Source organism: Mauremys mutica, chromosome 15, assembly GCF_020497125.1.
Source record: "Mauremys mutica isolate MM-2020 ecotype Southern chromosome 15, ASM2049712v1, whole genome shotgun sequence".
Classification (NCBI taxonomy): Eukaryota; Metazoa; Chordata; order Testudines; family Geoemydidae; genus Mauremys; species Mauremys mutica.
Window position 1 is genome coordinate 32,927,777 of NC_059086.1, and position 126,279 is coordinate 33,054,055.

Genomic DNA, 126,279 nt, shown 5'->3' on the forward strand with positions numbered 1-126,279 from the left:
TCTGTCCCTGCCCCATACCTATGGGAAGACACTGGGCGTCCCCAGGTCTTAACAGGCAAACAAAAGGTTAACAGCACTGGACTGTTCCTACCTTATCCACGGGACCGGTTCCCCACCGTCGCCCACAGCTGCTTCTCCACTATTTGAGCGCGTTGCACCGTAGTGCCCTCCGGGGTCGACCACACTGCGTCTTCGCCGAGGCCCCCGATGAAGTCACCGGTGCGCGCTGAGCATCGGTCGTCGCCGCAATCCGTCGACCTCCAGGAGGGGTCCGGGCAAGGCTAGATTTTAGCCTCGAGCCCACCCAGGGACGCCAAGACTGTTGCCGACCTAAAAGGCCTGAGGCAGCAAACAGTGGTTCGTTGCTCGGTGTATCTCACTCCAATAGACACACCAAGGTGGAGAAGCAGTTAAATGTTTATTTGAGTTCTCAAATAACAGGATGCTCGGAGACACACACACATCTCAAATCGAGCACACCAGACATAAGCTGTGTGTCTCTTCTTATACAAAAGTTCAGCTAGGTATCCCTATTACCCCCCCCATTATCCACTCCCCCCCTTCTATCCTATAAGTCCCCTCCCATATAATAGGCACATTGTATAGCTGGCAATTACATCAAACAGGTTAAATCATTCTTGACAACAAGCAATTCATTTTCTTAGTAACTTTTCAGGGCTGTTAAGTTGGTTTACTTCTAGATTTATTACTTTGCCTCCCCCCCCCCGCCCCCTCCCCTTAAACCAGAGACGAGTGGCCTCTTTTTACTATCTCCTGGTGCCAGTTGCACTGATAAGAAGCTTTTACACATTCCATTCTCACTTCTAACCTAGGAGTTCAACTAAAGTTTAATATGGAAGCACTTTGGACAAGCATAGAATAACTTTGGCTCATTCAGGCCTAGTACAAATGCCTGATGCCACCAACAGTCCTGTGTCTTTACCAGGCGTCCGTTGTTATACAGAGCAAACCTCATGCCTGGCTGCTCCCCCGCACATCGGAAGGTGACATTTTCCCCTGGTTCAGTCACCCCCCGTGGGCTCACGGACAGGGAGGGTTTGGGAAACTTTCTCTCGGGATTAAAAAGGAACCAGGAGTTCAGTGGGGCAGGCGCCAGCCCTGCCCTGTTGGTGTCTGTCTGTCTGTCCAATCCTCACCCAACCCCTGTGTGTCCAGAGACCACCCCGTCCTCACAGCCCCTGGGAAATACACAGCAGGGTGAGCAGGGCATGTCAGATCCACCTGTCAGGCTCTGGTCTCAGCCCCCTCGGGGTTGATCCGGAGTCACACCAGATTGCACTGGGGGCAGGGCCGGGTTCTGCTCTTAGCCCCCAGAGTCAATCTGGAGTCAGCCCCCCCCTCCCAGTAATTTCAGGGGGATTGATTTGAGTTTTAGGCAGGGAGGTTCAGGGTTCAGCTCCTCTTTTCCCCTCCCCCGATCCATAACATACATGTTCCCCAGAACCCCAATGCCCCACGGATACTCACGTCCCAACAGCCCACTCTGCCCGGCCAGCCAGCAGCCTGGGGAAGAGACAGCTCATTAAGGACTAAAACCCAGAGCAACTGGATCCTACACCCTGGTGTCAGATCCCCCCGTGGACACAAACCCTGGTATCAGATCCCCACATGGGCCCATGCCCTGGCTGTCTCCGATACTCACCGAGGAGGAGGACGGTGAGAACAGATGCCATGCTCTACCCATCCAGATGCCCGAGTGGGAGCAGAATGAGGCACTGAGCCTGGGGCTGCAGCCGCGGGAAGCCAGCGATGGCTCGTCTCTTCCTGTGTCCCTCACACCTTTGCTCTGTCATTTGCCAGCAACACCTACATCCTCGATCAAAATAGCCCCAGCAAACCACGTCCTCTTGTGTCACAGCCCACGGCCTCTGTGCTGGGCAGGGGGCACCCCGGGGATATGGGGTCACTGTCACCACCCCGCACATCGGGGCAAAGTGATGGGCCCCCTAGCCTGTGTCTCCCTCCCTGCTTGCTGGGGGTCTCAGTGCTGAGAGTGGGGGTGGGGTCTGGAAGCTAGGACTCCTGGGTTCCACTTCAGGGTCTGGGAGGGGAGTGATGACTCTACTAGTCCCAGGGCAGAGACTGGCTGCCTCAGTGGGGCCGGGAATGGGACCTCTTCCCTCTCGGGTGCACTGGCTCCCATCCTGCCCCAAGACAGGGTCACAAGATGACTCAAGTATCCTTTCTCCAGTGGCTGGGGGTCACATATCCCTTTGACCCCCGCAGCCCATGTCCCCTCCTGACCCCCAATCCCATCCCCATTCTGCCCCCCATGTCCCCTCTGCCCATTGACCCATATCCCCTCACACCCCTGTCCCCTCCCGTTCTTCCCCCCAGCCCATGTCCCCTCATGTCCCCAGTCCCTGTTCTGCCCCCTAGCCTGTCCCCTCTCACACCATCCGATCCTCCCTTCATCCCCGTCCCATATCCCTTCATGCCCCCATCCGCTCCCCCACTCTGCCCCCTGACCCATGTCCCCTCACACACTCTGTTCTGTCCCCCACACACTCCCACTAGCCATGGCCACCATCTCCCACTGCTCCCCGAGGGAAGGAAGCCCCCAGCTGCCCTCAGCTAACATGGGGCCACCCCCTCACCCCCTGCAGCCCTGGCAGGGCAGCCATGCTGCCCCCTGGCTAAAATGGCCGACGCCTCAGCCTGGGGGTGGGCCCGGTGGGGGACAAGCCTGCCCCACCCAGACTGTCAGGGTGAGGCGATGGCTGCCTGGGTACGAGCCCCCCAGCTTCTCTGACCCTAGACTAACCCCCAGCTTGTGCCCCCCCAACTCCCATCTCTTGATCCCACCCCGTGGCCTTCACCACCACCCCTCCCCAGGCTGGTCCTGCCCCATCTCAAGTGGGGGTTAGTGTGAAAACAATCCTGCCCCTTACACTGAACAGGGTGAAACCCAGGCCGGGGGCGGGGTCCAGAGCCTGCAGCCTGCTCAGCCCCACGGCAAACCCCCCATTGACCCGAGACCGGCTGTTACAGACCCAGCAGAGCAGGAACCAGGGGAGCCGTGGCAGGCGCCGTGTGAAACGAGGGGTTTGTTCCAGCCCCGGCCCTGTTCGCTGGAGCGAGTCTCTAGCTGGAAAATCCCCCGGGTTTGGGCGTCTCCCCACTGGCCCCAGAGACGCTAGTGACTGTCCGGGGGGGGAGGGGGCAGAGGAGCCGGCAGAGCTGGGCTGGAGCCGGCGTCACCACGGATGCTGTTAAAGTCCGACCCCGTTTCCTCCCGGGTTGGGGGTTCAGCCAGGGGAGGGGCGATGGTGTCAGGGTCCCTCTCTCCGGCCGCTCTGCTCAGGACCTCTCTGTGGAGCAGGGTCCGGGCGGCCCAGGAGAGGGGGGGTGGCAGCCACGAGGGTGAAGCGAGTCTCTTTCTTTAAGACCCCAAAGGGTGGTGGGCAGCACAGCCCATCCCTGCAATATTTTAATCCACCAATGAGGCCTCATTTCCAACACCCCAATTTTGAGTCACAGATTTCTGCTCCCCCATTTCTCCCGTGTCCCAGGCAGGCCCCAGTCCAGCCCTTGGGTTCTGTCCTGCAGCCGCTCGGGTTGGACTAATCCCGTCTTTCTGTCTCGCCAACTTTCCCCCCCAACGTTCCTTCGTCCAGGTTCTCGTGATGCTGCCTGAACTTCCTCCCGCCCACACTCACAGTTTCCCTTCGCTCTGGGGGTATTTGCGAGGCATCTGGGCCTGAAGGCTCGGTGGGACCCCGGGGTGCTAAGCCGCAGTCGGCTGGTGCTCCTGGAGCATTTGGCCTTTACATGCCCCAGCTCGTTACATTTGAAGCATCGCCCAGCTCAGTGTGGGCTGGGGCGAGGTGGGTGGTTGGAGAGTGGGGTGGTGGGACGAGAGGGCGTCTGGGGTCTCCCTGGCGGTGTGGGGGGCTCCTCCTTGCAAGGCGGGGCCTGGGGCTGACCCCAATGGTGGGGTGTCATCTTGGGTTGTGCCTTCTGATATCTGCACCAACTGCTACTGGCTTTCTTCTCCGCCACCTCCACCCACTTGGCTCTGATCTCCCCCAGCTCGGTTACAGTTTTGGGTTCCCATCGAGCATGTACCTTTCTATTTCCTCAGGAACCCCCTCCAAGAACTGCTCCATTTGCATTAGGACAGACAGATCTTCCGGAGCCGTAATATTTGCTCCTGATATCCTGGCATCCCAAATTTTTACAGTGTGGTGAGCGTGTCGGGAAAATGCCACATCTGGTTTCCAGTGTAGGGCTCTGAACCGCCGAAGGGCATGCTCGGGTGTTAGCCCCCTCCTAATTCTGGCCTTTTGTTTTAAAAAGTTCGTACTCATTCATGTGTTCTTTAGGCATTTCAGCTGCCACCTCTGCTAAGGGTCCACAGAGCTGCGGCCTCAGCTCCACCATGTACTGGTCTGGAGGGATGCTGCACCAAGGCAGGCCCTTGCGAAATTTTCTAAGAAGGCCCCTGTATCATCGCCTGCCTTGTAGGTGGGGAATTTCTTGGAATGAGGAGCGGTACCTGGAGAAGGACTGTTAGGGCGACCCAGCTTAGCCCGTTCCAGCTCTAAGCACTTCAGCTCCATTTCTCCCCCAAGCACTTCGCCTCTCTTCTCTCCTCCGCTTCCAACTCCAAGCGCATCACCTGTAGGATGAAATTCCTGTCTTCTGCAGTCAGAACTCGGCCTGGGTTAAGGGCATTCCTCCATCTTGGCACTTGGATCTCGGGTGGGGGAGGGCTGACCCTTCCCTCCTGGGTAGTTCCCAGTCCCTCATCCCCTCCCTGCATTTCCATCATGGAGCGGGATGTCTGGGCTTGATCTGGGGCTGTCTTCTCCCTGGCGTGCTGCTTTGGGAAGACTGTTTTTTTCTAAGGTTTCAGTTCCCAACCTCATGCACAGGCTGCCCTACTCTAGCCAGCTATTTCATTGCCAGGAAGCTAGAAAAAAAAATAAACTGCTTGTTGGATGCCCTGGCTTGGCAGGCTGAACCCTTTGAGTGCCTGTTCTCAAGGACGGAGGGAGGGAGGGAGTGAGGGAGGGAGAGAAAGGAAGAAAGAAACTAACTCACTCACTCCCTGGCTTTCCAGGCTGCCAAAAGGAAAAATGGGTCCTTTTAAAATCCTGAGGTCTGTGCTTCTGATTCAAAATGATCCCGCCGCTCTGCCACCATGTCAAGGCCGATTCCCCACACTGGCACTTCGAGTGCAGAAGGTGGGGGCCCGCAAGGACTCTAAAACTTAACACTGGCCACTCCAAGCTGGTATTAAACTCCCAAGGTTACAGCTTCTCTCTGACCTTGGCTGGGTAGATGCTGCCACCACCCAAATGCAAAACCCCTTGGAACCCAGAGAGGCGCACTTGGGAATTCCTCCCCGTGGGGCACCCTCAAGCCCTTTCACCTCCCCTCCAGGGAAGAGCTGAGAAAGAAAACAAAGGAAATCAGCTGTTGCCACCAGCTAACTAAAAAACCATGTGCACGAACCTCTTAAGACACAAAAATCCAAACCCTGTTCTTAAAACAGGTAAAGTTTATTAAGAACAAAAAAGAAAGAAAATACATCTGAAAACTCAGGCTACTACTAGATTTTTAAAAGAACAATTCCAAACATTAAGCACCCAAAATAGCTTTCTTGGGGGTTCAGCGTAAAGGTTGCAAGCAAACAAAAGCATCTGGGGTTAGCCCAGAGGAGTCCACTAGCCATCAGAAATAAACCTGATCGCGTCTTTCTAAACATTCCTGGTCTACTCACATAGCTGGGCTGTTAAATAAGTAGCTCTAGATTTGAGCTGATGATTTTCACCCTCTGGCCTTCAGCTTCTCACAGCATAACTGCTGCCCTGTTCCCTCCCCCTGGAGAACAACAACAGCACACAGAGGGAAAACTCCCTCCCCCCATTTTAAAAAATTCTTGCCTTCCCATTGGCTCTTTTGGTCAGGTGCCCACCCCCTTTCTTTTACCTGGGGGACTTTTTTAACCCTTTACAGATAAAGCAAGCAGAGAACAGCCCCCAAAAGGGGTTTTACAGCTAACTGGCTGGGTGTCCATAAAAGGGACCTCCCCCTGCTTCATTTATCACAACACTCTACAGCAAAATCTTATTAATTAAACTAACATTTATTACAAAACAAAAGAGAGTCTGGTTAAAAGATGAATATACACACAGACATGAGTGCAATCCACTGAGGTGCAGATTCACTGCAGAGATGGTGCTTTCTGGAGTTCCTATAGAATTCACTTCATAGGTCATAGTCCGATGTCCAAATCTCATATTCAGGGCGGACCAGCATAACTGGGACCTCAGTCTTGCAACTCAAACTTCCCCTGATGAAGCTTAAGCAGATCTGAGATGACAGAATCAGGACCCAAGGGTCTTTTATACAGGATTTTAGCATCCACTTGACCCCACAGTCCTGGTTAAACAATAGGCTTTTGATGTAACCTTTTGCTTTCTAAACACCACCAGTAATTACACAAATTAATACAGGGCAATGTATCCATTAGGCAGTCCATGACAAACTTCAAAGAGACATATAGACAGTGACATTATTTTACCCAAGATTCATCCAAATGTTAATATTCCCCTTTGATCTCTGAATCAATAGTTATAGTGACAGACAGGAACTATCTGTTTACGGGTAGCATCTAAGAGGCACACACAATTACTTCTAACAATATAGGTTTGCATTTCCAAGTTCTAGCCTATTTAGCATGAATGGCCCTAATTATCATTTGCAAACCTGTCTAACGTGACTTTAAAGTTTGGCTTTGGGTGATTCAGCTGCAGGCGGTTTAACCCTTTCCAGCCATGCATCACAGAAGGATATAGGGAAACTGAGGCACGCTGAGCCTTCATAATCATATTACAGGGTATTGTCCCTTGTTCACACATGGGGAGATATCCCTGTCCTGCTGTATGAGGCAGCCCGGCTGTGTTTAGAATTAGAGCAGTGCCAGTTTAAACAGGAGGTGAGCCCTCAATGGGCACTCACCCGGTTCTGGGTTCTATAAAGGGCCACAAAGCAGACGGAGCAGCTGGGCGCGTGAAGCCAGGCCAGGCCTGTGGGGCTGTAGCTGGTGAACGGGGGTAGGTGGCGCCTGTCTCAGGTTGGGCTGTGAAAGGGGCAGAAGAAGGGAGCAACCAGAGTGGCCCAAAGGGAGGGGCAGCTGACGAGTTTCGGGGCAAGTGGGGCATTTCCCTTGGCCCCCAGCAGTGTCCACAGCTCCCTCCATGCTGCCCCACGGCCCCGCAGCCCCTGTCCAGTTCTGGCACCAGCCGGCTGAAAGGACCCTTGGGAAGGAAAAGGGACACCTGGTCCGGGACTGGCTGCCCCCCATGGGCCTATTGCCGGGGGGCTTCCCCTGGCCAGTCCCAGGTTTGCCATGCACTGGGCTCTTGGCCCAAAGGCTGGGGGGAGGTGGGATGGGGGCCCCTTTGACTGCAGTGGGGTCAGGGCTAGATTCTGGTCCCAGCTTCCCAGAAGGCAATCTGGAGTCACCCGCTTCCCTACCAGAGCCAGGCATAGAACCCAGGAATCTTGGCTCCCAGTCCCTGGCTCTAACCACTAGACACCACTCCCCTCCTGGAGCCAGAGAAAGAACCGAGAGTCCTGACCCCCCAGCCCAGTGCTCTATACCCTAATCCCACTTTGTGGCACATGGCCCGGCTGCTATGGAAATACTCTTCGGGGGGAGGGGTGCTGGCTGTAGGGTGGGGGGGATCCCCACTTCCCCAGTCCCAACTCTCCCAGCAGGGGGTGCCCCTGCCACACAGAATCACTGTCCCACCCAGTGTCTCTGCTTTGCAGGGGTCGTCAGTGACTGGAAGAACCATTTCACCATGGTGCAGAGCAAGCGCTTTGCCCAGGTTTACCGAGAGCGGCTGCAGGAGCTGGCCGGGACCGTCCCCTGGGACAAGGAGTGACACCCCCACCAGCTCAGGCAGGGTGCACGGGGCTGTACATAGCCCAGGGACACCATGGCTGCTGGATGCCCCTCCACGGAGCCAGGGCTCCCCCTAGTGGTGTCCCACGGTAGCTTCCCCCTCCAGAGCAGCTGCTGCTACTGCCAGGGGGCGGCCTCGCCTGACGTCCTGTGCCCCGCGTTCACCCCTCATCCACCCGTCCACTCTTTCCTGCCCGCTTTCCCTTCTCCCCAAATAAAAGCTGCCTGCATCTAGGGGTCGGTTTATACCCCAAGCTGCTCCAGAACCCCCTAGTCCGGATGGCAGGACACACTGTCAGCGCTGCCTCGTCTATTGCATCCACCTGCGAGCCAGGACTCCTGGTTTCTCTCCCTGGCTCTGGAACAGGAGTGTGGTCTAGTGGTTAGAACAGAGGGGGGGTGGGGCTGGGAACCTGGGTTCTTTCCCTGGCTCTGGGAGGGGAGTGGAGTCTAGTGAGACTGGTCTGGCTGGGCCAGTGAGTGGAACCTCGGCCCCCTCCAGGGGCTGCTCCTCCAGCTGGCTCCACAGGGGCTGCTGTTTGTGAGGCCGGGGGCCATGGGTCCGACCCTGGGGGGCAGTTATTGGGTCACAGGCTGTTTGGGGGGTCAGGTTCTCTGAGGCAGGGAGGTTTGGGGAGCAGGAGTTTTTGTGCCAGCATCTCAGCCTCCCAAGGGCAGCAGCTCGTCCCCCAGGGAGATTTTATTGTCCGCAGGACCAGATCCAGGCTCCTGGGGGTGCAGACAGACATCATTAGAGGAGCCCGTGTCACCCTGGGCCCAGCCCTTGAGGGGAGTAACAGGCACAGAGGGGCGGGGGGTCACCTCACCTAGGGCACCCCCCTCGGGTGGCTGTTATAGGCCTCAGTCAGGATCAGTCCCAGGACGAGCAGGACCACGGCGCTCAGCCCCAGGCGGGCGATGTTGGCATGGGTGAAATCCGGGCATCCTGGGGGGGCTGCTGTGGGGGGAAGGGGAGAGTCACTCAGCAGCTCGGACGGGGAGATCAGCAGCTGGTGCTGCTCCGGGAACGAAGCCCCCACCCTCCCTGTCTGACAGGTCTGGCCCAGCCCCCCGTCTGGGGATCTCCCAGGGGCCACGGCTCTGGGGCCTCAGCTCCCCAAACAAAGCGGTTGCCCAAGTGGATGAACTGCCCCTGCCCCGAGGCCCCCCCCCCACTCACTCCATTCCCCCCCCTCCGTCGCTCGCTCTCCCCCACCCTCACTCACTCGCTCATTTTCACCGGGCTGCGGCAGGAGGCTGGGATGCGGGAGGGGGTGAAGGCTCCGGCTGGGGTGCGGGCTCTGAGGTGGAGCCAGGGATGAGGGATGAGGGATTTGGGATGCAGGAGGCGGCTCAGGGCTGGGGCAGGGGGTGGGGCACAGAAGGGGGTGCAGGCCTCAGGCGGTGCTTATCTCAAGCGGCTCCCAGGAAGTGGCCGGCATGTCCCTCCAGCTCCTAGGCGGAGGGGTGGCCAAGGGACTCTGCATGCTGCCCCTGCCTGCAGGTGCCGTCCCTGCAGCTCCCATTAGCCGTGGTTCCTGACCAATGCCCCTCCGCCTAGGACAACGGTTCCCAAATTTTAATAACCTGTGAACCCCTTTCACCAAAATGTCAAGTCTCGCGAACCCCCTCCTAAAAATGGATATTTCCAGGGATTTTCTCTTTTACCTGAGTATAAATTATAAAAGCAGCGATCTGGGAAATATAAAATGTGTTTATATGACATGCATATTACACGCTATTATGAATTATTATTGATCATCACACCATTTTTATTACATTATGAAAACGGCAACACTCTTCCAAGCTCTCACTTTCGTAGCTTGTATCACGTTGAATAAGCCTGTTAGAAGACAAGGCTCCTATGTTTCATCGAGAAGTATCAGATGTGAAACAGCAGGAAGGGATTTAAGAAGCCAACTCAGAGTTCCTCCTACACAAGCATTCAGGTCTTGAGCAGTGCAGGCAAACAATGCACGTTACAACAAACCTTAAACTTGTTCTTCATAATAATTTTAAAAACAATCCTAGCTGCCTATTTAATTTTAAAAACAGCAACAAATAGCCACCTCCCTTTCCATTTCTTACAAGGAGTCTTGAAGTTTAAATCTCCTCGGTGTGACAGAGATGCTTGCTTTGATCTGCTTAGTTCTTGGAAGTCCAGGGGCTCCGACCCCACGCTGCCCGGGGTCCCTAGGGACAGCTCTGTCCACCATTAGGGAATTTTTCCCCGAGAACCCCCCTGTAACATTTTGTGAGCCCCCGGGGGTTCACGAACCCCAGTTTGGGAACCACTGGCCTAGGAGCTGGAGGGACATGCCGGCCGCTTCCCAGGAGCCATGCAAGGAAGCTGCCAGCCCTGCTGCGCCACCTGGTGTCTGGGCTCATGCACCAGGAGTCACTGCCCCCATCCCGCCCAACCAGCCCCAACCCCCGGGGGCGGCTCCTTGGGCAGCATGAGCCTTCCAGGGCTGGTTCGATGGTGATTCCCGCTGGCCCCAGTACCTGGTCCCGCGCTGCCCAGGCGGGTGGGAGCCGGCGCCGCTCCAGGCTGGGTCGGGTCAGTTCCCCCTGCGGGAATAGAACCAGCGTCTGCCAGGGGCAGGGGGAGAGGCTGAAACAGCGACTCAGCAAGTGCCCCCCACCTCCCAACTCAGCATCGATCATCATTGTTATTCGGGGGGCTGAGGCCAGTGTCGGCTCAGCGGCCCCTGGGCCCTGACTCCTCTGTGCGTCCCCTCTCAGGATCCCCCCTCAGCCCCAAATCTCCACCCCTAGTGACTCCATCCCTGCTCCCCTCTGCTGGATTCCAGGACTTGCAGAGACCCCCCCGGGGATCTAGCTGGGTGTGGGGCTGGGAGCCGAGGTGCCGGGCTGGGCCCCTCACCTGCTACAATGATCTGCACAGGGTCACTGGGCTCTGAGTAGGCAACTTCTCCTGTTCTGTTGCTATAACGACAGGTGTAGCTGCCCCCGTGTTCCCGTCTGGCGCTGGTGATGGGAAATTCAGCCTCAGAGCCGGCAGGGTCTGTGTAATTCAGATAGTTCCCAGCTCCAGCCTTGTAGAGGAGGAACCTCATGTCCAGGAGCTGATGCCAACACCGGATGGTGACGTTTCCCCCCCAGGGGATCACTCCACCGGGGCTGACGGAGATGGAGGGTTTGGGGTAGGACCCCTCTGGAGTCACAAACAAACAGGCAGTAAGTGGGAGTGACACAAACCGCGTCCGTCTGACTCAATCCTCTGCCCATCTGCCGCTCCAGCGTTTCACCCCCCGCCCAGCCCTGGGGTGCAGCCCGGCCCCGCAGCTCACAGCCGGGGTGAGACACAGCAGGGGGGAAGGAGATTTCCAGTCTCAGATTCCCTCAGTTCTGCAGGATCAATTCAGCCCTGCTCCCGCTGCAGTCAGGGGAGACTCCAGATTGACCCTGGGGGGCTGAGATCAGAAGCCAGCCCTGCCCCCACTGAACTCAGAGGGTGAATTGGGATCTACCCCGAGGGGGGGGGTTTCCTGGTCCAAATTCAGGTCCTTTGAGCAAGTGGCTCCCAGGAGAGGCCCCTGAAAAAAACACGTTTGCAAAATCCCCTGGTTGTTCTAACATTTTCCCGCCCACCCCTGGGGCTCAATCTCTGGCTCTGCTCCGCCCCAAACCGCTCTCAGCCGCTGGGGATTTAGCTCCGCTCTGCACGGTGCCGGCGGCCCCTTTGGGGACGGGATATTCCCAAAGCTGTTCAGGGGACGTTCCGAACGCCGGGCCGGGCTGAGCCTGACCCACGAGCAAAGCAGTGACGCGCGTGTGCAGCAAGCCGAGGGGGAGACACAACGGGGCCTTGCTCCAGTCCCGCTGCGTGTCCACGTCTTACAGCCCTGCTCTGCCTGAGCCGCTCCCCGGGCTCCTGCCAGCTCCCCGGGCGCAGTGCGGGGGCGCTGCGGGGTGGCTGGTGCCTTCACTCTGTATTTCCTGCTTTGAGTGCAGGTGAATTCACCCTGTGTGGTGCCCATCCCTGTAATGAGTGGGGCGAGGTCTCAGTCCCCACCTCTGGGTGTGAGAGGGAGCAGAGGTCTGACAGGATCATCCCTTTGCGGGATTTGTACCGCACACCCTCCACCCACATCCCTCATCCTTAATGCGGAAATTTCCCCAGCTGCCCCATTCCCCACAGATACTCACCTCCCAACACCCCGCTCTGCCCGGCCAGCCAGCAGCCTGGAAAGGAGACCAGCCGTTAGGGACCAAATCCCAGAGCAACTGGATCCTACACTCTGGTCTCAGATTCCCCCCTGCCCCATCCCATGGACACATGCCCTGGTCTCAGATCCGCCCCCACAATGGTCACAAGCCGTGGCCTCAGAACCCCCCCTCCTTTAGACACACGCTCTGGTCTCAGATCCCCCACATGGGAACACGCTCTGGTTGTCTCTGATACTCACCGAGGAGGAGGACGGTGAGAGCAGATGCCATGAGGGGCGATGTGGGGGGCCCCTCAGCGCTGCCACCAACGCCCTGTTTCCCAGCTGCACCAAGCTCCAGGAAGTCTGAGGCCCGAGTGGGAGTGGAATGAGGAACTGCGCCAGGTGCTGCAGCCCCAGGAAGCCCGTGGTGCACTCGGCCCCTTTCGTCCCATCAGATGGTTTCTCTGCAACCTCCAGCCCAAATCTACCACGGGCAGAGCAAAGTCAGATCCCTGCAACGCCCAGCAAACCACATCCCCCCTTGAAGGTGGTTGGACTCCCTGCCCCCATCACCTCCCAGCCCCACATGGGAGCTGCCCAGTCCAGGAACCAGCTGGGAATGGGGCAATCTCAGGAGGCAACAAGAGGCGCCCAGACTGTCCTGACCTTTTCAGTGGGCCTGTCTAACCTCCCTGGAGCAGCAGCTCCGAGCAGAAGAGGGCTTCCCCCCACCCCCCGCACACACACATATTGCTGCCCATGGAGCTTGAGAGAGATTCCTTCCTGACCCGCCTGGGCCCAGCATCCACTCTGGTGCATGAGGGTGGAGGGGTCTGGCCAACCTCCTTCTTAGGTACCATCACTGCAGATGCTGTTCTTAGGCCAGTGGCATGGAAAAGCGATGGGATGGGGGGAGGGAGGGAGGTTGAAGGGGTCGTGGTTTCCGGCCCCTGCAGTGGGAGGGATACATTAAATCCTGAGTTGTTAAACAGCCGATAAAGCCGCGAAAGGGGAAGTCTGCCCACAGCCGGCACTTGCTTGCTGTCTCTGCTACTCCCAGTGAAACTCTGCGTGAACCAGATGCCCTGGCACCAGGGCCGGATTTAGGGGCAGGCGACCGCCTGGGGTGCCGGGCTTGGAGGGTGCCAGGCTCGGGTGCTGGTTTTGCTGTTAGCAACAAAAGGGAAAATCGAAAGTTTGAAGTGAAATGTTTCAGAAGAAAAATTCCAGAGGGAGGTTTTTTTATAGCTCATTGTCCCTGCTGAAGCATCTGTTGAAGAAAGGTTCGGACCAATGAAGCACCATGAAAAGACCTGGGGGGGTTCGTACAACTTTAGTAATCGGCCAGCGGACAGGAAAACACATTGTATGGACCTTCACCGGGCACTGACACATGGGGACTGTTTGGACATCAATGACAAAGACCTCTCTGTCGAATCGGACGACATCCGTCACGTTTTGCCACACGGGACGCGCTCCCCACTCCAAGTTCTCCACCACACGCGTGAGGCAAAGCTGCAGGACACTTCTCCTAATGTGTGAGCAGCTCTGAGGATTCTGCTGACGCTGCTGGTCACAGTCATGTGCGGTGAGTGGAGCTTTTCGAAGCTCAGGCTCATTAAAACGTATCTGCGATCGCCGATGGCCAATGGGAGACGGACGTCACTGGCTATTTTATCGCTTGAAAATGCCAATGGCCGGTCTTTGGCTCCCTCTCAGGTACTGCACTTCAGTTTGTGCGGGTTTGACAAAGTGGGAATTTTTCTTGTTTTTTCTGTGTTTTCCAATGGTTTGCATGCAGACGGGGGTGAGACTCAGTTTCTCTGAGTGTTACTGGTTTAACGAGGTGAGGGGAGAGGGAGCTTGTGGTTACAGAGGACCGGCAAGGGAACTCGGGACCCTGGACAATGGCCTGGAGGATGGAGACCCCAGCGACTGGCGACTCGGTGACCCGGAGACTCGGCTCAGGAGTCACAGCCGGTTCTGGCCAGTGGGAGGACAATGGGCTGCGAAGAGAGGATCCCAGTGACCTGACCAGCCAGTTCCAGGCAGAGGGGCCAGAAGGGGGCTGAGAGGAGAGGAGGCCCAGGTGACCCGGTTTATGACCCTGTTTCCCTGGAGAGAAGACAATGGACCGGGGGGGGCTTGGGGCTGGTGATCTCAGATGCCCAGCTGGGATGCAAGGGGGTTCGGGGCTGGAGAGGGGGAGCAGGCAGAGCCCACCTGGATGCAGGGGAGACTGAGATGTGCTGTGCTGAGGGAGGCCAGGCCTGAGGCCCTGAGAGTTTCCTGTGCTGGGTTCAGACGCTCAATGAACCCTCTTGTGTTACGCTGGCTGAGAGTCGCTCCGGGCTAGAGACCAGGGGGCCCCAACCCCTTCGGGGGGTGGAGACCCCGGGGGTCCGGAGCGAGGGGACTCCCCGAGGGGGCCCAAGGCAGAGACAGACGTGCTAAGGCTCAGAGAGGTGCCGCTCCAGGAGGTGGGGGGCCTGACCCGAGAGGGAGTGGACCCCCGAGAAGGGCTGTCGCACTGAAAGGGGCACCCCCCACGGACCGCACGGGGCCACGAGTGGGCACAATCTGTGAGTCCGTGACAACTGCATACGTATTTATGACACGAGTCTCTTTCTTTAAGGCCCCCAAAGGGCGGTGGGTGGCACAGCCCGTCCCTGCAATATTTTATCCACCAATTTTGGGTCATGGATTTCTGCTCCCCCCCTTCCTCCCGTGTCCCAGGCGGGCCCCAGCCTGGCCCGTGGGGTCTGTCCGGCGGCCGCTCGGGTTGGACTAATCCCGTCTTTCTGTCTCCCCAACTTTCCCCCCAACGTTTGTTCGTCCAGGTTCTCGCGACGCTGCCTGAACTTCTCACTCACCTTCGTCGGCTGAACCCCCCACGAGGGGACATTTGGAGGCTCCGGTATCACAGCCGCCCCCTGGGGTGGGGAGATTTGGGGGTCAGGAGAGCAGGAAAATCTAGGGGGTTGTACAATAGAAATACAGGGCGGGGCAGGTCTAGGGAGAAAGGGGGGAGAGAAAAAGGGGCGGGGGCACCCCGCTGCAGAGAGAGGAGGGGGACAGACACCGGGGGGGCTGTAAGTGCCGTTATTCCAGCACCCGGGCCAGACGCAGCGCCCCACACAGGGGGCCAGGGGCTCAGTCTCTGGGCACTGGGGGCGCTGGGATTCTGCGGGATGGGAGGGGCCCAGGTCAGTTCTGGGGGATGAACCCTGGTGGTCCTGGGGGATTTAACTACCCAGCCACCGGCTGGAAAAGCGCTAGGGCCAAACGCACCCTGCCCAGGACGCCGTGATAGGGCAGCGGGGAGGGGGGGCCAGCGCTGCCACCAACGCCCTGGTGCCCAGCTCCACCCAGCCCGGAATGAGGCACTGAGCCAGGGGTTGCAGCTACAGGAAGCCAGCGATGGCTCATCTCTTCCTGTGTCGCTAACACATTGTCTCTAATCCGCTGGCCAAATCTACCTCGACCAAAGCAAGCAGCAGTCCCTGCAACACCCAGGAAACCTTGGGACTATCAGCCTGACCAGGCATCATGCCACTTGCAGCTTGTCTGTGTATCTGTGGGGAGGAGAGGACAGCTCACCCACAATGTACCTGCAGCCTTGGGGACGGTGCAGTGGGCTGGGAGCCAGGAGACCACAGGGTCTGGTCTTCAATCTTTGACTGACCACTATTTCCATTCAGATTCCCTCCCCCTTCTTATATTCTGGGTTCAAACCCAGCTGGGTGACCCATCTAGGTAAAATTAGTACATGATCATGCAATTAAAGGATGTGTGGCACATGGCCAAGTGGGCAGAGTTAAGATAGTTCAGGAAACCTTAACTGTGGCAATTGCTGATTCTGGAAGATTTGATGTTGCACCTTTCTCTCTCAGCCTGCCAACCTGCCCACGTGCGACACGAGCCGTGGCACCGTGTGAGGAGCGGGCGCAATGGGGGATGCCTGGGTTTGCAGCCCCTTGTGCCATAGCTGAGTTTTCTTAGCATGTGAATTAAATAAACCAGGTTCAAAAGAAAAAAATCGGAGAAAGAGAAATTCCATCCTGCGCCCCCAATGAATCACCAGCCAAGAGAGACCATTGATATTAGCCATCAAAACGACAGAAAAAAACCCACTGATTTCCGCCCCGCCGGTGCGCACTGAATGTCGCGGAACTGCTCCGGCATCCCCTGCTGGCCACTCGCTCTGGATCCCGCAGTATTTTAAGATACGACAGTAGTTTAAACTGCCCCTTTGCCGGTATCTCACCGAAGGCGGCCGTCTGGGAGACAGCTTAGCGCTCTCTGGAGGTAGGGGTATGACGCACACAGAGACTTCGCCCAGTGCCGGGGCTCTACATGGAATCACGCGACAAATGCACTGGTCCGTACAGAGCCAAGAAACCCTGCCTGCATTTCCCCGCTCCGGCGCACCGTCCTTGAGGGACCATCTGCGCCCAGGGGGTAGACAGCTCGGGCCCCTCCACCACTGGTTTATCTCAGTGTCCGGGGTGATTCCATTGCAATGGCTGGACACTTTAGGTCAACTACCCTTTTGTTAGCCCTTTGACTCCCGCCTCGGGCATTAAAGCCCAGCCTGGATGCCTGGTGTGATGGGGGGGTCTGTGCAGCACCTGGCATGATGGGGTCCCCGATCTCAGTCATGGGTGGGGGTCTGAGCAGCACCCTGAGCAACCGGACCCTGAGCTTGGTCATGGGGGTCTGTGCAGCGCCCAGCGTGATGGGGACACTCACATTGTCCCTGTGGTGGCCCTTGCACTAACACTGGGAGTGTGGTAACAACAGGGTGTGAGGGAGGAAGAGCCCAGGGAGACACAAGCTGCCAATCACCAGACACACACACCCCGGGGGGTATCACACTTTCTTTATTGAGGCCCAGTCCCTGGTCCATATAACCAGGGCAGCGCTGTATAAATACAGGAGGTGCCGGGCAGTGGTGAAGCCCAGAGCTCGCGGCTCCAGATGGGGGGCGACATGAGGTACCATCCCTCAGCCCTCTCCCGCCAGCGGATCCTCTGCCCACCTGGGGGGCGGGGCTTGACCAACCACCCCCGGGACCGGGTGGGCTCCCCCAGGGCTCCCCCGCTCCGACTCGTCTGCTCTCCCTTTGCCAGGGCGATGAGGGACCCACCCTGGAATCCGGGGCGGCCACAGGCCGGGATGGGGGCAGAGCGGGGAGCTGGTGGGAGGGGCTGAGGGTGGAGAGGATGTTGGGGGCCAAGAACACAGTATGTGGGGGGGCTAATGGGGGAGGGGGAACAGAGAGGACTGGGTTGGACAGGACGGAGGGGTGGTTGGTAGGCTGGGGCTGAGGGGCTGGAAGGGAGGGGGTGGGATAGACCAGGCGGGGGGTGGAGTGGGGGGTGAATCCCAGCAGAGGGGGCTCCATGGAGTGTGTCGGGGGCTATTCCTTCCCTTAGTCGCCTGCGGGCCCGTGACGGCCTGTGAGAGGAGAGAGAACCCCGTTAGCCGCACTCCTGAGACCCCCCCCTTCCTGGACAGAGGGGCCTCCCAGCCCCCCCCCCAGGACAGATGGGGTCTCAGCCCCACTCCTCCCGCCCTGGAGCCCACCCAAACCCCAGCCCTCCCCCTGAGCCTGGGGAGATGCAGGAGAGCGCTGAGCATCAAACAGACTGGGGGGGCAACTTCACCCCAAATACCCCCTGGGAGCTGGGCTGTAGCCAGAAATCGAGGTGGTAGTGCTGGGGAGGGGGCACAGGCACCTGTCAGGACTCCAGGGTTCTCTCGGCAGCTCTGGGAGGGGAGTGGAGTCCAGTGGTTAGAGCAGGGGGGCTGGGAGCCAGGACTCCTGGGTTCTCTCCCCAGCTCTGGGTGGGAAGTGGAGTCCAGTGGTTAGAGCAGGGGGGCTGGGAGCCAGGACTCCTGGGTTCTCTCCCCAGCTCTGGGAGGGGAGTGGGGTCTAGTGGTTAGAGCAGGGGGGGCTGGGGGCCAGGACTCCTGGGTTCTCTCCCCAGCTCTGGGAGGGGACTGGGGTCTAGTGGTTAGAGTAGGAGGAGGGAGCTGGGATTCAGGGGTCTCCAGCATGGCCTCATCCCCACCTCCCACCAACTCACCGGCCTCAGCCTGGCAGGTGTCTCTCCTCCCAGCAGGCCTGGGCTACAAAGAGCAGCGCCAGCAGCAGAACGGCGGCCCCCAGGCCCAGCCGCAGCGCATTGGTCTGGCTGTAATCGGTTGCCCCTAGAACGCGAGCCTGGGGGGCGGGAGGGAGACAATGGAAAAAACACAGGATTAGAGATCGGCCCTCGCAGCTAACGGCCGAGGGGGAGGAGGGGGAGAAAACCCACCCACACTGCTCCCACCCCCGCCAAGAGGGCAGAGAACCCAAGAGTCCTGATCCCCACCCCGGGCTCTAACCACTAGACCCCACCCTCCTCCCAGAGCTCAGAACACTCACCTCTCCGCCCCCCTAATCCTCCCTCCATCCATCCCTCTGCGTACACACCCCTCCGTCCATCCCACCCAGTCCATCCATCCCTCCCTCCGCGTACTCACCCCTCCACCATACCGCCCTGTCCATCCATCCATCCATCCCTGCGCGCACACCCCTCCGTCCATCCCGCCTTGTCCATCCATCCCTCCCTTCACGTACACACCCCTCCGTCCATCCATCCCCCGCCCCATTCCTCCATCCATCCATCCCTCCGCATACACACCCCTCCACCATACCGCCCTGTCCATCCATCCATCCCTCCGCGTACACACCCCTCCGTCCATCCATCCCCCACCCCATTCATCCATCCATCCATCCCTCCGCGTACACACCCCTCCGTCCATCCCCTGCCCTGTCCATCCATCCATCCCTCCGCGTACACACCCCTCCGTCCATCCCCTGCCCTGTCCATCCATCCCTCCCTCCGCGTACACACCCCTCCGTCCATCCCCTGCCCTGTCCATCCACCCTTCCGCCTATACACCCCTCCGTCCTTCCCCCCATACTCAACCCTCCATCCATCCTCTGCCCCATCTCTCCATCTCGCTGCACACACATCCTTCCATCCATCCGCCCCCAACCCTCCGTCCATCCCTCTGCGTACATACCCCTCCATCCATCCTCCCCAACTCTCCCTCAACCCATCCCTCTGCGTACACACCCCTCCATCCCCATACACACCCTCCGTCCATCCCCCACATCCCCTCCGTCCATTCATCCCTCCATGCATACACCCCTCCGTCCATCCATCCCCCATCCATCCATCCCTCCGTGTACACACACCCCTCCTTCCCAATAACACCCCTCCGTCCATCCCCACATCCCCTCGTCCATTCATCCCTCCACACACACACCCCTCCGTCCATCCCTCCCTCCGTGTACACACCACTTCATCCTTCCACCACCCCCTACCCTCCATCCACCCTTCCCCGTAAACACCCCTCCATCAATTCTTCCCCCACCCCTCCCCATCCATCCCTCCCCGTACACACCCCTCCATCTACCCCCCCTACAAACCCTCCATCTATTCATCCCCATACACATCCCCAATCCCTCCATCCTCCCACACCCCTCCATCCATCCACCCATCCCCACACACCTTGTCCATCTGTGCCCAACCCCATGGTCCCTGGCCAGTTCCCAGGCAGGTCTGTAGCCAGTCCATACCCAGCACCCGCTTCCCCCCCAGCTTAGCCCAGTGCACACATGGCCAGACTGATTAACCCTTGAACTGCTGGATGCCCCTGGCCGCTCACTCACCTTGGGTCCGCACCTCCGTGTCATTGAGAGCCAGGTCGAAACGGGTGCCCGGTTCCTCCAGCCCATAGCGGCAGCTGAAGACCCCGCCAGGGCCCAGGGCCTGCTCCTCTGGGAGATCGAAGCCGGCCAGCCCGTTGTCCTCATCGGCTGCGATCCAGGCCAGGGGCTCGGGATCCCCATCTCGGTACAGGAAGAACCAGCCGCCCGGGGCGTCGGGGATGGAGCAATTCACCCGGAGCTTCCCACCCACGTCCACGAACCGCTCCTGGGCGCTGGGAACATCTGGGAGAGCCAAGAGCCCCCATGAGACGCTGCTCCGGCCCCGCATGGCCCCAGCTGTACCTGTGCCAGGGCAGGGTCATCGGCCTGCAGGGGGCGCTTCCACCCACGGACCCCATGGCACCACCCCACAATGCACTAGGGTGCATTACCCACCAGCCCTCGCTCCTGGGCCCCCTGCAGGGCTCCCATAATGCACCGGGGGTGCATTACCCACCAGCCCTCGCTCCTGGGCACCCTGCAGAGCTCCCACAATGCACTGGGGTGCATTACCCACCAGCCCTTGCTCCTGGGCCCCCTGCAGAGCTCCCATAATGCACCGGGGGTGCATTACCCACCAGCCCTCGCTCCTGGGCCCCCTGCAGAGCTCCCATAATGCACTGGGGGTACATTACCCACCAGCCCTCGCTCCTGGGCACCTGCAGAGCTCCCATAATGCACTGGGGGTACATTACCCACCAGCCCTCGCTCCTGGGCCCCCTGCAGAGCTCCCATAATGCACTGGGAGCGCATCACCCACCAGCCCTTGCTCCTGGGCCCCCTGCAGAGCTCCCACAATGCACTGGGGGTGCATTACCCACCGGCCCTCGCTCCTGGGCACCCTGCAGAGCTCCCATAATGCACTGGGGGTGCATCACCCACCGGCCCTCGCTCCTGGGCCCCCACAGAGCTCCCATAATGCACTGGGGGTGCATTACCCACCGGCCCTACACACATCTCTATCCATCCCTCCCCTATCCCTCCCTCCCTCCTCCATTCCTCCATCCCTCCCTCCCTCAATCCTCCCATCCCTCCCTTACACACCCCTCCATCCGTATAGACAACCAGCCACCTCTCCATCCCTCCATGAACCCTCCAGCCAGCCAGCCCTCTACCCTTCCATCCCCGCACACGGCTGTCCATCCGTCCTGCCGCCCCCATACACCGCCAGCCAGCCGCTGCCACAGACATCCAGCCACCCCCATACCCCCCTGTGACACGGAGCCAGAAAGGGCTAAGCACCTAGCAGGCTACGTGACCCAAACTGAGCCTTGAGGGACATATTAGAGCGTATGTCAATGGGGATTGGGGCCATTCCAGGTCAGACACACTAGAGCTCCGAATCGTGGACTCGGCAGAGCACTAGAAGACAGCGAGTGTATTTGTCTATGTTTTCCCGGAGCAGCAGCGGTTCTCAGCCTGCTGCCCGTGGGCCCGCTCGCAGCCCAGTCAGCACACAGCGGCGGCCCATGTGACGTCCTCAGGGCCATACAGGTAGGACTGGATGCGGCCCACATCACCATAGGCGCCGACTCCGTGGGTGCTCCGGGGCTGGAACCCACCAGCCACCCCCCTATCTGCTCCCCACCACCAGCACCCCAGTGCCTCCAGCCTGCCGGCGGGCCCCACAGATCAGCGCCTCCCCCTCCCACTCCATGCCTCCCGCGATCAGCTGTTTCACCGCGTGCCGGAGACTCTGGGGGGGAGGAGCGAGGACGCAGCGCGCTCGGGGGAAGGGGTAGAACTGGGCGGGAAGAGGTGGGGTGGAGGTGGAGATGGGGCAGGACGAGGCAGGGGTGGGGCCTTGCGGGAAGGGGTGGAGTGGGGGCGGGGCCTGTGGCAGAGCTGGGGGTCGACGACCCCTCGGCACTTTGGAAAGTCGGTGCCTGTGCACGTAACACATTGCAGGCCACTGTGATCAATAGTTCGAGAACCATGGACCTATGTCTTGTCCGGGGTTAACCGTGTAACCGGACGATTCCTGCTGATTCAAAGAGCAAACGGGAATATTAACATTTAGATGGAATTTGGGTGTAACAATGTCCTTGTCTAGATTCCTCTTCCAAAGTTGTGGTAGACGGTCTAGGAACTGCTTCAGGGATAATGACCTTATACTGCTGAATGCACCTAGTGACCCGTGTCTACACAGAAAACAGGTGATTCTCCTTCAGTGCTTCACCAAGGACTGCAGGCTGCTAAGAGGCTGCCAGAGAGCTAGGGAGGGACTCGTGGGCCCTGATCCTGTCGTCTCAGATCTGCTTGACCTTCACCGGGGGAAGTTTGAGGTCTCCAGCTCCAGTCTGGGGCACCCAGGCCTTGGACTGAACCAACAGACTGATTCTGAAAGAACGTTTTACGACTCTAAAACTCCCCGTCTCTGCTGTGAAACTGACCTACAAACTGTATTCGTGTCTGTGGGTAACGATCTTTTAACCTGTCTCTGTCTCTCTCTTTTCTTTTTTAATCGGTTGGAGTTTAGTCAATAGGAATTGGCTGTGAGCGTGTATCTGGGTAAGATCTGAGATATGCAGGGACCCGGGGCTGATGTGTCCGATCCTTGGGGATCAGTAGAACTTTTTATATGAGGAACAAGGTTTTCAGTCATCCTCATCATACGTGAGCGGGAGCCCAGGGCTGGGTGGCTTTAAGGGAGCTGTGTTTTTGGCATCTGGGTAACCAGGAGGGTGTTGGAGAAGCTCTGGGTGTCTCAAAGTATTTGAATAGCCACCAGCTTCGGGGGATTGTCTTCCGCATTCTTTGCAGGTTGCCTTGATTGAGCAATCTCAGTGTGGCCCCCCCAGGAACCCGGTCACAACCCCTCCATCCATCCCCCACATCCTCCCTCTATCCCCCCACGCCCTCCCTGTCCCTCCATCCCCCATCTATCCATCCCCCCACACTCTCCCTCTCCCTCCATCCCCCATCTATTCATCCCCCCTCCTCCTCCCTCTATTCCCCCCCACACCCTCCCTCTCCCTCCATCCCCCATCTATGCATCCCCCCACATCCTCCCTCAATTCCCCCCACACCCTTCCTCTCCCTCCATCCCCCATCTATCCATCCCCCCTCCTCATCCCTCTATCCCCCCACACCCTCCGTCTCCCTCCATCCCCCATCTATCCATCCCCCCCTCATCCTCCCTCTATCCCCCCACACCCTCCGTCTCCCTCCATCCCCCATCTATCCATCCTCCCTCATCCTCCCTCTATTCCCCTATTCCCCATCCATCCCCCAATCCCCACCACCACCACCAGCACCCCAGCGCCTCCAGCCTGCCAGTGGGCCCCACGGGCCTCTCCTTCTATCCCCCATCCCCGCATCCATCCATCTCCCCACACCCTCCCTCTATCCCCCATCTCCGCATCTCCCCATCCATCCATCCACCCATCCCGCCACACCCTCCTTCTGTTTCCCCATCCATCCTATAGACACTCACATCTATACAAAATGAGCTAAGAAAATGGTACCCTGGAGGGGAACGGCCCCGTGCCCCATTCCCCATCCCCCTGAGCCAGACAGTCCCTATCCTGGGGCCAGATGGGAGCTGGCGCCCCCTAGAGGGGACAGGCCCCACACCCCATTCCTGGCCCCCCTGAGCCAGCCAGTCCCTGCCCTGGGGCCGGATGGGAGCCGGCGCCCCCTAGAGGGGAGAGGCTCCATTCCCCACACCTGTGACCCTGAGCTCCAGGGGGTTGCTGGCGTTGGACCAGATGAAGGGCTCGTTGATGGTGTGATAGTAGCAGGTGTATCTCCCCACGCTGGCGGCGCTGGCGTTGCCCAGGTGGAACTCAGCCGTGGGGGGGTCTCCGCGAGGCGCCCGCTCAGTCCAGAACTCCCGCGCCCGGTACAGCACAAAGCTCATCCCCGCATACGGAGCCCAGCACCGGATCGTCCAGGTCTGGCCGGCCAAGACCTCCGGGCCAGGGCTGACGGCGATGGACGGCTTGGGGTAGCGATCTGGGCCTGGCACAGGGGAAGCAGAGTGTTGGGGTGGGCTATTGGGTACCCCGAGCTTGGGTGGGGGCTGTGGGGGGCAATGGTGAGAGCCCGGTATCCTGCCACCTGACTTGGACCCACGGGCCCATCTACCCCGATATCCCGTCTGCTCCCTTCCTCCCAGGACCAGAGCCATGGGCCCATCTACCCCGGTATCCTGTCTCCTCCCTTCCCCCCAAATCAGAGTGATAGGTCCATCTACCTCAGTATCCCATCTCCTCCCCCCCAAATCAGAGTGACAGGCCCATCTACCCCAGTATCCCGTCTCCTCCCTTCCCCCCAAATCAGAGTGATGGGCCCATCTACCCTGGTATCCTGGCTCCACCCTTCCACCCAGATCAGACCCTTGAGCCCATGTACCCCAGCATCCCATGCCCTCCTGCTCCCTGGATCCAATCCCCAGGCCCATCTTCCCTGGTATCCCGCCCCCTCCCTGCCCCTGGGACCAGCCCCTCAGGACTCACCACTGGTGATGTTAGCAGGGTCGCTGAGCGGGGACTCCACCCGCCCCCCAGCCACGTCCCGGTTCCAGTAGCCGCAGCGGTACCACTCGCCAGGGCCGATGCTGGGCAGCAGGAATGTCACCTCCAAGCCCCGCGCCGGGGCCTGCTTCTCAGCCACGGGGCCCGGTGTGCCGTCCCGGTGCAGGGTGAACCAGCCTCCCCCAAGCGGCCCTGGGGCGGAGCAGCACAGCCGGATCCCCCCCTCAGCACCTGCGGCCCGGTCCCAGACGAGGGACGGCTTCGGCAGGGCTGGAGACACGGGGGGGGGAGTGAGGCCTCTGGGTGACCCCCAAACAACGCCCCTTCCCCACCTGAGCCCCCCATACACACAGCCCCTCTTCTGGCCCTGCCCCTCACAGCCCGTGCCTTACCCTGCCCTCTCCCCTGGAGCCCCCTCCCCTGCATTCCCCCACCCCACCGAGGGGTCTCCGTGGGCCCCGGGGTGACCCCCTTCTTGCAGGCCTGTACAGTCCTCATCTCCTCTGACAGAAATAGAACCCAGGAGTCCTGGCTCCCAGCCCCCAACCACTAGACTTCACTCCCCTCCTACAGCGGGGAGAGAACCCAGGAGTCCTGGCTCCCAGCGCCCCTGCTCTAGCCCCCTTCCCAGCTGTGGGGCAGGCAGCGGCACTCACCGACGGTCAGGAGCAGGACCGGCAGAGTCATGGCCATGGTGGGCAGCCGCGCGGCCAGCGATGGGGAAGTGGCAGAGCCGGGACGGAGGCACCAGGATTAACCCAGCTCTAGGAAATGAGCCACCGGCCACAATGGAAAAACCTCCACTTCCGATTCTGATGGGGGCCCAAACGCTGTGGGGGGAGGGGGGGGCTGCACCTCTACTACATGTATTACAGTAGCACCAACCAACCTCGGGGGCTCTGTCGCTGCACAGACCCCACACCTACCCACCCACCCACATGGAGCTCAGGGCCCCGTCGCGCCAGGTGCTGCACAGATTGCCCCCCCTGGACAGAGATGGGGGGTCCCATGGCACTGGGTGCCACACAGACCCCGCGTCCCAACTGAGATCAGGCTCTGTCATGCTGGGCGCTGCAGGTGAATAGACAAAGAAACGACTGTTCTCCCCATTTCACAGAGGGGGAAACTGAGGCACAGAGCGATTCAGTGTTTTCCCCAGGACCACATGGGAGGGGGGGAGGGGGAGGAGGGTAGAGCCAGGAATTTGACCCAGGTGTCCTGAGCCACAGCGCTGTGGCTTACCAAGACCAGCCTTAGGCTACCTTGCACTAGCCCTGTCACCCAGCCAGCTCTGGGAGGGGACTGTGGTCTAGTGGTTAGAGCGGGGGGGCTGGGAGCAGGACTCCTCTGGTCTCTCCTCGGCTCTGGGAGGGGAGTGGAGTCCAGTGGTTAGAGCAGGGGGGCTGGGAGCCAGGACTCCTGGGTTCTCTCCCCGGCTCTGGGAGGGGAGTGGGGTCTAGTGGTTAGAACGGGGGGGCTGGGAGCCAGGACTCCTGGGTTCTCTCCCCGGCTCTGGGAGCGGAGTGGGGTATAGTGGTTAGAACGGGGGGGCTGGGAGCCAGGACTCCTGGGTTCTCTCCCCGGCTCTGGGAGGGGAGTGGGGTCTAGTGGTTAGAGCGGGGGGGCTGGGAGCCAGGACTCCTGGGTTCTCTCCCCAGCTCTGGGAGGGGAGTGGGGTCTAGTGGTTAGGGTGGTAGCGGGACCATCTCCACCCCGGAGCCAGGAAGGGAACCCAGGAGTCCTGTGCCCACTTCCGAAGTGCTGGGGACTGAGGCCGCTGGGCAGGGAAAGGGAGCCTGGCCACCCCAGCACGGTTCAGCACATCCAGTCGGGGCCGTGTGCTGGGTGCTCCCCCTCCCCCCACCCCCGACTGGCTCTGAAAGTCCCTGGTGACTCAGCGGAAGCAGCTGGGTGATGCGGAGGGGGATTGCCCCGGGGGTCCCTCTGGGGAGGGGGCAATGGGGCCCCTGGCAGGGGCACTCAGCAGCCTCTGCTGGGGCCTGGGCGTCTCCGGGACCCTCTCGCCCCCCCCCCAGTGGGAATGGGGGGCAGAAGTGCGGGGGGGGTCAGGACTGCCTCAGCGTCTCCCCCCGCCCCTCAAATCCGAGTCTGGAGAGCAGATGCCCCCAGGAGCTGTTATTAGGGTTCAGGTTTCGGGGGGGGGGAAAGAACCCAGGAGTCCGGGCTCCCGTCCCAGGGCCGGGCTAGTGGTTACGGGCGGGGCTGGGAGCCAGGACTCCTGGGTTCTCTGCCGGAGGCGGGCGGGGCCAGCGGTCCCGCACTACAAGTCCCAGGCTGCCCGGCCTGGGGTTTCCTTCCTGTGCGGCGGGAGGGAAGATGGCGGCGCTGAGCAGTGAGTGTCTCCTTCAGGGGGGCAGGGACCCCGGCCTGCGCTGGGGGGGATCTGCGCTGGGAGGGGGGCTGCCCCACGGGGGGGGGGCTGCCCCACAGGGGGGGAGAAGGGGTGGATCTGCGCTGGGGGGGAGCTGCCCCAGCTGGGGGGGATCTGCGCTGGGAGGGGGCTGCCCCAGCTGGGGGGGAGAAGGGGTGGATCTGCGCTGGGGGGGGAGCTGCCCCAGCTGGGGGGGATCTGCGCTGGGAGGGGGCTGCCCCAGCTGGGGTGCGGGGGGAAAGGAGGGCTCTGTGCTGGGAGGGGGCTGCCCCACAGGGGAGGGAAGGGGTGGATCTGCGCTGGGGGACACATTAACCCTTCATGCTCCGTTGTCCCCGCACCCCCCAGAGATCGGCGCCTTCCTGAAGTACGCCTGGGCCAAGGAGCCCGTCATCACCGTGTCCGTAGCCATCAGCATCCTGGGTGAGTTGTGATGCCAGCCCCCCCCCCCATGGCACAGCCCCCGCTCCCCCGTGCTGCAAGGGGGCTGGCACAGACTGCCAGGGGAGAGTGCCCCCTGCTGAGCCCCCCATGTCCGCAGGGCTGCGCTGATGCGGTGTCTCTCCCTGCAGCCGTGGTCGCGCCGCTGCTCAGCCCCTACACGAAGTACTCCAGCATGATCAACCAAGCGACGCCCTACGTGTACCCAGGTGAGGGCTCCCGGTCACGCCGCCCCCCACCTCGCTATCCGGGGGAGGTGCCAGGTGCTGCACTGGGGCATTGGCCCCACCCTGGGCCAGGGGAGAGCACCCCCTGCTGCTGTGCTGGGGCAATGGTGCTAGTACTGATGGGGTGGGGGGGATATGCACCCTGCTGAGCCCCTGCCCTTCAGCGCCCTCTAGCGCTGCCCTGGGGCTAGCACAGACTGCTGGGGGAAAGTGACCCACCCCATTCCCTGCAGCACAGCAGCCCCTAGCTGGGGGCCCCTCTTCCCCATACCAGGGCTGTCAGATCAAGTCTCAGCTGGCTGGTTCCCCAGCGGATCCTCATGGCCACAAGGGGGCACTGCAGCTTCGGGGTGCACCTTAGGCAGCGGGTAGCACCTGGGCTGATAGCAGTAGGGCTCTGACCGCTGAGGGAAGGGGTGAGCCCCACTGACTCAGTGCAGGGGTGGCTTTAACCCCTTCACCTCTGCACTGTCCCCTGGGGGAGCCCCCTAACCCAGCCCCGGAGGGATCCCTCCCCCTAAGCCACCTCCCCCTCTCTCTAGTGCCTGTGCGAGATGATGGCAACATGCCCGACATCCCTTCCCACCCCTGCGACAAGGAGGGGCCCAACCTGGACTGGCTGAAGAATCTGTGACAGGGCCGGGGCTCTGGGGAGGAGGTCGCTGGGACACACTGGCTGCAGAGGGAGCCTTCCCCCAGGCTGGGTCAGGGCGCTCCCCCCTGCTGGCTACAGGGGGTTGGTTCTCTCTGCCTCCCTCCTCCATGGATGTAATAAAGGTTTTGACTTCAGGGGGGGTGTGTGTGTGTGTGTGTCACTCCCTGCTGGCTCTGTCAGTGTCACTGGTGCCCCCTGGTGGCTGTTACTGTGTTGCTGGCAGTGCCTGCTGGAGGGACAGGCAGGGTCAACTCGAGCTGTTTTGCCGCACAAGTGGCAAAGGGGGGGGGGGGGGGGAAGAGAGAGAAAGGAAAAAACCCCTTGAGCAGCCCCCGAAGACAAAGCACTGCAGGACCTGCCGCAGCCCTGGCTGTGCCACCCCTTTCTATTGGGCACCCCAGGCACCAGCTTCCTTTGCTGGTGGCTGGAGCAGGCCCTGGGGACAGGACCGGGCTGCCTCTGTGTTAATCACTGGTGCCCCCTGCTGGCTCTGTTTGTCCCTGTCCCTGCTGGAGGGAGAGCTGGAGGCAGGGCTGCGGGGGGGGGGGCGGCGGGGGGGGGGGGGAGGGGGAGACGACGACAAGTGGGGCAATTTGCCCCAAGCCCTGCAGGGGCCCCCATGAGAGTTTTTTGGGGCCCCTGGAGCAGGGTTCCTTCACTCGCTCCAGGGGTCCCCAGAGCTTCTTCTGCTCAGGGTCTTTGGCAGTAATTTGCCGGTGGGGGTCCCCGCCACAGGTCTTCAGGGCACTTTGGCGGCGGGTCCCGAAGCAGAAGGGCCCCCCGCTGCTGAATTACCACCAAAGCAGAGCCCCCCCTCGCCAAAGACCCCAGGCCCCCTGAATCCTGTGGGCAGCCCTGCCTGGGGGTTGCATAGCTGCTACCCTCTACAGGAGGCCATGGGAATTGCATGCACAGTTTAATTACACTGAGGAGCAGGACAGTCTATACCTGGGGGGGGGGAGAGGCAGGGCCCTGGCCCAGTGCTGGCTCGCTCCACATACCCACAGATCATGCAGTGTTTATTAAAGCTCTACGGGGGCTTGCAGCGGGGCCCGGACCCAGTAGAGAATCAGGGACTAGAACACAGGTGTCCTGACTCCATTTATTATTAAGGGGGTAGCAATGCAGGGGCCATGGGGCTGTGCAAACAAAAAGACTAGACACCACTCCCCCTCCAGAGCCAGGGAGAGAACCCAGCTGTCCTATAGCCCAGCACATCCTCCCCCCAACCACGAGACCCCACTACCCTCCCAGGGCCAGAACCCAGCATCCCCACCCCCTCCTCCAGCTCGGCACAGCAGAGTTCACGCTGGTTGTGCGCTGTGGCCCAGGCCAGCATCTCTTTATTTCCCTGTCATGCGAGCTGCCCTGCTCCACGGGGCTTTTAAGCCTGAAAGATTCCGGCAGGAGTTTTACCCACCCTGGGAAACCACCTCCTCCCAGCCAGCTGGGGGCTCCCCACCCTGTCCCTGCTTAGGGACTGGTATACAGGGGATTAACTCTTCAGTCCACAGGGAAGGGCTGCACCCCTCCTGGTTTAACCCCTCGAGGGCCGGAGCGAGGGGCCTGGTCAGTTTCAGGAGGGTTCAGTCGAAATCAGCGCAGGCCCCGGGGCTGGAGAACTTGGGGTAATGGAGGAGCTTGTCCCGGGGCCGGGGCAGGGGCCAGCTGGAGCTCAGTACGGCATCCTGGTCACAGGGGAACTCATCCTCTTCTTTGAGCTGGGGGGAAGAAAGGGGTCAGACCCACAGGCCAATCCAGCCCAGCACCTGCCATGGGCCCATCTAGCCTGGTACTCTGCCCCTCACCCACATCAGCCCCATCTAGCTACCCCCCAGGAGCAAGGGGAGTGGCCAGTACCTGTGCAGGGAAGTCATCCATGGGGAGGAGGGCAGGGGCCAGCCGCCTGCCCCTCTGCTCCTTGTCCTCACGCCCGTGCCGGCGACGCTTCTTCCCAGTGGGGGTTTCCGCCTGGGATGGGCTCTTTGGCTCTGGACCGGCCGGTGGGAGACCAGGGAAGCGTCGGGGGGTCTCCTTCTCTGGAGGTTCATTCTCAGTATTGCCTGGGGTGGGGGCTTCTGGACTGGGGCTGCCTTCGTCCTGGGGAGGGGGGACAGAGCCATTCAGCGGGCTCCCACCCAGGGCTCTCCGGAGCCAAGCAGGGCCACAGTAAAGGGCCTGCTTCTCTTGACAGCTCCAAAACAGAATGTGCCCCGCTCCAGGGAGGGACCCCCTAGTGGGGACAGGGGCTCCTACCTCTAGGACAATGGTGAGCTGGCTCTGTCTGTAGTCATCCCCGTAGGAATCCAGGACCCTCATAAGGAATCTGTTGGGGGGACAAAGAGCGAGACATGCTGACATCAGGGCCCCAGTACGCCAGGCGCTGCCCAGACACAGAGTCGCCGAGATCGGGGCCCGGTCGGGCCAGGCGCTGCCCAGACCCAGAGTCGCCGAGATCGGGGCCCCGTCGGGCCGGGCGCTGCCCAGACACAATGTCAGTGATATCCGGGCCCCATCGGGCTGGGTTCTCCCTGGACACAGAGTTGCTGAGGTTGTCCCCGTCCCTGAGCTCTCACCTCCTCTCCTGCTTGAGCCGCCGCGTGATCTTCTGCACGTGGTGGAGTCGGTTCAACACCCTCTCGTTGACCTGGAGCCGGGGACGCAAACATATCAGGCCGGTAACTCACCCAGGCCGGAGCCTTCTCCCCCAGCACTCCCCACCTCTGCCCAAGCCCCCTCGTCCGAGGGGTCACCCCCTGTGTAAGATGCGTCTTGGGGGGGAGGGGGGTTCCAGAGGCTGAGCATTCCACAATGCGCCTGTGTTCACACCCCACGCCCGACTCAGACCAAGTCTCGCGAGCTGCTTTAATGTGTCTCCTTTGCAGCAGGAGATGAAAACACGGCTCTAATGAATGGTTAAGAACAGAGTCTGGTTAACCAGGCGGCTTTCGCTGTGTTATTAACTAGTGATCAACCTGCCCTGTTATTAACTTCTTTGCTGTGAGAATTATCTATAAAACACATTGTCGGACAGTCAGTGGAACAAGGAATTCACACGAGTGTGGCTCTGGGGATCACTAATTAGGCTCCTGAACCCCTGGGGTCAGCGTATCAGTGCCCTCCCGTGACGGAGCGGGGCGGGCTGACCTCGGCTAGTTTTACTGGGACTGTCTGCATGGGGGATGGGAGAGCAGGGGGTGACTTTACTTGAGGAACGATACCTGCGCCTGTAACCCAAGGCGGGACGGGGGTTGGGCCAGGTGACACCTTTGCCTGGGAAACTGGACAAAGGCTGGAGGAGGAGCCGGGGGGGGCGGGGTTTCCTGTCTTGGGAATCAGAGGGAACCCCAAGGTTGGGGTCTAAGCTCCCTACCCCCCAGAAGGACCTGACTAAGGGGTCCTGTTTATGCCTACAAGCTCTGGTTTAGACTGTGTTCCTGTCATCTAATAAACCTTCTGTTTACTGTCTGGCTGAGAGTCACGGTGAATCGCAGGAAGCCAGGGCCTGGTCTCTCCCAAACTCCGTGACACCTCCACACTAGTGCAATAAGCTTTGCACAAGGCATGCCTGGGGAGGGACCAGCTGAAGCCTGTCCGCTTGCGGAGCAGCGATATCATGGCAAAATTCACCTAGCAGCATCACGTGTAACGAGCTGAGATCCCGACTTTCCCAGCTAAGTCTGGGGAGCGGCTAGGCCGGTTTCTCAAAGACAAGGGAGGCCCCAGCCCGGTGGCAATGAAGCCGATGGGCCAGCGCCGAGCAAGCGGCCAGTCTTGGGCACGGAAGGGGAGCAGGGACAAAGGCCGGGTCTACACTACAGACCTATATCGACCGGCACGCTGGGGGTGGGCTGAGAGCCGGCCAGGCCTGGCTACAGCAGCAGGGCATTGCAAGAGCACCTCAGGTTACAGGGAAACGGGCGACAATAGCTCCCTGGTCTGGACTGTACCCACTATGCCACCGGGGGGCCAGGGGTGCTGGGCCCATAGAGGGCAGGCCCAAGATCTCTGGGAGATGTAATGAATGAGGCCAGGGCCCACAGTGGGAATGGGGCCCAATGCCCACTGAAGGGGCGGGGCCTGTGAGGGGGCAGGGCCTAAGGCCCACTGAAGGGGGACAGTGGGTACCCTGGATTGGTGGAGCAGGGGCTGGTGGTTATGAAGGAAGTAGGATGGGGCTGGGCACATGTGGGGTGATGATTTAGGGATTAGGGCTGGGCCATCTCTTAAGGCGCTATGGGTCATGGGGGCTGGTGGTTTCGGGGGCAGGGCCAGGCCGTGGCCAATGGAGGGAGTGACTTGGGGGCATAGCCAGGCTGTGGCCGGGGGGGAGTGGCTCAGGGGGCGGCGCCAGGCTGTGGTCAGTGTGGGGAGTGGCTCAGGGGGCGGCGCCAGGCTGTGGTCAGTGGGGGGAGCGGCTCAGGGGGCGGCGCCAGGCTGTGGTCAGTGGGGGGCGTGACTTGGGGGCATAGCCAGGCTGTGGCCGGGGGGGAGTGGCTCCGGGGGCGGCGCCAGGCTGTGGTCAGTGGGGGGAGCGGCTCAGGGGGCGGCGCCAGGCTGTGGTCAGTGGGGGGAGCGGCTCAGGGGGCGGCGCCAGGCTGTGGTCAGTGGGGGGAGCGGCTCAGGGGGCGGCGCCAGGCTGTGGTCAGTGGGGGGAGCGGCTCAGGGGGCGGCGCCAGGCTGTGGTCAGTGGGGGGAGCGGCTCGGCAGCGGGGCGGCGCCAGGCTGTGGTCAGTGGGGGGAGCGGCTCCGCGGGCGGCGCCAGGCTGTGGTCAGTGGGGGGAGCGGCTCAGCGGGCGGCGCCAGGCTGTGGTCAGTGGGGGGAGCGGCTCAGCGGGCGGCGCCAGGCAGTGGTCAGTGGGGGGAGTGGCTCAGCGGGCGGCGCCAGGCCATGACCAGTGGGGGGGCGGTTCAGGGGGCGGCGCCAGGCTGTGGTCAGTGGGAGGAGCGGCTCAGGGGGCGGCGCCAGGCTGTGGTCAGTGGGGGGAGTGGCTCAGGGGGCGGCGCCAGGCCATGACCAGTGGGGGGAGCGGTTCAGGGGGCGGCGCCAGGCTCTGGTCAGTGGGAGGAGCGGCTCAGGGGGCGGCGCCAGGCTGTGGTCAGTGGGGGGAGTGGCTCAGGGGGCGGCGCCAGGCTGTGGTCAGTGGGGGGAGCGGTTCAGGGGGCGGCGCCAGGCTGTGGTCAGTGGGGGGAGTGGCTCAGGTGGCAGAGCCAGGCCATGACCAGTGGGGGGAGCGGCTCAGCGGGCGGCGCCAGGTTCGGTCCCCAGCTCTGGGTCGGGTTCCAGCCCCCGTGGTGCCCCCTCCCTACCTGCTCGATCTCCTTGCAGCGCCGGCCCAGCGCCTGAATCTTCCGGCGGCCCAGCTCCCGCTGCCGCTGCTGGCTCTCCTCCTCCTCCTCGTCCTGCAGGTTGTCCCCGCTCAGCCCCCCGTCCACGAACTCCACCTCCGTCTCCAGCTCGCTCTCCAGGATGTTCCCCCCGAAGAGCGGGGGCAGCGCCAGCTCCGAGCCCGGGGGCACCGAGAACTCCTCGAAGCCCACCCCGGCCATGGTGCTGGGGCGGGGGGGGGAGAGGGGGGCGATGAGATGGGGGAGGGAAATGGGGAAAACGGGGCCTCCCCAACCAAGCACTGAGCGGCGACAACCCCCCCCCCCGACTCCTCTGCTGTTAACACTCCCCACTAGGGACCCACCTTCCCCTCCTGCTAATACCCCCCACCAGGGCCCCGACCTCTCCTCCCCCCCGCTGCTAACCCCCCCCCACGCCAGGATCCCCACCCCCCGCACTCACCTTCCCCCCCGGGCCCCGCTCCCCGACTCCTGCCTGCGGCCGACCTCCCCTCCCGCTGCGGGGCGAAACCGGACGCGCGGTGATGACGCCACGGACCGGGAGGGCGGAGCTAGCGCGAGGCGCGCCCGTTAAAGGGACCGGGGGCGGGAGGGAGGGGGAGCAGCGCGGGGTGACGCCATCGGCGCGGGCCGGAAGCGGGGACGTGACGCACCGAGAGCGGAGACCGGGGAGTGGGAGGGGCGCGAGCTGGTAACGGGCGGCGCGCGGGGGCAGGTGGGGGCCGTGGGGAGGCTGAGGGGGCGGGGGACACAGCTATGGGGCAGGAGAGGGGGGGTGGGCAGGGGTGGCGCAGGCTGGGGGGAGGTGGGGCCCATGGGGTGGCTAAGGGGGTTGCAGGCGGGGAGGAGGGGTTGGGGGCAGGGGGCACAGATATGGGGCAGGAGAGGTGGGGCAGGCAGGGGACCCATGGGGAGGCTGATGGGGGGTACAGGAGGAGTTGGGGGGCGGGGGACACAGCTATGGGGCAGGAGAGGTGGGGCGGGCAGTGGGTGGCACAGGCTTGAGGTGGGGCCCATGGGGTGGCTAAGGGGGTTGCAGGCAGGGAGGAGCGGTTGGGGGCAGGGGGAGAGGTGGGCTCACAAAAGGAGGCCTGACTCCAGCCCTGCCAGGGCCCTGGCTGGGCTCAATAGGTGGCTAGCGGGGTGGGATCATCCCTAGGGCAGAGGGTGTCTGGGTGGGGTGTGCAGAGAAGCCGCCCCCCCACTCCAGGCTCTGCTCACCTCCGCTCCCTGCTCTCGCTGTCCCAGACCTGAAGGATGTCTCTGGCGGACGAGCTGCTGGCCGACCTGGAGGAGGCGGCGGAGGAGGAGGACAACTTTGTGGATGAGGAAGATGAGCCGGCCATCGAGGATGTGCAGGAGGAGATGCAGCTGGACCTCAGTGTTGACTCGGTCAAGAGCATTGCCAAGCTCTGGGACAGCAAGATGGTGAGAGATGGGGCCTTTCCCCTTTAGGGGGCATTGGTTCCCATCCAGCCCCAGGGCAGGGACTGGCTGGCTCAGGGGGGCGGGGAATGGGGCCTCTCCCTTCTAAGGGGTGCTGGCTCCAATCTGGCCCCAGGCGGGGGACTGGCTTGGGGGCAGGGGGCAGTGAATGAGACATGGGGCCTCTTTTCTCTACTGCCATGCTGGGGCATTGAGGTCAGCCCTGACTCAGAGGGAAGAGCATCCCCTGCTGCCCCCTTTTCCCCCACTTGCTTCGTCTTTTCCAAGTACAGCAGAGCCTGCTGTGTTTTCTCTTGGCAGTTTGCGGAGATCATGGTGAAGATCGAGGAGTATATCAGCAAACAGTCGAAAGCCACCGAAGGTACTGGATCGGAGAGGGGGGGTGCGGGAGCGAAGCTAACCTCTCTGCTCTCACTGCGAAGCTGGTACCACCAGTATCGCAGCACCTCCTAGCATTGGGGTCAGCACTGTCTGGGGAGAGCGCCCCCCACTAAGCCCCTGCCTTGCTCCCTGCAGCACAGTGCCCCCTTACGCCGCACGGGGCATTGGGACCTTCCCTGACTCCTGGGGGAGAGCGCCCCCTACTGAACCTGCTCCGTGTAGCGCACAGCCCCAGTGAGATCCTTATGTGCGTTCTCTCCGCAGTGATGGGGCCGGTGGAGGCGGCTCCGGAGTACCGAGTAATCGTCGATGCCAACAACCTGACGGTGGAGATCGAAAATGAACTGAGTGAGTGGCTCCCTCGTGGTGGGCGTTGCTAAAAAGAATCGGGGTGGGGGGGAGGGCGCAGTGTGTGTTTGGGGGGTACAGAAAGTGCAGTGCGAGAGAGGGGCTCCATCTCCTTTGGTTCATGCTCTCCGTGGCGAAGTCAGGGACGTTCTCTGGCCTGCCTTGTGCAGGAGGTCACATCCGATGCCCTTCTGTGAGCCTAGAGTGCCTGCCCCAGCAAGGATGCACTCCTGGCGTACGCAGCTCTGCTCTCCGCTGTGTCCGTGACTGGAGGAGTTTCCCATCGCACGGCCAGCTGTTGCGGGGGGGCAGGGGCTGCGCGTGTAGTGGAGCTGGCTGGCAGACAGCCTCTCCTTGCTCTGAGTCGGACTGAGAAACCAAAACTTCTGATTTGGGACCTTCCGCTTGCGAGAGCAGAGAACAGGAAGCAGAAGGGTTAATTCTGAAGGAAACGGGGACTGTGCAGCCTTGTGGTTAGAGCGCTTGGGAGTTGGGTTTATTCCCAGCTGTGTTGCTGGGGGACTGTCCCTCACTCTGTGCCTCAGTTTCCCCATCAGTGAAATAAAGAAGGGCAGCGCAGTTAGGACTAAGCCATGAGACTGAGTTGGTAAAATGGCCAGGTGGGGTAATCCCCAGCTCTTGTCTATGGGCAGCCGTACAGGGCCTGGCTGGGAACATGCAGCTGCCCTGCTAGGGTCCGGGGGCTTCTGTGACAGAAGACAGAGGCCCCCAGATTTCTGGGGCTGCTCCCCAGTAACTAACAGAGTGGGGTCTCGACCCTTCCCCTCCCCCTTTCTGTCCCATCAGACATCATCCACAAATTCATCCGGGATAAATACTCCAAGCGATTCCCCGAGCTGGAGTCCCTGGTTCCCAATGCCCTGGATTACATCCGCACGGTCAAGGTGTGTGGTGCCGCTGCTGCTAGCGGTGGGCTAGGAGGGACGAGGGACGGGCGGTGCTGGGTGGAGGGGAGGGCAGATGGGTGTTAGGAGGAGGAGGTGCTGGGGCTGGGCACAGGGTGGTGGGCGAAGGGCCATGTTGGGGGAGTGCAGGAACTGAAGGGGGGGTGGGGGAGGGAGGTGAGCAAACACTGAATATCCAGGGGCTTGGGGTGACCCAGACCTCCGAGTCGCTGGGGTTGGGTGGCGACAGGACTGAGGGTCTGGCTGCCAGGGGTTGGGCACTGAAGGCCCAGATGGTGGGGGGTGGGAAAGCCAGGTGGGGTGGGCATTGAGGATCTGGGTGATGGGGGGGGGGTGGCACTGAGGGTCTGGTTGAGGGGGGTTGGGCACTGAAAAGCCAGACCCAGGGGTGGGGGGTTAGCTGGGTAAGGTGGGGGTGGGCACTAGGGGTCTGGGGGATTGGGGAGGGCGGGAATAGCCAGGGTTGGGCTCTGGCTGGGCACCTGCTGTCCTCTGTCTTCCCCCTGCCTTGCGGTGCCCTTGGTGCTGGGGCCGGGCGGAGCAGTACCAGGGCTGTGTCCGTGTGTCTGTCCCAGCCCTGCTGACTGACTGACCCCCTGCGTTTATCTGTGTCGTCCCCACGCAGGAGCTGGGCAACAGCCTGGACAAATGCAAGAACAACGAGAACGTGCAGCAGATCCTGACTAACGCCACCATCATGGTGGTGAGCGTCACGGCCTCCACCACGCAAGGGTACGCTGGGCCGTGCCCCCCCCCCCCTTCCTAGATCCCTGCCCTGCTGTGGGGGCCCAATCTCCAGTTCCCCCACCTGCCACTGTAGTGGGGACACTGGCCACAGGCCTCCCCTATGCTGACCCTGGGTGGTGGAGCACTGGGCCCCTCCTTCTTTCCTATCTTCTGTCCCCGGCTGCCCCCAGTGCTCCATTTCCCATGCACAGGGACCTGACCCCTGAGCTGGAGGGTGGGGAGAGCCAGGAGGCAGGACTCCTGGGTTCTATCCCTGGCTCTAGTCTCCAGAAGCTGCTGCATCTCAGTGGGAGGCACATGGGGGGGGGGGGGGATGTGAGCGAGGGGATTGGGCTGGGCCCAGATGGGACAAGGAATCGCCTGCCCTGCGTCTGGGGGCCCCTGTCAGAGCCTAGGTGCCAGGGGGCTTCAGCCCCCCAGGAGGCCAGGGGCATGGGGGTCACCCGTCGTCCTCCCCCCGCAGGCAGCAGCTGACGGAGGAGGAGCTGGAACGCATCGAGGAAGCCTGCGACATGGCCCTGGAGCTCAACCAGTCAAAGCACCGCATCTACGAGTACGTGGAGTCCCGCATGTCCTTCATCGCCCCCAACCTGTCCATCATCGTCGGCGCCTCCACTGCTGCCAAGATCATGGGTGAGGGCTGCGGGGTGGGGCGGGAGGGGGCACGGGGCCTCTACCGAGCGCCGGCTCCCATCCAGCCCAGGCAGACGGCGGGGTCCCCCCCCGCCGCTCTCAGGCCGAGCAGGTCTAACGCTGCCCATCCACCCCGCAGGCATCGCTGGCGGCCTCACCAACCTCTCCAAGATGCCGGCCTGTAACATCATGCTCCTGGGAGCCCAGCGCAAGACCCTGTCCGGCTTCTCCAGCACCTCGGTGCTGCCCCACACGGGGTACATCTACCACAGCGACATCGTGCAGTCGCTGCCCCCGGTACGACCCCTCTGCTCGCGTCAGGTCCCAGCGCCCCAACACCCATCCGTTCTGTTCCCCCATCACCGCCCGGCTCCCCCCTGTCGCCCCTCCACTCTATCCCCCGGGATCCCACACCCCAACGTTTCTCACTGTCCCTGAGCTCTTCCTGCCCCCCGACGCCCTTCTGCTCTATTTCCCCCACCACCACCCGGCTCCCCTCCCAGTGCCTCGACACCTGGCCACTCCATCCCCCGGATCCTGCACCCTGACATTTCTCAGTGCCTCTGAGCTCTTCTCCCCCCCCCCCCGCCCTGACACCTGCCTCCCCATCTGTCGTCCCCTTCCCCTTGGATCTCAGCACCCTGATGCTCATCTGCATCTCCCCACTCTGTTCCCCGATATCCCAGCCCCTGACACCTGGCTCCCCATCTGGTCCCCTTCTCCCCCCGGATCCCAGGGCCCTGACGCTCGTCTGCATCTCCCCGCTCTGTCCCCCCGATGCCCCTGTGCTTCCTCGCTCAGGCTCGGTCTCCCAGCACCTTGACACCTCTCTCTCCCCCAGGACCTGCGGAGGAAGGCGGCTCGTCTTGTTGCTGCAAAGTGCACGCTGGCGGCTCGGGTTGACAGCTTCCATGAGAGCCCAGAGGGGAAGGTGGGTCTCAAATAGGAGTGGGGTTTAGGGGTTAGAGCGGGGGGGCTGGGAGGAGGATGGGGTCTAGGGGTAAGAACGCCCCCCCCCCTTCGTGTGTGACCTGACCCCCTAGCGGTGCCCTCCCTGTGTGCAGGGGAGAGTGGTGAATGCCCGGCTAGTTCTCCTTGTCTCCTCTCCGCTTCCCTGGCAGGTGGGCTACGACCTCAAGGAGGAAATTGAACGAAAGTTTGACAAATGGCAGGAGCCTCCCCCCGTGAAGCAGGTGAAGCCCCTGCCGGCCCCCCTGGATGGCCAGAGAAAGAAACGAGGAGGCCGCAGGTGAGAGGGGATTGAGTGGGGGCCTCCAGGGGGCACTGGCTCCCATCCGGCACCAGGGCAGGCACTGGCTGGCTCAGGGGGGCAGGGAATGGGACCTCTGCCCTCGAGAGGGTGCCCCACTCCCTCCCCAGAGCTGGGGGTAGAACCCAGGTGTCCCAGTCCCAGAATTCAACCACCCGAGCACCAGTCCACCTGCTGTTCCCTCCCAGGTACCGGAAGATGAAGGAACGACTGGGGCTCACGGAGATCCGGAAACAGGCCAACAGGATGAGCTTTGGGGAGGTGAGCAGCCTCCGACCTTCGTCCCCTTCCCCACAGAGATTCTCTCCCTGGCTCTGGGGGCTAGTGGTTGGAGCACAGGGGCTGGGAGCGAGGAGTCCTGGGTTCTATCCCCAACTGGCCTGGGCGTTACGGTTGGGGGTGAGCTGGCAGCTCATAGCTGCCCTGGTGAATTCCTCGTGGATGCTTATGGTGGAGTTAATCCAGAGCCGCCCTCTGAGGACCAACACTTGCTGGAGACGTGCAAGGTGTTCCCTACCCCCACCCCCAAAATGGAACTTGTCCCCCCCTGGGGGGACTCGGTGCTAGTCAGGGCCAGTCTCTAGGGTGCTTTGAGCTCTCACCCCTTGATCGTCATCCTTCCCTCTGTGACTCTGGAAACTGCCCCCCCCCCCCGGCAGATCGAGGAAGACGCCTACCAAGAGGACTTGGGCTTCAGCCTGGGCCACCTGGGCAAGTCGGGCAGCGGCCGGGTGCGGCAGACGCAGGTCAACGAGGCCACCAAAGCCAGGATCTCCAAGACCTTGCAGGTAGCGAGGGGGACGGGGATGGAGTCATGCGGGCCGGGTCCCCTCTCACGCCCTGGCGTCCCATAGTGCCATGACACTGGAGCTGATCCCGCCGCCCCACCCCAGAGGTGGCTGCTCTCTGCGCCAAGCAAGCATGGTGGAGCAGAGCCCTCCCTCCCATCAGGGACCAGTAGAGACCCCCTCCTCTCAGGAGCAATGGGGTTCCCTCTGCCCACCACACAGGCAGCTGGGCTCCCCCCAGTACTTGCCCACTGAGAGCTCCCCACTCTGAGCGATGGGCTCAGGCTCCCTGCAGACTCAGGCTGCGTCTTGAAACAAAGCCGCGATTCCGATCCCATCCCCTGAGCCTCTAGGCAGCCCCGCTCCCTGCGGGTGTTCCCCTTCCCAGTCTATATCATCGTCCCCTCCCCGCGCGCCATCCATGTGCTAAGTCGGCGTCCCTCCGTCCCCGCGCAGCGCACACTCCAGAAGCAGAGCATGGTGTACGGCGGGAAGTCGACAATCCGGGACCGCTCCTCAGGCACGGCCTCCAGCGTGGCCTTCACTCCGCTCCAGGTAAGCCCCACGGCTGCCATAGATCTGGGCTCATGAAGGACGCAGCACCTCCAAGAGCAGTTGCGGGAGGCGATATTGACGTGGCCTTTGACCTACTCCCCCATATCTCTTGCCCCGAATATCCCTGCATGAATGAGGGGTAGGAAATAAATTTCCCGCAAGTGGGTGGGGGACGTTTCTGGACCCTTCCTCAGAGATGTGGGTATTGGCAGCTGTCAGACAAGGGATCTTGCAGCTCTCATCCTATCTGGAGAATTCTTTACTGATGTCTCCCATAAGGAGCACTTCCTGTCCTAAACTGACCTGCAGTGCAGCTGTTAAAAGCCTCCTGCCCCAGCACTGAGCAAAGGGTCTCTGTATAAACACCCCCCCGGCCCTCACCCCACAGGGGCCACCTCTCGGCATCAGGCGCACATGGCAAATGTCTCTCTCTGTCTCAGGGGCTGGAGATCGTTAACCCACAAGCGGCAGAGAAGAAGGTGGCGGAGGCCAACCAGAAATACTTCTCCAGCATGGCGGAGTTCTTAAAGGTGAAGAGCGAGAAAAGCGGCATCATGTCCAGCACATGAGCCTCTTCCCCACAGACTCACCCCTGCCCCCTCGCCCAGAGCCCGGCCGCGCTGGGAAGCAGCAGGGAAATTCGGGGGCTTTTGTTCTAGCTCCCTCGCTCAGCGGGACCTGACCCTTCCACCTCCCAGCTGCAGAGAAGCTGGGCCGAGCCAACCTGCTGTCTCCTGAGCATCTTTCTGTTCCCAGGGGGACCCACGCCTGAGCTCCACACAGGCTTGGGAGCTGTGTGTGTCCGGGGAGGGGAGTGAATTGTGTGGGAACCCCTAGCTCTGTTCACTGTATAAGGGGTGTGAGAGAGAGGGACCCCTGTTACCTGTATAAATGAGTGGGTGTGTGCATGAGATGAATGCAGAATGGCTGGTACAGCGATTTCTCAGTGCTCATGTTGAAATCTCCCTTGGCTTGTGCCCGAGGGCAGAGGCGGGGAATGGGCTGATGAAAGGGGGGGGGGGTGGAGGGACGTTTATTGGGAGCAAACGTGGGCTGAATCTGTCTTTTTAATTTTGTTTTTGGAAGAAATATAACACTCACTCCCAGCCTCTCTCTGGTTCTTGGCGGGGGCGCGTCTCTCAAAGGGAGGGGTAGGGAATGGGTTACAAGGGAATTAGCACAATCGTGGCGAGGTGTTGTCCAGCTGCAGAGTGGCAGCGGCTGGGGCCCCCGATGGCATATGTGGCCCTGTGTGCTAGGAGCTGTACGTGTTCATGATATGAGTGACCCTGTAGCCCCTCCTAGAGCAGCTGGAAGTCCACTACACGTGATGCTGCCCAACAGTCACCAAGATCAAGGGGCCCCTTCCATGGGGTGCTTAAATGCAGTGACTGAAATTGGGGGGGCCCCAGTGTGGCAGGAAGAGTGGGTCTGCCAGGGGGCTGGCTGCCTGACCTAAAGGGTTTAGTCTAAATAGCTTCAGAATAGGAGAAACTGAGGCCAGGGCTGTGATGCCATTTGCCCAAGATCACCCAGGAGGGTGGTGGCAGAGCTGGGCCTACCCGGTCTCAGGAGTCCCGGGCCAGAACCCTAGCCCACAGGCACGGAAGGGGAAGTAAGGGGGGTGACCCACCCTGTGCCTGCTCTTCTCCCTTCTCATGCTGTTTTCTGGGCCCCTCTGATTTCCTCTCCTCCATGCTGCCAGGACCTGAGTGTAGGAACAGGTGTTCAGTTGGCTGGAGTTGGCTCCCCCCTAGTTCCAGGAGATGAATGGGGGCTACTGGGGAGTAGGGGGGGTGGGAGTCAGGTTCGGGGCCTCTTTGGGTAAGGGAAGGGGCATCTAGCCTTGACATTAGCCCCTCCACTACAGTCAGTCACCTGTGGCCTAGGCCCTCCTGGGGGTAGGTGCAGTGGCCCCCTCTTGCCTCTGGACCAGGCTGGGGCTCTCCTAGCCTAAGCACCCTCATCCAGTCCTCCGGGAGGTGGGGGTCCCTACACTGCAGTCCAGGGCCTTTGCCCTCCTGGGGTACCGGGTCTGTCTCCAGTGTGGGGAAACTCCGCTACCCCCATGTCCACACAGGCTGCTGCCCTAACCCACCTCCTATGGGCTGGCCCCCCAAACCCCACTCTGCTGCCCCCGTGCTGGGGGGTTCTCCTGGCCGTGGCTAGGCCAGGCTCCCCCACCCTTGTTGGTTGGATTCCCCCCCACCCACTCCTTCTGCACCCCTCCCCCCCAACTGCCTGCATGGGGTCACTTTGCACCCTGGCCGTGCTGGGCCCTAACTGCCCTTTAAGGCCTGGTGCATATAACTCAATATTGCCCATAGTACCTAGGGGGCGGGCCCTTTCCGTGGTCTCCAATCCTATTGGTCCCTAAGGGTTTGAGTGAGAACCTCAGTGGACAATAGCTTTTTAACAGTGTGTTTAAGTCCGCCTCCTTGTTGCACCCTATTACTATTGGTTCGTCGTCCATCCTCTCAGCCAATCAATCTCTTGCGAATCCATCAGCCCGCCTCCCCCGCGTCAGGTAATCGTTGCGATTGAGCGGTCTACTGTCTGCGGCTGGAAGCCAATCAGCTGCGAGAGTGGCTTCATGGGCAGCCCCTGCGACCAATGGCGAAGACCGCGCTGTGACGGGTTGCGCCCTGTGCTTCCTTTACCCATGTGGGCGAGCCTCCTTTATGCCCCTCCCTTCTCGGCCAATAAACGCTGAGGAGAACTGACGGATGTGTGCTGAGGCCAATAAGAAGGAAGTTTAGTGTTGATTGACATATACTGGGTAGGCGGGTCTCCTGAGTTGCCCCGCCCCACCTGATGTAGCCAATAGGAGAACAAAGTTATTTAACAGGCGTGCGGCAAACCCAATGGGGGGCGGCCGGGGGGCGGGGCCCTGCCCCGGGGCGGAGAGGCGGACGGAGGCAGCTGGCCGCCATCTTGGATGCCGCGGAGCCCGAGAGACGGCGGCGAGTGGGGGGAGGGGGTGGCGACCGGACTGATCGGCGGCAGCATCGCGACAGTCGGCCCGCGATCGGGGGGAGGGGACCGATCCCCGGGGCCCGACCGGCCCGCAGGAGCCTCCGGTGAGGGGGGGCCCCCAGGGGGGAGGGGCTGGGGGGCCCGGAGGGACCCCCTATGGGGAGGGGTCTATATGGGGGAGGGGCATGTAGGGGGTGCGGGGAATCGATAGGGGGAGGGGGCTATGGGGGTCCATGGGGACCCTGTGGAGAGGGGGGTCTGTAGGGTCCCTAGCAGGAGGGCAGCGTGCTGGGTGCTGTAGGGGGCCTATAGGGATCCATAGGGGAGGAGGGGCTATAGTGGGCCAGGGGGCTGTGGGGCCCATAGGGCCCATAGGGGTCTGTCGGGCGGGGGTAATCGGGTGTAAAGGAGGGGAGGAGCCGTTACTCCAACAGCGCTGTAAGGGTCGGGGTGGCAGGAGGGCTCCACGGGCCGGGAGCATCCCGAGAGGTTGCGGGGGGTGAGTGTTGCGGGTATAGGGTACATAGGGGCAGGGGGGATGTGGGATCTGTAGGGGAAGCAGAGATGGATGCAGTGGTTGTGCATGTGCGGAGGGGAAAGGCCCCCTGTCCCCTTCTCCCATTATTAAGTTGTATAGGACTTCAGCTCAGGCGAGGAGCCTAGTGGCTGGAGCAAGGGAGTTAGGATACCTAGGTCCCCGCTCCCCCTCCCCCAGGGGCAGGTAGCCTAGTGGCTAGAGCAGTAGATCAGCCAGCAGGACACCTGGGTTCTGTTCCCACCACTTCACAAAAGGGCTTGTTACTGGATCCCCTTTGGGGGCAGAGCCCCAGCCCTGGCCATGGATGGGATTGTGTGGGGCAGCAGGACTCTAACCATGAGGCCTGGTGGATGTGCAGCCCATGGGCTTTCTCCCTAAACCCCTCCATTGTCCCTCTCTGCCAGCAGCTCTGCCTCCACCCGCTCAGCCCTGGTGCCAGCTTGTACCAAGACAGCCAGGCCACGGGTGTGTGTGTGTGGGGGGGGGGGGGGGGGGGGGGGGGGCTGGGTTGGAAAACAGATGACTGCTCATAGCTGCTATTAGCCAGGTAAAGAATTTATTTGCCTTAGGTGAAGCCTCATATCCCATTCCACCCCTCAGAGCTGGCCGACCCCTGCCCTGCGGCCGGATCAGAGCTGCTGCCCCCTAGAAGGGTAAGGCCTCATGTCCCATTCTCTACCCCCTAGCCTACCATTCCCCCTGCTCTGGGGCCAGATCAGAGCCCATGCCCCCTGGGGGCGGGGGGGAAGAAGTGTCCAGTTCCCCAACCTCCTTTACGGCCGAAATTTACAAGGCCAAATCAGACTCTTGCTAGCCTTATCTTCCCATCCATGCCTCTGTCAGGGGATTTGATTTTGAGCTCCCCTGCTCCTCAGCCCTCTCAGGGGAGGTAGCCGGCAGAAGCGGTAGCATCCCCAGGCCTTTGCATCCCTGCTGATCCATAGGAGACAGGACCCCAGCTCAAAACCAACAGCTAAATCCATTGCAGTTTGTGGACAGTCTGCAATTTTTGGCTTTCAGACACTACTAGGCAACAGCCGCTGCTAAAAGCTGGATGCTTCCCTTTGGGGGAAGCTTGTCTGTTGATCTTCCAGTGCATTCAAACAAATTGTTGATTTCCAGGATGTTTAGATCTAAATTTAAAGGGGCAGTCTCACTCTGATCAATTTCAGGGCTGGCCTGGCCAGGAGGAAATTGACCAGGTCCCTCCCCAGATGCTCTGTAGCTCAGTTGTATTGGAATTGCTCTGCTGGTCAGTTTCACCCTGGCATAGCCAGGTCTCAGAAGCAGCCATGTCATTTCCAGGTGCACCGCTTACTCCCATTCCCCCTCGGTTGTGGCTGTGCAGTTATAGGATTAATTACGGGTTTTCCTCATGCCGGTCACAGAGCAGGGCCCTGCCGTGCCAGGCGCTGTACAGACACCAGACAGCCCCTGCCTCACAGAGCAGGCAGTTTTACAAGCCGATTGTGGAGGCGCTTGTGGGCAAGGTAGGGGATTGGGATGCCAGAGAGCCCCATTCTGCCACAGACTCCCTTTGCCCCTTTGCTCTCTCTGATTGTTTCAGGGGCGCCAAAGTCTTCAGTGGGATAGGGGGGGCTTGGGCTCTCCCTAGATCATTGGGTTTATGGCCAGTCTCATGAGAAAAGCAGTGACAGCTGCCCATCTGACAGGAGAAAGGCAAGCAGGTGCCATGCTGTGCTGTTCAGACAGCTCCCCGTGCCCCAGAGCCAGCCCCCTTCCAGCACAGTCCACAAGCCCAGTTCACAGTCTTAAGAAACTGGTGGCAGGTTAGAATCTAAAGGGATCAAATCAGTTCTCTCCACTTGGTGTGTAAAGGCCAAGGGGTATTTTAACTGGAGAAAATGTAGGCTAGTGGTTAGAGCAGGAGGGGCTGGGAGCCAGAACGCTTGGGTTCTGTCCCCAGCTCTGGGAGGAGATGGTGTCAGGGGGGCAGCTGGGAGCCAGGACTTCTGGGTTCTCTCCCCAGCTCTGGGAGGGGAATGGGGTCTAGAGCAGGAGGAAATTGGCCTGAACTCACAGATTCTACTCCAGCCTGTTGCATGACCCAAGGTACAGCTCAGCCCCATTTTGTGCCTCAGTTTCCCAATCTGCAAAGCAGGCCTAACAGCACTCACCTCTCTCCGTAAGCCCTGTACAAAGGGGGCCACTGCTGTGCTGTGGTTCTCCTCCCCCAGGAGGGCGCTCAGGCTGACAGCCCAGAGCCCACTCTTAGACCACTAAATCTTTATAGCCCCACTCCTTTCCCAGCATCCTATGCTGCAGCACAGGCTGTGGTTGGGGGGAGGGGCTCTCAACCTTCCTCCCAGTCATGTGCCTCTTTCACCTGTGTAGGAGCCTCCCACTTGCAGGCCCTAGACAGCCAGGCCACCTCTAGGTAAGCCCAGAGCCCTTTGGCCTCTTGCAAAGCACTTGGGGGGCACAGCAGCTATTCAGTAGACGCTGGGGCCATGGGGGCTAATGGGATCCCAGGGGGCACACGCAGGGGCCGTGGGGGGAGACTGCTGGGATCCTGGGGGCAGCTTGGGGTCCCCCATCCCAGCCAGGGGCTGATCAGTCACAAAGGGTCAGGAGAGCCCCGCCAGCTCCCTCTGTGTGGCTGAACAAAGAGAAGGTTCAGGGGGAGCAAACAGCTGCCCGGGGGCTCCTCGGGCTGGTAGGCACCGGTCTTACCAGGGCTGCTGGCTGGGAGGGAAAGCTCGGCCAGTTCAGAGTGGAACTGAGGGGCAGGTTTTTAATGGGGGGGGGGGTAATTAACATCTGGAAGGGTTGGGCCAGGTGTGGCTTCTCCATCAGTAGTAATTAGCCAATCCCGCTGGGCTCCTGCGGGGGTGGGGCAGACAAGATGATTCCCGTGGGGAGATGGCTGAGAATTGTCCCTTAGGTGGGGGGGCAGATTAAAGGGACCTGGCCATCTCCCTGAGGCCTCCAGTGTATTGTTAGGAAGCAAGGATGCAGGGGGGCTCCCCCCAAGCCTCAGGGGGGAAGGTTCTTTGGCGTGTGACACCCTCCCCCCGCCCCGGTGGTTTGCCTCCTGGGGAACCAGGAAGTGAAACTGAACAAACAGCCCTTAGCCGGTAATGCCCAGGCCCCTCGGGGAGGACAAAGGGGGTGGAAACAGCCCCCCCCCACGCAAATCACCTTCCCCTGGGGTCAGGGGGCAGATCAGGGGCCTGGCCGGGGCACCCTAGGCTGTGGCTATTCTCTGCCCCCCAGAGACCGGAGCCTATGCTTGAGCTGCCCTGAGTCACCCTGGGGGGCTGCCCCTCCTGAGAATCAGCCCAGGGAAGCCCTGTCTCCCCCCCCGCAAGAAAATAACAAACAGCAGCCGGACTAGCCAGGGGCTGAACCCGTCCAGGCAGCGTCTGAACACACAGGCTCAGGTCTCCTCCCCGTCCTCCAGTCGTGCACAGTCTCCCGGGCTTGCCAGTCCCGGGTCGCTGAGATCCGAGGTGGCTCCGTTCAGACTCCAGGCGCTGTCGGCTTTGGGGTTAACACCCAGCCGCACCCGAATCCTGCCTGTCTCAGCAGCCCTGGCCCACGCTGTGCCACGCCCCCTGGAGCCAGCCTCAGGGCCACCGGCAACAGCACCCTGGCAAGGGACCATGCAGCCAGCGTCCTGGCAGCCGGGCTCCTGGGCCAGCCGCTCGGCCCTCAAAACCTGCTATTTCATCGCTTGGCTGGGTGGGTGTGCGCAGCGCTGCCCCCTGCTGCTGGGTGGGGGTGTGGTTGTGTGTGCGGCGCTGCCCCCTGCTGCTGGGTGGGGGTGTGGTTGTGTGTGCGGCGCTGCCCCCTGCTGGGTGGGGGCGTGGCTGTGTGCGCAGCGCTGCCCCCTGCTGGGTGGGGGTGTGGTTGTGTGTGCCGCGCTGCCCCCTGCTGGGGTGGGGGTGTATGAACGAACTGCCTTGGTACAATTGATCTGCTCAAAGAATATGATGAGAGACTGGCTGACTGAGGGCGGCGGGGAAAGGGGCCCAGGGCCTCTCCCCCATAGGGGGCGCCGGCTCCCATCCAACCCCAAGGCAGGGACTGGCTGGCTCAGGGGGCAGGGAAAGGGGCCCAGGGCTTCTCCCCACTAGGGGGCGCCGGCTCCCATCTGACCCCCAGGCAGGGACTGGCTGGCTCAGGGAGGCGGGAATGGTCCCGGGGCCTCTCCCCAGTGGGTTGGGAGGCTGCATTGCCGTAACGGTGCTTTGCTGTCCCCTGCAGCGTTGGAGCTTTCTGAAGCATGAGGAGAGCCCCCCGCCAGTGACCCAAACATGGCTGACAAGAGGAAATTGCAAGGTAGGGCAGCTCCCCCCCGCCCTTCCCGGGGTGCGTGGCTGGGGGCATGTATGGGGGGGGCAGAGAGAGAGGCCTCTTCCCCCTCCCCCTGTGTCTTTTCCCTGCTTTGTGAGAGCCGGAGCGATGGAGTTTGTCGGGGCTGCCTTTAGAGTCGGGGGGCTGGGAGCCAGGACTCCTGGGTTCTCTCCCTGGCTCTGGGAGGGGAGATCTGGAAGCCAGGACTCCTGAGATCTATTTGAGGTTCAAACCATTGTGTGACCTCAGGCCCGGCCCGTCTCCCTCCCCTGTACCTCACACTGGGCTGGGGGGTGGGGGGCGGGAGGTGGCTGTAATTAGCCCTGTCGGAGATTGGGGCTGACCCCCGCCCCTCCGCTCCTCCAGGTGAGATCGATCGGTGTCTGAAGAAGGTCTCCGAGGGGGTGGAGCAGTTTGAGGATATTTGGCAGAAGGTAAGAGCTCCCCCTTCGGCCTCACCCCGGCTCGCTGCCCCTGGCTCGCTGCCCCTGGCTCGCTGCCCCACTCTCTCATCACCCTCCACCGTGCTCTCTCCCTGTCCCCCAACTTTTCTGCTTTTCTCTCCGGCATCGATTCTCTTCTCTCCCCCGGCCTCGCTGCCCCCCACACCACCCCAAGAGCTGTTTGTGTCTACACCCCCCTACCCCACATCACACCAGAGCAGGCAGCCCCCCCCCCAGCCTCCTGGGCCTCACCCCATATTGGATCCCCCCCAGCTCCCCCTCCCTGGCTATTGTAGCTCCCCAACTGATCCCACACCAGACCAGGGAGCCACCCCCGGCCTGCCAAGGGCGCTCTGTCCCACCCCCGTACCCTGTCTCACCCTCTGTCTCCCCCTCACAGCTCCACAATGCAGCCAACGCCAACCAGAAGGAGAAGTATGAAGCCGACCTGAAGAAGGAGATCAAGAAGCTCCAGGTAGGCCCAGCACTTTGGCCGTCTGGAGCCCTCGGGATACGTGGACTCAGCCGGGGTTGTTGGGAAAACTCCCACCTGCCCCAGAGAGACGGTCACTGGAGTCCTGACTCCCAGCCATCCATGCTCTAACCACTGCACACCACTCCCCTCCCAGAGCTGGGGCTAGAACCCAGCAGTTCTGCCTCCCAGTCCCGTGTTCTAAGCACTGCACACCACTCTCCTTCCAGGGCCGGGGAGAGAACCCAGGCACCCTGGCTCCCAGCCCCCCTGCTTTAACCACTAGACCCCACTCCCCTCCCAGAGCTGGGGCTAGAACCCAGGACTCCAGGCTTCCATCCCCCATTCTTTAACCACTAGGCCCCACTGCCCTCTCAGACCCAGGGATAGAACCCAGGCCTCGTGACCCCCTAGTCTCTCCTTGTCTTGCCTTTCTTCCTCCCCTTATTCTCCAGCGAGATCCTTGTGCTCCCTGCGATTCTCACCCCGCTCTGCAGAGGGCGTCCTCCCAGCTGGTGGGGGCTCATCGGGGGGGAGTGTCCTCGTTACCTCTCCCATGTACAGACCAAGGCTGTGTTGGCTGATGCCTCTAGGGGTCGAAGTGGGGCAGGGGGTGGGCGCCAAGGGCCCGTCTCTCTGTCTGCTGACCCCTCCCTTCTCTCCACCCCATCTCCGCAGAGGCTGAGGGACCAGATCAAGACGTGGGTGGCTTCAAATGAGATCAAAGACAAGAGGCAGCTGATAGACAACCGGAAACTCATTGAGACGGTAGGAGGCCAAAGGGGGTAATGGCCAGGCTTCAGGGCTGCAGCCTGTCGGGGTCAGGAAGGAAGTTTTGCCCCCGATCCAGACCTGTAACCGGCGGGTTTTTCCTCCATCTGTGGAAGCAGCAGCAGGCGGGGGGGCTGCGCTGCTCTGAGACAGTCCTCCCAGGCAGGTGTCTCTTGCTCACGTGCGGGGACTCGCCAGACTTGGGGGTGGGAGAGCGTCTCCCTCCAGTGCATGGGGCAGAGACCTGGGGGATTTTCTGGCCCGTCCTGCGCTGCCAGTGGAGCAGATCTCGGCGGCACCTCGGTTTTAGCGGCCCAGTTTAGCCATCCGCGGGCAGAGACGCTTCCATCTGGCGAAAGTCTCCGGGTGCTGGGGGAAAGCAAATGGCAGGAAGGGCCGGCCAGCTGATCTGGTGGGTGAGAGCGGGGGAGGGGGAATTTTGTGCCCCGCTTCCCGGCCGTCAAGGGGGTGGCGCTGGCTGGCTGCGTCTGGGATTGGTGGCATGGGCCTGTCAGGGCGGCCATAGGAACACTGCGCCGGCGGAGGCTCCTGTGCACTGAACCACTCCACACTCGCAGGAGGCAGCGGTGGGATAGTTGGAGGAGTGCCAGGACTCCTGGGTCCTCTCCCCAGCTCTGGGCGGAGAGTGGGGTCTAGTGATTGCAGGGTGGGGCTGGGAGCTAGGAGTCCTGGGTTCTCTCCCTGGCTGTGTGGGGGAATGGAGTTGGGGGGGGGGCTGGGAGTCAGGAGTCCTGGATTCTCTCCCCAGCTCTGAGAGGGGAGTAGGGTCTAGTGGTTAGAGCAGGGTGCTGGGGCGGGTCTCCTGCATTTCCGATGGCCCAGCTCCCCTTGCCAGCGGCGCAGTGTCACTCCTGCCCTGGCACAGCCATGCAGCCATCCCACAATGCTCCTGGCCTTCTCCGTGGGACCAGCGTACCTGACCCCCCCGACGGCGGGTCTCCATGCGCTGCGGGGGGATCCGTGTATGGGTCACCTCCAGCAATGCCCAGGCCCACTCTCTGGGATCCTGGAGCCCCCCCACGAGCAGCTGTGCCCGGCCCTGGGCCCTTCTCTCCCAGCACAGCCCCCACAGGGCTCCGTTCGGGGCAGCCCCGGCCATGGAGAGAACGGGGGAACGGGACACAGAGGGTTTAAAGCTCAGGGGCTGAGCGACAGCAGCTGGGCTCATGCCCCGTGGGTGGTGAGGCCTCCCCTACGGGCATCGGGGGTGCTTTCCCCTCCACCCACACACTCACCAGAGCCCCACCCGCCTCTCCAATAGGCCACTCTTCCCTCTGCTGTGATTGGCTGATGGGGCAGTGTGACATCACAGAGGGCAGCCAGCTGGCGGGGCAGAGGCAGGGGCAGGGGCAGGTGGAGTCAGATCTGGAAGGGGTAGGGCCGGACTGGGGCCTCTGGGGCATGAGGCTGGGTCCTGAATGACAGCAGGCGGCACGGGATAGTGGTGGGCGCACCAGGAGCTAGGACTCCTGGGTTCCGTGCCTGGCTCTGGGAGGGGTGTGGGGTCTAGTGGTTAGAGCTGGCAGGGGCTGGGAGCCAGGATCAGCTGAGAGGCTGCCAGGCGTGGCCAACCAGGGCTATATTTGCCATGTCCTGGACAGGATTGAGGGGTCGGGGAGCCTCTATGTCTCTTGGGGTCTCTTGATACCCCGGGCGGAGGTGGCGGACACCCCCCCCCCTCGGTTCCCCAGACACTGAGCCCCCCCCACCTCCCTCTCTCTCTTGTTCCAGCAAATGGAGCGGTTCAAGGTGGTGGAGCGGGAGACCAAGACCAAAGCCTACTCCAAGGAGGGGCTGGGCCTGGCGCAGAAAGTCGACCCTGCCCAGAAGGAGAAGGAAGAGGTTGGCCAGTGGTTAACGGTAAGGCCGGGGGATGGGCGGGGGGGGGGTCTCCTGATCAGCGAAGCAGGGGTCAGACTGATGGGGGCACGGGGAGGGGCCAAAGCTGTGAGGAAAAACAGGGTTCCCCCCCCCCCCCGCTGGCCCCAGGGGGCGCTGTGCTGCAAGGAGCAGGGGGGGCTCACACAGGGATGCTCCCCCCCCTCACAGTCATTGCTGGTCTCAAGGCCCCAGTGTGGGTCTCCGTCCTGCACAGCCTCCGCATCCCACCCCAGAGGGGCCCGTGGGGGGTCCCTGGATAACCAGCCCCTCGTACCAAACCCCAGAGGTGGTCGCATCCCAGCCCCAGGCGAGGGGCCCCGGATGGATTACTGCCTTTCTGCAGGGCCGTCGGAGGCTTTATATTTGCCTGCGATCTTCAGTGAGGAAGCACCAGAGAAGGCCCCAGGTAGTGGGGGGGGCGGCGGCTGCCGGGTATCTCACGGGGCTGCAGCAGCCGGCGCGTGGGAGCCCCCAGGGACTGCGCTGGGGGTGACGGTGTGCGGCTCTCTCCCCCCCCCCAGAACACCATCGACACGCTGAACATGCAGGTGGATCAGTTTGAAAGCGAGGTGGAGTCACTCTCTGTGCAGACACGCAAGAAGAAGGGGGACAAGGATGTGAGTCACCGCCTGCCTGGGACACAGGGAGGATGTGTGGGGAGGCAGCGTGGCGGGGGGCGAGAGAGCGGGGAGCTAGGACTCCTGGTTTCTATTCCGGGCTCTGGGAGGGGAGTGGGGGCTAGTGGTTAGAGCAGGGGGGACTGGAAGCCAGGACTCCTGGGTTCTATTCAGGGGCGGCTCTACAAATTTGGCCGCCCCAAGCAGTTATGCCCGGGAGGCGCCCCCGAGCCGCGGGAGCAGTGGACCTCCCGCGGGCATGACTGCGGAGGGTCCGCTGGTCGCGCGGCTCGGCTGAACCTCCTGCAGCTGCGGGCGGTTCGCTGGTCCGGCGGCTCCGGTTGAGCTGCCGCCGTCATGCCTGCGGGAGGTCCAGCCGAGCCGCGGGACCAGCGAACCGTCCACAGTCATGCCTGCGGGAGGGCCACTGGAGCCGCCGGCCGAGCGTCCCCTCCGCAGTCATGCCTGCGGCAGGTCCGCTGCTCCCGGGGCTCCGGTGGACCTCCCGCAGGCATGACTGCGGCAGGTCCGCCGGCCCAGCCTGCCACCCCCCCGGGAAAGGGCCGTCCCAGGCGGGTGCTTGCCCCGCTGGGCTCTGGAGCCGGCCCTGGTTCTATTCCTGGCTCTGGGAGGGGAGTGGGGGCTGGTGGTTAGAGCAGGGGGGCTGGAAGCCAGGACTCCAGATTCTCTCCTGGCTGTAGGAGAGGAGTGCGGGCTAGTGGTTAGAGCAGGGGGGCTGGAAGCCAGGACTCCAGATTCTCTCCTGGCTCTAGGAGAGGAGTGTGGGCTAGCGAGGGGGTGCTGTGGCTGGAGGAGAGGTGGGGTGTGGGCGGGGGGGGGAGCATTTCTCGGCTTGTGTCCATCTGCCCATGCCCCTTCCCCGTAGAAGCAGGACCGGATCGAGGGGCTGAAGCGGCACATCGAAAAGCACCGGTACCACATCCGCATGCTGGAGACCATCCTGCGCATGCTGGACAACGACTCCATCCAGGTGGACTCGATCCGCAAGATCAAGGACGACGTGGAGTATTACGTGGACTCCTCACAGGACCCCGACTTCGAGGAGAATGAGTTTCTCTATGACGACCTCGACCTAGAAGACATTCGTAAGTGTCCCGGCCCCCGCGGCGGGGCAGACCGGGGTCCGCGTTCCGCTGATCAGGTCTCTCGCTGGAGAGCAGGTTTTTCCAACCCCTTCGTCGTCCGCCTGGCTGGTCGCTGGGCCCTCTCCAGCTGATCAGTGTCCTGCTTGCGGTAGGGGCCCCAGAACCAGAGCCGGGATTGGGGCAGCCGAATCCAGACCGGAAGGGACCCCCTCGCTTAGCCGAACCTTCTGCCCTGCTTCCCGTTCCAGCCTGGCCGTTTATCCCCCTTCGGTCTGGTGCCACCGGCCCAGGGCTTCCCAGTGGGATCCAGGCTCCCCTCACCCTGCTGCAGATGCCTCCTGAGAGCCCGCTGCCTTTCTTCACGACCGTGTCCCAGCGGCAGCATCCTGCTACAGGGCTGGGGGGATCCGCCCCTGGCGAGCCCCTGGCTTACAGCTGAAATTCTCGGGGGGCCCCCGTGCAGTTTGTATGGTTAAATCTCATCATTTCTCTGACTCGGGTCCTGCAGGTCATCCCGTCCTGCCTGGGGAAAGCGCCGCTCCTCTGGAGTGATGCCGCCCCCCTCCGCCCGTGTGTCACCAGCCGATTTCGCTCGCACCTTCCTGCTCTCCATGGCTCGTCCCTCCCGCCCCCTTGTCAGTTTCACACCTGCGATCACTGAGGAGGACCCGCCTTGTGTATCAAGGGGGCACAGGGAGGGGAGCGGCTGCTCAGAAATCCTGGCGCAGATTCCCCCTGGAGCCAGGGCTATGATTGGGCTTTGCCTTTGTGTCGATCAGAGGCGAGATCCCCTCCGAGCAGCGACCGCACAACCCGGGAGTCCCCACGGTTCCAGTTGCCCCAAATGTGGCTTTAAGGGAGTCCCAGATCCCACCGACGGCTTGTTTAATTTCCTGGCATCTTTCTAGAAAGGCCTGGAAATGTTCCGATTCGGCTCTTCCCGGATTACGTGTGGTGGAGCCGGGGAGGTGGTGCCTGGGTGCTTTGCAGCTTGTTAATCACCTGGCTAGAGGTGTTGGGGTTTTATCCCAGAGCAGTTTTCTCCTAAGTGTGTTCAGGCCATTGGAGTTTACAGAGGGTTTAGAAGAAATCCCTCCCGTCCATTCCTGAATTGGAACATCGCCCTCCATCCAAAGCATCCCCCAGGCGAGCAGGGAGACAAGACCAGAGCTGGGAGGTCTCAGATCCCTGGGTGTGTGGCCTGGGAGAACTGTGTTGGAACAGATCTCCAGGTATCTCCCCGGAAAAGCAGGGCAGACCAGACGCAGGCCCATGGCGGGATGCCGGCGTCTCTGCCTAACTGCGTCTCGTTCTGCTCCCCGCCCCCTTCCAGCGCAGGCTCTGGTAGCCACCTCCCCGCCCACCCACAGCCACCTGGAGGACGAGATCTTCAACCAGTCCAGCAGCACTCCCACCTCCACCACCTCCAGCTCGCCCATTCCGCCCAGCCCTGCCAACTGCACGACGGTAAGGAGCTCCCCCCGCCCCGCCTGGCACGGCCCTGCCGCCCGAGTCCTGCCCCAGCGGGATCCGTTGCCCAACCCCGTGCAAAATGGGACAGTGCGAGGCCTGCACCGGAACCGGGACTCCCAGCCAGCCAGCGTAACCCAGCGGCAGGGGTGCTGGGTCGGTGTCCCTTAAGGAAGGCAGCATTGCCTAGTAGGGAGGGGCTGGGAGCCAGGACGCCTGGGTTCTCTCCTGGCTCTGGGAAGGGAATGGGGTGTAGTGGTTAGAATGGGGGGGCTGGGAGCCAGGACACCTGAGTTTTCTCCTGGCTCTGGGAAATGGGAGGCCACACCAGGCCTCCAGTGCCATGGGTAGGGCAGACCCAACCGGCAGAGGGAGACATCAGTGCGTCGTGTACTGGCTGCCCCGCGGCAGGGCTGCTCCCCCCCCATCTCCACGGGGAGTGGCAGGGCAAGCACTGACTGTCCTCCCCACCCCCAGGAGAATTCGGAAGATGACAAGAAGAGGGGGCGGTCGACGGACAGCGAGGTCAGTCAGGTGAGTGACTCGGCAGGCGCCTGCCTGCCCTTATGCTGGGGAGTGGGGTGGGGTGTTGGCTACGGATCAGAGCTTGGGGCTTTCACCAGGACTCCTGGCTTCTCTCCCTGGCCCTGGGAAGGGACGGGTCTAGTGGGTGAGAGCAGAGGGTCTGGAAGCCAGGACTCCTGGGTTCTCTCTCTGGCACAGGGAGGGGAGTGGGGGTGAGTGGTTAGAATGGAGAGGGGGTAGTACTGGGATCCAGGACTCCAGGGTTCTCTCTCTGGCACGGGGAGGGGAGTGGGGGTGAGTGGTTAGAGTGGGGAGGGGAGGGGATAGGGCTGGGAGCCAGGACTCCTGGGTTCTCTCTCTGGCACAGGGAGGGGAGTGGGGGTGAGTGGTTAGAGTGGGGAGGGGAGGGGATAGGGCTGGGAGCCAGGACTCCCGGGTTCTCTCTCTGGCACAGGGAGGGGAGTGGGGGTGAGTGGTTAGAGTGGGGAGGGGAGGGGATAGGGCTGGGAGCCAGGACTCCTGGGTTCTCTCTCTGGCACAGAGAGGGGAGTGGGGGTGAGTGGTTAGAATGGAGAGGGGGTAGTACTGGGATCCAGGACTCCAGGGTTCTCTCTCTGGCACAGGGAGGGGAGTGGGGGTGAGGGGTTAGAGTGGGGAGGGGAGGGGATAGGGCTGGGAGCCAGGACTCCCGGGTTCTCTCTCTGGCACAGGGAGGGGAGTGGGGGTGAGGGGGTGGAGTGGGGAGGGGCGGGGATAGGGCTGGGAGCCAGGACTCCTGGGTTCTCTCTCTGGCACGGGGAGGGGAGTGGGGGTGAGGGGGTAGGGCTGGGAGCCAGGACTCCTGGGTTCTCTCCCGGCTCTGGGAGGGGAGTGGGGGTGAGGGGTTAGAGTGGGGGGGTGGGGTCTGGGAGCAGGACTCCTGGGTTCCCTCTGGGCTGGGGGCAGGTCTAATGCAGGGTTTGGTGGGACTTTGTGGAGAAGCCTGGGAACATGGCTGCCCCAACTGTTTGGGCTGGGATTGGGTGGGGCTGCCCTAGCCCCGCCTCCTCCTGCTGCTTGTTGGGGGGCTGGGATCACATGGGCTCTTAGCCCCGCCCCCTCCCAGTCTCCTTCCAGTGAGGTGCAGGGCGGGGCCGCTGCCACCTGGGCTGGCCCTGGGAGGCTGCAGGGATGGCTGCCTTGGGGCCAGGCTACCCACCTGCAGTGAGCTGGGGAGGGCAGGGCATGGAGCTCTAGTGGGGTCAGAGGGGGGGGGGCATGGGGCTCTATGAGGGGGGCTGTAAGGACTCAGGTGGGGAGGGGTTGGGGGGGACTGTGGGGCTCAGGTGGGGGCTATAGGGTCTCAGATTGGGAATGCTGTGGGGCTCAGGTGGAGAGGAGTCAGAGTGGGGGGCTGTGGGAATTCACGGAGTGGGGGGCCTGTGGGGCCTAGGTGGGGAGGGGTCAGAGTGGGGGGCTCAGGTGGGGGCTATAGGGTCTCAGATTGGGGGTGCTATGGGGCTCAGGTGGGGAGGAGTCAGAGTGGGGGGCTGTGGGGTCTCATAATGGGGGGCTGTGGGGCTCAGATGGGGGATATGGGGTCTCAGAGTGGGGGGGCTGTGGGGCTCAGATGGGGGATATGGGGTCTCAGAGTGGGGGGGCTGTGGAGCTCAGGTGGGGAGGGCTCAGAGTGGGAGGCCCATGGAGCTTGGGGGGAGGAGTCAGAGTGAGGGGGCTGCGGGGAGCAGTGTGTGTCTGGGAGGGGGCTCAGGTGCGGGGCGGGATCAGCAGTGGGGGGTCCAAGCGAGTTCCCCCCACAGACCCACACGGGCGGGGGGCAGAGCGCACTCATGCACACAGACAGCGAACGGGACAGAGAGACGAACCCCCCCCGCCCCCCCAAGTCTGGCTCGGTTGCATAGAGGGTGCCGTGCCCATGGCTCTCAGCTGCCAGCGTGGGGCCCAGCAGCGCTGCCAGGCCGCAGAGGCAGAGACCTTGTGGCAGGGAGTTGCGCAGGCTCCCGGCGTGTCTCTCGCGCGGGGTCGCAGGTGCCCCCGGGGACCAGCCAGTGCCATCTTGCAGCAGGGAGTTCCATGCTTGCCGTGTGTTTGTGCAGCAGCGGGGCCAGGGCCCGGTCCCTGGCCGCACGTAACAATCACAGAGCTGGGACAGAGGCTGAGTGACTCGCCCAGGGTTGCCCTGGCAGGCTGTGGCAGAGTGGGGTAGGCAGCCCGGCTCTGCCAGGGCCCGGGTAGGGCCCTGCCCGCTCAGCAAGCCTGCCTGCCTTATCCGGGGGTGGGAGCACGTGGCTCCTGGGAGCCAGGACTCCTGGGTTCCATCCACAACGCTGGGAGGGGAGTGGGGTCTAGTGATTAGAGCGGGGGGGGGGGTCCAGGAGCCAGGACTCCTGGGTTCCATTGAGGGCTCTGCGGGGGGGAGCAGGATTAATTCTCTGTCTGTCCCCACAGTCTCCCGCGAAGAACGGTTCGAAAAGCGTCCACAACAACCACCCCCCACCCTCGCCGGCCGTCACCCCCAGCTACCAGCTGGGCAGCAGCTCCAGCACCTCGTCCTCGCTGGGCAACGGCCCGGGCTCCAGCAGCAACGGAGCCGTGTCCAACAGCAGCGGGGGCACCGGGGCCAAGGCCGTCCCAGCTGCCGGCCACACGCCCAGCACCCCCACCCCCTACGCCCAGGCCGTCGCGCCCCCGCCCCCCGGTGCCAACGCCTCGCAGCCCCGGCCTCCCAGTGCCCAGCAGAACGCCAGCAAGCAGAACGGAGCCACCAGTGAGTGCGGGGGGAGGCTCAGAGAACGGGTCCCTGGTCTATTGCCCAGCTCTGGAGGGCGGGAGTGGGGTCTAGTGGTTAGAGCCGGGGAAGCCAGGACTCCTGGGTTCTGTCCCCAGCTCAGGCAGGGGGAGTGGGGTGTAATGGTTACAGCAGGGGCTGGGAGCCAGGACTCCTGGGTTCTCTTCCCAGCTCAGGCAGGGGGAGTGGGGTGTAGTGGTTACAGCAGGGGCTGGGTGCCAGGACTCCTGGGTTCTGTCCCCAGCTCAGGCGGGGGAGTGGGGTGTAGTGGTTACAGCAGGGGCTGGGCACCAGGACTCCTGGGTTCTGTCCCTAGTTCTGGCAGGGGGATGGGATCTGGTGGTTGATGTGGAGGAAGCAGGACTCCTGGGTTCTGACCCTGGTTGGGAAGGGAGGCGTCTCATTGGCCTGATTCCCTGGGACTTTTCAGACTCAGCCATAGGGAGTTTAGACCATGGGATGCTCTCTTACCCTGCCCCCCACCCCCTGAGCTGTGTCTCCACCCTCCACCCCCCAGGTTACAGCTCCGTGGTGGCTGACAGCACGTCTGACTCCGTTCTTGGCAGCAGCGGCCCAGTGCTCCCCACCCAGCCAGTGGCCCACAACCCGCCCAGCAGCGCTGCGTGAGTATCTGCCTGGCGGCCGTGCCCCCCAGCACCCTGCTGGCCACTGACTGACGCTCTCTCCTCTCCCCCAGGAAAGAGCCCAGCGGAGCCCCCGCGCCCCCCAGTGCCAGCTCTGGCCTCCTGGTCCCCATGACGGTGAATACCCCGAGCTCCCCGACCCCTTCCTTCTCCGAGGCCAAGCCGAGCCAGCCGCTGCTCAACGGGCCGCCCCAGTTCAGCTCCACGCCAGAAATCAAGGTGAGCCTGCCCCATCTGTGTGGGGGGATGGGGGGCACCTCGGGGGCTGGGGAGGGCACAGTCACAGGATTCCCTCCCACCCACCCACCCTGTCTGTCACTTCCAGGCGCCCGAGCCCCTGAGCAGCTTGAAATCCATGGCAGAGCGAGCAGCCATCGGATCCAGTATAGAGGACCCAGTGCCATCTCTCCACCTGGCTGAAAGGGGTGAGGACTCCTGGGTTCTCTCCCCAGCTCTGGGAGGGGAGTGAGGTCTAGTGGTTAGAGCAAGGGGACTTGGAGCCAGGACTCCTGGGTTCTCTCCTCGGCTCTGGGAGGGGAGTGGGGTCTCAGGGTTAGAGCAGGGGACTGGGAGCCAGGACTCCTGGGTTCCATCTCCAGCAGGCTCTCAGGCTTTCGGGCCTTGTTGGAGCACAGGAAGGGGTTCCACCCACACACATGGGTCCCAGTGCAGCTGATTGCATTGTGAAACATGCAGAGTTTCCAGGTGAGGGGTCCCTGTAGGACCAGCCCCTATGCCCCACCCGAAAGGTGGCTGCATCTTGGCGCCGGGCGAGGGATTATTGCATAAACTGGTTTTAAAGCTTTGCGCTCCCAATGCTCTCTGAAGAATCTAACAGGCTGTCTGTCCCCCCAGCAGACATTTTAATTAGTAGCACGACCTCGCAGCCGGCCTCCAGCCAGCAGCCTATCCAGCTGTCGGAGGTGAACATCCCTCTCTCCCTGGGGGTCTGCCCCCTGGGACCAGTGCCCCTCACCAAGGAGCAGCTCTACCAGCAGGCCATGGAGGAGGCAGCCTGGCACCACATGCCTCACCCCTCGGACTCAGAGAGGATCCGGTAAGGCGCAGTCCCTGGGGCGTTGGGAACTTGGAGAGAGCAGGACTCCTGGGTTCAGTCCTCAACTTTGAGCAGGGAGTAGGGTCTAGTGGTTGGATCCGGGGGGTGGGAGTCAGGACAGCTGGGTTCTCTCCCTGGCTGTGGCAGGGGAGTGGGGTCTAATGGTTAGAGCGGGGGGAAAGGGGTGCTGGGATCCAGGACTCCTGGATTCTATCTCCAGTTCAGGAGGGGAGTGGGGTCTGACAAAGCGGGAAGGGGATTGGGAGCCAGGACTGCTCTGTTCTGTTCCCAGTAGACACCGTGCTGCTCCCCCTCCCATCAGGCTGTCTAACCCCCTCCCCCCACCCCCGCAGGCAATACCTGCCCCGGAACCCCTGCCCGACCCCCCCTTACCACCACCAGATGCCTCCGCTGCACTCGGACACCGTGGAGTTCTACCAGCGGCTCTCGACGGAGACGCTCTTCTTCATCTTCTACTATCTGGAGGTACAGAAGGGCCCCCTCTGCAGGCTAGAGCGCTCTATAGTCCCGCCCTGTCTGGCCGCCGCTGCCGCCTTTCCCTCGGGCAGGAGGGGCGAGGTGGGTGACTGCTGCCAACGTGTCCCCCCCACCACTGCTGGCTTTGCGCATCGGCCACCTGACACCCCCCCCTCCCTGCAGGCACGGATGGTACGCTCCATCCCTCCCCTTCCCCCCCATTGGTACCTGCAGACACTCATACCCCCCCCCTTGGCCACCTGCAAGTGGTATGTGCACGGGGAACTCCCCTCCCTGCAGGTGTGAATGGTATATTCCCCTCTCCTACCATTGGCAGGTGCCAAGATCCACTCTCACACACACTATCCACCTGCCTCTGGTATGTGGGAGGGAATCCCCCCCAGGTGCTGATGGTACAGTCCCCCTTGACCATCCCTGTGATTGGTACATGCCGAGACATGCACCAACAACATGGGACAAGGGCTGTGTATGCCAAGAGTTTCCCCCGTCCCCCCATGCCCAGAGCATTTGGTACGTGCTGAATGGTGCTATTGCTTTATTTACTCGTTGCTGGCTGTGTAGCTAGTCGTCTGCCTCCCCCAAAAGGAGACTGCTAATGGTACATTCCCCTTCTCCCCTGCTGCCTTTGGTACTTACCAAGCCACTGCCCACCCCCACACTAGTGGTATGGGCTGAACCATGCCCCCAGGTCCTGTGGTCTGGTCCCAGCTGCCTCCTGTGTCAGTGGTACATGCCAAGCCATTCCCCCCAGGTCCAGTGGTACATGCCTAGCTACCCCCTGAGCCAGTGGCACATGCCATCTGCTACCCCTCATCCCCTGGCCTCGTAGTTGGGTCCCAGTTGCCCCCCTGAGTCAGTGGCACATGCCATCTGCTACTCCCCCAACCCAGGCCCTGTGGGGCGGGGGTGTCCCAGCTGCCCCGAGTGCTGCCCCCTGCTGGCCGGCGGTGTGACGCGCCTGGTTCTCTCTCTCCAGGGTACCAAGGCGCAGTACCTGGCGGCCAAAGCCCTGAAGAAGCAGTCGTGGCGCTTCCACACCAAGTACATGATGTGGTTCCAGCGGCACGAGGAGCCCAAGACCATCACGGATGAGTTTGAGCAGGTTAGTGCCTCCCCCTCCCCCCGGAGCCCCCTCTGAGCTGCTGCCCCACAGGAAAATGCAGCCACTTCTGGGGTGGGGCCACTGACCTGGGGGAAGGGAGTCAGTCAGAGACCCTACTATCACAAGTCACAGCAGACTCCTCTGTAACACAGCAGCCCTCTCAGCCCTAGCACCCAGGGGGAGACCCTACAATAACAAACCGACACGTACCACACTCTGCATGCAGCTGAGACCCTCCCGTAACAGCCCAGCATGTTTAGGCCCGAAATCAGGCCGTGGTATGTGCAGCACCACAGGCTCTGCCTGTCTGTCCGTCTGCTGATGCCTCCCCCCCTCCACGTTCCCCCCTCAGGGCACGTACATCTACTTCGACTATGAGAAATGGGGCCAGCGGAAGAAGGAAGGGTTCACTTTCGAGTACCGCTATCTAGAAGACCGCGACCTGCAGTGACGCCTGCTCACCCCCCAGGGGGCGCCAGCCTTCCAGAGTCACGCGGGCGGGACATCGGGGCGTGGGGGGGGGACGAGAGGCCAAACTCGCCTCCCCCACCCCCATTCCACCTCACCACCCCCAGGCGGGGGCCCCCTCCGGCCATCCGAACCCTTTAAATGCATGCAGTTTTAAAAGACAAGAACAAGAGGGGGGGGCTGTGAAGGGAGGGGAATCAGCCATTCCCTGGCCCCCCTTCCTGGGTGAGTGTTGGGGGGGGTGGGCAGAGGGACACGCGCAGGGACACAAAAAAGTGAACAAAGATGACCTTGGGGGAGGGGCGTTAAATCATTTGGCTTTTTTAAAAAAAAAAATTAAAACAGCAAAAAATCCAGCAGAATTATTGTAAACCCCCCCCCAAAAAAATTCCTCTGGGGGGGGCCCCAAACCCTACCTCCCCCTCAATTCCCACCCCCCTGCTCTCCCATTTTTCGTCTCCTCCCCACTCCCATGAGTTTTCAATCCAGCCCCAAAGCAGATCAGCTGGGTTTTCCTTGGGGGAGGGACGGACCGGAATTCAAAAGGGGAGGCTGGTTTTTCTGATTGCTTTTCCCCCCCTTCTCCCGAGGTGCTATGCAGCCGCTGAGGGCCGGGTGTTTAAAATATTTTTCGTAACCCTATTTTCATTTTGGAAAATATTTATGAATAAATAGTTTTATATGATGTCTTCTCACGCAAGAAATGGGGGGGAGTCTCACCGGCAACCGTCAGCTTCTCTTTCTGCGCCGTGGACAGCGTCGGAGAGGTAAGGGCCGGGGGCAGGAATGAGAGACACTCCTTGCTGCACGGTTAGCTAGAGACGCAGGGGAGCTGGGTGGTTAGAGTGACAGGGGCTTGGGAGCCAGGACTCCTGGGTTCTCTCCCTGGCTCGGGGAGGGGAGTCGGGTGGTTAGAGCGACGTCTGCCGCTGCCCTAGTCCGGTGCCATTTTTTCCTTGGGGATGTAGTTACACACGCAGACAGACACTCAGATTTGTCCCAGACTTTGTTTTGGTTTGTCTTTATTCTGAAAATACCTTGGCAAGTGGATGGGGGAGGAGGGGTTGGTGAGATTTCACGACTGTGCCAGAGTTTGCTGGGACTCTTCCCAAGCCCTCCCTCCCTGCACAGTCAGTGACCGGCTGGGATGGGGGATCCCCTGCCCTCTGCAGGAGCTGATGGATGGTATGTTCCATGGGGGGACCCTGCCTGGCTCTGGGGTCAAGCTCAGCCCCTCCCTGCTCTCAGGCCCAGAGCAGGACCTTCCCTGCCGCCTGCTCTGCTTTAGGCTTAAAAGCCCCCCTGCCCCCGTCATACCCCCATTGGCTGCTGGGAAAATCCCCCTGTGGGGTGGGCAGGGCCCAGCAAAAGGAGTTGATGCAGCCACACCACCTGCTGCAGGCTGGCTGGTAAGGGGGAGAGAGAAGGACCCCAGCGCCATGTGGGGACCAATCCAAGGCCTGGAGAGCCTGGGCTGCTATTCCCAGGGCTGCCTATGCCTCAGTTTCCCCTGTCAGATGATGGCCCTGTGGACAGCACAGGGAGCTGGCCTGGTGCATTTGCCCTGTGCAGGGAGACAAGCCACAATCCTCTACCATCCAGGTGCGGGCCATGAAGGATTCCAGGGTGGGCTGGGTGGGGTTCAGCAGAGGGGCAGACACACCTTGCGGCAGGTGCTGTTCACCTCTGGGGCTAAAGGGTTGGGCCTCCCCAGCAGCCATGGTACAGTGAGCACTCGGGGGGGGGGGGGAAGAGAGCTGTTGGGGGGGCATAAGAAATCAGAGGCAGAAGTGGAAATTGGAACCCAGGTGTCCTGACATCTCCCCCTGCCGAAGAGCCAGCAAGCAAACCCAGGAGTCCCTACACCCAACTCCACTCCCTGACACGGGGCTAGGCCCCCCCCCTTCCCCCACTGAACCCATTGGCCCCTGGTCCCTGTGCCAGGGATAGAACCCAGTTGTCCTGACTCCCAGCACCCCTCTGCAGCTGGAACCCAGGAGTCCGGGCCTGAGTTTTCCCTTCTGTGCTTGCTCCTATCCAAGCTTTCCCCCGTCCCGTGAGTAAATGAGTGAAGACAGACAACTGCCTTTTATTGGCAGCCAGGCTCCTGCCTTGTGGGGCGGTCAGGTAACCCTGATACCCGCTGCCGCTAATAACACCAGGCGCTAAGAGACGAGTGACCAGCTTGGGGCCCCAGCGGAGCAGCCAGCACCCTCCTATGAGAGCAAGGAGGGTTCTCGCTCTCTGAGTGCCACCCCCATGCCAAACTTCATGGCTGAGGGGGCGGCAGAGAGGACAGCACAGGGTGTCTCTCTCCCCTAAGTCAGCCGAGGGATCCCACACGCTGGCTGCCTTGCTGTGATGCCAGTGTCCCTGTTCCACCTGCCGTGTGACCCCTGGTGCAGGAATCTCTGTGCCCAGGGCCTGCTGCTTCGGCCACCACTTTAGGGGGCACGGGCAGGGCTCAGCGCTGCTCCCTCTCGTCCCAGCTGCGGGGCCTGCGCGCCAGCTGCGGGTTGAACTGGGAGTTGTAGCGGCGTTTCCTGTCATCCAGCTCCTCCTCCTCTTTGCGTTGGGGTTCCCCTTGCTGCCCGGCCAGCAGGGCTTCAGCCCGGGCTCGCTCGGCCTGCTCCCGCTGCAGCCGCTCCCGCCGCAGCTGCTCCAGGGAGACGGGGGTAGAGCTGCAAGGACAAGCAGAAGGGAATGGTCCAGTTCTTACAGCCCTAGGCCAGCTGGTGTCTAGATGTGCATCCCATCAGGACTACAACTCCCAGTATGCAATCTCCCTCCTAGGGGGTGTGATGCATGCTGGGATAGGTATGCCAGGCCACTGCCCAGGAACAAGTGGGTTGAGTACATGCTGAGACATGTAGTTTCAGTCTCTCTCTCTCTCTCTCACACACACAAGAGAGGACTGGGAATTGTAGTCCTGTGGCCTGGGACACTGCATGCTGGGATTTGTAGTCCCTGTAGCAAGGAAACAGACTGGGGCATTGCATGCTGGGATTTGTAGTCCCTGTGCCTAGGAAGTGAGCTGGAGCATTGCATGCTGGGACTTGTACTCCCTGAGCCTTGCCGTGTGCTGCTGCTCTAATCCTGCCCCACATCCAACTCACCACCCCATTGCCTTCTTCTCCCCTACTGGCTTCTCTTTCTCCTTCTTGCGCTTCTTCCCCTCCCCTTTCTTCTTGCGCAGGTGCCTCTCCATCTCCCGCAGCGGGTCCAGTCTGCCCTTCAGCTGCTCCTGGGTGGTCACATCTGCCTCCCGGCTGCGGTCGGGGACTTCCTGGTACCACGGCCGGCTGGTCTGGGCCTCGGCCGCACTCTGCCCCAGATAGGTCAGCAGCCCGATAGCCTTCTCCTGCCGCTCCTGGTTGGGGCAAAGCAGGGAGGGGAGCGTGCTGAACTGAATCACCTTGAAGAAGGGGGAGCCCCATCTGCTAAGGGAGAGGGTGGGACTGATCGTGTCCCCACTGATGTGGAAGGAGACACGGGCGGAGGTTTTCGCCTTATGGGTGGAGGAGCCAGGAGGGCAACTCGCAGCATGGGATGGAGAGACTAAGAGGGGAACCAGCGTGCAGGGCAGGTGAGCTGTTAACCCTCCCCTCCCCCCGGTGGTGTAAGAGCACCTGTGTGTGTTGAGGAGGAACCCCAATTCTGTACACACCCTCCCATCAGTGCCCCAGCATAGGGGCAACCTAATCCCAGCAAGCCAGGGTGGGGCTCACTACGCCCAAGGGATGCATGTGCCCCCACAAACTCAAAGGAGTGTGTGCGCCCCCCCCCCCCCCCATTACCTTTTCCCTGCGCTTCTCCTCCTCGTACTCCTTGTTCCCGGCCTTGGAGCCCTTGCCCTCCTCCAGGTCCCGGAAGAGGTCGACGTGGCGTGATTCATCGCCACTGGGGGCCAGTGCTGAGCCGCCATCGGGTCCTGGCAGGGCAGACACCCGTGCCTTCTTCCTCAGGAACTCGGTCCGTGCCTGCAGGGGGAGATGGGGGGGCTGGTTCTGGGGCTGGCTCTGCTGCAGGTGTCAGGGGACAGGGCAGCCTGTGGGCTCTGTGCTGGGGGCCAGGCAGACAATGGGGTGTGGCAAGGGCAGCATGGCACCAGGCTGAGGCCTAACAAAATCATTTCACCTGGGGCGAGGGCAGATCGTGCAGGGTCTGGTGGTGATACTGGTGCAGTATGTGCCATGACAGCCACCCCACTGGGGCAGGTGGGGTTAGAGAACTACCCCCTTTGGAAATGGTTCAGCCCAACTCCCCTTTCCTCCCTTTGGAAATGGTTCAGCTCACCTCCCCTTGTCCCCCCCCTTTGGAAATGGTTCAGCCCAGCTCCTTCGCCTCCCCCCTTTGGAAATGGTTCAGCCCAACTCACCTTTCCTCCCTTTGGCAATGGTTCAGCTCAGCTTCCTTCTGCTCTGCTACTCCCCGGTTGTGGTTCAGCCCAACTCCCATTTCCTTTTCTTCCCCTCCCCCCATCTGAAAATAGTAAATCCCAGCGCGCTCCTCCCACCCCCATTTATAAATGGTTCAGCCCAGCTCCCTTTTCGTCTTCCCCCAATTTGTTAATGGTTCAATCCATGACCCCGTCACAGGTAGGACGCGGTCCCACTGTTACGCATGCGCACTCGCTACACCCTATTTGCCGACTGCGCATGCGCGGTGACTCGCCTCCTGTTCGGCCAGCAGGGCCCGGGCCTCCCGCTGTCGCTGCTCGTCCTGCGCCTGTGCCTCGTCCCGCCGCACGCGGGCCACATTGTCCTTGTTCCGCACGTGCCACGACTTCTTCGGTAAGATGTTCATGGTCCCGCCTCAGGTCCGCTCTGCCAGCGACACTTCTGCTTCCGGGTCAGCGTGCTACCGGTGTGCTGATTGGCACGCCCTGGTTGCTCTCTGATTGGCGGACCCTAGTCCCGCCCTCGTTCCTGATTGGATTAGTCTAGACCCACCTTCCGCATTTTGCTCTTTTTTGACTGGATAACACCGTGGCCTCCCTCGCGCCTTGATTGGCCAATTGGAGCCTCAACACCCGTCCCACTTTATCTGATTGGTTCCCATCCAACCGCCCGCCCTAGCTCCCTCGTCTCTCATTGGTGCACTGTAGTCACGCCCCCCAAAAGCACTGATTGATCCAAGCTGTTCTCACACCCCCACTGCTCCTGTAGCCGATTGGCTGGGACAAGGCCCCGCCCCTTATTCACACCTCCTCTCCCCCCACCCTGGGGCTGGGACCGCCCAGCAGGGAGAGTCCCAGTATCCCCCCCCCCCCCCAGCAGCATCGTCGCTGCCCCGAGCCGGCGGAACTCCCCGCCACAGGACGTGGCGCTGCGCTCAGGGAGCTCGGTCCCTCCCCCCTCGGGCTCCTCCCTGGGGAGCACCCCACCCCCAGCCCCACCCCCCACCCCAGCTTGGGGCCCCCCCATACCTCCGACTATGGGCAGGGAAGCCCGGCCTGCGTCTCTCCCCAGCTGCCCTGCGCCCCCCCCCTCGCCGGAGACGGGATCCGGGGCTGGATGGACCATTGCTCTGCCCCCCGACGGCCGTTCTTGTGCACTCTGCACACACACAAGCACACGGCCTCCCATGCAGCCGGGGCGGAGGGAACGGAGCAGACACTGAGATAGTGGAGGTGGCTGGGGGGCAGGACAGACAAACCCACTGCTGCTTGCCTCCAGCCCTGCACACCAGCTGGCCCCACACCCTCCGCCACCCCCTGGATTACTTACACATGAGCCTGGCAGAATTCAATTTTTATTTTATAATTTCAAACCAAAACTTGTGCTTTCATTTTAAGGTTTTTGGGGTTTTTTTTTCCAGATTTAAAATGTTCCCAATTGCAGAAAAATCACAGGAGGTTCAGAGAATGCGGGGAGGGGCGGGAGAGTCAGACAATGATTTATCAACAGCAGGTGTTAGAGACTCAAAAAGTCACAGCTTTAAAAGCCATTAAATTGTCAACATCACATCTCAAAATACACCGAGGAAAGCGCCTGAAATCAAACGCTGTTACGTTTTCCGAGCAGGGTTTCCCCTGACTTGGCCGAGCTGTAAATGGCGATTATTGTTGATGGCAATCTCGCTTTGCGGGTTCGTGTGTGAAATCAGAGCCCTGGGCAGGGAGCTGGCCAGCCTGGAAACCACCCCCGCCCCCCCCCCCCAGGGAGGGAGAGAGACACGTGGGTCTCCGCCCACGAGGGGTGACAGCCGGGGCCTGGTAGATGGGAAATACAAATGCAGCTCCCCTGGAGTGCGACAATGGAGTTCTGCTGCCAGCCAGTAACGAGGGGTTCACCCGCTGTGTACTCTGTTCGGAGGCCATGGGGTTAGCCTGGGGCAGGACGGAGAGTGTGAGAATTGGGTCCTGAAGGCCAGCAGCCCGGCCCATTCCAGACACAAGCCAGTCCACCTTCTCCTCCTGCAAAGTCCCCTGGGATGTCAGTTACACGCAGGGTTTTGCTTCACTTCCTGTCCTAAACTGAACAGCGTCGCTGGGTGGCAGTAAAGAGTGGAGTCCCTGTGTAACCAAACCCCACACCCACTCCAGAGGGGCCATGTCTCAGCCAGGCGAGAGGTCTCTGTATAAACAGCCCCTGCGCCCCATCCCGGAGAGGCGAGGGCTCCCCATATACCCAGCCCCCACACCCCACTCCAGAGGGGCCGCAGCTCAGCGCCGGGCGAGTGATCCTTACACACAGTCCATGAATGCGCTCTGGGTTCTTTGGAGGTTATTGTACTTTTCGTCCAGCAGGGGGCGGGTTTGGCACACAGGCGAATGGCAGGGGAAGGCCGGGCCGACAAGGCAGGGTCGAATCATCCTCAAATCAACGAGATCGGGAGTTTTCTTGCAGCTCTCTTCTTAGCTGAGCTCTGTGATCTGAGTCACTAAGAAGACCTTATCCCGCCCCTCCTGTGGGAAAAGGAACGGTTAAAAAAGAGGTGGGAAACCCTGGAGGCTAAGTACAGCCGTCTGGGGCCAGCCCAGGGGCCCATCTACCCCGGTATCCCGGCTCTGCCTCCACCCCCGGCCCACCTACTTCAGAGGAGGGACACACGGCAGCCTCTAGTGGCCACATCGGGGAGGACGCTGTTCCTCATTTCTCCCTGTCACTATCCCACCCTGCCGAGCCCGGGATCATCTTGTAGCAGGGAGTCCCACCGGCTAACGGTGATCCCAGATGGGAGCCGGCGCCCCCCAGCGGCAAAAATCCCCTTGGCCCCAGGACATCACTCACCAGCCGCAGCTGCCCTTTGAGTTCCTTCACCAGGCGGCTGTAGGAATGAGCCAGGGCCATCAGGTAGAACATGAGGATGCTGCGGTTGGGGGATGGGAAGAGAAAAGCGGGGGGGTTAGACAGTGAGTGAGAGATGGGGTCAGGGGCAGCGAGGCAGGGATGTGGCTGTGGGGGATGGGGGGAGAATATCCACAGAACCAGCACAGATATTGTGTGTGTCTGTCTGTCCGTGCTGGTGGGGACAAGCCCATCTCTGTACGTCCGTCGAGCCTCCTGCCCCCCGCCTCCACTCTCTGTGTGTCTCCATGTCCCGGCTGCCTGGCATCAGACACCCCTCCATGTGTCCTATCCCCCGTAGCGCGCCCCAACCCAGGGGGATTCCCCGGTGGCCCCTCACCACAGCAGCAGGAAGAGCGGCACAGCAAAGGCCAATGAGCCCACAAACTGCAGGAACTCCCTGGCCACGTGGGGCAGGGTATCGATGGCCGCCGAGAGGGTGCTCCACATGGTCGGCTCACCCCGGAACGGGCCACAGGCCTGGGAGGGCTGGAGGCTGCAGAGGGAAGAGAGAGTGAGTCGGGGGGGAGGGGAACCGAGTCCAAGGCAGGGGAGCAGAGACAGCACCGGGGAGGGGGGAGGATCAGGGGGGTTGACATGCTGAGGAGGAGGGGAAGGTCAGGGGGCCCTGGGGGGCTGGGTGAGGTGGGGCTGCAGACCCCAAGGAGCTGGGGAGCTGGGTGAGGGGTGGGGGACCCAAGGGGACTGGGAGAGGGGGCAAGGGACCCCAGGGGAGCTGTGTGAGGGGGGTGGGCCAGCTGGGCAAGGGGTGGGGGACCCCAGAGGACTGGATGAAGGGGGCAGGGGCACCCCAGGAGCTGGGGGGGCTGGGCAAGGGGTGGGGGAACCCCAGGGGACTGGGTGAAGGGGGCAGGGGCACCCCAGGAGCTGGGGGGGCTGTGTGAGGGGGTGGGGCACCCGGGGAGCTGGGGAGCTGGGTGAGGGGTGGGGAACCCCAGGGGATTGGGTGAAGGGGGCAGGGGACCCCAGGAGCTGGGGGGCTGGGTGAGGGGTGGGGGACCCCAGGGGACTGGGTGAAGGGGGCAGGGGACCCCAGGAGCTGGGGGGGCTGTGTGAGGGCGTGGGGCACCCTGGGAGCTGGGGGGGCTGGGCGAGGGGGTGGGGCACCCCAGGGGACTGGGTGAAGGGGGCAGGGGACCCTGGGAGCTCGGGGGGCTGGGTGAGGGGGTGGGGCACCCTGGGAGCTGGGGAGCTGGGTGAGGGGTGGGGAACCCCAGGGGTCTGGGTGAAGGGGGCAGGGGACCCCAGGAGCTGGGGGGGCTGGGCGAGGGGGTGGGGCACCCCAGGGGACTGGGTGAAGGGGGCAGGGGACCCCAGGAGCTGGGGGGATTGGGGGCAGGGGGCAGGGGCACCCCAGGCGCTGGGGGGGCTGGGTGAGGGGTGGGGAACCCCAGGGGACTGGGTGAAGGGGGCAGGGGACCCCAGGAGCTGGGGGAGCTGGGTGAGGGGTGGGGAACCCCAGGGGACTGGGTGAAGGGGGCAGGGGACCCCAGGAGCTGGGGGGATTGGGGGCAGGGGGCAGGGGCACCCCAGGCGCTGGGGGGGCTGGGTGAGGGGTGGGGAACCCCAGGGGACAGGGTGAAGGGGGCAGGGGACCCCAGGAGCTGGGGGAGCTGGGTGAGGGGGTGGGGCACCCTGGGAGCTGGGGGGGCTGGGCGAGGGGGTGGGGAACCCCAGGGGACTGGGTGAAGGGGGCAGGGGACCCTGGGAGCTGGGGGGGGCTGTGTGAGGGGGTGGGGCACCCCGGGAGCTGGGGGGGCTGGGCGAGGGGTGCGGGGGGGTCACTCACACAAAGACGCTGTACAGCAGGGGCACCCAGGCGATGGCCAGGCCCAGCAGCAGAACCAGCAGGAAGAAGAAGCTGGAGCTGGAGGCGCGGAAGGTGCGGTCGGCCGGGCGGCAGTTCGAGAACAGGGTGAGCTGGGGGGTGACGAGACACATGTGGAGCTGAAGGCGCTGAGCCACCAGACAGCCCCCCCCCCACCCGAGAGAGAACCCAGGCGTCCGAGCTCCCAGTCCCCCACCCCCACCACTAGGCCTCCCTGAGGTGGGGAGAGGACCCAGGCGTCCGGGCTCTCACCTTCTTGAGGTAGAAAAGCAGGACGAACTTGGCGGTGTTGAGCAGGGGCAGCAGGGGGGAGAAGGCGGCGCCGACCCAGCACACGGTCTGGCCGTACACCAGGTCCAGCACGTTGGGGGGCACCAGGAACTCCTGCTGCCCCCACAGCCGGGCCAGGAGGGCAGGGCCGTGGGTCACCAGCAGCCTGGGGGGAGCAAGAGGGGGTGGGGGCTGGGGAGACTGCTCTGAGCCGGCCCCCCCACCTACGGCTCCCCCCACTCTGAGCCCTGCCCCCCAGCTCCCCACTCCCCTCCGGCCTGAGCCCCAAAGCCCAGAGCCGACCCACTCGCTCCAGGGCCCCTTATGTGGCCACTGATTCCCACCCACCCCTGGAACAGCCCCCCACCCCCAGTGCGGATCCCACCTCCCCCCCAGCCCATTGACCCCCCCACCCCAACCCCCAGTGCGGATCCCACCTCCCCCCCAGCCCATTGACCCCCCCACACCCCAACCCGCAGTGCGGATCCCACCTCCCCCCCAGCCCACTGACCCCCCCACCCCAACCCCCAGTGCGGATCCCACCTCCCCCCCAACCCACTGACCCCCCCACCCCAACCCCCAGTGCAGATCCCACCTCCCCCCCAGCCCATTGACCCCCCCCCACCCCCAGTGCGGATCCCACCTCCCCCCCAGCCCATTGACCCCCCCCCCCCCCAACCCCCAGTGCGGATCCCACCTCCCCCCCAGCCCATTGACCCCCCCCACCCCACCCCCAGTGCGGATCCCACCTCCCCCCCAGCCCACTGACCCCCCCCACCCCAACCCCCAGTGCGGATCCCACCTCCCCCCCAGCCAATTGACCCCCCCCACCCCACCCCCAGTGCGGATCCCACCTCCCCCCCAGCCCACTGACCCCCCCACCCCAACCCCCAGTGCGGATCCCACCTCCCCCCCAGCCCATTGACCCCCCCACCCCTACCCCCAGTGCGGATCCCACCTCCCCCCCAGCCCACTGACCCCCCCCACCCCAACCCCCAGTGCGGATCCCACCCCCCCCCCAACCCATTGACCCCCCCCCCCCCACCCCCAGTGCGGATCCCACCTCCCCCCCAGCCTTGACCCCCCCCCACCCCAACCCCCAGTGCGGATCCCACCTCCCCCCCAGCCCATTGACCCCCCCCACCCCACCCCAGTGCGGATCCCACCTCCCCCCCAGCCCCCTGACCCCCCCCACCCCAACCCCCAGTGAGGATCCCACCTCCCCCCCAGCGCTTTGACCCCCACCCCCACCCCCAGTGCGGATCCCACCTCCCCCCCAGCCCACTGACCCCCCCCACCCCAACCCCCAGTGCGGATCCCACCTCCCCCACAACCCACTGACCTCCCCACCCCACCCCCAGTGCGGATCCCACCTCTCCCCCAGCCCATTGACCCCCCCACCCCACCCCCAGTGAGGATCCCACCTCCCCCCCAGCCCACTGTCCCCACCGAACCCCACCCCCTTTGCGGATCGCTCCTCCCCCCCAGCCCATTGACCCCCCCCCACCCCAACCCCAACCCCCAGTGCGGATCCCACCTCCCCCCCAACCCACTGACCCCCCCACCCCAACCCCCAGTGCGGATTCCACCTCCCCCCCAGCCCAGTGACCCCCCCCACCCCAACCCCAACCCCCAGTCCGGATCCCACCTCCCCCCCAGCCCACTGACCCACCCCCAGTGCGGATCCCACCTCCCCCCCAGCCCACTGACCCACCCGCAGTGCGGATCCCACCTCCCCCCCAGCCCATTGACCTCCCCACCCCAACCCCAACCCCCAGTGCGGATCCCACCTCCCCCCCAGCCCATTGACCCCCCCACCCCACCCCCCCGTGCGGATCCCACCTCCCCCCCAGCCCATTGACCCCCCCCACCCCAACCCCCAGTGCGGATCCCACCTCCCCCCCAGCCCATTGACCCCCCCCCACCCCAACCCCCAGTGCGGATCCCACCTCCCCCCCAGCCCACTGACCCCCCCACCCCAACCCCCAGTGCGGATCCCACCTCCCCCCCAACCCTCTGACCCCCTCCACCCCACTCCCAGTGCGGATCCCACCTCCCCCCCAGCCCACTGACCCCCAGTGCGGATCCCACCTCCCCCCCGCCCCCGTCTCTCACTTCCTGGGGAACTCCACCAGCAGCAGCACCAGCAGCACTACGAGCAGGTCGAACACCAGCAGCTTGTACATCTCCCGCCCCACGCTCGTCTCCCAGCACTGAGGGGGTGGAGGGGACGTGTCAGTGCCCTGCACGGCCACAGGACCCAGGCGTCCGGGCTCCCAGCTCCCCCACCGCGAACCGCCAGACCCCACTGCCCTCCCCGAGCCGGGAGAGAACCCAGGCGTCCGGGCTCCCATGCCACCTGCCCCGTGCTCTGACCGCCAGACTCCACTGTCCTCGCCCGAGCTGGGAGAGAACCCAGGCATCCGGGGTCCCAGCTCCCCCACCGTACTCCAGCCGCCAGACCTCACTGCCCTCACCGAGCCAGGAGAGAACCCAGGCATCCGGGCTCCCACACCACCTGCCCCGTGCTCTGACCGCCAGACCCCACTGCGCTCCCTGAGCCGGGAGAGAACCCAGGCATCCGGGCTCCCACACCACCTGCCCCGTGCTCTGACCGCCAGACCCCACTGCGCTCCCCGAGCTGAGAGAGAACCCAGGCATCCAGGCTCCCAGCTCCCACACCGCACCAACCGCCTGACCCCACTGAGCTCCCTGAGCCGGGAGAGAACTCAGGCGTCCTGGGCTGACCGGGTGCTGCTTGTGGTCGTAGCGGCAGGTCCTGCAGGAATCGGCGTCGGGGTCCCCGTTGCAGGTGATCTGGCTCCAGAGGGAGAAGAGGAGAACAAGGAGGCTGGAGAGACGCAGGAACACGGTCCTGCCACAGAGAGAGAGGGGCTGGTTAGACGGGGACCCTTCACCCGGCACGGCCCTCGGGGTTCGGGGCTGGGTACAGGGGGACCCCTCGCCCGGCGCTGCCCTCGGGGGTGGGGTGGGGGCTGGGTACACGGGGACCCCTCACCCTGGCTGCCCCTCGGGGGTGGGGGCTGGTTAGATAGAGACCCCCTCGCCCGGTGCTGCCCCTTGGGGGTGGGGGCTGGGTATATGGGGACTCCTCACCCTGGCTGCTCCTCGGGGGTGGGGGCTGGGTACACGGGGACCCCTCGCCCGGTGCTGCCCCTCGGGAGTGGGGGCTGGTTAGACGGGGCCCCCTCACCTGGCTGCCCCTCGGGGGGGGGCTGGTTGGACGGGGCCCCCTGCCTGGCTGCCTCTCAGGGGGGGGGCTGGTTGGACGGGGCCCCCTGCCTGGCTGCCCCCGGTACCTGAGCAGGGTGAGCCGGATCTCCAGGCTGAGCGGGTACCGCTCCAGGCGCACGAGGAGCCCGAAGACCAGCGGCACCAGCTGGTTGGCGGCCGTGATGACGATGGAGGGCAGATAGGCCACGAGCAGCCCCACGACCAGTCCCTGCTGCCCCAGGCCGCTGTTCTGCTGTGGGGGGAGTCACCAGGGGTCAGAGCAGAATCCCCTCCCCCCAATTCCCCTATGGGGAGCCGAGTGGCTGAAGGGCTGTGGCTGAGTTAACGCCACTGCCCCCCGTGGAGGGGGACACAGCTCAGCGCTGGAGTGAGGGGCGCAGGGGGGGGGCTGCGGGTCGGGGGTGCGGGGCGCCGGCCGCGCGGGGGGCTGCGGGTCGGGGTGAGGGGCGCCGGCCGAGCGGGGGGCTGCGGGGAGGGGGCGCAGGCGGAGCGGGAAGCTGCTGGTCGGGGGTGAGGGGCGCCGGCCAAGCGGGGGGGGAGGCTGCGGGTCGGGGGCAAGGGGCGCCGGCCGAGGGGGGGGCTGCGGGTCGGGGGTGAGGGGCGCCGGCCGAGCAGGGGGCTGCGGGTGGTGGGCGAGGGGCGCCGGCCGCGGGGGGCGGGGCTGTGGGTCGGGAGTGAGGGGCGCCGGCGGTGGGGGGCTGCGGGTCAGGGGCGAGGGGCGCCGGCCGAGGGGGGAGGGGCTGTGGGTCGGGAGTGAGGGGCGCCGGCGGAGGGGGGCTGTGGGTCAGGGGCGAGGGGCGCCGGCCGAGCGGGGAGGGGCTGCGGGTCGGGCGCGAGGGGCACCGGCGGAGGGGGGAGGGGCTGTGGGTCGGGAGTGAGGGGCACCGGCCGAGCGGGGCGCTGCGGGTCGGGGGTGAGGGGCGCCGGACGAGCGGGGAGGGGCTGCAGGTCGGGGACGAGGGGCGCCGGCCGAGGGGGGGGCTGCGGGTCGGGGGCGAGGGGCGCCGGCCGAGGGGGGAGGGGCTGTGGGTCGGGAGTGAGGGGCGCCGGCCGAGGGGGGCTGCGGGTCGCGGGTGAGGGGCGCCGGCCGAGCGGGGAGGGGCTGCAGGTCGGGGGCGAGGGGCGCCGGCCGAGCTCGGGGCTGCGCGTCGGGGAAGAGGGGCCACGGCCGAGGGGGGGGGGGCGGGTCGGGGGCGAGGGGTGCCGGCCGAGGGGGGGGCTGCGGGTCGGGGGTGAGGGGCACCGGCCGAGCGGGGAGGGGCTGCGGGGAGGGAGTGAGGGGCGCCAGCCGAGGGTGGGGCTGCGGGTCGGGAGCGAGAGGCGCCGGCCGAGGGGGGGGCTGCGGGTCGGGAGCGAGAGGCGCCGGCCGAGCGGGGAGGGGCTGCGGGTCGGAGCGAGGGCCGCAGGTACCTGGTCCCGCTGCGAGTACTCGGTGGCCAGGTAGACGCAGTAGAAAGCCACCCCCAGCAGCGCCAGCACCAGCAGGTTGACGGCGCCGCGCAGGCCGTACAGGCCGAGTCGCTGGCCCGGGCTGCGCTGGGCCATGAGCCGCCGCAAAGTCTGTTCCTCCAGGTCCATCTGGGAGAGACGCACGTCAGTGCAGCCCCCTCCCCAGACACACACACACAGCCGCCCCCCCCGCCCCCTTCCCAGCCCCACCCTTCCCCCGCTGCCAGCCCCATCCCTGCCCCCCTCCACTCCCAGCCATGCCTCTCACTCCACACACCTGCCCCACTTCCTGCCCCAGCCCCACCCTTTCCCCCCAATCCAGTCCCCCAGCCCCCACACCAGCTCCCCCCCCCCCCGCACACCAGCCCTGCGCCCCCTGCTGGCCTGACCCGCAGCTCGTAGCGGAGGCTGTTGTGTTTCATGTGCACCGCGGTGCCCGGCCCCAGGCAGAAATCCCAGCCGGCGAAGACCTTGTTGCTGTAGGTGTTGAGCGCCCCGTTCTCGCTGACCAGGCTGCGCTTCAGGAGATGGACGGCCCTGGGGGGAGAGCGCAGGGTGACGCTGGCCCCCAGGAGATGGCCAAAGGCAGCCAGCTCGGGGGTGGGGCACAGGAGCTGGGTATCTGGGGACCCCTGGCCCCTCTGGGGCAGGGCAGGATGGGGGCTGGGTATATGGGGACCCCTCGCCCAGCGCTGGGATGCGGCCCCTCTGGGGCAGGGCGGGGGCTGAGTATCCGGGGACCTCTGGCCCCTCTGGGGCAGGGTGGGGTGGGGGGCTGAGTATCCGGGGACCCCAGCCCCTCTGGGGCACGGCGAGGTGGGGCAGGGTCTGGGTATCCAGGGACCCCTGGCCCCTCTGGGGCAGGGCGGGGTTGGGGCTTGGTATCCGGGGACCCCTGGCCCCTCTGGGGCATGGCGGGGTGGGGACTGGGTATCCAGGGATCCCTGGGGCAGGGCGGGGGGGGGGGGGCTGGGTATCCGGGACCCCTGGCCCCCTGGGGCAGGGCGGGGCGGGCGCTGGGTATCCAGGCCCCCCTGACCCCCTGGGGCAGGGCGGGGCAGGCGCTGGGTATCCGGGGACCCCTGGCCCCCTGGGGCAGGGCAAGGTGGGGGCTGGGTATCCGGGGACTCCTGGGGCGGGGCGAGGCAGGGGCTGGGTATCCGGGGACCCCTGGCCCCCTGGGGCAGGGCGGGGCAGGCGCTGGGTATCCGGGGACCCCTGGCCCCCTGGGGCAGGGCAGGGTGGGGGCTGGGTAGCCGGGGACTCCTGGGGCGGGGCGAGGCGGGGGCTGGGTATCCGGGGACCCCTGGCCCCCTGGGGCAGGGCGGGGCAGGCGCTGGGTATCCGGGGACCCCTGGGGCGGGGCGGGGGCTGGGTATCCGGGGCCCCCTGGCCCCCTGGGGCAGGGCGGGGCGGGGGCTGGCCCCGTGGGGGTACCTGGGAAGTGACTCACCGGCGGACGATCCAGAAGAGGCAGACGGAGAAGTAGCCCAAGACGCTCAGCAGATAGGCCAGGGGGATGTTATAGGAGAAGCCCACGAAATGCACGGCCGAGTTTTGGTAATAACCGTAGAACAGGTGGGTGAGCTCCATGAACCCCTGAGAGAGAGAGACAGCCTAAGTGGGGGGGGTGTCACCTCCAGGGGGTGCCGGCTCCCATCCGGCCCCAGGGCAGGGCCTGGGAATGAGACACTGATCTGAGGAATTGGGGCCGCCTCTGATTTGTGGGGGACACATGGAGGGGGGCTGGGGGCAGAGCTGAGGGCATGGGGCGGAGCTTAGGGCACAGGGGGCCGAGGGGTGTGGGGGGCTGGGGGTGGGAGCTAAGGGTGTGGGGGGATGGGGCGGAGCTGAGGGTGCGGGAGGCGGAGCTGGGGATGAGGGGAGGGCTGGGGGCGGAGCTGAGGCACAGGGGGGTCTGGGGGTGGGAGCTAAGGGTGTGGGGGGCTGTGGGCGGAGCTGAGGCACAGGGGGGTCTGGGGGTGGGAGCTAAGGGTGTGGGGGGCTGGGGGCGGAGCTGAGGGCACAGGGGGCTGTGGGTGGAGCTGAGGGCATGGGGCGGAGCTTAGGGCACAGGGGGCTGAAGGGTGAGGAGGGCTGGGGGTGGGAGCTAAGGGTGTGGGGGGCTGGGGGCGGAGCTGAGGCACAGGGAGGGCTGGGGGGTGACAGGCCGGGCTCTCACCGTCCCGGAGAGCAGGTCCATGAAGTAGGTAAAGTAGCTGACCAGGCCCCGCTTGGTGGGGTCGTACTGCAGGCAGCTGCTGATCACTGCGGGGGAGGGGAGAAAAGGGATGAGACCCCCTCAAACCAAACCTCCATATACCCCCTGGGTCACCCCTAGCCCCCCTGGATATAGGACCCAGGCTGCCATTCTGGAGGCAATTCCCTTCTCCCCCTCCCCTTTGGTAGGGATGGGACCCAGGCGTCCAGGCTGCCGTTCTGGGGGCCTCCCCCCCTGCATTGGAGATGGGACCCAGGCATCCGGGCTGGCCATACCCGTGGAGTTCGGCCCCTTCTGGGTCTGGTTCAGCTGCAGCCCCTCGAAGGCAGCGTTGGGGGCCACCACGAACCCCACCGTGAGCAGGGCCCCCCCCAGGTTCAGCAGCACCAGGAAGCGCAGGAAGTTGAAATACGACTGGATCCCGGTTCCGAAGTGACCTGTGGGGGCAAAGGGCAGCATCACCCTGACAGCGAGTCCAACCCCGGGGCTCCCCAGCAGGGGCCGACCCCAGGCTTGGGGGGGTTGCTCTCAGCAGGGAGGGGGGACCCCGGGGCTCGGGGGGGTCACTCAGCAGGGAGGGGGGACCCCAGGGCTTAGATGAGGGGGTTGTTCTCAGCAGAAGGGGGACCCCAGGGCTCAGAGGGGGGGTTGCTCTCTGCAGAGGGGGGACCCCGGGGCTCAGGGGGGGGTCTCTCCTACCTTCGATGTGGTGTAGTGAGCCCCTCCACACCTGGGCATACAGCAGGGTGCCCCCCACCTGTCCCCACATGCGGCGCGTCCCCACCTGCCACTGCTCCCAGCGGCTCCGTTTCCAGGCTGCCTGCTGCTCCCGGAGCCTGGTGGGGAGAGGGACGAGGGGTGAGACCTCAGCCCCCCCCCAACCACTGCACCCCCACTCCCCTCCCAGAGCCAGGGAGAGAACCCAGGAGTCCTGGCTCCCAGCTCCCCCCCCCCCGCTCTAACCACTAGACCCCACTCCCCTCCCAGAGCCAGGGAGAGAACCCAGGAATCCTGGCTCCCAGCCACCCCCCCTGCTCTAATCACTAGACCCCACTCCCCGTCCCAGAGCCAGAAAGGAACCCAGGCGTCCTGGTCCCTGCAAGGGGCGAGGAGGGCGGTACCTGAGTCTCCGTTTCTCCGCCATGCAGAGCGGCAGCTGTTTCAGGGGAACCGATTCCTGCTCCCCGGCTTCTTCCCCGTCCCGCTCCTGGGGGGCCCCTGGGGGCTCCCCCTCCTCCAGCGCAGCCCCCCAGGCCCTGGCCACGCTGCCACGGAACCGGAGGGTCGCGTTGCTTGGCAGCTGGAGAAAGAGGGATGGGGGAGGCCGCTGCTGCCCCCCCTCGTCATCATCTGGGGAGGGAGCAAATGGGGTGAGTGGGGTGGAGAGATTCAGCCCCCTCCCTCCCCGCACTTACTGACCCAGGGATGGGGAGGGGACCCAGGAGTCCGGGCTACTGTCTGCGGCAGCCCTAGCTTCAGGAGATGGGACCCAGGAGTCCGAGTAACTGGTCGGGGGCTGCCTGCTGGGATGGGACCCAGGAGTCCGGGTTACTCGGGGCGGGGGAGGGGGCGCTGCTGGGGACGGGAGCCAGGAGTCTGGGTTACGGGAGGGGGCCTCGGTTACTGCGGGGGCCGGGGGACCAGGGTGACTCGGGCGCGGGGCTCCGCACCTGGCCCGGTGAGTCGGGAGGCGGGGCTCCTGGGGACAGGACCCAGGTTACTCCGGGGAGGGGGGGGCTGCCGGGGACGGGACCCAGGAGTCCGGGTTACCGGGGGGTGGGGGACCCAGGAGTCCGGGTTACTCCGGGGGGGGGCTGCTGGGGACAGGACCCAGGAGTCCGAGTTACTCCGGGGAGGGGGGGGAACCGCTAGGGACGGGACTCGGGGGGGGGGAGGGTCTCGGTCTCCGCACCTGGCCCATCCCGGCCCGTCTGCGCCCAGCGCGGCTCCATGGTCCGGGCGCTCCGGGAAGGAGGAAACGCGCCGGGTTAATCATTGGCCCCGCGGTGACCTGGCAACGGGGCGCGGCCCGGCGGCGGGGGGGGGGCTGGCCTCAGGAAACCCCCCCAAACACAGCCCCCCCCTCGCCCAGCCCCCTGGGGGGGCTCCTCGCAGGCGGATGGGGGCCCCCGGGGAATGGGGGGGTCAATGGGGGCCCTCGGGGGTGGGGGGGGGTCGAGACACACAGACACGTGTGGGGGGGTTGTTTTCGGGTCTTTTATTTGCTTAAGCTGCCGCCCCCGCGGCAGGGCAATACAACTCATGGGGGGGGTCGGTACAGGAGACCCCCCCCGCCCCGGGCCCTCCTGCCCCCCATTCCCCCCCCTCTTCAGCACCTTCCATTCCCCCTACCCCCTCTCCCCCCCCCACCAGTGGTTAATAGCACAGGAAAGGAACAGAAACCTCCGAGCGGGAGGGGGCTTCTGCCAGCGACCCCCTGCTCCCCAACCCCCCTGCACCTCGACTCCCCCCCCCCAGCTAAGCACAGACCCGCTGCTCATGCTGAGGGATGTTCTTCCCCCCCTAAAAAACAGCCCCCCCGCCCCTGCAAGCTGGTTGGGAGTGGGGAGTTTTGTGGCCCCGGCAGGCTCTGCCTGAGAAGGTGCCAACTTGTTTCACACCCAATTGGGGGGGGGACCCTCTTCCCACCCCCTCTCCCCCATTGGAGGCTGGTCCCTTTAAGGCAATAGTGCTCACACGTTTGTACTGGTGACCCCTTTCACACAGCCAGCCCCCGCGTGCGACCCCCCGTACATTAAAAACACTGTTTAAATATTTAACACCATTATAAATGCTGGCAGCAAAGGGGGGTTTGGGGTGGAGGCTGACAGCTCATGACCCCCCAATAACCTCACGACCCCCTGAGGGGTCTCGACCCCGTCTGAGAACCCCTCATCTAAGGCCACAGTGTAGCATCAGCTGGGGGGAGGGGTAGAAAACACCCTCTTATTTGGGGGTCTTGCTGGGGGGGGGGAGAATCTCCTGCCTGGGGGGGGGAAGGGCTCCTACCCCCCACACACAGGGAGAGGGGGAGGGGCAGGCCTGCCAGAACCCTTGTGGGAACCAGAGTAGCAGATCAGTGTCTCCTCCCCCCCCCCCAAGGAAATCTGGGGCAGATTCCCCCTCCCAGCCAGCCAGGAGGGGGGGGGGCTGTAGAGAGGGGAGGATGGGGGGCCATCCCCTTTGCCTGTGCCCTTCCCCCCAACCCCCTCCATGGCCAGCACAGAGCCGATGTGCGGATCCTGTTCCCAGCCGGGGGGCCCTACGCCCTGGCTATTCCCCGGCCCCCAGAGGTCCTGGGCAGGGGGCTCCCCCAGCCCCTCACTCGCGGTGCGGCCCCTGGGCGGCGGGGGGGGCGGGCCGGGGCAGGGCGCGGCCCAGGAGCAGCAGGGCCAGGGCGCCCAGGTGGACGCAGAAGTAGACGGAGCGCCAGTACTGCAGGGTGGCGCCCAGCTCCAGCAGCACGAAGCCCATGCACATGTAGTCGTAGGCCCGCATCTTGAGGAACCAGTGCAGCCAGGCGCCCCAGGAGCGGTCGGGCTCCGGCTCCGGCGCCGCCCCCCGGCGCCCCCGCAGCCCGGCCTCCATCGCCCCCTCGGCCGCCAGGCACAGCGGGATGGTCAGGAAGCTGAGGTAGTAGCCGGGATGCAGGCCGTGCCAATAGGCCGAGATCAGCATGGTCCAGCCGCTCCTGGGGGGGGGGGGGGGGGACAGGGAGGGCGGGGTTCGCGGGGGGGGCGGGCTGAGGCCCCCCCCACATCCCCGAACCCCCCCCCCGTTTGAAGCTGTCCCGAGATTTCACCTCTATTCCCTTCTATGAGCGCCCCTATGTCCCCCCACGACTCTCCCTCCCCCTGGTATCCACCCCCCCATGAGACACCCCCCACCCATGATTTCCCCTTTATGCCCCATATTGGGTCCTTCATCCTCCCCCTGCCACAAGGCCCCCCCCACATAACCCCACATCTCCGAGCCCCCCATCTGACCCCCCACCCCAGAATCTGCAAGCGTCCCCCCGTTACCTCCTCCCCCTGATCTCCAAGCCCCCCTTGATCTGCGAGCACCCCCACCCCAGGGATCTTCGAGCCCCCCACCCCATGGTCTCCCCCTCGTGGCTCCCCGCGCCCCCCCCACCTCATGACGTAGGAGCGGAAGGGGGCGCTCTTGTAGATGTACTGGGCCAGCCACCACTGCACGCTCATGTTCCAGTACCGCATGCCGTCCCGCACCCGCACGCAGAAGTCGGTGCCGTACGGGTCGATGTTCTTGATGGTCTCGTAGTCGTACTCGGGGGGAGCCGCCCCTGGCGCCCCCTCCTCCGCACTGGGATGGGGGAGAGCACTCAGTGACAGGGAACCAGACCTCGCCCCGGGGCCGCATGGGAGCCGGCGCCCCCTAGAGGGGACAGGTCCCGGGCCCCATTCCCCACCCCCCTGAGCCAGCCAGTCACAGCCCTGGGGCCGGGTGGGAGCCAGCGCCCCCTAGAGGGGACAGGCCCCAGGCCCCATTCCCCACCCCCCTGAGCCAGCCAGTCATAGCCCTGGGGCCAGATGGGAGCTGGCGCCCCCTAGAGGGGACAGGCCCCGGGCCCCATTTCCCGCCCCCCTGAGCCAGCCAGTCCCTGCCCTGGGGCCGGATGGGAGCTGGCGCCCCCTAGAGGGGAGAGGCCCCGGGCCCCATTCCCTGCCCTGGGGCCGGATGGGACCGGCACCCCCTAGAGGGGACAGGCCCCGGGCCCCATACCCTGCCCTGGGGCTGGGTGGCAGCCGGCGCCCTGGAGGGGCAGGCCCGTGGGCGCACCTGGGGCAGTGGACGGTGGGGCCCCCGCCGGGGCGGGCGCGGGCGGCCCTGGGGTAGGCCCCGAAGGCGGCGGCGATGCAGGCGCACTCGGCGCAGAGCCAGGCCACGTAGAAGCGCATGCGGAAGACGAAGAAGACGGGCACCATGTAGAAGAGGCGGAAGGGCAGCGCCCGGGCGGCGAAGGCCTCGCTCCGCACGTACTCCAGCGGGAAGAGCCAGGCGGCCCCCAGGAAGAGCAGCCCGTAGACCGGCACCAGCCTGGCCCGCGCCACCAGGGGGCGCCAGCTGGGGATGGCCTGCGAGTCTGGCTGCTGCAGCCAGTCCAGGTGGGTCCTGTAGCGGAAGAAGGGGCCTGGGGGCGGGGGGGGGCGTATGGGGATGGAGGGTGACGGGAGAGGAGGGGTGGGGGGGGGAGAGGTAGATGAGGAAGGAGGCCGGAGGGAGGAAAGAATGAAAGGGGGAAAAGGAGAGAAATACAGTTAAAGGTAACAGTGGAAAAGACTCCGGCTGGACCCCCTCCCACCACAGAGCTAGGGAGTGAACCCAGGCGTCCTGGCTCCCAGCTCCCCCCTGCTCTGACCACTAGCCCCCCCCCTCCCCAGAGCTGGGGAGAGAACCCAGGCGTCCTGGCTCCCAGCCCCCCCCCGCTCTAACCACTAGCCCCCACTCCCCTCGCAGAGCCAGGCAGAGAACCAGGTGTCCGGCCGCCCCGTACCTGTCATGAGCCCCACGTAGCAGTAACTGTAGCAGAGGATCGAGCCCAGCCCCGGCACGCTGGGGATCAGCCCCATCGCGGGGCCCTTGGTGAACGAGGTGACGTCCTGCTTCTTGGCCCGACTGATCTCCTGCACCTCATTGGCCAGGCTCACCATCTAGGGCAGGGGGAGCAACCCACGGGGTAAGCGCCCCCTACAGGACCACTGCCACGGTACCGCGCCCCCTAGTGCCCCACCACCACACCACAGGGCCCACCCCCACTGCCACAGCACAGTGCCCCCAGTGCCTCACACCACACCAAAGCACCCCCCACCCCCTGCTGCCACAGCACCACGCCCCCCACGCCCCGTGGCACAGCACCCCCCAGCCACAGCAGAGCCCCCCCTAGCGTCCCGCCGCCATGGCGCCCCCCACGCCTCACAGCACAACACCCCCTAGAGCCCCGCCGCCACAGCACCCACCCACACCCCATGGCACAGCGCCCCCTACTGCCCCACAGCCGCAGCACAGCGGCACCCCGCTGCCACAGCACAGCACCCCCTGGTGCCCCAGAGGGGCCAGCAGTGACCAGGAGCGCAGAGCGCCCCCTGCTGAGCCTCCTCACCCCACCCCACCCCCTGCAGCACCTTGAGGGTCAGCAGCAGCTGCACGGCGTTGGTGAAGGGGGTGGGGGCCGGCAGCCCGAAGAAAGTCACTGTCCGGAAGAAGAGCAGGTAGGAGAAGGTCCAGCCGAGGGTCAGGTAGTGACAGGACCTGGCGGCAGAGGGCGGGTTAATTGGCCACACTCCCAGTATCCTCTGCTCCCATCACCACCCCCCAACCCCTCCCGGCTCCCAGAATCCCCTGCTCCCGTCACCCCCAACCCCTCCTGGCTCCCGGAATCCCCTGCTCCCATCACCACCCCCCAACCCCTCCCGGCTCCCGGAATCCCCTGCTCCCATCACCACCCCCCAACCCCTCCCGGCTCCCAGAATCCCCTGCTCCCGTCACCCCCCAACCCCTCCCGGCTCCCGGAATCCCCTGCTCCCATCACCACCCCCCAACCCCTCCCGGCTCCCAGTATCCTCTGCTCCCATCACCACCCCCCAACCCCTCCCGGCTCCGAGAATCCCCTGCTCCCGTCACCCCCCAACCCCTCCCGGCTCCCAGAATCCCCTGCTCCCATCACCACCCCCCAAGCCCTCCTGGCTCCCAGAATCCCCTGCTCCCATCACCCCCCAACCCCTTCCGGCTCCCAGAATCCCCAGCTCCCATCACCACCCAACCCCTCCCGGCTCCCAGAATCCCTTGCTTCCATCACCCCCCCCAACCCCTCCCGGCTCCCAGAATCCCCAGCTCCCATCACCACCCCCCAACCCCTCCTGATTCCCAGTATCCTCTGCTCCCATCACCACCCCCTAATCCCTCCCGGCTCCCAGAATCCCCTGCTCCCATCACCACCCCCCAACCCCTCCCAGCTCCCAAAATCCCCTGCTCCCATCACCACCCCCAACCCCTCCCTGCTCCCAGAATCCCCTGCTCCCATCACCACCCCCCAACCCCTCCCAGCTCCCAGAATCCCCTGCTCCCGTCACCCCCCAACCCCTCCCGGTTCCCAGAATCTCCTGCTCTGGCCCCCCCAATCCCTCCCGGTTCCCAGAATCCTCTGCTCCTGTCACCCCTCCACCCCCTCGCGGTTCCCAGACTCCCCTGCTCCCCTCCGCTCTCCCCCAACTGCTCCCGGCTCCCAGAATCCCCTGCTCCCGTCACCCCCCCAACCCCTCCCGGCTCCCAGAATCCCCTGCTCCCATCACCCCCCTACCCTCTCCACAGCTCCCAAAATCCCCCCTCCACTCCACCTACAAGACCTCTCTCCTCTGCCAGGTGTCCTAACTCCTTCCTTACCGGGGGGAGAGGCTGAGAATGACCCATGAGCCCAGGATGGTGACCAGGGAGTGTGCAAGGTGTGGATGTTGCAGGTGACCAGCGTCAGGAGCAGCCCCACGGCTGCCCCCCCAAATTGCTTCACTTGGTGTCCTGGTGGGGGGGAGGAGGAAAGAGACATAGATCAGATCCCAGCTCCCTTCCCACTGAGACACCCGGGGAGCAAAGTCAGCTGGGACTTCGGGCGACCTGGGCAGGGGAGCGGGGAATGGGGTACGGGGCCTCTCCCCTCTAGGGGGTGCCAGCTCCCATCCAGCCTTGGGGAGGGGGGTTGGCTGGCTTGGGGGGCAGGGAATGGGGCACAAAGGAGCTCAGGAGGTGGGGCTCCTGTACCCCCAAACACCCATCCCCTATCGATGGGACCCCAGAGTCCAGGAGCTTCTACTACAAGACTGGCAGGGGGAAGCTAGTGCCAGGGTCCCCCGCCCCCACACGCCAGCCCCCTTAAAATACCTCCAGATCCCTTCTAGCTCGAGACAAACCCAACCCCCCCTCCCCGAGCTGAACCGGAATGGAGAGAGGAAATCTTGCAAGAGGAAGCTGAGGTGAGGAAACCCCAAACGGGGCTGGGTGGGGCACACTGGAGGGAATGGGGGGATGGGCCCTTGTTGGTGGGAAAGGGGAGGGTCTCTTTGGTGGGACTTTTTCCAGCCCCAATCCCTGTCTCTCCACAGCAATGGCATGAAGGGGAGGGGCCAGAGTTGCCCTCCCAGTCGGAGTCACTCACCCCCTCTCTTGAAGACAAAGCCAATGGGGATAGAGAAAAGCAACACGGCCAGGTAGGTCCACTCCTCCGGGGTCATCCCAGCTCTGCGGGGGGAGGGGGGGGGAGGAGGAAAAAACAGTGTCGGGCAGTTCCACAGGCCACCCACCCCACCGGAGCGGGGGGCAGCAGCTGCAGGGGGCGCTGAGGGCTCTGCTCCTCTGTAGATCGTAGAGGAAGAGTAGGGAGGGGAGATCCAGCCCCAGGGCAGGGACTGGCTCGGGGGGGCGGGGAATGGGGCCCGAGGCCTCTCCCCTCTAGGGGCGCTGGCAGCAGCTGGCGTCCGTTGCTCTCATTCCACGGCCTGGGGGGTGTATCGAGTTTGCAGAGTCTCAGCCCCGCTCCCAGGAGCCCCCATCGCCCAGCCCATCTGTGTGCCCTCTGCCCCCCCACAGCCGAGTGGCCATGGGCTGGATGGGCCAGAGAGACCCAGCCTTGGGGGGTGGACACTAAGAGAGCAAAGTGGGGGGGGGGGGCTCAGTGCTTATGCGACATAAAATGGGGAGCTGTGGGGGGAGGGCAGCAGCAGGGTGCCCTCGGCTCTGGGGGGTGCACAGCCACTGCCAGGCCGGTACCTACACCCCAGTTCACCCACAAGGGACTAGTGGCCACTGCCCAGCCCCCTCCCCAGACACTCCCCCCCACACCCAACGGCACAGCCACATTCGCTCCTCAGCCCTCCTGGCATGAACCCCTCAGCAAGTGGGGTCTAGTGGTTAGAGCCAGGGGTTGAGGGCTGGGCCCCAAGTTCTATCCCACATGAGCTCCCTGCTCCCTCCACCTCCATCTAAACCCCCAGCCCCTAATTTCCAATCTCTAATCCTTGCAGCTCACGCCCCACATTAGCCACTGCTGGTGCTGGGGAGAGAGGGGAACACACCCCTCCCCGTTTAATCTCCCCACACCCATTAATCCTCTCTGTTAGGGGAGCTCCTAGAGTCCCTCATCCCAGACCAGCCCCTCATTGTGCCAGGCGCTGTACATTATTTATTAGTTGTATTACAGTGGCTCCTAGCCCTGAACCCATTGCACCATGCGCTGTACGTTATTTATTAGGTGTATTATGGTAGCTCATAGCCTTGCACCCATTGTGCCAGGCACTGTACATTTGAGGTGTATTGCAGTAATTTCTATCCCCGCCCCCATTGTGCCAGGCGCTGTACGTTATTAGGTGTATTATGGTAGCTCATAGCCCTGCATCCATTGTGCCAGGCACTGTACATTTGAGGTGTATTGCAGTAATTTCTATCCCCGCCCCCATTGCGCCAGGCGCTGTACGTTATTTATTAGGTGTATTATGGTAGCTCATAGCCCTGCATCCATTGTGCCAGGCACTGTACATTTGAGGTGTATTGCAGTAATTTCTATCCCCGCCCCCATTGCGCCAGGCACTGTACGTTATTTATTAGGTGTATTACGGTGGCTCCTAGCCCTGCTCCCATTTTGCACCAGGGGCTGTACGTTATTTATTAGGTGTATTATGGTAGCTCGTAGCCCCACACCCATTGCACCAGGTGCTGTACAAACACACAGCTCCCACCCCCTGCAGCTCACCCCCAGATTAGCAGTCCGGCAGGGGGGGTGAGGGGGCAGACAGGGGTTTTAGAAAAGGTGGGAACCCCACATCAGGTGGGGATGGGAAACACCCTGGAGTTTCTCCCCCCCCCTCCCCACAATTCAAGTGCAGCCCCACAGCCCTCAAGTTCACAGCCTTACTCACCAGCACCAACTTCTCCCGATGGGGGGGGGGGTCAGTGCAGAATTCACACCCCTGGGGGCACCTTTGCACGAACTCACACCCCTGCGAACGATTCCCTCCCCTATCCACCTACCCACCCAGTCCCTTACTTTGCTGCCTGCCCGCCCTCAGCTCACTTCCTCCGCGGCCTGCACCCATTGGGCCCTGCAATTTGCAACCCCCCCCACTGTCCACCCCTGCTCGGGTATTGGCCAATGGGGCCGTCGCTCAGCTGCGAGAACCCCGCCCCCTCGCCTTGCAGGAGCAGAGGGACCAGCCAGCTTGGTTTGCAAACACCCCCCAGAGCTGGGTGCAGGGAAGCCCAGGGGTGAAGGTGAGTGAGCTGGGGAATGGGGGGTGGGGGTAGCCCTTGGAGAAGAGGTTACCCACAATGCCCTGGGGGAAAGAAGCAAGGTTTGGTATAGGTGCGTATAGCCCTTTAAGAAATTGTTTCCCAGAATTCCTTTGGGGGTTAAGTTGTGGGGGGTGGCCCTTTAAGAATGGGTTACCCAGAATACCTTGCGGGGAAAGGGGAGGTTTTCTATTTTTAGTGTGTGGCCCTTTAAGAAACTGTTTCCCAGAATCCTTTGTGTGTGGGGGGGCGTCAATGGACGTTTTTAAGAATGGGACTCCCAGAATGCCTTGGGGCAGTGGGCGTGGTTTGGTGTGGGTGGGTGTGGCCCTTTAAAGGGATTCCCCTCTTGTGGCCAGAACCAGACTCCCTGGAAAGGGGCTTTCCCAGCATCCTCTGGGGCATCAGCACCACTTGGCCACTCTAGCCGCAGGGCATGCTGGGATAGTGGCACCCCTTGCCCCAAAGCATGATGGGATTGCAGTGCACCCCCCCATCCCATCCCTAGCCCCAGGGAATGCAGGGATTGTGCCCCCCCTGCCCTGGGGCATGCTGGGATAGCGGCACCCCTTGCCCCAAAGCATGATGGGATTGCAGTGCACCCCCCCCCATCCCATCCCTAGCCCCAGGGAATGCAGGGATTGTGCCCCCCCTGCCCTGGGGCATGCTGGGATAGCGGCACCCCTTGCCCCAAAGCATGATGGGATTGCAGTGCACCCCCCCCATCCCATCTCTAGGCCCAGCGAATGCAGGGATTGTGCCCCCTCCCTACCCTGGGGCATGCTGGGATTGCCCCCCGCCTGGGCTGGGGGCCTGGTGGGGGACCTGGCCATGGCAGTGGGGCCTAGTCTCAGGGCATGCTGGGATTGTGGCACCCCCTGCCCCAGAGCATGCTGGGATTGTGGTGCCCTGCCCCAGAAGTAGCCGCATCTCAGCCCTGGGCGAGGGGTCCCCGTATAACCAGCCCCCGCACCCTGCCCCAGAGGGGCCATGTCCCTCACTCTCGCCGCTCCCCTCCCTGCAGCTGCCGCAGCGCCATGATCCGGATCCACGTGCTGGAGGGGGCGGCTCTGGTGTGGAGCGCGGAGGACGCCCGGGAGATCCGTGAGCGGTTCCGGCTGGTGGGGACCCTGGTGGGGGCGCTGGCCCGCAAGCCCCGGCAGAACGCCCGCCTGGGCCTCCCCCTGCAGCTGCTCCCCGAGGAGGCCCGGCTGCTTGCCGAGCTGGGCGCAGCCGTCCTGGTGAGGGGCACCGAGACCCAGCCCCCGGCGGAAGGGGAGGAACCGACCCAGGTGAGGGACCCTGGGCTTTGCTCCTCCAGGGGGTGCCCCAGGGCAGGGACTGGCTGGCTCAGGGCAGGGAATGGGGCCCAGGGCCTCTCCCCTCTAGGAGGTGCCTATTCCCATCCAGCCCCAGGGCAGGTGGTTGGCTTGGTCGGGGGGCAGGGAATGGGGCCAGGGGCCTCTCCCCTCTAGGGGGCGCCAGCTCCCATCCGGCCCCAGGGCAGGGACTGGCTGGCTCAGGGGGCAGGGAATGGGGCATGAGGCCTTTCCCCTCTAGGGGGCACCAGCTCCGGCAGAGGGGCAGAGCATGTTTGGGGCAGGTGTCCTGTGGGGGGATGGCTGTGCCATGCACCCCATACCGGAGCTAACCCCCTCTCCCCGAACCCAGGCATCCGAGGTGGAGGCCTACCAGCAGGAGCTGGAGGAGAGCTACCAGGAGCAGCAGCGCCTGGCTGGGGCAGAGAGGGGGGCCCTGCTGGCCCGGCTGGCCGAGCGCATCGCCCAGGGCCGAGCCCGCCGCAGAGAGCAGCGCGGGGAGACGCCAGGTGGGGCTGGGGCTCGGAGAGGAGACCTGCTAGGGAAACCCAGGGGCTGCAGAGAAGGGGGGGCTTAGTAGGGGGCACTGTCCCTGGTGGTAGGGCTGAGTTCAGCAGGACTCATTTGTGGATAAGCATCAGGCCCCCGTATACCCAGCCCCCGCACCCCACCCCAGAGGGACCACGTTCCAGCGCCGGGCGAGGGGTCCCCGTATACCCAGCCCCCGCACCCCACCCCAGAGGGACCACGTTCCAGCGCCGGGCGAGGGGTCCCCATATAGCCAGCCCCCGCGCACACCCCAGAGGGACCACGTTCCAGCGCCGGGCGAGGGGTTCCCGTATAGCCAGCCCCCGCACACACCCCAGAGGGGCCGTGTCCCATGAGGGGTCCCCATATACCTATCCCCCATGCCCCACCCCAGAGGCAGCCGCACTCCGGCCCCAGCTTCTCCTAGCCTGTTGCTCTCTCCACTCCCAGACACGGTGGAGGATTCGGGACTCCTGGATTCGCCCTTTGTCCTGCCCCGTGGCTCTATGATGGTCCAGCTGCCCACGGCGCGGCGGCGCCCGGGGCGGGTTGAGCGGGTGGACTGGACCTCCCCTTCCCCGGACTGGCCTCACGCCGGCCGCCCGGCCCACGAGGCCCGGTACCGCGTCTTCCGCGAGCTGTGGGGCAGGGGCTACTACCTGTCCGGAGGGAGCAAGTTTGGGGGAGACTTCCTTGTGTACCCAGGTAAGTGTGTGTGGGGGAGCCCTGGGGAGGGGAGCGGGGGCACCGCAGGCCCCAGAAGTGAGGGAGGGGCTGGGTTGGGGAGGATTGGAGGGGATGGGGCAGGGGGAAGCTGACCTGACCCCTCCCCCTTCTGCCTCTCCCCTGCAGGTGACCCCCTGCGGTTCCATGCCCACTACATCGCGCTGTGCTGCCCCCCGGGGGCCCCTCTCCCGCTCCACGCCCTGGTGGCTGCCACCCGCCTGGGCACCAGCGTCAAGAAGACCCTGCTGCTCTGCTCACCGGGCGCGGGCGGCGCCCTCGCCTTCACCTCCCTGCAATGGAGCGGGCTGCAGTGATCCCCGCGGGGGACAGCCAGGAACTGGGGGGCACAATCCGCTCCCAACCAGGCCTGGAGCACCCCTCCCCCCGGACCGAAGCCGGCCGGGGCAGGCGGGGCGCTGCTGGGTGCCCGCCGGCCCGGGGCTGAGCGGGGGACAAAGGATGTTAATAGAGAGGCAGCAGCAGAACTGGAGAGGGCTGCAGTCGGGAGTGAGGGGCACTGGCGGGGGGTGGGGTAGGGCACCAATAAGGAGGGGCTGTGGGTCGGGAGGGCACAGTCCAAGTTGGGAGGTGGGTTCGCCCCCAGACTGACCAAACTCCAGTAGGTTATGAACTTTTTTTAATTAAAACTGAACTTGCCAGAAAATAGATAGTATGTACTAACCCGCCCCCCCCCCCATTTGCAGGCAGGGCCCCCTCCCTGCCCAGAGGCATCCATAGGGAGGAGTGGGGGAGATAGTGGGCCCTGCCCCCAATCTGGGGTTAAAGTGGGAGGGGCCTGTCTGCGACCCCTCCCCCCGACAATGGATGTAAGTTTTCACCTGCCCCCTCTCTGCATTTGGGGGCCTGTCTCCCATCCCCCCAACCCCAGGGATTTGTGCACCCCCTGGGAGCTAGCTCTCCACCCCCATCAGTGTATGGCGGCAGCACCCAAAATATATTTGGAGTGAACCAACTCTTCCCCCCCCCCACCCATGCAGAATTGGTAGCCTCCGGAAGAATCCACCTCTCACAATAGAATGGGGGTGGTAATCCCCCCCATCCCAAGTAGTAGGAACCAAATTCAGACCAAACCATGTACAATTGAGGGGGAAATTAGCTTGAAATCAGCCCCCCCCCCATATCCACATTAGATGGTAGCTCCCCAAAACAAGCTGCAGAACAGTGCATTGTCTGGAGGCATGACCCCCCCCCCCAATGCAGAATGAAAGGGTCCAGGTCCAGACACCAACCCCCAAATTCTGACCAATGGTAGCAGTTGGAATAGTCCATGTGTAAGGAGAGGGTGGATAACACCAGATGTGGAAGCATTGTCTCCCCACCCCATTTCATGCAATGGTAGTAGCCACTAACTGGAACAGTCCACCTGCATGGAGCAAGGAGGGGGAAAGTTTGTGTTGAGGCTCATCTTGGGATCCCCTTCTTGCCTGTGCAATGGTAGCAGCCACTACATGGAGCAGACCAACTCCCCCCCCCCCCCCCCCAGCTTTCTCCCCTTTCTGTGCAATGGAAGCAGCAGACAGCTGGAATGGTCCATCTGCAAAGGGGAGGCTCCCCCCAAGCCAGACTCATCGCCCCCCACCAGGCTCTGCCCCGTCAGACACTGATGGTGCGGAAGACGGTGAAGCCGGACAGGGCGGTGGTGATCAGGACCCCCGGGCACTGCGGGTGCCAGTGCAGCTCCTTGATGTCGGTCTCTCCCTGGTGCACGAAGAGCAGCTGGGGGGGGATGGAGGCCAGGGCCGGGTCATCCTCACTCTCCCCCTCTCCCTCCTGGTCCCGCTCCACTGCCAGGTCCCACTGGGTCACCTGGTCGTCCGCACCAGCGGCTGCGAACACCCCCCCGTCCGTGGGGTGCCACTCCACCGAGGTGACGGGCGCCGTGTGCTGCTTGAAGGTCGCCACGCTGGTGCCTGTCTGGGGGGGGAAAGGGCAGCGGTGGGGGGGGGCTGCGGGTTGGGAGTGAGGAGCACTGGCAGAGCCGGGGGGGAGCCCAGGGCTTGGCTAGCAGGGGCTGCGGGTCGGGAGTGAGGGGCACCGGCAGAGCTGGGGGGAGCCCAGGGCCGGGCTAGCAGGGGCTGTGGGTCGGGAGTGAGGGGCACCGGCAGGGCTGGGGGAGCCCAGGGCTGGGCTAGCAGGGGCTGCGGGTCAGGAGTGAGGGGCACCGGCAGAGCTAGGGGGAGCCCAGGGCTGGGCTAGCAGGGGCTGCGGGTCGGGAGTGAGGGGCACCGGCAGAGCTGGGGGAGCCGGGGGGGGGTCACTGACCTGGAAGAGGCGCAGGTCCCAGACGCGCAGGGCCCCGTCGTCCCCCCCGCTGAGGAGGAAGGGCTCGTGGCGGTTCCAGCTGATGACGTTGACGTCGCTGGCGTGGGCCTGGCTGGCCGTCAGCATGCAGGCCCGGCCCGGCGCCGCCCGCACGTCCCACACCCGGATGGACCCGTCCGCTGAGCATGAGGCGAACACCTGGGCAAGAGGGGGTCAGGGCAGCGTGGCTGCGTGCCGGGGCCCATCCACCCCGGTATCCTGCCCTGCCCCTCCGGATCAGCCCCATGGGCCCATCTACCCCGGTATCCTGCCCTGCCCCTCCAGATCAGCCCCACGGGCCCATCCACCCCGGTATCCTGCCCTGCCCCTCCGGATCAGCCCCATGGGCCCATCCACCCCGGTATCCTGCCCTGCCCCTCCGGATCAGCCCCATGGGCCCATCCACCCCAGTATCCTGCCCTGCCCCTCCGGATCAGCCCCACGGGCCCATCCACCCCGGTATCCTGCCCTGCCCTGCCCCTCCGGATCAGCCCCACGGGCCCATCCACCCCGGTATCCTGCCCTGCCCCTCCGGATCAGCCCCATGGGCCCATCCACCCCGGTATCCTGCCCTGCCCCTCCGGATCAGCCCCATGGGCCCATCTACCCCAGTATCCTGTTTCTCCTGCCACTCACTGTAGCTTCTGTCGGTGACCACTGCAGGTCCTCCACGGAGGCGGTGTGGGCGGTGAAGGGGCGCTGGTCCACGTGCCATGTCCCGTCCGCCTTGGGGCTCCACAGGTGAATGTTCTTGTTTGAGTCACCAGTCACGAGACGGCCTGGGGGTGTGGGGAGAGCTGGGGTCACAGGGAGTTCCCCCAGCCGGTGCCCCTCATCCCCGACCCGCAGCCCTGTCACCCCCAGCCCTGCCAGTGTCCCTCACTCCCGACCTCCAGCCCCGTCACCCCCAGCTCTGCCGGTGTCCCTCACTCCCGACCCGCAGCCCCCAGCCAGCCGGTGCCCCTCATCCCCAACCCGCAGCCCTGCCAGTGCCCCTCACTCCCGACCCACAGCTCCCATCACCCCCAGCCCTGCCGGTGCCCCTCACTCCCGACCCGCAGCCCCGTCAGCCCCAGCTCTGCCAGTGTCCCTCACTTCCGACTCGCAGCCCCGTCACCCCCAGCTCTGCCGGTGCCCCTCATCCCCGACCCGCAGCCCTGCCAGTGCCCCTCACTCCCGACCCAGAGCCCCCATCACCCCCAGCCCTGCCGGTGCCCCTCACTCCCGACCTGCAGCCCCCGTCACCCTCAGCTCTGCCGGTGCCCCTCATCTCCGACCCGCAGCCCCATCACCCCCAGCCCCCCCGGTGCCCCTCACCCCCAACCCGCAGCCCCGTCACCCCCAGCCCTGCCAGTGTCCCTCACTCCCGACCCGCAGCCCCCAGCCAGCCGGTACCCCTCATCCCCGACCCGCAGCCCTGCCAGTGCCCCTCACTCCCGACCCGCAGCCCCATCACCCCCAGCTCTGCCAGTGCCCCTCACTCCCGACCCGCAGCCCCCTGCCACCCAGCGCCCCTCGGCTCACCGGGCACCATGGGGGACCAGTCCATGGCAAAGCCCTCAGTCATGTGTCCGGCAAAGGAGAAGAGGGGTTTGATTTTGGCCTGCTCCTCCCGCAGGAAGGTGGCCATGGCCTGAGGGTCCGAGATGGCCACCAGGGGGCGCTGCAGGTCGTAGATCTCCACCTGCCCTTTCTCTGACCAGACGGCAGCCACCTGCGTCCCGCCCAGCTGGGTGACCTGCGGGGAAGAAAGGGTTAACCCCGGCGCGGGGGTGGGGGCACCTGCTGCTGGGAGCAGGCTCACTGGGGGGCGCTGGCCGCAATGCCCCAGGCCAGCGCCAGGGGGCCTGTGCTGCTGGGAGCAGGTGAGGCTGCACTGGAGGGGGACGCTGCTCTGGGGGGCTCAGTGGGGGACTCTGCTCGGGGGGGCTTGATGCAAGGGGGCTCGGTGTGGAGCGCTGTGCGGGGGGGGTTCAGTGGGGGACTCTGCTCGGGGGGGGGGTTCGGCGCTGAGGGGCTCGGTGTGGGGCGCTGTGCTGGGGGGGGCTTGGCAGTGGGGGGGGGGGCGTACCCGGACACGGTTGATGCCCCCGTAGTGGGGGATCATGGCGAGCTCCAGCTGGGGCTTCTTCTCCTCCTCCTCGTCGTCCTCGTCGCTGTCACTATCCTCAGCGCCCACGGCCCCCGCTCCCGTGCGGTGCAGATTGTGCATCTTCATCACCAGCAGCCTGGCAGAGAGAGGGACCCCCTGAGCCCTACCCCCAGCCAGGGGCCCCAGCAGCGCCTGCGCCCCACGGAATGGGGCCCGGGGCCTCTCCCATCTGGCCCCAGGAATGGGGCCCAGGGCCTGTCCCCTCTAGGGGGCGTCGGCCTGAGCCCTGTCACTGGCTCAGCACCGAGGCGAAGGGCCCCAGGGTGCCAGCCCCCCAGCCCCCCTCTGTCTCAGGCAGGGAGGTTCTGGGGGACACCAGGGGCGACACGGGTGACCGCCCAGGGCTCTGTGCTCGGGGGGGTGCCGGCGCCGGGGAAGGGGCGGGCTCCGCTCCCCACTTGCGGGTGGGTCGGGCCGGCTCCCAGCCTGGGGCGGGGCTGAGGTCGGAGCTGTTTGTTGCCAGTTGCGGCTGGGGCGGGTCTGCCCCGGGCACCAGCTGCGGGTGCCCTGTGGGGCGAGCTGGGACCAGGGCTGGCTGTGCCCCCAGGGGCCAAGCTACGTCCACCCACCCCCAAGTGCCCGGGCAGCTGGGGCGCACCCGAGCTAGCAGCGAGCGCCCCTGGGGGTGCCCGACCTGGGGCAGTGCGGCGAAGCGGGGCTCCCTGGGCGGGTGTGCTGGGGAGCACACGGGGGTCGCCATGTCTGGGGAGAAGCAGGGTGGGGGGCTGCGTCTCTGCCCCACGGCCGCCCCCCGGGTCTGACCTGTTGGCCTGGGCACTCTCAGCCTGGGTGCCGGCGCAGAGCCGCAGGCTGAGCGGGAAGCGGCCGAGCTCCTGGCCCGGCGGGTCGGGCACCACGTCGAAACTCAGACAAGGGGCGCCTGTGGGGAGAAAGGGGGTGAGAGGGAGAAAGGGGCGTCTGTGCCCCACGGCCGCACCCCTGGCCTGTCACCCCCCGACCGACCGTTCCATACGGGGCCATCCTGCCTGCCCCATGTCTGTGCCCATCCCACCCTCCCACCCTCCCCACACTGCAGCCCCATGTCTGTGCCCACCCCCACCCTCCCCACACTGCAGCCCCATGTCTGTGCCCATCCCACCCTCCCGCCCGCCCCCCACTGCAGCCCCATGTCTGTGCCCACTCCCACCCTCCCCACACTGCAGCCCCATGTCTGTGCCCATCCCCACCCTCCCGCCTGCCCCCCACTGCAGCCCCATGTCTCTGCCCCCGTCCCGGCGCTGACCGGTGCCCGCCCGGTGGTACAGCACATAGGCCTCCTCGTCCATCACCAGCTCCTCGCCCGGCCCCGGCGGGGGGCCCCGGCCCGGCAGATAGACCCGCCGCGGGGGGGCCCCCTGCCCCTGCCCCTGCCCCTGCCCCTCCTCCTCCTCGTCCCCGCTGCTGCTGCTGCTGCTGCTGCTCCTCCTCCTCGCCCCGTCCCCGGCGGGGCGCCACGCTGCCTCCGCCATCTTGGGACAGGGCAGCGCACGCTGCGCGCCGGCGTCACTCACTTCCGCCCTCAGGCTGCGCGACGCCATCTTGGGAGAGGAGAAGAAGCGAAGCCGCGGCCATATTGGAAAAGGGCAACGGCCGCCATCTTGGAACGAGGCTGGGGGCCGCCCTCTTGGAAAGGGGCCTCGGTGATCCCAGCGCCGCCATTTTGACAAAGGGACAGGAGGAGCCGGCCGCCATCTTAGGAAGGGCGCAGCGGGGGCCGCCATCTTGGCAAAGGGCAACAGCGGCGCCATATTGACTGAGGGTAAACTCGTCAGAGCCGCTGCCAGCGCCATTTTCAGAAAGGGAAAATCCCCAGCACCGCCCCGGACGCCATCTTAACTGAGGGCAAACGAAGCCCCCCCCCATCTGGGCCTCACGGGCGCCATGTTGCATAAGGGCAACTGGGTGCCCCCAACACACACAGACATCCCATTATCACCATGGCGACCTAAATCTCCCCCACACTCTTACACCACACTGAACTGTCATGTGGGGTCAAAGCCCATCACCCTGGCAACGGGTGCCATCACTGGGGACATTTGTAACATGACATCACCACATCCGCTTGTGACATCATCACATCCTTATTGAGATCATTGTGGCCACTTGTGACATCATCCCGTCGCTGGCGATGTAACTGCTTTCCCTGGTGACCTCACCACATCCCCGATTATGTCATTGCCCCCCTTGTGATATCATCACCCGGGTCATAACATAGCTCAGTGGTTTGAGCATTGGCCTGCTAACCCCCAGGGTTGTGAGTTCAGTCCTTGAGGGGCCATTTAGGGATCTGGGGCAAAAATCTGTCTGGGGATTGGTCCTGCTTTGAGCAGTGGGTTGGACTAGAACCTCCTGAGCTCCCTTCCAACCCTGATCTTCTATGACCACTGATGGTCCTGCTGCCATGGAAACCAACATGGGGTTATCATGGCACCAATGACATCACAAGAGACTGCCTCATGATCTGGTGCAATGATGTCATGGGAGAAGTAATGATATTGTCAGATGCAGTGATGTCAGCGGGGGGGAGAGATGTTCCAAAGTATCGCCCAGGCCCTGCCCTGAAGCCCCTGTACTGCAGCACAGGCCCCCAGTGCCCCCTGGGGCATCGGGGTCAACCTTGACTGCCTGGGAGAATGCCCTTGACTGAGCCCCCAGTGCCCCCTGTTGGGCCCCCCACCCCGATCCCTATAGCTGAGCCCCCTCCCTCTCCCTGCAGCCCAGTGCCCCCTGCTGAGCCCCCTGCCCTGCTCCCTACAGCCCAGTGCCCCATTGCTCTGCTCTGGGGCATTGGGGCAAGCACTGACTGCCAGGGCAGAGAGCATCCCCTGTGGAGCTCCCTGCTGTGCCCCCACAACAAGTCTCCCCGCCCAGAGCTGGCCCAGCGGCCCCCAGCTCACAGGTAAGTGTCATGAATGATGGCGCTGGCTGCAGCGGGGCCACGACCCTCCCGCTCCAATGAGCACAGCAAATTTCACAGCTAAGCGGCCCCAGCTGGAGTCCTTCAGGCCGTGCTCATTGGCGATTTATGAGCCCAGCGAGGATGATAGGACAGAGACGCCGCAGCCTAAAAACTGGCCTAGTCGGGAGTGAGGGGCACTGGCAGGGCTGGGGGGGCAGGGGCTGTGGGTCAGGAGTGAGGGGCACCGGCGGAGCTGAGGGGGGCCCAGGGCTGGGTTAGCAGGGGCTGCAGATCGGGAGTGAGAGGCACCGGCAGAGCTGGGGGGAGCTCAGGGCTGGGCTAGCAGGGGCTGCGGTTCGGGAGTGAGAGGCACCAGCAGAGGGAGAGGAGCCCAGGGAGCTGCGGGTTGGGATAGAATCGCCATAGCTAGAGATTTCAGAGTAGCTGCCGTGTTAGTCTGTAGAGACTAACTAAGGTGCCACAAGTCCTCCTGTTCTTTTTGCGGCTACAGACTAACACGGCTGCTACTCGGAAACCTGCCATTATGCAAGGCGCTGCATTTAGCCGTATGGAGGGGAAATCCATCAACTTCATGAAATTAATGTGTTCGTCTCTAAGGTGCCACACGTACTCCTGTTCTTTCTGCATAGCTAGAGACTCTCCATTGCAGCAAGCGCCCACCAGGGGTCGCTGTGAGTTCACACCCACAGCACCTGGGGCCCTGGGCAGCTCCGTGCACTGAGGGGGAAGGGGCCCAAAGCCAGCAGCAGGGGGGTTAACAGCTCTCTGGACCTTCCCCAGGCAGGGGCAGTGCCAGAGATAACACCCCCCCCCCGCAGCACACATAACAGGCATCCCCCTCAATGTGCCCCTCGCTCCCGACCTGCAGCCCCCTGCCAGCCCAGCCCTGGGCTCCCCTCCACCCGCTCTGCCGGTGCCCCCCACTCCCGACCCGCAGCCCCCTGCCAGCCCAGCCCTGGGCTCCCCTCCCCCCGCTCTGCCGGTGCCCCCCACTCCCGACCCGCAGCCCCCTGCCAGCCCAGCCCTGGGGTTCCCCCGGTGAGAGCGCCCCCTGCTGGGGGGATGTCCCATGGCCCTGGGGTCCCACCCCAGGTGAGAGTGCCCCCTGCTGGGCTGACCCCTCTAGTCTGCCCTGGCCCCGCTTCCCCCACCATGGGCTCGTCCCCTGCTAGGGAGCCCCCCCACCCCAGGGCTGTCAGCCTGTCAGTGATGCTGCTGGGCAAGGGGTCCCCAGGGAGGAGCCAGGCTGAGCTGTCGGGGCTCCCTGCTGGGCTGTGGGGCAGGAGATGTCAGAGCAGCCCAGACAGCTGCGGGGGGAGGGACATGGAGGACAGAGGAGCGGGAAGGAGATGGCAGAGGAGGAGGGCGAGGGGGCTGGGGCAGGCAGACATGTGGGTGCTGGGACTGTAAGGTTCCCAGCCCACGGGTGGGTTTGGCTGAGGCCAGAGGTCTCCCCTGCCGGTGCCCCTCACTCCCGACCCGCAGCCCCTGCTAGCCCAGCCCTGGGCTCCCCCAGCCCTGCCGGTGCCCCTCACTCCCGACCCGCAGCCCCTGCCGCCGGCTGCGGCGCGACCCAGGGGAACCCCTGGGCTGCCTGCCAGCGGCTCAGACTCCCTCTCCCTCCCAGCGCAGCAACCGCTGAAAGGCTTTAAAAAAAAATTGGGGGCGCCGCTTTTTGGCACCCCCAAATGTTGGCGGCCTAGGCAACCACCTACTTGGCCTAAATGGTAGCACCAGCCCTGCTGTGGGGGCTCCGTTTACAGATGTCCCCAGGGCCTGGGCTCACGGCTCCATCCCTCGCCTTAACCCAGATGGTCTGGCAGGCGGCGGCAGCGCGGGGCTGAAATGCCAACCAGTGACACCAGCCGGGATGGGAGAAAGCCAGAGCCTGTCCCCTTGATGGGGTGCCGCTCTGATCCCCCAATGCGGGGGGCTGGCTCTGATCCCCCAGGGCAGGGGGCTGGCTCTGATCCCCCAGGGCGGGAGGCTGGCTCTGATCCCCCAGGGCAGGGACTGTCTCTGATCCCCCAGGGCGGGGGGCTGGCTCTGATCCCCCAGGGCAGGGGCTGGCTCTGATCCCCCATGGCGGGGGGCTGGCTCTGATCCCCCAGGGCAGGGGCTGGCTCTGATCCCCCATGGCGAGGGGCTGGCTCTGATCCCCCAGGGCAGGGGCTGGCTCTGAGCCCCCATGGCGGGGGGCTGGCTCTGATCCCCCAGGGCAGGGACTGGTTCTGATCCCCCATGGCGGGGGGCTGGCTCTGATCCCCCAGGGCAGGGGCTGGCTCTGATCCCCCAGGGCAGGGGCTGGCTCTGATCCCCCATGGCGGGGGGCTGGCTCTGATCCCCCAGGGCAGGGGACTGGCTCTGATCCCCCATGGCGAGGGGCTGGCTCTGATCCCCCAGGGCAGGGGCTGGCTCTGAGCCCCCATGGCGGGGGGCTGGCTCTGATCCCCCAGGGCAGGGACTGGTTCTGATCCCCCATGGCGGGGGGCTGGCTCTGATCCCCCAGGGCAGGGGCTGGCTCTGATCCCCCAGGGCAGGGGCTGGCTCTGATCCCCCATGGCGGGGGGCTGGCTCTGATCCCCCAGGGCAGGGGACTGGCTCTGATCCCCCAGGGCAGGGGCTGGCTCTGATCCCCCATGGCGGGGGGCTGGCTCTGATCCCCCATGGGAGGGGCTGGCTCTGATCCCCCAGGGCAGGGACTGGCTGGCTCAGGGGGGTGGGGAATGGGTCCCGGGGCCTTTCCCCTCTTGGGAGCCCGGCTCCCATGCAGCCCAGGGCAGGGACGTTAAACCCTTTATCTGCTGGCTCATCCCGCTGTCTATCTACCGCTCCTGCTGCCGCCCCAGGGCCGCCCTGGCCGAATCTCTGCCCTGCACTGTCCATGTGCCCCCCCAATCTGCCCCTCCCTGCCCTGCCGCCATGCTGCCTTTTCCGTGTTTAGTGTCACACTCTGAGGCCCCACGCCCTGCCAGGACCCCTGGATAACCAGCCCTTCATCCCAACCCCAGTGCCGGGCAAGGGGTCCGTGTGTAAACACCACAATGCACCACAGACAGCGATACACAACTGCAACACGACACACAGCGAGCTACCCCTGACTGTGCCCACACCCACACACCAGCAAGGGGGGTCACACCCACCCACGGACCAGGGCCAAGCCCCTCCAGCAGGGGGCAGCAGGGACACACACACACACACCCAGCAGGGGGCGGCAGGGACACACACACACACACACACACACTAGGGTGACCAGACAGCAAATGTGAAAAATCGGGACAGGGGGTGGGGGTAATAGGAGCCTATATAAGAAAAAGACCCAAAAATCGGGACTGTCCCTATAAAATCGGGACATCTGGTCACCCTACACACACACACACACATCCAGCAGGGGGCGGCAGGGACACACACACACACACACACATCCACCTCTATCCCCAGCTCTGGGAGGGGAGTAGGGGCTAGTGGTTAGAGCCGGGGGGGCTGGGAGCCAGGACTCCTGGGTTCTCTCCCTCCTTGGCCCCACTTGCTCGGTAACCTCCCTGCGCTCTCCCCTGCCTCTCCACAGCGAGCAGCTCTCCTGGCCCATCTGCTCAGCTCCTTTGGCTGCTAACGAACCAGTAATTACCTGTGGTGTGTGGCCAGGCTGGGCTGACAGCGGGGGGTGGTGGTGAACCCTGATAACCAGGCACCCCACCACCCTCACCTTAGGGCGAGAGACTCAGGGGGGTGGGGAATGGGGCCTGGGGCCTGTCCCCTCTGGGGGGCGCTGGCTCCCATCCGGCCCCAGGGCAGGGACAGGCTGGCTCAGGGGGGCAGGGAATGGGGCCTGGGGCCTGTCCCCTCTGGGGGGCGCCGGCTCCCATCTGGCCCAATGGTGGGTGGGGGCTGGCTCCCGCCCCCCCCCCCCCCCCCCCCGCAACGTCTTGATCCAAAGTGATTGTGCTAATCTTTCTTAATTAATAACAAACTTCTGGGGCCTCAAGGATCCAGGCGTCTGACCTGACCCCGCCTCAGAGCTGGCGCCCCCTAGAGGGGAGAGGCCCGGTGCCCCACTCCCCTGGGGCCAGATCAGGACCGGTGCCCCCTGTCAGGGCTGGTGCCCCATTCCCTGCCCCCCACCCCAAGCCAGGGCCAAAGGTCCCCAGATGGGGCTCGTACTCCAGGCCCACGGCCCGGCACTGAAACCCGGGGGCGTCTCGCCGGGGGCTGCCCCATGGCTGGACAAGCCAGGGCGGTTTCCCCGCTGGGATGCAGGAACAATCTGTGCGGGGGAGGGGCGGGGGCGGAGAGCCAACCTGCAAACCCCGGGTATGCGGGAAACCACGTCACTGGGGGGCAGCCCCCCGGCAGCCCTAGTTCCAGCCCTGGCTCCTCAGCCAGCCAGCCAGGGGCTAGAGGGACGGGGTGGGGGCTGTGAGGGGGAGCGCAGTTAGCAAGGGGGGGCTGGGGCGGGGGGGTCTATTGGGGTAGGAAGATGGGGGAGGGGAAAAGGAGAAAGGGAAAGAAGGAAACGGGGGGTGGAAAAGAGACAGGGAATGGGGATGAGGTAAAAGAGAGCAGAGGGGAGTGGGATCTAGTGGTTAGACCAGCGGGAGCCAGGAGCCAGGACGCCTGGGTTCTCTGCCCAGCTCTGCGAGGGGAGTGGGGTCTAGTGGGTAGAGCAGGGCAGCGTGGTTCTGGGTGAGGGGTTGGTCTGAAGGTTTGGGGGGCTGGGGTGAGTTTGAGGGGAAGGTTCGGGGGTAAGTTTGGGGGGATGGGGGTGAGTTTGGGGGAAGGTTCAGGGGGTGAGGTTGGGGTTGAGTTTGGGGGGAGGTTCAGGGGTGAGGTTGGGGGGGTTGGGGGTGAGTTTGGGGGGGAGGTTCAGGGGATGAGGTTGGGGGGGTTGGGGGTGAGTTTGGGGGGGAGGTTCGGTGGTGAGTTTGGGGGGCTGGGGGTGAGTTTGAGGGGGAGGTTCAGGGGGTGAGCTTGGGAGTGAGTTTGGGGGGAGGTTCGGTGGTGAGTTTGGGGGGCTGGGGGTGAATTTGAGGGGGAGGTTCGGGGGTGAGTTTGGGGGCTGGGGGTGAGTTTGAGGGGGAGGTTCAGGGGGTGAGGTTGGGGGGGTGGGGGGTGAGTTGGGGGGGGAGGGTCGCTGGTGAGGTTGGGGGGCTGGGGTGACTTAGAGGGGGAGGTTTGGGGGTGAGTTTGGGGGGCTGGGGGGGAGTGGGAGGGGGAGGTGTGGGGGTGAGTGTGGGGGGCTGGGGGTGAGTTTGGGGGGAGGTTGGGGGTGTGATAAATGAAGTGGGGGGGGTAGCTCCCTTTTGTGGACACCCAGCCAGGCAGTAGCTATGAAGCCCCTGTCAGAAGCTGTTCTCTGCTCGCTCTCCCTGCGCAGGGTTTCCAGGTCTCGCTGCTCTGCACAGGGAGGGAAGGGAGGGAAGGCAGTGGGCACCTGAGCAAAAGAGCCAGTGGGACGCCAGAACTTTTTAAAAGTGAGAAAAAACGTCCCCTTTGCCTGCTCTGTTCTTGGGGCTGGAGGAGGCCGGGAGCTGGGCCGGGCAGGGCAGGGCCGGGCAGGGAGCAGGGCTGGAGGCGGCAGGGAGCCGGGCCGAGCAGGGCAGGTCCGGCCAGGGCAGGGCTGGAGGCGGCAGGGCCGGGCAGGGCAGGGCAGGGCAGGGAGCCGGGCAGGGCCGGGCAGGGCAGGGCAGGGCCGGGCAGGGAGCAGGGCCAGGCAGGGCAGGGCCAGGCAGGGCAGGGCTGGAGGCGGCAGGGAGCCAGGCAGGGCAGGGCCGGGCAGGGCAGGGAACCGGGCAGGACAGGGCCGAGCAGGGCCGGGCAGGGAGCAGGGCAGGGCAGGGAGCCGGGCAAGGCAGGGAGCAGGGCCGGGCAGGGAGCAGGGCAGGGCAGGGAGCCGGGCAAGGCAGGGAGCAGGGCTGGGCAGGGAGCAGGGGGTTTTGCTGTAAGAAACTTGGCGCCTTATTGGAAAACCGTCAGTATCAGACCTAGAAACTGCTCAGCTGAGCCCCAGACGTGTGTGTAGAGCAGGGACCTTGAGATGAGTTTATCTCTGTTTAGTTCTTTATGGCGTGTGGATTCCTCTGGGCAAACCCCAGGTGCTTTTGGTTTTGCTTGTAACCTTTCGGCGGGACCCCAGGAAAGCTAGTCTGGGTGCTTAATCCTTGGAATTACTCTCTGAAAATCTAGCACTAGCCTCCGTTCCCAGGTGTATTTTCTTTCTTTCTTTTTTTAAAATAAAATTTACCCTTTTTAAGAACAGGGTTTGGGTTTCGGTGCCTGAAGAGGTGTGTTCACATGTTTTGCGGGTGGCAAAAGCTGATTTCTTTTTTTTTCCTTTCCATTTTCAGCTCGCCCCCGGTGGGGGCGTGAAAGGGCTGGAGGGTGCCCCAAAGGGAGGAATTCCCAAGTGCCCCTTCCTGGGCTCTCAAAGGGGTTCTGCACTTGGGTGGTGGCAGCATCTACCCATCTCAGGTCAGAGAGAAGCTGTAACCTTGGGAGTTTAATACCCGCCTGGAGAGGCCAGGGTTCATTTTTAGAGTCCTTGCCGGCCCCACCTGCTGCGCTCGAAGTGCCAGAGTGAGGAATCTGCCTTGACATGGTGGCAGAGCGGTGGCATCATTTTGAACCAGAGGCACAGAGCTCAGGATTTTAAAAGGACCCATTTTTCCTTTTGGCAGCCTGCAAAGCCAGGGAGGTTTTTTTTCTCTTTCTTTTCTTTGTACCTGAGGGGGAACAGGCAAAGGGTTCAGCCCGCAAAGCCAGGAAGTCCAACAAGCAGTTTATTTTTTTTTCTTTTCTAGCTTTGTGGCAACAAAATAACCAGGCTAGAGTAGGGCAGCCAGTGCAGGAGGTTGTGCTCCGGCACCGAAACCCTAGAGCCACCAGTCCTCCCAAAACGGCACGCCAGGGAGAAGGCAGACCCCGAACGAGCCCAGACGTCCCGCTCCATGACGGAAATGCAGGGAGGGGATGGGGGATGGGGGACGGGAGACGTTCCCAGAGGGAAGGGTCAGCCCTCCCCCACCCGAGATCCAAGGGCCAAGATGGAGGGATGCCCTTAACCCAGGCCGAGTTCTGACAGCAGAAGACAGGGATTTCATCCTACAGGTGATGGCTTGGAGGTGGAAGCGGAGGAGAGAAGAGAGGCGAAGCGCTTGGGGCAGAACGGGCTAAGCTGGGTCAGCCAGGTCGCCCTAACAATCCTTCTCCAGGTACCTCTCCCCATTCCAAGAAATTCCCCACCTACAAGGCAGGCGATGATACAGGGGCCTTCTTAGAAAATTTCGCAAGGGCCTGCCTTGGTGCAGCATCCCTCCGGACCAGTACATGGTGGAGCTGAGGCCGCAGCTCAGTGGACCCTTAGCAGAGGTGGCAGCTGAAATGCCTAAAGAACACATGAATGAGTACAAACTTTTTAAACAAAAGGCCAGAATTAGGAGGGGGCTAACACCCGAGCATGCCCATCGGCGGTTCAGAGCCCTACACTGGAAACCAGATGTGGCATTTTCCCGACACGCTCACCACACTGTAAAAAATTGGGATGCCAGGATATCAGGAGCAAATGTTACGGCTCCGGAAGATCTGTCTGTCCTAATGCAAATGGAGCAGTTCTTGGAGGGGGTTCCTGAGGAAATAGAAAGGTACATGCTCGATGGGAACCCAAAACTGTAACCGAGCTGGGGGAGATCAGAGCCAAGTGGGTGGAGGTGGCGGAGAAGAAGAAAGCCAGTAGCAGTTGGTGGGGATACCAGAAGGGGCAACCCGAGGCAACACCCCACCTTTGGGGTCAGCCCCAGGCCCCACCTTGCAAGGAGGAGCCCCCCACACCGCCAGGGAGACCCCAGACGCCCTCTCGTCCCACCACCCCACTCTCCAACCACCCACCTTGCCCCAGCCCACACTGAGCTGGGCGATGCTTCAAATGTAACGAGCTGGGGCATGTAAAGGCCAAATGCCCCAGGAGCACCAGCCGACTGCGGCTTAGCACCCCGGGGTCCCACCGAGCCTTCAGGCCCAGATGCCTCGCAAATACCCCCAGAGCGAAGGGAAACGGGGAGTGTGGGCGGGAGGAAGATCACTGTGCGGAGAGACACTGGAGCACGGGTGTCAGGTATCCACCAATCCCTGGCAGACCCCAAAGTCATCGACCCACAGGCCCAGGAGATGGTGCAAACCTTTAAGGCCAACTCTTCTAACTTGCCTACAGCCAAGCTGCCTGCCCAGGACAAGGGCTGCTCAGGAATATGGACATTTGCAGTCCATGACCATTATCCCATCCCCATGTTGCTGGGAGAAGACTTAGCCAACCATGTGAGGCTAACAAAAAGGGTGGGGATGGTCCCCCGCAGCCAGGCTAAACCGGCCTCCAGACCTAACCCCATTCCTGAGCGTCCTACAGGGACCCAGTCTGTGCCCCAGATACCACAGGCCTGGGACCCAGCCAGAGGTGGTGGAACCAGACCCCAGACCATAGGCTATGGCAGAAGTTGTCGATCCAGTTCCTGGGACCAGCCAGAACCAGCCCAAGGATCGGAACCGGCGGCGCAGTCAGCACCAGAGCCCAGGCCTGCAACCCCACCGGAGCCAGGGGAGCCAGCACCAACGGGCGCCACGGAGCCTGCACCTGCAGCAGCAGCCAAGCCGGCGCAAGAGGCTCAACCGGAGCCTGAAATACCACCCAGTGCACCAGCGGAGAGCGGTTCCCAGTCGACGGAGACACCTGCGTCGCTTCCTGTGGGACCCAGCCCAAGTCCACCACCCAGCGAGGAACCGATGTCTCCAGCATTAAGGGAGCCGTTCCAGGCAGAGCAGGAAGCAGATCAGAGCCTCCAGGGACGGCAGCATGGAGCGACCCAACACCTCTCAGCTCTTCCAACAGGTCCAGGTTTGTTGCAGAAGGAGGGCTCTTGTACAAGGAGACCCTTTCTGGTGGGCACAAGGAGGACTGGCATCCTCAGATACAGTTGGTAGTTCCAACAAAGTGTAGAGAAAAGCTCTCGAGCTTAGTCCACCATCACCCTAGTGGCCATGCTGGGGTGAACAGGGCCAAAGACCCTTTGGGGAAGTCATTCCACTGGGAGGGGATGGGCAAGTACGTTTCTACCTATGTCCAGTCTTGTGAGGTCTTCCAGAGGGTGGGAAAACCCCAAGACCAGGTCAATGCCCCTCTCCAGCCACTCTCCATAACTGAGGTCCCATTTCAGCGAGTAGCTGTGGATATTCTGGGTCCTTTCCCTAAGAAGACCCCCAGAGGGAAGCTGAACATACTGACTGTCGTGGATTTTTCCTGGCAGACATTTTTGCCAGGGTAGGTTGGCCCTCAAACATCCTTACGGATTCAGGAACTAACTTCCTGGCAGGGACCATGAAACATCTGTGGGAAGCTCATGGGTTGAACCACTCGGTGGCCACCCCTTGCCACCATCAAACCAATGGCCTGGTGGAGAAGTTTAATGGGACTTTGGGGGCCATGATACGTAAATTCGTGAACGATCACGCCAATGAGTGGGACCTAGTGTTGCAGCAGTTGCTCTTTGCCTACAGGGCTGTACCGCATCCCAGTTTGGGATTTTCACCCTTTGAACTCGTTCATGGCCATGAAGTTAAGGGGCCGTTACAGTTGGTGAAGCAGCAATGGGAGGGGGTTACATCTTCTCCAGGAACTAACATTTTGGACTTTGTAACCAACCTGCAAAACACCCTCAAAGACCCTCTAGTCCTTGCTCGAGAGAACCTACAGGATGCTCAGCAAGAGCAAAGGGCCTGGTATGATAAACATGCCAGAGAGCGTTTCCTTCAGAGGAGGTGACCAAGTCACAGTCCTGAAAGTGCTCCAGGCCACTAAGATGGAAGCATCGTGGGAGGGACCATTTATGGTCCAAGAGCACCCGGGAGCTGTTAATTACCTCCTAGCGTTCCCACACCCTACCCTAAAACCTAAACTGTACCATGTTAATCCTCTAAAACCCTTTTATTCCAGAGAAGTCAAGGTTCTCCAGTTTCCAGCCCAGGAGACAGACAACGCTGAGTGGCCTGAAGGAGTCTGCTATGAAGGAAAAAGCAATGGTGGCGTGGAAGAGCTGAGCATTTCCATCACCCTTGGGCGTAAGCAACGCAGCAAATCCAGGAGCTGTGCACCAGCTTCGCGACAATGTTTTCAGCCATCCCAGGACGGACATAACAGGCGTGTCACTCCATTGACACAGGTGATGCTCACCCAATTAGAGCCCAACCTTACCGGGTGTCTCCTCAAGCCAAAACCGCAATAGAAAGGGAGATCAAAGACATGTTACAGATAGGTGTGATCCGCCCCTCTGAGAGTGCATGGGCCTCTCCAGTGGTTCTGGTTCCCAAACCAGATGGGAAAATCCACTTTTGTGTGGACTGCAGTAAGCTAAATGCTGTAACTCGCCCAGAGAACTATCCAATGCCACGCACAGATGAGCTATTGGAGAAAGTGGGACGTGCCCAGTTCATCTCCACCTTAGACTTAACTAAGGGGTACTGGCAGGTGCCCCTGGATGACCCAGCCAGGGAAAGGTCGGCCTTCATCTCCCATATAGGGCTGCATGAATTTAATGTGCTCCCTTTCGGGCTGCGAAATGCACCCGCCACCTTCCAGAGACAGGTCGATAACCTTCTGGCTGGGTCTGGGGAATTTGCAGTCGCCTACCTTGACGATGTGGCCATAGTCTCAGATACATGGGCAGAACACCTGGAGCACCTCCAAGCTTCTTCCAGCGCATAAGGGAGGCAGGATTAACCGTTCAGGCCAAAAAGTGTCAAATAGGCCTAAACGGGGTAACGTACCTTGGACACCAGGTGGGTCAAGGAACTATCAACCCCCTACAGGTTAAGGTAAATGCTCCAAAATTGGCCTGTCCCTACGTCAAAGAAGCAGGTCCAATCCTTCTTGGGCTTGGCCGGGTATTACCGACGATTTGTACCACACTACAGCCAAATTGCCACCCCACTGACCGACCTGACCAGGAAAAACCAGGCAAATGCCGTTCAGTGGACTGAGAAGTGTCAGAGAGCCTTTAGCCAGCTTGAGGCGGCCCTTACGTCTGACCCTGTACCAAGGGCCCCGAACTTCGACCAACCGTTCGTCGTAACCACAGATGCGTCCGAGCGCGGCGTAGGAGCAGTTTTAATGCAGGAAGGAGCAGATCACCAATTCCATCCTCTCGTGTTCCTCAGCAAAAAACTCTCGGAGCGGGAAAGCCACAGGTCAGTCTCAGCGAGAGAACGTTACGCCATTGTGTATGCTCTGGGGAAGTGACGGCCGTACCTTTGGGAACGGCGGTTCCACCTGCAGACTGGCCATGCTGCGCTGAAGTGCCTTCACGCAGTCAAAGAGACTAACAAAAAACGTCCTCGGTGGAGTTTAACTCTTGAAGAGTTTGATTTTGAAATACAGCACATTTCAGGAGCCTCGATCAAAGTGGCTGATGCACTCTCCCGGGAAGGTTTCCCAGAATCAGCCGGGTAGAAATGTCCCTGGATTCAAAGTCATTGTAGTCCTTGAAATGTATAAAATACTGTTTAGTCCTTCATGTAATTAATAGTAAAATTAGAGGTGCGTGTATCTTATTAACTCTGTTTTCCTAAACCTCCAGGAAGAAATCCCAGCCGGCGTGGACCCGACCTGAACCAGGCTGGCCAGCACCGTCTGTGATTTGGGAGGTGTCTGATAAACGAAGGGAGGGGGTAGTTCCCTTTTTTGGACATCCAGTCAGCCAGTCGGTATAAAATCCCTCTTCGTAGCTGTTCTCGAATCGCTCTACCTGTAAAGGGTTAACAAGCCGCACTGGTCTGCACAGGTAACAGGAAGTGAGCGGGCACCTGGCCAACAGAGCCAATGGGAGGCCAGAACGTCTTTAAATTGAGAGAAAACTTCCCCTTTGTCTGTCTGTGGTTGTTCTCCGGGGAGAGGCGGACAGGGCAGAGCGATGCTGTCAGCAGCTTGGGGCCGGGCATGAAAAATCATCAGTATCATACCTAGAAACGACTCATCTGAAACCCCAGAGATGTAAGTAGATCAGGGAATGCCTAGGAAGATGCGATTAGGTTTATCTCTGTGGTGTGGACTCCTCTGGGCAAACCCCAGGTGCTTTTGTTTTGCTTGTAACCTTTCGACGGGACCCCAGGAAAGCTAGTCTGGGTGCTTCATCCTTGGAATTACTCTCTGAGAATCTAGCACTGGCCTCCGTTCCCAGATGTATTTTCTTTCTTTTTTTTAAATAAAATTTACCCTTTTTAAGAACAGGGTTTGGGTTTCGGTGCCTTAAGAGGTTTGTGCGCCTGGTGTTTAGTTAGCTGGTGGCAACAGCTGATTTCTTTCTTTTTTTTTTCCCTTTCCATTCTCAGCTCTTCCCCGAAGGGCGGGGGGTGAAAGGGCTTGCGGGTCCCCACAGGGAGGAATTCCCAAACGCGCCTTCCTGGGCTCACAATGGGGACTTGCACTTGATAGTGAGCCCTGACAGGGGGGCTGGGGGTGAGTTTGGGGGGAAGGTTCAGGGGTGAGGGTGGGGGGAAGGTTCAGGGGGTGAGTTTGAGGGGAAGGTTTCGGGGGAAGGTTCGGGGGTGAGGTTGGGGAGCTGGGGGTGAGTTTGAGGGGAAGGTTTGGGGGTGAGTTTGAGAGGGACGTTTGGGGTGAGTTCGGGGGAAGGTTCGGGGGTGAGGTTGGGGGGAAGGTTCAGGGGGTGAGTTTGAGGGGAAGATTTGGGGGTGAGTTTGAGGAGAAGGTTCGGGGATGAGTTTGGGGGGCTGGGGGGTGAGCTTGAGGGGAAGGTTTTGGGGTGAGGTTGGGGGGCTGGGGGTGAGTTTGAGGGGGAGGTTGGGGGGTGAGGTTGGGGGCTGGGGTGAGTTTGTGGGGGAGGTTGGGGGTTGTGTCTGACTTTGGGGTGTTGCTATAGCCAGCAGGGTCACATTTAGGAGTTTACATCCCAGGGGGTCACCCTGTTTGGCCCCCTTGGGTGGAGTGTGGGGGTCTCTGGCCCTGATTTCAACCCCAGCTGATGTTACCATTTTGGGGGCGTGGGGGGGCAGCTCCTCCATTCACTCTGCTCCCTGTCCCCTCCCCTCCCCCGAGGCTGATGACGAGTGTCACTGTCCCCCTAACCTCCCAGCTGACTGTAGCTACAGCCGCCCGGCGGGAGACAAGCGCAGAACACCGCGCCGAGGGTGATGGATGGACTCGTCTGCCACCGCTCCCCCCCCAAGGCACTGCCCCAGCTGATGCCATTACAGGGGGGGGCAATGGGGCCAGCAGGGGGCGCTCTCCACCAGCTGCCAGCGCTGGCCCCAATGCCCCAGGCCGCCGCTGGGAGGGTCATTTCTCTCTATAACGCCCCTCAGACACCGTCCGCCTCTGGCAGGTGGTACAGTTGCCATGACGCCCGTCCGTCGCCGTCAGTACCAATGTCATTGCGGCTCTCTCCCCACACCCAGTCTGCTCTAACCACTAGCCCCCACTGCTCTCCCTGAGCCAGGGAGAGAACCCAGGAGTCCTGGCTCCCAGCCCCCCTGCTCTAATCACTAGCCCTCACTCCCCTTTCAGAACCAGGGAGAGAACCCAGGAGTCCTGGCTTCCACCCTCCCTCTGATGCCCCCTCTTCTGGGGTGGAGTAGGCAGGGAGTGAAGCTGCTGTGGGTTCCTTCCCCTGCAGCCAACGCTGCGAACTTCCCCGCAACAGTGCCTCCACCAGGGCCCCATCCCTCTCTGTTCCCTGTCTTCCTTTCTGCACTTTCTCGCTCCCCTGTTCCCCTGCCCCCCTTCCCCAGGGAAGCCACACGTCCCCTGAACTCCCCCCCCCCCGGCCCTCATCTCTTCAGCTCTCATGTTGGGGGGCAGCCGGGTCTTGTTTATTCCTCAGGGACCATCTGGAGAGACGGAGCTGATAATTACAGGCCTGTCACTGCCGGCTGCGCTGGCGTCAGCCGCGGATCCGGGGCGCGGACACGGGGGGAAGGGGAGAGAGATGAATGAGGGAACGAGAAAGAAAGAAAAACAACAAATGAATTGAGTCCCTGGGGGCCCAGATGGGAACAGGCCCCCCCCTAGAAGGCAAATACCCTGAACCCCATTCCCTGCCCCCCTGAGCCAGCCAGGCCCTGCCCTGGGGCCGGGTGGGAGCCAGTGCCCCCTAGAGGGGACAGGCCCCTGCCCCATTCCCAGCCCCCCTGAGCCAGCCAGGCCCTGCCCTGGGGTCGGGTGGGAGCCAGTGCCCCCTAGAGGGGACAGGCCCCATGCCCCATTCCCAGCCCCCCTGAGCCAGCCAGGCCCTGCCCTGGGGTCGGGTGGGAGCCAGCGCCCCCTACAGGGGACAGGCCCCTGCCCCATTCCCAGCCCCGGGAAGGCGACTGGGTCTGTGGTTTGAAGCAGCTGCTGCCCCAGCGGGAGCTGGTGGCTCCTGGGCTAGAAGCCAGATCCCTGCGGGGGCTGGAGGGCAGAGGCTGAGGAAAGGAGGAACAGGGCAGGACGGAAAGGAGAGATCCCCAGATCCCCAGCCCCTGCACCTCACCCCAGAGGTGGCTGCATCTCAGGGCTGGGCCAGGGGTCCCCGGATACCCAGCTCCCATGTGCCACATCCCAGTGCCGGGCGAGGGTTCCCCGGATACCCAGCCCCTGCACCCCACCCCAGAGGTGCCATGTCCCAGTGCCGGGCGAGGGGTCCCTGGATACCCAGCCCTTGCACCCCACCCCAAAGGTGGCTGCATCTCAGGGCCAGGCGAGGGGTCCTCATATACCCAGCCCCTGTGTGCCACGTCCCAGCGCCAGGCGAGGGGTTCCCGGATACCCAGCCCCCGTGTGCCACGTCCCAGCGCCAGGCGAGGGGTCCCCGGATAATCAGCCCTGCATCCCACCCCAGAGGTGGCTGTGTCTCAGCGCCTGGTGCGTATGTGGGGGGGCGTCTCCTCCTCCTCCTGGCTTCGCAGCGCAGATTTGTTTGTTTGTTCATTGTTATAAATAAACCCTGTTAATTAGGATTCTCGCCGCGTGAGGCCGGCGGCTCCTGTCAGGCCGCCTGCGATCCCGTCCCTGGGGGGGGAGCTGATAAGGGGAGGCGGACTGGGGGGGCAACCTGGTGCTGAGCCAGCGGCGGAGCTGGTGGGGGGAAGCCAGGAAGAAACAGGTGTCCTCTGAACCCATGGATGCTGTAGAGGGACTGGGGGGAGTGTAGGTGGGTAGGGGATACCCCAGCGTGGCACTAGGGGGCGTTGTGCTGTGGGGAGCAGGGGGTGCTCCCCCTGGTGGTCTGTGGTGGCCCCATTGAGGCACTAGGGGGTGCTGTGGGGCAGGAAGCAGGGCAGGCAGGTCTGCAGGGGGTGCTGTGGGGTGTAGGGGGCAGGTGGGACTGTAGGGGGTGCTGTGGGGCAGGGAGCGGGGCAGGAGGATCCATAGGGGGTGCTGTGGGGTGGGGAGCAGGGAGTGGGGCAAGTGGGTCCATAGGGGGCGCTGTGGGGCAGGGAGTGGGGCAGAAGGGTCCATAGGGAGTGCTGTGGGGCGGGGAGCAGGGAGTGGGGCAGGTGGGTCCATAGGGGGCGCTGTGGGGCAGGGAGTGGGGCAGAAGGGTCCATAGGGAGTGCTGTGGGGCGGGGAGCAGGGAGTGGGGCAGGTGGGTCCATAGGGGGCGCTGTGGGGCAGGGAGTGGGGCAGAAGGGTCCATAGGGAGTGCTGTGGGGCGGGGAGCAGGGAGTGGGGCAGGTGGGTCCATAGGGGGCACTGTAGTGCAAGGTCGGGGGGCTCAGCAGGGGGGCTCTCCCCGTCCGTCAGCACTTGGGTGCGCCCTGGATGGCGCGTGGCGAAGGGGGGATGGGGGGGGCGCTGCGCTCGTTACCTGACTAAACGATAGTTCACCTCCGGCAAGGAGGCCGCGCTTACAAACGCGCCTCGGTCACGGTAAATGTCGGCCTAAATTATTCACCGGGCGGCTTCCCTTGGGGGCGCGTGATGGATGGATGCCGGGGGGCGGGGGGGGGAGCGGCTGGATTTTGCCTCCTGCGCAGAAAAGGCTCTGGAGGGGCAACATCAGCCCCACCCCCGCCCAATCTAGATCAGCAAAAGCCAGATCTGCCCCGCTGGGTGGAGGGGTGGGAAGAAACCAGCCCCTTCGGTCTAGACCTGGGGGAGAGAACCTGCCCCTCAGTTCTTGATCAAGTGAGCGGGAGGCAAAGCAGCCCCCATGGTCTAGATTCATGGATGAGGGGAGTCCGGTGGTATCTAGATCCCCAAAATGGAAAAGCCACCTGTAAGTTCTAGAACCACGTGTGAGGGAACCCCTGGGTTCTAGAGCCAAAGAGGGGGACCCCGCCCTGTAGTTCTAGAGTCACGGGTGAGGGAACCCCTCGAGTTCTAGATCCTGAGGGGGGAGAATCTGCCCGGAAGTTCCAGCTCCAAGTTGGGGGGCGAAGTTGCCTGCATGTCTAGATCTCCGGATGAAGGAACGTGACCTGAGGTTCTAGATCCCAACGGAGGGGGGGATCTGCTGTTAGGTTCTGGATTATGGGAGGTGGAAGCTGCCTGCTGTTCTAGATCCCCAGAGGGGAGACAGCCCAGAGGTTCTAGATCTGGGGGGGTGGCTTGACTGGCCCGATGCCTTACTCCAGCCCCAGGTCAGAGCCGTGCGATTCAGACTGCAGAGCGCCGGGGTCCCGGGGAAACCCTGGCACCAGGGCCAAGGGGCCCAGCGCTATGAAGCTGGTGGGGCTGGGGAAACCCCCAAGCGCCTAGAAGCTAAACCTACATGGGTCCCATGTTCAGTCCTGACCTGCTGAGCTAAAGGAGAATCCCCCTCAGCTGGGTCAGTACAGGGACTCTGACACAGAGCGGGCAGCGCACGCCCAGAGCGGGTCCACTCCCCTGCAGCAGAGGGCGGTTCACACACACACACGCATTAAGCTTCTGGACACTGGATGAAAACAACTCCCCAGGTGCGGCTGTCGGCCGGCCTGATCCCCCGCCTCTCCCCTGCCGCCCCCCCACCCCTATGTCTCCGTGTTACCGCAACCTGGCCCGGCCCAGCTGTGGCACACGGCCGGGCGCTGAGCCAGGCCCCCGCAGTGACAGGGACCTTGGGGCCTCATGCGGAACCGGGCAGCTGAGGCGCTGTGACAGCTGAGGTCACAAAGGACGGGAACGGACGAGCAAACAACTGAACAACTCAGGGACCCCTCGCCCGGCACAGACGCAGCCACCTCTGGGGTGGGGCACGGGGGCTGGGTACACAGGGACTCCTTGCCCGGCTCTGAGATGTGGCCCCTCTGGGTGGGGTGCGGGGGCTGGGTATACGGGGGCCCCTCGTCTAGCACTTGGATGCGGCGCCTCTGGGGTGGGGCGCAGGGGTTGGGTATATAGGGACCCCTTGCTCGGCACTGGGATGCGGCCCCTCTGGGGTGAGGCGCGGGGGCTGGGTATATAGGGACCCCTTGCTCGGCACAGGGATGCGGCCCCTCTGGGGTGGGGCGCGGGGGCTGGATATATAGGGACCCCTTGCTCGGCACTGTGATGCGGCCCTCTGGGGTGGGGCGCGGGGGCTGGGTATATGTGGACCCCTCGCTTGGCACTGGGATGCGGCCCCTCTGGGGTGGAACATGGCAGCTATTTAACACCCAGGTGTATCTGAAGACAGTGATGGACGGGGGATCATGGGGCCTGGGTTCTGTGCCCCCTCTGGGAGGGGCGTAGGGTCCAGGGGTTAGAGTGGGGGTGAGGGGCCCTGGAAGCCAGGACTCCTGTGTTCTCCCCCAAGCTGCAGTGACTGGAGCATGAAGCAGCAGGTGGCTGAGTGTGTGTGTGACCCCCCCCCCCGGCACCCCCTGATTCCTTCACACTCCTCCTCTCCCCTCAGGTTCGAGGCTCCAAGCTAAAGAATTTTCCAACTAAGCTAATTAAAATCCCAGACAGCCCTCCCCCCCCCCAGCTATCAGCCCCCTCCCCCCCAATCCCCCGGGAACTAAATCCTGTGTCCCGGAGCCGAGCATTTAGCGTGGAAATAATTACAGAGCTAACACAGGCGTCTAGAGGATGGAGCCCAGCAAGGGTGGGGAGAGAACAGAGACATGCCACACACAGCGACACACAGAAACACGCCGAGACACACGGTGACACATAGGCACATGCGACATATGCCGAGACACATGGTGACACACGCTACACATGCCAAGACACATGGTGATGTGCAGAAACACACCACACATTCTAAGACACATGGTGACAAGCGGATACATGCCTCACATGCCAAGACACACACAGACACATGCAGACACACACAGAGCCACACAATGACATGCAGACACACACTACATACACTGAGACACACGGTGAAGTGCGGACACACGCCGAGACACAGGGCAACATGCATACATATGCTACATATACAGAGCCACAAAGACACGTTACACATGCTGAGACACACGATGACACACAGACACACACTACACACGCCAAGACACATGGTGACACACAGACACATGGTACACATGCCAAGACACACAGTGACACACAGACACCACACATGCTGAGAAATATGGTGACACTCAGAGACATGCTACGACACATGGTGATATGCAGACACACACCAAGACACAGGATGACATACATACATACACTACATACACAGAGACACACGGTGACACACAGACACATGCTACACATGCTGAGATACATGGTGACACACAGGCACATGTGACACACCCCAAGACACACGGTGACATGCAGACACATACTACACACACAGAGACACACGGTGACACACAGAGACACACTACACATGATGAGACACGGTGACATACGGGCACATGCAACACACACCAAGACACAAGGTGACACACAGACATGCCACACATGCCAAGACACACGGTGACTGGAAGACACACTCTACACATGCCGAGACACACTCTACAAGCCCAGATGCACAGGGCACATGGCGAGATACACGCCAACACACAGATGCATGCTACACATCTGCCACATGCTACATGTGCTGAGACAGGCACACACTACACATGCCAAGACACACGTACACACAGCTGGCTCTGGGCGGGGAGTGGGGGCTGGTGGTTAGGGCAGCGAGGTCTGGGAGCCAGGACTCCTGGGTTCTCTCCCCGGCTTTGGGAGGGGAGTGGGGGCTGGTGGTTAGAGTTGGGGGAGGGGGGCTGGGAGCCAGGACTCCTGGGTTCTATTCCCATTATTTTAGTCCCTCTCCGCACTCATGTGCGCCTCAGTTTCCCCCGTCGGTGCTCACTGCGGGCGAAGGCCGCGCGCTGTAAGTACCTCGGCGGGGAGAAGCAGGAGACGGAGCGTGAAGAGCCGCGCAGGCAGCGAGCCAGGGATGTGTCAGTGCAGCCCCCCCCCCCCCCCGGGGGCCTCCCTGTGCTAGGGCCAGGCCATGTTCCCAGCTGCACCATGGCCTGCCCGCCGGGGGGGCATACACAGCTCCCAGCCCCCCCGAGATCCAGCTCCCCCCAACACAGCCACAGGGACTATTTGCTGAGGCGGAAGGAGACCTCTGCAGTGGGGTTCCCGGGAGAGGTATCTCACTGGGAAGTTGGGGGACCCTGGTGCTGTTTCCTGGGGAGGGGAAATTGTGCTGGAGGGGCTGGGGGGAACCATAGTGCTGTTCCCTGGGGGGGGGGGTCTCGCTGGTGGGGGCTGGGGGGAACCATAGTGCTGTTCCCTGGGGGGGATCTCGCTGGTGGGGGCTGGGGGGAACCATAGTGCTGTTCCCTGGGGGGGGATCTCGCTGGTGGGGGCTGGGGGGAACCATAGTGCTGTTCCCTGGGGGGGGGTCTCGATGGTGGGGGCTGGGGGGAACCATGGTGCTGTTCCCTGGGGGGGGATCTCACTGTGGGGGCTGGGGGAACCATAGTGCTGATCCCTGGGGGGGGGATCTTGCTGGTGGGAGCTGGGGGGAACCATGGTGCTGTTCCCTGGGGGGGGATCTCACTGTGGGGGCTGGGGGAACCATAGTGCTGTTCCCTGGGGGGGGATCTCGCTGGTGGGGGGCTGGGGGAACCATATTGCTGGTCCCTGGGGGGGGATCTCGGTGGTGGGGGCTGGGGGAACCATAGTGCTGTTCCCTGGGGGGTGGATCTCACTGGTGGGGGCTGGGGGGAACCATAGTGCTGTTCCCTGGGGGGGGGATCTCGCTGGTGGGGGCTGGGGGGAACCATAGTGCTGATCCCTGGAGGGGGGATCTCGCTGGTGGGGGCTGGGGGGACCCATAGTGCTGTTCCCTGGGGGGGGGGATCTCACTGGTGGGGGCTGGGGGGAACCATAGTGCTGTTCCCTGGGGGCGGGATCTCACTGGTGGGGGCTGGGGGGAACCATAGTGCTGTTCCCTGGGGGGGGGGATCTCACTGGTGGGGGCTGGGGGGAACCATAGTGCTGTTCCCTGGGGGGGGGGAATCTCACTGGTGGGGGCTGGGGGGAACCATAGTGCTGTTCCCTGGGGGGGGATCTCGCTGGTGGGGCTGGGGGGAACCATAGTGCTGTTCCCTGGGGGGGGATCTCGCTGGGGAGTCGGGGGGGGGAGTCCTGGCCTAGCCTGGCTGGTCTCAGCGGCTCTAACGAGGCGGGTGTGATATTTGCACTCGCGGCTGGTGTGAAGATAAACACACGCGGTGTGGGGCCGGCTGCCAGCCTGCCTGAACAGATGGTATTTACCAGCAGCCGGGGGGTGTGGGGTGTGTGTGTGTGTGGGGGTGAGGCTCCAACTCTGAGCTCGGGGCAGGGATGGAGCTGAGCTAGGGAATTACCTGAGGGGGATGACGCTGAGCCCCCCCCAGCCTCCCTCCCCCCAAAGCAGGGTGCCCCTCACTCCCAACCCGCAGCCCCCTGCTAGCCCAGCCGTGGGATCTCCCGGGGAACATGGGGGGGCAGCCCCATGGGGTGCTCTTTGCACCTATCGGGGGTGTGGGAGGGGTACAGGAACAATGGGGGTCATGCGGGGGGAGGGGGCAGAGTGCAGGTGGGCGGCTGTAGCCTGTGTCTGTCCGGGTGGAGGCTGCCGGGCCTCAACGTACCATCGGCTTCCACCCGCTCCAGGCACAGCAGGGCGCGGCACAAGCTCTGCCTCGGTTTCTCTTTGGCCTGCTGCAGCCCAAGCAGTGAGACGACCCACCGGCGAAGCCGTCCACCCCTTGCAGGGTAACGGTAATGGACGCCCTTGGGTGGCGTCCGACAGAAACAAAAAACGACTGATCCTTCGGCCCAGCTGGGCTCTGCACCCGCCTCCTTCCATGGGACAGGGTCAGTCCCCTCACCTCAGCTCTAGGGCTCCCCCCACACACACCTCCTGAGAGGCGGCCACAGGGGCAGCATTCACCTCCCAGCTCCCCCACCCCACAGGATAGTATCTGGCTGCTGGTGTGCAGGGGTGCGGTTGTGCGTGTGTGTTGCTGTGTGGATGTAGTCCGGGGGTTGGTGGGGGGTGGTATGCCTGCAGGTGTGGTCTAGGTGCTGGGGTGTGGTGATATGACTATGGATGTTGCTGGGCGGCTGTAGTCTAGGTGTTGGTGTACTTGTGAGTGTTGCTGGGCGGGTATACTCCAGGGGTTGGTGTGTAGTGGTGTGATTGTGAGTGTTGCTAGGCAGGTGTAGCCTAGGTGTACTTGTGGGTGTTGCTGGGCAGGTGTACTCCAGGGGTTGGTGTGTAGTGGTGTGATTGTGGGTGTTGCTGGACAGGTGTAGTCTAGGTGTTGGTGTGATTGTGTGTGTTGCTGGGTGGGTGCTGTCTAGGTGTTTGTGTGGTGGTGGTGTGACTGTGTGTGTTTTGTGCATGTGTAGTCTAGGTTTTGGTGTCTGTGGCTGTGCAGAGTTAGCCTAGGTCTGGTGTGGGGGTGTGATTGTGCATGCATTGCTGTGCGACTGTAGTCTGGTGGTTGGTGTGCGTCACTGTGCTGGTTTGCCTGCATGAGGCTGTCCTCTTCTCACGCTGTGGCTGGGCGAGTATTGGGGTGTTGGATGTGTATTAGCTGGACCTTCTTGTAAGGCGGGTGTTGTGTGTGTGGGGGGGGGGTGCTGCCACAGCTGGCTTGCCCGGGTGTGCTGAGCCACGTGCGTCTCTCACTCCCCCGCTGCCTCGGCGCCGGGCCCCTGGTCCCGCTGTAATTACATTTTCCAGCTGAATTACAGATTTTCCCACTAATTTAATTTTTAATTTCTATGTAAATGAACTTTTCCCCCAAAGCTCCAGCCAATCGTGGCGGTGGCCAAACTCTCCCTGCTCTAACCACTAGACCCCACTCCCCTCCCAGAGCCAGGGAGAGAACCCAGGAGTCCTGGCTCCCAGCTCCTCCCCCCAGCATCTCTGCAGACTCAGGCAGGCGTCTGGCTTCAGGCCAGCCCCCCGCACCCCACAGTGCCCCCTGCTGGAGGAGATGGGTCTGGGGTAGCCGGGAGCTCTTCCCTGCCCCACAGCTCCCCCTTTGCGACACACAGGACACGGGGCCGCGGCCCAGCGGGAATAGAAAAGCCTTTATTAGGAACGTTCAGACAGTGTTGGACACCCCCCCGCTCCCGGCCTCACCCCATACGCAGTGCATCTGGGGGGGGGGGCTGTGCCTGGACCCCCCTTGTACTCCACACTGGGCTGGGGGGGCAGGGAACCCCTCCCCCTCCTGCCGAACTGACATCCCTCCCCACTCTCCCAGGACACCTGGGTCCAACAAATTCAGGGCTCACGGCTCCTGTCCTCCCCCCGCCCCCGCACCTCAGTCCATGGCTTTTGGCTGGAGAGCTCCCCATTGATCCCCCTCCCCACCCCCACAGCTCAGGCCCCAGACCCTGCCCCCTCCAGCCAGACCCCACCCCTCTGGTACCCAGATGCTCCGGCCCCCTCTGCTCCTTCCCCCCTCCCCAGACACCTCCCAAGCAGTTAGCATGGCCCAAAGCCAGCCCCTTCCCCGCCCCCCCAACCGCCCCCATGGCTGAAAAGAAACAACAGCCGAGAAAATAACCGGGGTGAGGGGAACCAAAGGCAGATGGACACGGGAGTGGATGGATGGGGGGGGGGGGTTGGTTGGAGGGGGTAGGTGGATGGATGGATGGATGGAGAGGGTGTGGGGGTGGATGGATGGAGAGGCATTGAGGGGATGGATGGAGAGGGGTGTGGGGGCGGATGGATGGATGGAGAGGCATTGGGGGGGTGGATGGATGGATGGAGAGGCATTGGGGGGATGGATGGAGAGGGGTTGGGGGGCGGGATGGATGGATGGAGAGGCATTGGGGGGATGGATGGAGTGTCGTTGGGGGGCGGGATGGATGGATGGAGAGGGGTGTGGGGGGTGGATGGATGGATGGAGAGGCATTGGGGGGATGGATGGAGAGGGGTTGGGGGGATGGATGGATGGAGAGGGGTGTGGGGGGTGGATGGATGGATGGAGAGGCATTGGGGGGATGGATGGAGAGGGGTTGGGGGGATGGATGGATGGAGAGGGGTTGGGGGGATGGATGGATGGAGAGAGGTGAGTAGGGTGGATGGATGGAAGGAGAGGGGTGTGGGGTGGATGGATGGAGAGGCATTGAGGGGATGGATGGAGAGGGGTGTGGGGGCGGATGGATGGATGGAGAGGCATTGGGGGGGTGGATGGATGGATGGAGAGGCATTGGGGGGATGGATGGAGAGGGGCTGGGGGGCGGGATGGATGGATTGAGAGGCATTGGGGGGATGTATGGAGAGGGGTTGGGGGGCGGGATGGATGGATGGAGAGGGGTGTGGGGGGTGGATGGATGGATGGAGAGGCATTGGGGGGATGGATGGAGAGGGGTAGGGGGGATGGATGGATGGAGCGAGGTGTGGGGGGAAGATGGATGGAGGGAGAGGCATTGGGGGGATGGATGGAGAGGGGTTGGGGGGATGGATGGATGGAGAGGGGTTGGGGGGATGGATGGATGGAGAGGGGTGTGGGGGGTGGTTGGTTGGATGGAGAGGGGTTGGGGGGATGGATGGAGAGGGGTTGGGGGGATGGATGGGTGGATGGATGGAGGGGGGTGTGGGGGGGGATGGATGGATGGAGAGGCATTGGGGGGAGGGATGGAGAGGGGTTGGGGGGATGGATGGATGGAAAGGGGTGTGGGGGGTGGATGGATGGATGGAGAGGCATTGGGGGGATGGATGGAGAGGGGTTGGGGGGATGGATGGATGGATGGATGGATGGAGAGGGGTGTGGGGAGCGGATGGATGGATGGAGAGGCATTGGGGGGATGGATGGATGGATGGATGGAGAGGGGTGTGGGGAGCGGATGGATGGATGGAGAGGCATTGGGGGGGATGGATGGATGGAGAAGGGTGTGGGGAGTGGATGGATGGAGAGGGGTTGGGGGGATGGATGGATGGATGGGGTGGGGGGATGGAGAGGGGGATAAACTGGAAGATGGGGGGAGTCAGTGAAAAAGATGCCAGTGAAGAAGGACAAAGGGGGGGAAGCGCCGGGTGAGGGGGCGGACGGCGGGGGGGGGTGGAAATCACAGTTTCAGATTTACAGTTTTTTAAATCACAGTTTTGTCTCCCCAGAAAAATATAGATTTTAAAAAGGTGAAACAGCTACTCCCGGTTGTGTATTGAAAGGGGGGGACCCCACGGCGCCCCCAAGTGGCCCACACATGGCGAAGTCCTGGCCAGGCTCCCCCACCCGCCACAGACGCGATATTTGACTTTCACGCCAGCCCCCACCTTTGCGATCGCACTGCCCCAGATCGCGTCCCCCCCGATGCAGTGAAAGAGCCCTTTGGAGACAAGCCAGGGCCAGGGGGGTGGGGGGAACAGCGTGGCCATGTGGCTGATAACGCCCCCCCGCCAGCTCCCTGGTGGATGGATCCAGCCCATCTCCCTCTGGCTGCACTGTGGGGTGTGGGTGGGGCGCTCAGTGGATCCTGCCCCGGCTCTCGCTGGTTTCTGGTACTAGGGGCAGCCGCCCCCGACGTGGCAGGGCCACCCCCGCTTCTGCAGCGTCCGGATCTGCGGCACGACAGCCGGGTCCATCTCGGCCTGGATCCGTGGGGCCGGGGCCACCATCGTCCCGGTTCCAATGGCCGGCTCTCTTCTCTCTCCAGGGTCCGTGGCAGGCTCCGCCTCTCCGTGGGTCTGTGGGACCAGGCGTGGCACCGCCCCCCGTGGCAGCATCGCGACTGTGACGTGTGACGCCCCCTCCCCCCGCCGTGGGTCCTTGGCACCGGCGGGAGCTAAACCGTCCCCCGGGTCTGCGGTGGCCTCCGTGGCATCAGCCGCCGTGGCCCCGTCCCCCCCCAGGTCCACCGCAGCTCCCACGTCGCCTGCCCCCCCGCGGCCGTGGCTGGGTCATACCTCGGACTCGAGGCTGGAGAAGTGGGCGGAGCCGCGGCGGGCAAAGAGCTCCCCGCTGCGGCTCAGGCGGGGCGGGAGGCACTCGGGCGGGGAGAAGCCGAGGCGGTGGGGGGCCAGGCCGCAGCGCACAAGGTGGCAGGAGCTCAGGTCCTCCAGGCTGCGGGAGGTGGGGTGCAGGAGGGAGCCGGCCGGGCCCAGCTCGCAGGAGTGGTGGTGGTGGCAGCGCCGGTAGAGGCCGTGGTGGTGCCGGGGTGCCAGGCAGCCGTAGGGGCCGCAGAGGCGGTGCTCCCAGTCCAGCCAGCGCTCCAGACGCTCCTCGGAGCGGCTGAAGTAGCCCCGGGCCTCCTTGCGGCAGGGCGGGGTCGGGGGGGGCAGCAGCTCCAGGCTGGCGCAGTGCTGGCAGAGCCGGTGGCACGAGCGGCAGGGGGCCAGCTTGTCGGCCGACCAGTAGCGCACAGGCTTGTGGGGGGTGAAGAGCGGGGGCTCCCGGGAGGGGTAGGTGCAGAAGAAATCGGGGGCCGCGTACCAGCAGCTGTGCCCGTCGGCCGGGGGCGCCCCGGCCGGGGGGGAGGCCTCCGGGCACGGCCCGTCCCGCTCGCACGGCTCCGAGTCCGAGTCCGAGAGCTCCACGTAGCGGCTCTGGCTGGGGAAGCCGGCGGGCGGCGGGCGGGCGCGGCTGCGGCAGACGTGGGACCGCGGCCGGCCGGGCAGGTGGGCCGCAGCAAGGGCTGGCTCTCGCTGTCCCGCGGCTCCTCGGGGCGCCGGTAGCGCCGCTCCCGGCCGCAGGGGGCCGCCCCCAGGGGCGGGCTGCGCTCGTCTTCGTAGGAGAGCCGGGTGTAGCCGTAACGGCCTGGCTCCTGGGCCGGCCGGCCGCACTCCGCCTCGCAGGGGCCCTTGGCGGCGTAGCCGCTGCCCAGCCCCCCGCCGCCGTGTTTCTTGGCCTCCGGCGTCCGGCTCCCGGCCTTGCCCGCCTGGAAACTTTCGTACAGTCCCCGCAGCGACTTCCTCTGCCAGGCCGAGGCGCCCGGGTCGGGACCCTCCTTCTCCCGCACGATGGCGAAGTAGGAGGGGGGGTTCTCCAGGCTCCGGACGGGTGGGGAGAGCTGGCAGGGCCCCAGCTTCTTGGGCTGGGCCCCGCCGGCGGCCCCCAGGTGGTCCGACAGCCCCTCGGGCTCGATGGGGCCGTAGAAGCGGTGGAAGCCCTCGGCGAAGGCGTTCTGGAGGCCGTGGCGCTGCGGGGGCGCTGCGGGGGGCTCCGAGGGGGCGGGCGGGGGGTACAGGTCCTTGTAGCAGTTGGGGCTGCGGGCGTGGCGCCAGCGCTCCACGATGCGCCGGTCCCGGGGCAGGAAGCTGCTGCAGGGCAGGGGCGGGGCGGGGGGGCTGGGCAAGGGCGCGGCCCCGCCGCGTTGCGGGGGGTAGCTGTGGTTCAGGATGGGCAGCTGCTGATGGTCCGGCAGCTTGGGGTCCTCGCTGGTGCAGCAGCTGTACATGCCCTGGAGGTGGGGGAGAGAAGACGTGAGGCGGGGGTGGGAGTGATAATGCACCTGCTCTGCCCGGGGGGGAGGGGCGGGGGGGGGAGCGCTGTAACCGTGACACTGCCCCAGAGAGTGTCACGGGGGAACCACTAACGCCACCGCCTCTGGGCTAAGGGAGTGCTATTGCTGCGACACCCATGCAGCAAGCGCTATCCAGGGAAACCATTATGGCAGTGACACCGCTGCAGGGTATGCTAAGGGGGGATTGTTATTGCAGCGACACCGCTGCGGGGCGTGCTAAGGGGGGGTTGTTATTGCAGCGACACCGCTGCGGGGCATGCTAAGGGGGGATTGTTATTGCAGCTACACTGCTGCAGTGTATGCTAGAGCGGGGACCTTTATTACAGTGACACCACTGCAGCAAGGGGGGACCGTTATTGAAATAACACCGCTGCAGGGCATGCTAAGGGGGGATTGTTATTGCAGCGACACCGCTGCGGGGTATGCTAAGGGGGGATTGTTAATGCAGCCACACCGCTGCAGGGTATGCTAAGGGGGGATTGTTATTGCAGTGACACAGCTGCGGTGCATGCTAAGGGGGGATTGTTATTGCAGCTACACTGCTGCAGTGTATGCTAGAGCGGGGACCTTTATTACAGTGACACCACTGCAGCAAGGGGGGACCG

At 63.6% G+C, this 126,279-nt stretch overlaps 11 protein-coding genes and 1 long non-coding RNA gene across 22 annotated transcripts in view; 5 read left to right on the forward strand and 7 right to left on the reverse strand.

The window, feature by feature from the left end:
- Nucleotides 1-16,988: 16,988 nt before the first annotated feature.
- LOC123350333 (leukocyte immunoglobulin-like receptor subfamily B member 1) lies at nucleotides 16,989-25,254 on the reverse strand. Its single transcript, XM_044988860.1, has 6 exons — nucleotides 25,020-25,254; nucleotides 24,346-24,633; nucleotides 23,555-23,848; nucleotides 19,847-20,128; nucleotides 18,210-18,346; nucleotides 16,989-17,577 (listed from the first exon to the last, which is right to left on the reverse strand). The coding sequence occupies exons 1-6, from the start codon at nucleotides 25,054-25,056 to the stop codon at nucleotides 17,377-17,379; spliced, it is 1,239 nt and encodes a 412-aa protein (XP_044844795.1). The 5' UTR covers nucleotides 25,057-25,254; the 3' UTR covers nucleotides 16,989-17,376.
- Nucleotides 25,255-26,631: 1,377 nt separating this feature from the next.
- On the forward strand, nucleotides 26,632-28,212 carry NDUFA3 (NADH:ubiquinone oxidoreductase subunit A3). The gene is made up of 4 exons (XM_044989015.1): nucleotides 26,632-26,716; nucleotides 27,104-27,178; nucleotides 27,328-27,405; nucleotides 27,966-28,212. The coding sequence occupies exons 1-4, from the start codon at nucleotides 26,701-26,703 to the stop codon at nucleotides 28,055-28,057; spliced, it is 261 nt and encodes an 86-aa protein (XP_044844950.1). The 5' UTR covers nucleotides 26,632-26,700; the 3' UTR covers nucleotides 28,058-28,212.
- Nucleotides 28,213-28,983: 771 nt separating this feature from the next.
- TFPT (TCF3 fusion partner) lies at nucleotides 28,984-34,022 on the reverse strand. Of its 2 annotated transcripts, none has more exons than XM_044989065.1 (6): nucleotides 33,873-33,889; nucleotides 33,389-33,634; nucleotides 30,655-30,725; nucleotides 30,335-30,404; nucleotides 29,939-30,178; nucleotides 28,984-29,799 (listed from the first exon to the last, which is right to left on the reverse strand). In XM_044989065.1, exons 2-6 carry the CDS (start codon nucleotides 33,626-33,628, stop codon nucleotides 29,665-29,667), a joined length of 756 nt encoding a protein of 251 aa, XP_044845000.1. In that variant the 5' UTR covers nucleotides 33,629-33,634; nucleotides 33,873-33,889; the 3' UTR covers nucleotides 28,984-29,664. The 2 variants fall into 2 exon arrangements, with proteins under 2 accessions (XP_044845000.1, XP_044844998.1); XM_044989063.1 differs by having other exon boundaries at nucleotides 28,986-29,799; nucleotides 33,389-33,632; nucleotides 33,870-34,022.
- On the forward strand, nucleotides 34,022-41,584 carry PRPF31 (pre-mRNA processing factor 31). Its single transcript, XM_044989062.1, has 14 exons — nucleotides 34,022-34,118; nucleotides 34,676-34,855; nucleotides 35,174-35,234; nucleotides 35,519-35,602; nucleotides 36,410-36,507; nucleotides 37,154-37,260; nucleotides 37,739-37,908; nucleotides 38,048-38,205; nucleotides 38,750-38,839; nucleotides 39,030-39,157; nucleotides 39,367-39,439; nucleotides 39,838-39,966; nucleotides 40,423-40,521; nucleotides 40,962-41,584. Exons 2-14 carry the CDS (start codon nucleotides 34,685-34,687, stop codon nucleotides 41,088-41,090), a joined length of 1,497 nt encoding a protein of 498 aa, XP_044844997.1. The 5' UTR covers nucleotides 34,022-34,118; nucleotides 34,676-34,684; the 3' UTR covers nucleotides 41,091-41,584.
- Nucleotides 41,585-43,448: 1,864 nt separating this feature from the next.
- Nucleotides 43,449-62,903, forward strand: CNOT3 (CCR4-NOT transcription complex subunit 3). Of its 9 annotated transcripts, none has more exons than XM_044988553.1 (19): nucleotides 43,466-43,601; nucleotides 44,605-44,688; nucleotides 48,266-48,340; nucleotides 48,722-48,789; nucleotides 49,199-49,273; nucleotides 49,949-50,038; nucleotides 51,794-51,922; nucleotides 52,465-52,560; nucleotides 53,447-53,666; nucleotides 55,000-55,133; nucleotides 55,614-55,670; nucleotides 58,110-58,428; nucleotides 58,967-59,072; nucleotides 59,147-59,312; nucleotides 59,419-59,518; nucleotides 59,949-60,150; nucleotides 60,504-60,729; nucleotides 61,625-61,750; nucleotides 62,103-62,903. In XM_044988553.1, the coding sequence occupies exons 3-19, from the start codon at nucleotides 48,316-48,318 to the stop codon at nucleotides 62,199-62,201; spliced, it is 2,238 nt and encodes a 745-aa protein (XP_044844488.1). In that variant the 5' UTR covers nucleotides 43,466-43,601; nucleotides 44,605-44,688; nucleotides 48,266-48,315; the 3' UTR covers nucleotides 62,202-62,903. The 9 variants fall into 9 exon arrangements, with proteins under 9 accessions (XP_044844492.1, XP_044844487.1, XP_044844491.1 ...); XM_044988554.1 differs by having other exon boundaries at nucleotides 43,468-43,601; nucleotides 44,636-44,688; XM_044988557.1 differs by lacking the exon at nucleotides 44,605-44,688 and having other exon boundaries at nucleotides 43,449-43,601; nucleotides 53,453-53,666.
- Nucleotides 62,904-63,009: 106 nt separating this feature from the next.
- Nucleotides 63,010-67,102, reverse strand: LENG1 (leukocyte receptor cluster member 1). The gene is made up of 4 exons (XM_044988563.1): nucleotides 66,893-67,102; nucleotides 66,016-66,198; nucleotides 65,335-65,588; nucleotides 63,010-64,899 (listed from the first exon to the last, which is right to left on the reverse strand). Exons 1-4 carry the CDS (start codon nucleotides 67,022-67,024, stop codon nucleotides 64,683-64,685), a joined length of 786 nt encoding a protein of 261 aa, XP_044844498.1. The 5' UTR covers nucleotides 67,025-67,102; the 3' UTR covers nucleotides 63,010-64,682.
- Nucleotides 66,869-74,537, forward strand: LOC123350149. Its single transcript, XR_006573718.1, has 3 exons — nucleotides 66,869-67,011; nucleotides 71,338-71,446; nucleotides 74,400-74,537. It is a non-coding gene; the product is annotated as an uncharacterized LOC123350149 (long non-coding RNA).
- On the reverse strand, nucleotides 67,960-80,515 carry TMC4 (transmembrane channel like 4). 2 transcript variants are annotated; one of them, XM_044988562.1, is made up of 16 exons: nucleotides 80,467-80,515; nucleotides 79,676-79,904; nucleotides 79,254-79,390; nucleotides 78,830-78,991; nucleotides 78,516-78,601; nucleotides 77,787-77,932; nucleotides 76,723-76,870; nucleotides 76,295-76,462; nucleotides 74,950-75,113; nucleotides 74,378-74,504; nucleotides 73,745-73,842; nucleotides 71,612-71,795; nucleotides 71,321-71,451; nucleotides 69,851-70,006; nucleotides 69,454-69,532; nucleotides 67,960-69,128 (listed from the first exon to the last, which is right to left on the reverse strand). In XM_044988562.1, the coding sequence occupies exons 1-16, from the start codon at nucleotides 80,504-80,506 to the stop codon at nucleotides 69,078-69,080; spliced, it is 2,106 nt and encodes a 701-aa protein (XP_044844497.1). In that variant the 5' UTR covers nucleotides 80,507-80,515; the 3' UTR covers nucleotides 67,960-69,077. The 2 variants fall into 2 exon arrangements, with proteins under 2 accessions (XP_044844497.1, XP_044844496.1); XM_044988561.1 differs by having other exon boundaries at nucleotides 74,950-75,116.
- Nucleotides 80,516-80,925: 410 nt separating this feature from the next.
- MBOAT7 (membrane bound O-acyltransferase domain containing 7) lies at nucleotides 80,926-88,630 on the reverse strand. The gene is given in 9 exon segments (XM_044988921.1): nucleotides 80,926-82,245; nucleotides 82,689-82,877; nucleotides 83,355-83,706; nucleotides 84,070-84,226; nucleotides 84,698-84,824; nucleotides 85,956-86,008; nucleotides 86,011-86,087; nucleotides 86,722-86,804; nucleotides 88,478-88,630. Coding segments are annotated over 8 exon segments (1,401 nt in total). The 5' UTR covers nucleotides 86,798-86,804; nucleotides 88,478-88,630; the 3' UTR covers nucleotides 80,926-81,875.
- Nucleotides 86,720-91,908, forward strand: TSEN34 (tRNA splicing endonuclease subunit 34). The gene is made up of 6 exons (XM_044988922.1): nucleotides 86,720-86,773; nucleotides 88,758-88,829; nucleotides 89,872-90,139; nucleotides 90,519-90,675; nucleotides 91,145-91,399; nucleotides 91,547-91,908. Exons 3-6 carry the CDS (start codon nucleotides 89,885-89,887, stop codon nucleotides 91,732-91,734), a joined length of 855 nt encoding a protein of 284 aa, XP_044844857.1. The 5' UTR covers nucleotides 86,720-86,773; nucleotides 88,758-88,829; nucleotides 89,872-89,884; the 3' UTR covers nucleotides 91,735-91,908.
- A 23-nt stretch (nucleotides 91,909-91,931) lies between these two features.
- Nucleotides 91,932-97,432, reverse strand: GRWD1 (glutamate rich WD repeat containing 1). Its single transcript, XM_044988330.1, has 8 exons — nucleotides 97,406-97,432; nucleotides 97,138-97,273; nucleotides 96,657-96,774; nucleotides 95,814-95,970; nucleotides 95,267-95,480; nucleotides 94,379-94,521; nucleotides 93,704-93,901; nucleotides 91,932-93,355 (listed from the first exon to the last, which is right to left on the reverse strand). The coding sequence occupies exons 1-8, from the start codon at nucleotides 97,430-97,432 to the stop codon at nucleotides 93,035-93,037; spliced, it is 1,314 nt and encodes a 437-aa protein (XP_044844265.1). The 3' UTR covers nucleotides 91,932-93,034.
- Nucleotides 97,433-123,681: 26,249 nt separating this feature from the next.
- The window catches only part of GRIN2D (glutamate ionotropic receptor NMDA type subunit 2D), a 27,225-nt gene continuing 24,627 nt past the window's right edge, over nucleotides 123,682-126,279 (reverse strand). The window contains 2 exon segments of the mRNA XM_044989090.1: nucleotides 123,682-124,814; nucleotides 124,817-125,611. Coding sequence (XP_044845025.1) covers nucleotides 124,113-124,814; nucleotides 124,817-125,611 — 1,497 coding nt within the window. The 3' untranslated portion in view covers nucleotides 123,682-124,112.

Excerpts from the sequence above, each read along its gene's own strand:
- LOC123350333 (XM_044988860.1), bottom strand. The coding sequence starts at position 25,056 with ATGGCCATGACTCTGCCGGTCCTGCTCCTGACCGTCG. Across the intron at positions 24,634-25,019 it reads GGTCCTGCTCCTGACCGTCG|CCCTGCCGAAGCCGTCCCTC; the intron begins GTGAGTGCCGCT and ends CCGTGTCTCCAG. Across the intron at positions 23,849-24,345 it reads CCCTGCTAACATCACCAGTG|GCCCAGATCGCTACCCCAAG; the intron begins GTGAGTCCTGAG and ends CCCCTGTGCCAG.
- NDUFA3 (XM_044989015.1), top strand. Across the intron at positions 27,179-27,327 it reads CGTAGCCATCAGCATCCTGG|CCGTGGTCGCGCCGCTGCTC; the intron begins GTGAGTTGTGAT and ends CTCTCCCTGCAG. Across the intron at positions 27,406-27,965 it reads GACGCCCTACGTGTACCCAG|TGCCTGTGCGAGATGATGGC; the intron begins GTGAGGGCTCCC and ends CCCTCTCTCTAG.
- TFPT (XM_044989065.1), bottom strand. The coding sequence starts at position 33,628 with ATGGCCGGGGTGGGCTTCGAGGAGTTCTCGGTGCCCCCGGGCTCGGAG. Across the intron at positions 30,405-30,654 it reads CGGCTCAAGCAGGAGAGGAG|ATTCCTTATGAGGGTCCTGG; the intron begins GTGAGAGCTCAG and ends TCCCCCCAACAG. Across the intron at positions 30,179-30,334 it reads AGCTCACCATTGTCCTAGAG|GACGAAGGCAGCCCCAGTCC; the intron begins GTAGGAGCCCCT and ends CCCCCTCCCCAG.
- PRPF31 (XM_044989062.1), top strand. The coding sequence starts at position 34,685 with ATGTCTCTGGCGGACGAGCTGCTGGCCGACCTGGAGGAGGCGGCGGAG. Across the intron at positions 36,508-37,153 it reads ATTACATCCGCACGGTCAAG|GAGCTGGGCAACAGCCTGGA; the intron begins GTGTGTGGTGCC and ends GTCCCCACGCAG. Across the intron at positions 39,967-40,422 it reads GGATCTCCAAGACCTTGCAG|CGCACACTCCAGAAGCAGAG; the intron begins GTAGCGAGGGGG and ends GTCCCCGCGCAG.
- CNOT3 (XM_044988552.1), top strand. The coding sequence starts at position 48,316 with ATGGCTGACAAGAGGAAATTGCAAG. Across the intron at positions 48,790-49,198 it reads TTGAGGATATTTGGCAGAAG|CTCCACAATGCAGCCAACGC; the intron begins GTAAGAGCTCCC and ends TCCCCCTCACAG. Across the intron at positions 51,923-52,464 it reads AGGTTGGCCAGTGGTTAACG|AACACCATCGACACGCTGAA; the intron begins GTAAGGCCGGGG and ends CCCCCCCCCCAG.
- LENG1 (XM_044988563.1), bottom strand. The coding sequence starts at position 67,024 with ATGAACATCTTACCGAAGAAGTCGTGGCACGTGCGGAACAAGGACAAT. Across the intron at positions 66,199-66,892 it reads CCCTGCTGGCCGAACAGGAG|GCACGGACCGAGTTCCTGAG; the intron begins GCGAGTCACCGC and ends CTCCCCCTGCAG. Across the intron at positions 65,589-66,015 it reads AGGAGAAGCGCAGGGAAAAG|GAGCGGCAGGAGAAGGCTAT; the intron begins GTAATGGGGGGG and ends TGCCCCAACCAG.
- TMC4 (XM_044988561.1), bottom strand. The coding sequence starts at position 80,506 with ATGGAGCCGCGCTGGGCGCAGACGGGCCGGGATGGGCCAG. Across the intron at positions 76,871-77,786 it reads CTCTTCTGGATCGTCCGCCG|GGCCGTCCATCTCCTGAAGC; the intron begins GTGAGTCACTTC and ends CTCTCCCCCCAG. Across the intron at positions 71,452-71,611 it reads TGCTTTTCTACCTCAAGAAG|CTCACCCTGTTCTCGAACTG; the intron begins GTGAGAGCCCGG and ends GTCACCCCCCAG.
- TSEN34 (XM_044988922.1), top strand. The coding sequence starts at position 89,885 with ATGATCCGGATCCACGTGCTGGAGGGGGCGGCTCTGGTGTGGAGCGCG. Across the intron at positions 90,140-90,518 it reads AAGGGGAGGAACCGACCCAG|GCATCCGAGGTGGAGGCCTA; the intron begins GTGAGGGACCCT and ends CCCCGAACCCAG. Across the intron at positions 91,400-91,546 it reads AGACTTCCTTGTGTACCCAG|GTGACCCCCTGCGGTTCCAT; the intron begins GTAAGTGTGTGT and ends TCTCCCCTGCAG.
- GRWD1 (XM_044988330.1), bottom strand. The coding sequence starts at position 97,432 with ATGGCGTCGCGCAGCCTGAGGGCGGAA. Across the intron at positions 96,775-97,137 it reads GTACCACCGGGCGGGCACCG|GCGCCCCTTGTCTGAGTTTC; the intron begins GTCAGCGCCGGG and ends TTCTCCCCACAG. Across the intron at positions 95,971-96,656 it reads GAGAGTGCCCAGGCCAACAG|GCTGCTGGTGATGAAGATGC; the intron begins GTCAGACCCGGG and ends TCTCTCTGCCAG.